Here is a 114,192-nt window from a genome sequence, read left to right on the forward strand (position 1 = left end):
CAGACAGTCATATTTAAAAGCTGTTTTTAAGTGAATAGTTCACATTTTACAGCTGGAAATGACCCTAAGGGAATCATGCAAATCTTCAAGGACATAAAATAAACTTATGATCTTCATAAGTTTCTAACTGAAGCTTTTATCTACAATAAAATTTACAACTGTTTAAGGTTTATGATCTACAGAACTTAATTCATATCCCTAAGATAGTAATTTGTTTAATGTCACGCAGTTTGAATTCATAAATAATTTGCCAGCGCAACTGAGGGATTGTTCTGTATTTCCCTACTTTATATTTAGTAAGTGAGCAGATGTATCCCTCGACTGTTAAGCTTAATTTCAACACAGCCTAGCCCTCAGCAATATGCTGTGCCCTTTAATCCTTTCATGTACTCTACACACAGCATGGGGCCATTTCCAGAACCCCAAGTCTTCTTCTGAAGGGCTGCTCAAGCCTCATTGGTTGAAATACAAAAAATGACTATATGCATATACCGTATATTTAGAATCAATTCATGCATATGCAGGGTAGTAAAATTAGGAGAATGCTATAATTCAATGTAGTATAAAGGCTGTGCGCTCATTTGTTGTGGCTAATTAAGACCCGCATGTAAGATAACATGCTTGACTTGCCCAATCCATTCATCCACAGGCAATGCACCATAGTATCATTTGTGAAAAAAAGATTACAATCTAATTAAGAGACCTGTCAGTAGCGAACATGCTGCAGGATGAGTTTATTCTAGATATAGTTTATTGTGTCTATTTCTGCTCCCCGATATCCAGTGATATAACAGGGAACCAGTTTGTGAAATGATTCTTGCTGATTTAAGTTGGCACCCACCCGATATCTGGTGGCTGCCTGGTGCCAAAAAACATACATCACAGTCAAGAGGGTCAGGAGCACGGTCTATAAATGTGTCCATCACTAATTTACTCCTCTGCCTATCATTCATGAGCATCTGGCATGGAAAGCTCCACTGGCTGTTACTGGGGCCGCAGTTATTGACTTATGAGGTAATGAAAGGCTTATTTTTTGACAAATACTCTAAAAGAATTGAAAACAAGATGAGATGCTCTTTCCATTTTGCCCGAATGATCGATCTTGAACATAATCTGAATGAAAAGAAGGAGGAGCAGCACCTCTAGCGGCACACAAAACAGGCTCTGTTGAAAACAAGATGTGCTCTGTAAATACAAAACACGCATACATGAATACATGACACGAGTAAATTCACTGCAGGGGTGAGACTGTGTGGTTCAGCTTATTAATTTGTCACAAATAATTGGCAGTTGCAGCCCTAAAACTAAATTGCGAAGAGTAAAGAAGGCCTTTTCTTCCCCCTTTGCCACTTACTTATTTAAGACTAGGACATATTTGAAACTCCAGAGGTACAAAACCATAACAGATCACAGCACCCACACTTAAAGTAAAACTCAATTCCAACCCATATACCTACTACACACCCACTTGGAATAAGAGAACAAACAAATTGAAAAAAGAAAAGAAAAGAAAACATGGCTGCTAAAGTTCTCAAGTTTGAGACACATAGAAGCTTGCATACATCAAGCTAACATTTTCATAAACTTCCTGAACAGTCCGGCCACACACTAATTCTTTTAAAAACAAGGAAACAGAAGCTATGAACTATAAATAACCACAATAAGCAAAAATATGGCGGAAAAAATGATATTACATTGTCACGTAAAAAGAGTACTCACTGTTAAAGTCAGTTTCTCTAAGGGTGAAAATCGTGATAATTGATCAAGAAATAACTTTAATGTAGGAGGTGTGATAACAAAATAATCATAATTAGTCCTCTAAATTTTCTGTTATCTACAGAAAAATATGGCATTTAAAAGACTAGAAATTTCTTTATGTTTTCTACCATGAATTGGGCAGATTCCGTGAAATGTAGTCGGTGTAACGCTTTTGGGATGCCATGATATTCGAGTAACATAATATCTGCTATCATCACCGGCCAAATTAAAAAGCTGCACTCTCAGGCGCAATGTGTTCCAGATCGCAGAACAAGTGAACGTACAGTAAGTGAAACCCATCTCAATTTTCGAGCAGTAAAACTACATTTGCTGGAGCACTCTGCAGACAGCTGCTCCACCTGCACGCATAAACGGCCATTCGTCATCCCGTGTGGGCCACAGCTGTCCTCAGGTCTAAGAGATGGAGACGTCAGGTTGCAATCTCCAGATCATCCAGGCAGTCTCACTCTGCTCCCCTCTCTCTGTGTTTCCTGCCACTGTGTCAAAGACAAGAACCTTATTTGAAAAACATGGCTTGGCAAATTGGTAGGACTGAAAATATCTGATGGCGGGGTTGTAAAAGGAGTTACGCTGACTCGTCTTAAAAGGCACAAAGGGTTCAGCTTATTTCATCTTTGGATTCTCACAGAAAAGAAAAAAAAAAAAAAAAGGAAGTGCTTGAGTCTGACAGGATGTTCAGGAGGGCACCTGCTAAGACAAAGTGCTCACCTCAGAGCTGCAGACACATTTTTCAACTGACCACGTGAACACATTCATTTTTAAAGCAGATCCACAAATGATGTCATGATTTCTTTGACACCCATTAAACACAGCTGGCTCATCTCCGACAACTCGCAGTGTAGGCGCAGAGAGAGACAAGAACTTAGATTTGTTTTTCAAATTTCCAAAGTCAGAAAAACTCGAATAAAAAAATCCATGAAAAAAAAAAACCACACACACACACATTGACATATATTGAAAAACTATTTTGATAGGTAACAAATATATTCCACATTAATAAGTTTCAGGGTATTCACTAATATTGCAGAATATACTGCTGTCATCAACTATTTACATTACTTACATTTTACTATATATTAAACTAGGGCACAAACTAAAGATTAGTTTCATTATTGATAAATCTGATGAATACTTTGTTGATTAATCAGTTAACCTATTCATCTTTTGATCTATAAAATGCCATAAAACAGTGAAAAATGTCCCTCACATGTTTCCAGAGCTCATGGTGACATCTTCAAATTGCCTTTTTCTTCTTCCAAATGACTTAAATGATTATCAAAATTATTGCAGACAGATTTTCTGTTGATTGACTTCTGTTGAATGAATTGACTAATTGACTGTTACAGCTCTATATCGAATTAGCAGTGTCAGTATAATTTTCTGTATACTGTAGTCTGACATATTCCCCAATGCACTGCAAATGATATTATTAAATGCATATTCAGTTGCTTGTTTATTAGGTACATCTAGCTAAAGCAAGTGCAGTTCTATACCTATAATGTCACCCATATAAATGGGGTGGGCAAAAAATTACAAACATCTCTCTGTATAATGCAGCACAATCAAACAGCAAATGATCATAAAGTTAATAAAAACCATCAAATTAGTAAAACATATTGAAATACAGAACATAGCATTCATATAAAAGATAAGCTAAAAACTAAATACATGTTCAAGTACCAAAGGTACAGTTCAAGAGCTGAATAATCCAAACATTTCAGAATATACAAAATACTATACACTAATAACATTTACTTAAAAGGTTTATCATTAAAAAGTCAAATTGCCTCAGGAAATTCATTTCTTTTGAAACGGACAATATTTTTCTTGTACATCAAGAAAGTTGGTTAGATGATGTGATATAACACACGAGATTTTGCATTGACGGTAACATAATACTAACATTGTAGTTAATGTCTTTGATTTTTTTATGAAGGTCAAAGCTTTTTGTTATTGCAAATTTTTTCATTAATCTTTTATTCTTTAAAGTTACGCTGAATCACTCGCTCTTGTTCCTCTCTCTCTTCCCCAGCGCTTGCACAAATACATTTACGAGTTTCATTAAGGCTACTCTCACTGTATAATCACAAGTCAATGATTTATACATGAAATGTAGCTTGAAATGCATATACTGTAAGTTTTTTTTTTTTTTTCCTCCAAATCCTGTATAACATCATAGCGGCAGCACTGCAGCTCAACAAGAAAGTGGCATTGAGCCAAGAATGCATACTAACGAGGAGGATTTCTTGAGGGTATGCTGTTGGAACTTAAACACTTTGAAAGAGTCACTTGTGCTTGGCATACAGAAATCCAAGAAAATGGATGAATATGAGTTAATTGCATTTTGGCATTCGTGCACATGAATCCACAGGTTTTTCTACAAGTGATGTGTTTGAGAGGATCCTCCATTGTAGACTGAGAGATGGGATTTGAAGTTATGAGTTTGCTTTTGAAGCTCCCCTTTTTTTGTTCCCGTATTTGGGAAATAAAGATGTGAATTGCTTCCGATTCAACATCACACATATATGCAGCGGTTATATTGGCATCACACTTATGTGTGTTGCTGGCAACTGTAGATTATATCATTTCAGTGGTAGTCAGAAGCATTTAATCCCTCCTATTCAGCTCTGTTACTGAGCTTTATTTGAAGACTCAGGTTTTCTTTTTTGTTTTTATTTTCCAGCCCTTATCGCATCACAGGGGCTCCCCACGTGCAAATGGGTTTAGTATCAGTACGATACCTGAGCCACAGCCTCCTCCTACTACTGGAGCACGGCCACTGATTAGGGACCGCCAGGAGTGAAACCTCACTACACGATAGCCTCATTCTGCTCTCCAGCAACAGCTCCACTGGGAGTAATCCTGCAACACCTACAGCCAGCCAGGAGAGGTGACAGCACTGCTTTCCTCTCCCACCACCAAAGTCTGACAGCCATGATTCGGGGAGGCCCTCTGCTACGGCTCAGATCAGGGATCAACCCACTGCTCGATGGCTAGATCTCACCATACAAAGAGCCGGGGGCCTTTCTACTGAGGTAAGTCTCTGACTCCCTTTGCAGCACATAATTCAAGTGAGAGCCATTTTTGTTCTGTACTTGTTTTGTCGAGTCAAGTGGTAGTCATTTCTGATTGAACCCGGGTGGAACTGGTTTATGGAAATGAGGCTCTCATGCAACATTCCTCGAGACTCCTTGCGTGTCCGTCTTGTGTAGTCAGATGATTTAAAAAAGTATGTGGTATTTGTAGTGTCACGCCTTTATTTTTTTAAACCACAGTACCTCACAATACCTCCTTATTGTGGCGTTCTCTCCTACTGCGGCTCGGTTTTATAATCCCTCTGACAAGGCATCAGATACGATAACAGAGTTAATTTCTGGCAGCACTGGATTCGATATTGAAACATTTATTAGGATACCTGGGTTCTCACCTTTGCTAATGAATTATTCATTAAAGCTTAATGGTCTTCAGATTTCTCCCGAGATTGCTTAATGAGGATTTTTTTTTTTTTTCTCAGTTGAGTTTAAAAGAGGCGCATTTCAATGAAAAATCTACTTCTCTCCATTGTCAAAGTTCTATAGGAGAAAGGCAGGACTATATAATGAAAATAGGCATCCCACTAACAATGTTGGTTTAAATTGACTGCAGTTTTGCTGCAGCAAGTCAGTCATGTTATTAAGTGCTTGCCTCCACAGTCTAACTCAATCTTGTTTTTCTCCTTTGCAGTATCCCTCACTGCATAGTAGCACATGGATTTCAAGAATTCAAATGAAGAGGTTGGTAGAATTCAATCAATGTAACAGTTTGACAGGGAATTGACTATTATTATAGAAGTTGCCGTGACATTTTCAAGTGCTGGAAAGCAACCTCAAGTACCTCAGTATAACTGAAATCGTGTGGCCAGAACAGCGCTCTGGGCCCCATCCATATGCAGCCTCAATGGGTCCCCCTCCTCTTCCAATAAATCCATTGTTACACCTTTACAAATAACTGATTCACTCTCTTTGGCTGTTAATATCATAATACTAGGAAGCCATGTTACATACCAAGAATAAAATCACTCCACAACACTGCTAGCAAGTCGCTTTCCCTCGGATTGTTTTCTTTCTTGCTCCTGTTTCTCTTTTTGCTTTTGGTCGCCCGATTTTACTTTTTTTTCAAATGACATGACTGCTACAGGGTTCACATGAAGCCCTCAGTGTCAGCACAGTTAGTTCAGAGACCAACTTGGCTCCACCTTACTGCGGGAATGGACGGAACCATGTGCCCCTTGCAGATATAGGGGGGCTGTCATATTAATACACGCAATGCTATAGCACGTGAATCTGGGCCCCGTACATATGACGCCTCCGTGGGCCCCCTTTTCTGTTTAGATACATTAATTGTCTTTCTCTACACTGACAAAGGATTACTGTATCGCTGTATTTCATATTAAAAACAACCAAAGTGGAAGCATGTTTTGTTTGCGGAATTCAGGTGAATTAGTTCCCAGCAGGTACCAGTCCTGTCTGTAGAAGCAGAAGTAGAAACTTAAAGGAATATTCCAATTATATACAAAGAAAAGGTAGCCTCATTATTAAATCTGAAAAGACAGGATTAAGAACCTGCTATCACTCTCAAACTGATTGACTGGTCTTAATACAGGGGTGTGACGTTAAATCATAATTCAGTCTATGTTGTTAAAGTTTCCTGATGCTGCAAGGTGCAAGGTTTACTTGCATCAGTAATGTTTATTATGTTGTTAATAATTGATGCTGATAGATGTTACAAACATTATAACATTGGGTTATAAAGCGAAGTGCTGGTCTGGTGCTGGCGGCATTGTAAATAGTCATGTGCACGCTTATCAGGTTGGAGTCAACGATTTAGATAATAATGGAGAGGTGATTGGAGCGAGACTGCAAGTGAAACATAAGAGATGAGGCTAGATATGTACAATGCAAGTGCTACAACAGGTCAAACAACGCTAAACCACCTGAGACGCTTTCCGACCTGGCTTCATACAGTTACGGCACTTCTGCCCTCATTTTGCTCAGCTAATGACTCTCTCACACGCATTACTTTAAATAATGTGAATTAATGCCCCCATCGTTTCATTTCTCACGCTGCAGCTGCAGGCGGAGGCTCATTTCTTCACACTCCTCATTACGGGTGAAAGATAATATGTCCCATAAACTGACTTTGATTCAAGTTTGACCAGCAGTTGAGATACTCTCTGTAAGAATGGCAGTCATGCAGCTGACTGTGTTGTTAACTGATGCGTGGCCTATCACAGGTGACAAGGATGCTGACACTGGTGGCTTCTTTCTATCAGCAGTCTTGTCAGGTGAAGGTGCTTCTTTTATTTAGACCTTTTTAAGCCAAGGGCAGGAGAGGCATCGCAATTAGCCGGAGAGGGGGAGGGATATGCAGAATGCAAATTTATGCGGATTAGCGTGTTTTAAATGGATCATTGGAAACACACGCAGTCCTCACAGTTGCTTGTCTATAAGCAGGGAAATTCAAATGTAGAGGGGGAGCTTGATTCTAGCCACTTCGTCATCATCATCATCAGCCTTACGCTTAGAATAAATTAGAGGATATAATGATAAGGTATTTTGTTCTGTCAACGTGGATGTATAAAAGCAAACCAAGGGCACAAAAAGTGATCATGACTCATAAAAAGCTGCTTCTCAAAGACTAAAACCATAAATAAACAGTTTTCTTGTGTTTTTTTAACCTTTTGTCTAAATGTGTGTTTATTAGTCCGAGCACTGAACATGGTTATTTGTTCCAACATTAGTATTAACAAGCAAAGTAGTAAAAAAGAAAATAACACACATCGTCTAATTTCCACGTTCATCTTGCAACCAGCATTTTCAACGACATTTCATTTCATGGCCAGTAAATTTAGTCATGGAGGTATGATGGAATGCGTTTACCTCTCTGACTGTTTGCAGACAAAGACTGGGATTTATTTGATGCAAGAAGGTAATGAGGAGCCGTTTAATATTCGACTACACTTGGCCAAAGATATTCTGACCATTCAAGAACAAGATGTCATCTGTGTGTCAGGAGAGCCTTTTTATTCAAGCGTAAGTAACACAGTCTCTCTTGTCATTACCGAATGCTGATGTGCCACAATTCACATTCACACAATGAAATCAGTAACGTGTACGTTACAACACATGAAGGTGACAGTACAAAGATGCTGATAACACTGTGAATGTCTGCGTTAATGACAATTCAACATCAGTTAATCCATTCCTCATATATCAAATGTAGCTATTAAATAGTGATTCGCCTACTGGATCATGGTATCTGGACTTTTATCTTTAGGTCACACTTCTAACAACTTTTTCTTCACATTATTAAATTCACAGTTTCTTAAAAAAAAAGACGACTCGGCTGAGCCCCGAGTCTATGACCTTTCTCAAAATGGCGTCATCTATTCAATAACATTTTACTGGATAATAATCTTCAAAGACAAATGGCGGAAGCACTTGTATCCTCTGAAACATGATTTCTAATTAACGAGAAGGGAGAAAGCCTGGGTTTGCTAATACGGCCCAAGCACGTCAGGAAGTCCTAGCGCAGACTTTTTAAGCTTCAGTGACCAATTTAACTTTTACATTTTACATTGAAGAGGAAAAGTTGAATTCCCACGCACTGCCATCACAAAATATGTTGAAAATACAGCGTTTCAATCATAGACCTTTGTCAGGCATCAAATTCAAAACAGGAAGCAACAACATCTTTATACCAGTGTGAAAGGGTGCCACAATCCATCGAAAAATTTGTCAAATCATACTTATATCCAGGTTACTACCAATTTTGATATGAAACTTGGACTGGTTTGATCTTCCTCCCCTTCTCTTACTTTGCTTTGCCCCCCGAGCTATTTTGGTTTTTCTCCTCCATTTTTCTCTTACATTCTGTGGATTTGGAAATACATTTGACTGATTTTGAACAGGCTCTAAAATTAAGACGTTTCATATCATGAATTCGATGCCGGACAAGGGTTGATATTATTGCTTTTTCAATACGTTTAGCACTGATAGTGTGTCAGAATCCAACGCTTTCTTGCAGGATTTCTTTTTTTATGTACCTGTACCGACCAGGTGTGCATTAGACAACACTTAATTTGACATTTACCCACCAGTAGTTTTCAAAAAATGTAAAAAAATGTCGTCTCACATTACTTTTCTTGGATGGATATGAAGATCGTTGGTGGCACTGCTCTGTTGTAATTACAAGTTTGATTGGTATACTGTATAGATAGGAGTGCGTGATATGGCTGAAATCATTGTCATTAAATTAATAAGAATATTTTCAACATCAATATGTATTGCAATATAGCAAAGTTTTGCAGTCGCATCTAAAATGATCAAACTGATGTTCAAATCAATGAAACGAACTGTGAAACAAAAACTTCACTGGAATAGTTTAATGCTGTAGAAATACGCTTATTTACTTTCTTGCATTTCATTTCATATTTCATATTTACCGTACAGAGTCATGGCAATCTAAGTCATGGCAAGAAAGGAATAAACGTAGTTTAACAATAAAGTACATGCTGCTCATAATTATTAATTTCTACAACCAACATTTGTAGAAAGGTAACATGTTAAGATCATATCTTCATGATATTTTTCCACTGAAAGTCTACAAATAATAGTACTGATTTATCACTGCTTCCTCTGTATTAATGTATAATGTATACTAATTCACTGTACTTTACATACACAAATAAGGATGTATAACCTCATTTGTTAAGTTGTATCTTGTGTCATTTTAATCAGTACTATTCTTATTTTTTATGATGGAATTTTAGTTTTGACAAAAGCAGCCGCTCTCCTTTGTTCTGCTGTGAGAGCTCCAACAGGTTCAGCATCAGCCTGAGCTCATTTGTTCACTCCAACTCAATCTCTTCCAGGAGAGGACTGTAACGATCAGGAGGCAGACGATTGGAGGGTTCGGTCTGAGCATCAAGGTAATTTAGATCTCAGCTGATTAGACCCAACTTCTTAAAAATTAAGCCTGAACAAGTGTTATTGATCATTTTCTAGTAAAGCTGCAATAACAGCAGAGGGATTCACTGAAAATTGGGTTGCTCTTGAGTGTCTTTGTCTCATTCTGCGTTTGTGATCCCTTTGTAATTCAATTTGATTAAATTTGTCTCCTTAGGGTGGAGCAGAGCATAAAATCCCTGTTGTGATATCAAAAATATCAAAGGAACAGAAAGGTATATTGTCATTTCTGGAAAACTTTTTACAACTACTGCCATTTTTATTTCTAGTTTGTTGGGTTTTTTTTTTTTAATTAAGTGATTTTCTGTTTCCAGCTGAACTCTCTGGGCTGCTTTTCATTGGAGATGGAATCCTTCAGGTAAAATGCGAAGGTTCACATCGACATCTGTTCACTCAACTCATTCTATACTGCAAAATAACATGTTCTGTTTCTTTAATAATACATGTGCCACATATTCACAAAACTGTGTTGAATGATTATGCATCCTTAAATGTCACACCCCAAATCTTTCATTTGTTACATGAATTTCACCACACACACACACACACACACACACACACGCACACACACACACACACACACACACACACACACACACACACACACACACACACACACACACACACACACACACACAAATCTCCCACATCTCATTTCAGTCAGTTCATGTGAAGCAGAGGAAAGCCAAGCCAGACAAAGACATTCTGTATTCATGGCAATTGTGGATGTGAAACTCTTGTTTACAGTTACGGATGCCATAACAGTTATTTTGCTTGCTTCATTAGTCATTTTGAAGACGGAGCTACAGTGATATGATGCCAGCAGTATTATTTAGGGTAACCCTGTTACCGTTTTTCCTAGATAAATGGAATAAACGTAAGAAGCTATCGCCACGAGGAAGTGGTAAGCTGTCAGCTCATATCTCATATTTTCTTACACTGCAACAGCTCTTTCAGCAGCTTATCTTGTCTCACTTTATGATTTTTATCTTTTTGACATGTAAAGCCTGTTTTTCTGTTTCATCCGTTCTTAAATGTAACTGCCAGAAATGTGTGTAAGGAGCATAAAACTTCGAGTCTGTGTGAATCCCTTATCTCGGATTTCCATTCTTAGCCAGACACTGGCACACCATGTTTCATCACAGCAAGCAGTCAGCAGAAAACCTCACGGTTTACAGCTCCTGCAAAAAAAAATCTTCTTCTTTTTTTACCTCCCAGGTACAGGTTTTGAGAAATGCTGGTGAAGAAGTGACTCTCACCGTCTCTTTTTTAAAGAAGACTCCGGCCTTTCTGAAACTGCCCCTGTGTGAGGACTGCACATGTAAGAAACCCTTTACACACTCTTTACTTAAAGTATATACAATCACCTTTACTGCTGTGGAGAATAATCAACCAAGAGTATTTATAGCTGGTATTATTTTCTGTCAAGGGCTGGTTGTCCTGGTGACAATGAACTCGAGCCTGAAAAGCCAAAAATAAACTAATATAAATTCAGCTGCTACTCGTTCTTTTGGACTTGGTTTTCTTGACAAGCACCAAATAAAGACACTACTTTGTAAAGAGAGGAAAAGACACATCTCAAGATTCACAAAAGATGCTAAAGACTAAACTGATAGAACTGATATTGCTCATTGTTGTGCAATTGATTGCTCTTACATAGGAAAGCCTCAGCCCGTCATCAGACATGAAAGCTTTTATAAAATCCATTCATACGCGTATGTAGGCCAGGTTGACTGGCCAATCAACCAGTCAACTGAATACAAATTGGCACAGAGCAGGAGCCCACGAGGAGAAAAAAGTAACACACTGGATTGTGATTCACTGCAGTGGGAAACCTTGAAATATGTAAAGGTGTCAATAAAGGTGTGAGTCTGGGGTGGGGGGAGCTTACTGGCTTTTTTTCCTCTGTCCCTGCTGCACTATCAGGCATTCCCAGTGACCAGAGTAGTGGGACGTCCTCTCCTCTGTGTGATAGTGGCCTGCACCTGAACTACCATCCTAACAACACGGTACTTTTTTCATTATTCTCTTCTTGGACCTATCGATTCTATCACTATCCCTTTGTAACCAAGCAGCAGCGTTCCCACTGCCAGAAAGTTGTTTCTATGCAGCTGTCACTGTTGACTGATAACCAGGAGACTCTACCTTTATCTTTTGGGGAGGGTGAATCAGTTTCCCGCTGCTAGGCCTGCCTGTGCACCTGCAACAACAGCAGCAGCAGCAGCAGCAGCAGCAACAGGAATCAAGCTCTTGACATGCCAACTGTTTGAAACGTGCGAGGTGGGAAACCACGAGCTCTTTCTATATTGTTTCACACTTCCGCAGGACACGCTGTCCTGTTCGTCTTGGCCCACATCCCCGGGGCTTCGCTGGGAGAAGAGATGGGTGGACCTGCGCCTTATTCCACTGCTACACTCACGCCTGTCGCAGCACATCCCGGGCTCTGACATCTGCAGGTGAGCTGCGGGGACTTCATCTTGAAGGGGCAATGGGATGTATTCTCACTTTCAGACCCGGTGTCACGCTTCAAGGCTCTATAGGACTCTATAGTGGGGAGATGTCTTACATTTTAAGTGCCCGGGTGTTTTCAAATGGGACTGAAAATATGTTTTTGCAACTATTTTGTATCCTTTTAAACAATTTTAAAAGACAAAACAATTCTGCTGTACATTTTACTTGCACTAGTAGGTAAATAAAAACACATTTCCATTTTGCCACGCTATAGATGACGGAAACGGTAATCTTGTGGAATGGCTCTTAATGAAACACAGTTGCGGTTTGTGGTGTTTTAGCTAAAATCTGCTTAAGGATGTCATGAGTTTTTAGATTGATTAGCATTATAACAGGATTTTTCTCAGGTTACATTGATACCACTCTCATGTCTGTGAAGTAAAAATGATCCTACAGCCAGCATCCAGTTATCTTAGCTTAGCTTAGCACAAAGACTGGAAACAGCTAGCCTGGCTCTGTCCGAAGTTTTAAAATACACCTAGCACCGGCACCTCTAAAGCTCACTAATTCACACATTTGTTTAATCCTTATGCTGAAGTGTCAAAAGAACAAGTTGTGATTTTGGGGGGAATTACGTGCTGAGATGCTGCTGACGAGCATCCCCTAAAATCACGTACATTTCTGTCTGATGTTTGATCCTTAGTTTTTTTTTTCTTTATTCTTTCAGGAAAAATGCTTTCCAGGTTATAGCTGTGGATGGAGTTTGCAGTGGAGTTATACAGTTTGCCACAGCTGAAGACTGTTTGGACTGGCTTCAGGCGATAGCGAGCAACATTTCCAGTCTCACCAAGCACAATGTGAGTAAGAAACAATAGTACTTGTTAGGTCTGCTGCCTCTTACAGTCAACCATGTAAACCAATAAGATGAGTGTTAATGCAACAGACTTTCAATTTGTGGATCGTCGAACTGTCACTTTGAAAATGTCATGGCATTAACTAGACACATACTAATGCCTTTTCATGCTGAATAAAGAACACACTTATTTCTAAGAGCCTGAGGTCACAATAACAGAAATCGCACTGTACTACACTTAAAGTACTCCCTCCAGCTAAACCCATGCCCCTGTATTATCTATAATTCATCATAATACATAATAATGATACAAGAGGCAGCAAGAAACATAGAAATAATGATGCAGTTTTCTTTGTCTTACTGTAAACATATTTTTCCAGCTCTATAACAGCTGATGTGGAAAAAAACAAAGCTTTTTTTTTGTGTTTCCAGACGGGTGATGATGCTCAGCAGGGGGCTGAAATACAAATACTGCTAACAAGCTTCATCATGTTTGGTAGCTCATACAAAAGCTGACAAAAAGTGTCAAATTTATGCAACATGTATCGAGATATTTAAGCGTATCTGCTAACATTTCCATGCAGTAAGCTATCATTTACATTTCTAGAGAGAATCTTAAGCCGTCGTCTAGAAAAAGTAACCAGACAGTAGTTTTGGCTCTCCACATTACATGAATACAACAAGGAGTGAGCAGCAGTGGAAAATCGGGATTTGTAATTATCCTGTGTCCATTGGCGTGGCTGTGTGTGTGTGTGTGTGTGTGTGTGTGTGTGTGTGTGTGTGTGTGTGTGTGTGTGTGTGTGTGTGTGTGTGTGTGTGTTTGTTAGCGTGATGGCCTGTGTGTGAGAGTCTCTGGGGAATAATGGAGCCCTGGTTAATTGGAGTGGACGGAGCGAGGGGTGTACTAAACATAACACTGATGACTCACTGCCAGAATGGCCTCAACAATTGAAAGTGCATTTCTGTGTGAGTGAGCTAGTAACCTGGCTGGATGTAGGACGTGCAGATTTCTGCTGAAAAAACAAATATTTGAATGTAAATACTAGTGTACATGATGATGGCCATAAGTGATGTCAGTTATTGATAAGCTTTAAAATTTTTTTACTTGGAATAGCTGGAATTTTAAAAGAGTAGATTGCCTAGTGTCACCTGGATGTTATGATGTTTCCTGCTGCATAAACACATTGTTAGCTGCAAGTAATAGTAAACAGGGTCTTCCTGTGTCAAAGACAGCTCAGAATATGCTTCTAGTTACAAGAAATAAATAGGAAAATGAAAAGGAACTTCAACAACGCTGCTTTACGTGTAGCCAAAAACAAAAGTAGGTAACTAAACTCCCTGAGGAAAAGGTAACAGGAGTAAATATACAGATGCTTGATAGAGTTTGTTAATCTAAATGTGAAATTGCAACGTTACAGCGGTCACAAAAGTCACAAAAACAATAAATAACTAGAACTGAACTTGACTAGAAACAACACTAAAACTAAAACCTAAGACCATTACTTAACTCTCAAAATATACAACAACAGTGTCTGTAATACATGTACATGCTTGGTACAAGTCTAGGATCTACTCTATGTTGTTTTATATTGATAGGGCATTGTGCTTGTTTTAAGTTCTATAGACGAACACTGACTAACTATACAGTGAATCTATATATATATACAGAGTTATGTACAGGTAATAAAAAGAGGATACATACCTGTACATAAATGTTTTTATAATCCCATCTTTTTTACGCAAACTTACACTTATTTTTAAGTTGTTTTGACTTGTGTACTTTATTTTTACAACCATTTTTATTTTGCATCACTTTGTATTTATGAGATGCCCTTATGTGCTTTGTGTTTTATATCCTATTTTTATTTCACTGTTGCACCAGCAACTGCCCTTTGGGGACAAATAAAGTGATTCATTGATTGATTGATCGATTGATTATGCTGCAGATGAGCCAGAGTCCCAGAAAGATCTTAAAAAAGGATTAACTGTAAAACTAGAGAATGTATTTGAATGGGTTTGTGTTACTAAATTTTCACCTGTTTTTTAAAAGTCAAAATGAATATTCATGGATGGACCTTTTTAAAAAAAAAAAAAAAAAAAAAAAATTGATATCAATGCACCCCCTTATTAAACATGAAACCTTGCAAAAGAACGTACAAGCAGTGGACATAAATAGCATCAAAGTTTTATAAACATACTGAAATATAGGACCTTATATACTGTAGAGTAGGGTCCACTTTTGTTTGAAGAAAATCCTCAGTCCCTCATGGTTTGCTGTCAGACAACTGAATTGAGCTGTTTGTAGTCAAATCTTGCTCCATTTGTCATGAAAAAATTCCTCCGGTTCTCTCAGCGATGATGGAGGAGGGAGTCCACTCAGCTCTCTGCGCTCCACAAACTCCCATACAGGTCTAGTGATGTTCAGGTCTGGTGACTGGGGAGGCCATCTTGGTGTTCATGAAACCACCCTTGTGTTTGTTTAGCAGTGCATTTTGAAGCATCGTTGGAGGCAATATGGGAACATTATGAAGGGAAGTGTTTGCTCCATTGGTCCTAACGACTCCCACTAGTCGGCTACACAGTAGAGCAGCGGATATTGTAGGCTGAAAGCTTCTTTTGGCTTTCTCCAAATGTGACTGTGAATCAAATCAGATCTAGAAATTGTGTTCAAGTTTGACTGGTTTCTAATGACTCATTACTTTATTCTTTAGGCATTATGCTCCCCAAAGGCTTTGAATCCAAGTGGCTTCTGAATTGCAGCTCTGCTTTAAATTTCCAGCTTTTTTTCTTTTTTTTCAACAAAGCTCAGGCGGAACAGTTTCTGCTGAGATTTGGGCTCAGATGTGCTGCTTCAATTCTGTGGCATTTTTCAAAGCTGTTCTTCAGTGGCATTTAGCAGCTCCACTGTTAATTGTCTGTCTCTCCCTGTTAGCAAGCTTTGACTTGTGGTCACTGCTCATCTTTCTTTGGACATATTTGGTGTGCACAAATGAGACAAATCACCTCAAGATATAAAATAATTTAGCTTTTTTTTTTCTTACTGATGCTCTCACCATAAGAGACACATGACTCATTTGGCGTTTTTGGAGCTCAGCTAGTTGCTATGTTAGTTGAACTTTCGGTGGGATTTATTTATCTTCTCAGATATTGACTGGAAGTAAAGTAGAACAAATACTTATCTTAACTAAAAACAAACAAATATTAGCAGTAAAATGTACCCATTTTTCAAAAGTAAAGTACTCATAATAAAAAAGGTGCCTGTCAGACTGAGAATGTCTTTGATAAATCCCCCAAACTTGTATTATTCATTAATTGGATTATTTAACAGGGACGGGTCAGATAAATAAACATTGCTTCAAATGTGCAATAGTTAACCAAAAGGCTATTTTTCATCTGTAGTCCCTGGACAGATGTCACTCTAAAAAAGAATAGAAGATTAAAATTTATAAAGTTATTGAAATAGTTTACGAGTATGCAGAGAATAATAAAAAATAGAATATTAATGTTAGTAAAAAAAATCGTACAGGACATCATTTGGCTACACTGTGAGGTACTGATTCAAACTTGAAAATATCGATGGTAGTAGAAATATGCACTAATCAAGAAAACACTGGATAACAACAACCAACTGTAAAGCAAACAGCTGAAATGAAAATGTGCTTCACTGAGGACCGGGTTTTACCTGACAGAGTGATGTTTTTGCTATGATCATTGAGTAAATTCTCCAGTGTCCTTTTCTAAGACTGTTTGGCAATGTTTCTCAGAAATGCTTTGTGGCATCAGACTAATTGACAAAAGAAAGCTGTTTCTCCTGGGTTCTTGAAATGTTTATACTTTGAATAAATGCTGTATATTTTGCCTGACAAGAGTGATATGTTATGACCTTATCTCATCTCGAATGTAAAATGTTAATCTGAAACAATAGTAGTAAGTAAGATAGAAGAACTGTATTTATCCAGAAGTATGTTTTATGCTGAAAATGACCCGTGTACATAGTAAAATAAATATATACATACAAAGGTACATTCACAATACAAAATGACAATGCAACACAGAAGTCCAAAGTACACATGAAAACAAAAGCCTCAGAAAGGTGTATCTATCTAACATCTAAACAATATTAATATAAAAACTGTACAAAAAGGTTCACAATTATTAGAAAGTGAAAGTAGAAAGATGACAAGAAACAAGGGATAGAGATGCAACAAAGGTTCCTTAGCAGGACTCAAACCAGAGTTGCTGTGGTTCGTCGGCATCTTAACCCCTAAACCACAGAGGTGCCCAATTCATGGAAAAAATATATGCAACTGTATTAAGTTTACAGCACACTGAGAGGAGCAGATATAATAAAGCAGCGGAGTTAAAGGATAATTACACGATTTTTCAAGTGTGTCTTACATTACCAGTCAGGTGCCCATATGACCATTAAAACAAAAATTTTGCTTACTGTAATCATTTCTTCTCTTCATACTGGCCATTAAAAGATCTCTTCCTAATTCATTTTCAATGTAAGGGATATGGGACAAAAACCACAGTCCAGTCAAATGTGTATTCAGGAATTTATCTGCAGTTGATAACAGGATTCAGCTTTAGATACATTTAGACTACATTTGTGCACAAAATGAGGATTTGGTACCACAAGTCTTGCTGTAAGAGAGAGAAAAAAACATATATGGAGAAAAAATTCTCCGCCTTTGGCGTCCTGGCCCCCAGGTTATGGAATAGCCTCCCTCTGGGGGGCAGGTCAGCAAACTCAGCTGGTTGTTTTAAATCTCATCTCAAGAACTAGCTTTTCTCAGACGTATGTTATTGATGTTTCCTACCCTGATTTGCTTCTCTTTTAATAATTTTTGCTTGTCTTTCATTAAATTACGCTTTTGCCATTGTATGTTATCATCAGCACCTTTTGAAGCACTTTGTAACCCTGGTTCTGAAAAGTGCTACATAAATAAACATTTACTAACTTACTTACATTAGAAACACATTAGGAAGGGATCTCTTCATGGCCAGTATGAACAGGAAGAATGATTATAGTAAGCAAAACCTGTACCAGTGTTCATGGCTAATGATTTTAGACAGACTTGAAAAATTGTTATTCTATCCTTTAACAACAATGTAATTTATTGAGTGTAATGTCAGTAAATCTTAAGCAATGAAGCAACTGACCAGGAAGGAGCGTTTATGTTACAATAATTACACACAAAAGTGGAGCAAAAAGTACAATATTTCCCCCGCAATGCCATGAATTAGAAATATAAAGGGTCCCAAAGTGAAAACACCCAAGCAGAACACTAAAGTAGGTGTTAGTTAGGTACTTCCCAACTAAACTCAGTCAAAATTCCCCACTATGTAGTTTTAGATTTAGAGTGAGAGATGTGTGATTTGTTTTATTAGCCGTTGCTAATTTATGTCAGAGGTGGCTTAGACCTACAGCTGAATCTGAACAAACCCACTGTCACTGCTCCCACGTATCCAAACCCAGTTCACATCTCGACAGTTATCTGGCCGTTTCCCTTTCACTTCCTCCGCTGAAAAAAACATCTTGTTTTCTCCCTCGGCACAAACTTCAGTAACTTTTCACAATAAGCAGCTGAGACTTCTTTTCGCCTCTATATGAGGACGGTATCAGGCCTGGACAGCTTAATTTGGTGTTCAGCTCCTAAGAAAGAGTTATATTGATAGTATAGCATGGATTAGGAGCGAGTGATACCTGTGATCTGAGCAGAATGTTTTAATTTAAAGCCTGACTGCTCTCTCAGTAGTTTCTCCTGCTTTTATTACCACAGAGAGAATGGATTTTTTTTAAATGGATTTTTTTAGGAAGAGCCTCGGGTCCTTGTGGAAATGACTCTATCTATCTCGTTTTGTAATTTGCATGCATTGAATAAATGAAGTAGCTCTAACAGTATTCCTTCAGTGCTGTGTTTAACATGTTAGCATGGATGCTGTGATTCAGTTTATTTCTTCTTATTATTTTTGTCACTCTGATTGTGAGTCCCGACGGGATCCTGAAAATATTTTAAATTCTGCTAGTAATTGGTGCCTGATTGTTAGCAGGAGATATTTTAATGACTTATTGATGTTTTTGCTAAATTTAACAGGTGAAGAAGATTAACCGAAATTTTCCAGTTAACCAGCAGGTAAGACGTTTCCTTCGTGCAGTAGCAGAGCTCCTGCTGCTCGTTCAGATTTTCTTTTCGCTTTGGCGAATTTTAATTTGTGTATTTATACCCTTTTCTTAAAAATCAGAGCTAAATCTAACCAGGTCAGTCAGTCTGAGAAAAGACACAGCCCCATCTTGCCAACGATTGCAACACAAGGAGAGTGTTTGCATCATTAATGTCCATCCACTGAGAGATGATCAGAAAACAACTTAAGTGCCTTCAGTCAGTTAACTTGCAGTGTCATCTTTCAGTCCAAACATGGGGAGTAGACGCAACAGTGGGATTCTTTTTATGTTACTTTATTTATTCAGGTTCTGCTTTAGATAAATGTGTGAATTCACTTGACAATTCATTTAACAAAATTAAACTGCCAGAGATGTGACTGCTTGTCCCGGATCTTTCAGTGGCTTGTTTTGCAAATCCATCCATCAAAAAAAACTCCAAACAGAAAAGCAAGCAAACATTGTACTTGGGCTAAAATCACCCTGACTTTAATGAGTAGTGATGGTGTCAACACTTGATGTCTAAAATCATGTCTCAGAACATTTGCAGCAGAGGCTTTGCTTTCTTTATCTTCATCTCCCTGATGGTCTAACCTCTTATTATTCTGCTGAAAACTTTCCCTGCATGTAAGAGTAGGCGATTGGAGGATATACACCATTAAATGCTTATAGATTTCTCTGTCACTTGACCTTTCCCAACCCCCGCTTAATAAATTAATAAATTGTCTATAATACACTACAATGCAGTTGTGAACAAGTATAAAAAATACGAAACAATGAACAGGACTCCATCATGGTATTTTTGGATTTTTTTTAATGATTTATGTGCGATGAATTACATTGATTTGTCAGGTACTGTCTGGTTATCTTTAAAGCTCCTGAAAACTTGGTTTAAAATCTTAAATAATTTTCTATACCATTAACTATCAGTGACTATATAAGCAATAATCCAAGTTAAAGTTGGGGGAAAACAACCTTAGGTATTATTCATTGAGAGTTTAATGCTCTTACACAACCATAAACTCTGTGGGTGTGGTCTGAGTGACAACAGCCTGGCACTGTAAGCAAACAATCCCACAGCTGCTACCAGGTTTTGATTTAAATGTTGTCAAATCCTGATCCTTGTTCCAACTGAGCCCTGCCCCACTCAAACCAGTGAGAAGACCACAGAGAAAAATAAAAACACTGCTGCTTGTGATCATTTGGGCTACTTGTTGTAGGGGGTTTTTCGCTTATGAAAAGTTAGGCTTTGCTGTAATCGATCGGCCCATTGCTCCAATTAATTTGGTTAATTTCAATCATTATTTGGATGTATTTATACAAATGCAACAAAAGCCTTGTTTTACGTTTGATCCCTGTTATTACATGCCACGTCTCTGGTGTCCATCTCTGTTTTTTTTACCCATTGATAGATTATCTACATGGGCTGGGTCGACGAGAAGGAGCAGGACTCTGTTCAGGACCGAATGTATTCACCAAAGTTCCTCGCTTTGAGGGGTTCCTCACTTTTCAAGTTTTCAGCACCTCCTGTAAGTCTTGACTCAGTCATTATTTGTCCTATACCACCTTCTGTTGCTCAACTCCACAGGGGATTTTTCATTTGATGTTAATGAATTGTATAGGGAGAAAATGCTTTCCTGTTGGAAAAAAAAGAAGCAGCTCACTCATAATCATTTGTGCTGCATTGATCTTCCTCTTGATTGATGATATAATTAAATCTGTTTACATTCTGCCAGACACTTAAGTGATTATGACAAGAGGGATAAGCTGTCGATGGTACTGGAGATGGGAAAAGATTGATAGATAACTGAAATTGCCTGCTTGAATGTGCTGATATAAATGGAATATGCTGATGTGAGTGGATGGTGGAATATAGGAGCCTGCTTGTTCAGACGTCGAGACGAGGTCATTTATTATTGAAAACTATTTTCCTCTGAGGAATATTTCCCCTCAAGTGACCATTTGCTAAACCCTGCTCCCAGAAAATGATTGACCAATCCTACTGTAGTTTAGCAACTGAAACTGGGCACTAAGCTTTTGATTAGGTTTGTAGTAAGAATTACACTCGGTATCTAAAGAGTTTGGATGTTAGTGTCTTCTTTTAAAATTACCTTTCCGAAACCAGAAAGACAAAAGCAAAAGAGTAAGGAATGGAATTAACCTACAATAATAATGCATTATGTCATCAGCTAACTATATTACATTATTACTATATTGTGGAGTTACAGGTTATGTTTGAAAAAGACCTGGACTGGATGGGTTGCACCAGCTGTTTGTAAATACATCACTAAGTTTGTTGTAAAGTCCTTTCTAGGTTCTTAGCAGCTACTAGCTAGTTGAAACTGGTGAGTTATTGAAATGGGTTCAGCGAAAGATCCACATAATGCTTCGTAACGTTTTCAGCATTACCTGCTCAAGCGTGAAATGATAATGGGCATAAATATCCACATCGTAGTGAAGGTCAAGAGGGTTTAGGCTGTCACGTATTACCCGCTGATGGAGAATATGTTGCCTGTTTTTAATTAGCTCGTCCAGTCGCTCCAAGCAGGCCATATGTTGTGTTTTTATTGTTCAGTTGGTTACCAGGTTATCAGTTGGTTATCTAACCACAATGCTGCTTGTCCAAGTTGTTTTTCTGTTGAAAGCTTTCAAGCCTTCAAAGGGTTAAGTTAGAACAGTAACATTTTTTATTGACATTTTTATTAATAGTACAGTACTATAGGGCTGTAGCTCTAGCTATAGCATTATACGAACAGTGTTAATTTCCATGGCTTCTACATGCATAATCAACCATCTCCCTGAGTTTTAGCATTAGCATTAGTTTACACCAGTTAGCTACAATCACAGCTACACTAGCAACTGGTAAAAGCTGACTTTAGACTACAAAATTTGTCATTGTACACTGTAAAATGGAAAGCTTGACAGGTGTAGCACCAGTAACAGGGCTTAGCAAATGGTCAACAGTATTTTCATTTAAAAGTATTTCCAAATCCATGCATCAGTTTTACTTTTGGGGACAGTTCTTCTGCTTTAATTCTTCAAACCCAACGTAACATTTATGTGACATTTCCAGGTGACAACGTGGGATTGGACCAGGGCAGAGAAAAGCTTTACTGTGTATGAGATAATGTGCAAGATTTTAAAGGTAAGGCAGCCTTTTTATTCAATTCCTTGAACATTTAGAGAAGAAAGACCCACACTGGGTACACTGAAGAGTCCGAGGACTGCGCTTACATAACACACTTGTTTACTTGCATGTGTTCTTCAGTCCCACAGAGACACTCAAGTTTCAGATTGTTTTGTTCATTCTCCACAGATTCGAGGTCACTTTAAATTTGATTGTGAGAATTTATCTGCAATTCATTATCTGGAAACCCATTAGGGGTGATTTAATTTATATAGTCTCACATATTAAATCAGATATAAGGTGACCTACACTGCCATACCTTTACACTGTTTCATCTGGGTTACACAAAGCTAAACAAAGATACATTACAGTAAAACATTGTCTGGTTCAGCTTACATATCCATATATATATATATATGTGTGTGTGTGTGTGTGTGTGTGTGTGTGTGTATGCCTGTGTGTGTGTGTGTATCAGAGGGAAACCTCCCTTTAGCTGCATTGCTGTTGCTTGTCTTATCTCCACATCACTCTGCTCATCTGTATCTGATCAGCATGGCAGTCGTACTGTCTTATCTTAGGATAATGACCTTCTGGACAAGAGGAAGCACTGCTTCAGCGTCCAGACGGAGAGCGGGGAGGACATGTTTTTCAGCATGGAGCTGGACTGTGAGCTGCTGATCTGGGAAAAGGCTTTTCAGATGGCCACCTTCCTGGAGGTGGAGAGGATACAGGTGCGCACCTGATCAGTAGGCGGTGTGCAGCGAATTGTGATGATTTTAATCCAGCATCAGCTCAGTCGTTTTAGTACAAAGATTGATAATGCTCATGTGACAATTTCAGCAGAGCAAAAGAGACTTTGTGTGTCCTTGTGGGTTAACATCTTGTTCTCCTGTTCTGTAGAGTAAAACGTATGCCTGTATCATGGAGAGCCACCTTATGGGACTTACTATTGACTTCAGCATGGGCTTTGTGTGCTTTGATGCAGCTTCAAAGGTGAGTGTACGAAAGTCCTTTATTATCAATAAAAATTCAAAAAGGGAAAACAGATCCTTTCAGTGGGAGATTGTGCACAGTGTGATGAAACTAATCATGATGCCTCAGCTCCCCTTTTTCCTTTTTTTGGTGCTGCTAACATATTCTGCACTGTGTGCATTTTGGGAGTATGAGCACATTTATTTTGATGGCTGCTTCCCCCCAGCTCAAACCTCTCACTCCTGCCTACAGTTCATTTTGGCCATTCCCCAAGTCTGAGAGCCATGCAGACTACTCCACTGGTGCACATTATGTGGCTGAGCAGGACACAAGGGCTGCCATATTGTTTTCTAAGATTTTGGCCCTAACTCCTGCAATGTGAAGCAACAGTGTCCCCCAAGGACGATAAAAATGTTGCCAGCATATTGTTTACAGAGGGAAATGTGCAAAACACACCCCATATGTAAACTAAAATCGCAGACAAAACACAGGGTGGGATTACTCCATAATTAGAAGCTGCTATTGGCAAATTTCAAAACCCATGTTAGAATTAAAACAGCACAAATATAACTCAGTTCAACAACTTGAGCTGTTATCTGCTGGCTCAGGATCTAGTGAGATGATCCACAGCTCTAGTTTTTCAGCAAAAGCTGTTTAAAACACTACATTTTAAAATGAATCTTAACTGGAACTTGTATCACATACAAAACAAGGCTTACAATGATTTATGTTATATAAAACTCTAAAAGTGTACATTAGTAACCTGTGAGTAAGTGTGAGTGCAGGGGTGAGCTCCGGCCCTCTGAGACCTGATGGATGGATTACTCACTCAGTATCATTTATCTAAAAAAAGGCATACAATGTAAATACAACACTCGTACAGCGAATTATGGTTGTGTACAGAGCAAGTGAGCTGTCAAGTCTCAGACAGTTCACGCTCTGGTGGCAAGCTCTGACACCTTTAGACTTAGCTGCTGAAGTAACAAGCTGAATTTTAAGAAAAACAAGCTCTGAGCAAACAGCGAGCAAACAACTGGCTGCATTAAAAAGGCCATCAAAATAGTCTGGCTATAACATCTTTTTAGGAAAGTTGGTCTATACAACAAATCACCAATGCACCAGATGACCAACTGTACAAATCACCAGTGTGTACCCGAGGGTAGAGGGTATGTTAAAAGATTGTGGAGAAGCACAATCTTTGTAGTAGTAAAGATAAAATATCTGCTAATATATATCTATTTAGGAAGAAAATAAACACACACAAAAAAAAAAAGATTTACAATTGGTTTGAGGCTTATCCTTAGTATATTTGTCGTGACAATAACCAGTTAACTACCAGCTTTAATCAGCTGAGTGCACATGCGTGCGCCACGTGCTGTGATTGAGGGCGAATGAAATCTGGTTGGCAAGCCAGCAGGAAAGTCAAAACAGCTAGAAGTAATGAACCAATGGTTGAAATGTCCAGCTTCTACCACTTCAAGTGGTAGTAGCATGAATGCAAACTTAACCGAACATACTGAAAAAAAGAGAGTAATCCTAAAAATCCGACAATTCCAGGATCACTGTGTCTCGGATGAAAATATTACTGCAACAATATCCACTTTTGTATAATTAATAGCATAAAACAGCATCCAGTTTAAAATCAATTCAAATTAACTCGTACTAAACATAACTGCTGATGTCGATGAAGGGGTTCTGGAACTACATTATCGCACAACAACAACAATAAAGCACCAAAAATAAAACGGAGCAATACTCATGAGAATGTTTCCTTACAAGGAAATAGAATCACACCTAATCCTCCATTTGGGACATGATGCAGATATAATATTAAGTGGTTGTGACTGATATGAAGGTGATAGAGATACCATCACCTCTGTCAAGGTTAACAAGAGTCAGACAGGTTTTCAAAGGCAAAGTAGTAGAGGTGAAGCTCTTCCTGTTGCACTCTGATAACGTTCGATGAATATCTATTATTTTGAAGATTTTTTGCCAATTTAAGTGAAGTTTCTTGCATTCAGATCCTTTACTTAAGTAAAGGTAGCAATATCACACTGTGAAAAATACTCCATACTCCAAAATCCTGTATTCAAACTCTGACTTAAAGTATTTAAGTATTAACAGCAAATTTACTTACAGTATCAAACATAAAAGTACTCTGTTAGTATAATGTTTTTGAGTTAATATTACTGGTGCATTAATGTGTATGTTGCATTGTGCTGCTGTAGTTGTTTAAGTTTTTTTAAAACTACTTTATATACTGTTGTGTCGCTTAATCTACAGCAATGCAACATATTCCATAAGATTATCGTATGTTCGTAGTGTCATTGTCCTGTGAGAACCAATTACCTCTAAAAAATAGTTTAAAATAGTTTATTTAGTTTAAGAAGTAGGCTAATTTTCTCAACCTATAAAGGAACAGGTCATCCTTCAGTTTATCAGAAAAATATAATACCAAATTTGGACATATATGGTTTTCACTGGACAGGAACGGTATGAAAAAGTGTAACCTGAAAAGTGACTGGTAACTAAAACTGTCAGACAAATGTAATGGAGTAAAAAGTACAATATTTCCCTCTGAAATGGATTTAATTACATTCCACCACTGTTAGTATCAGATCAGTGTTAACAGTAATTATTACAGTGGCAGGAACAGTCAGCGCAATACTGTAGTATGTACTGAACAGATACATATTCATGTGAAAAGCGTGGCCAGCTGTCAACCTGAGGAGTCAGCCTGGAAACTGACTGTCGCTTAGTTCCATGCGCAGCTTTTATTTATTCAGTTCAATGCTAATTGAATCACTGGAGCTCTGCTATTTCAGGTGAAATTGCTGTGGCTTGTTGAATTTCCCAGTGGCAAAAATAACAAGTTTATATCTCACAACAACCGGTATCTAGTTGATCTGCTGATGTGCCCCATTTCTCACGGGATCCATGTGGATTTTAACATGAATTATTCATGAAACAGTGACACCAACAGAAATTAACAAATTAGATTGCAGTTTTAAAAGAAAGATATAGTCAATATAAGGTTGTATTTTTTGTTGTTTAAAGTTAGACTCATATAATCTTTATAATTTCTATATTTCAGGCAGTACTGTGGAAATACAAGTTCTCCCAACTAAAAGGATCATCCGATGATGGAAAAAGCAAAATCAAGTTTTTATTCCAAAATCAAGACTCCAAATCTATCGAAGCAAAGGTAATTAACTTTGAGAGATGTTTAATGCTGCTTTTAAAGGAAAAGGTTATTCAACAGGAATTTCGACGCAACAACGTTATAAAAATGACTTACTTACGTCTGAATTGAGTATAGATTTTTTTCTCTTTCAGGAGCTGGAGTTCTCAAACCTCTTTGCCGTGCTTCATTGTATTCATGCTTTTTTTGCTGCCAAAGTTGCTTGCCTGGACCCGATGTTTGTGGAGAGCCAAGGCAGCGCGACTACCACTGGGATTCCTTCTCTTTCCAGTATCTCTTGTAATTCACAGACACCGAAACTCAAATACACCACTTGACAGGCGCTGCTCTCTCTCCAGACCCCTTTTGAAAAGACGCTGCACTTAGCTGTGACCGTGGCCTAAAATGGTGGACGGGAGAACTGGAAAAAGTTCAGACTGTGACATCATGGAGGACAGCTGTATGCAGTGGTGGAACAAAAGAACTCCTGGGGACACACTTGACGTCTCGCGAAGACGGATTAGATTTCTGGGATTTCTGGAATCGTTGAGGACCTAAACACAAACCTCTACTTTGAATAACTTCACAACTATGAACACAAAGCGTGTGATTCAAAAATATTTTTAAGTGAATTTGTCCTTCTCTTGATCCTCAGACGTCCTTATAATCAACACAACACAAAGAAAAATAGGTCTTTTCCCAAGGTAGCCTGCTTTTCTATGTAATTTTACTGAAGATTTGAGATTTTAAGCAAAACAGATTTTAGCCTTCCTTCCACATCACTTGACGTTCTGCAAAGATACTCCTGGACTATGGATATGGTGACGTACGATCAAGCCTTCTGTATTTCCATTTTTGTGTTTGTTCTTGAGGTGAAAACCTTTACCTACATCCATTATTCAGTCAGCAATTTATTTTTCCACTGATATATATGAAGAGTCAAACTAAAAGCTAAATGGCAACATCAGTCCTATCTTGCAATGCAAAAACATTTTCATTTTGATTAAATTTAATTACATATTAGTTTGCTGGCAGCATCATTGGAAGAAATGAATGGTCTTTGATCGGTGTGTGTACAAATATACTCAGCAACCTCATTTCTTTCTCTCTGTATATGATGTACACCCATGTTTGAGGTCAGAATATAGCTATTTGCTGGATTATTGGATAGAAAGGCTGCATGAAATTGCAGTTTTTATTGTATGGATGAGGAATGACACTTTGACAATCAGGCTCACCATCCAAACAAAACCATAATCCGACAGACCACTCTAAACCTGATTGGAAACACCTTCCATGATGTTTTTGTTTTTTTTTGACCCCAAACTTAATTATGTAAATAAACACTGACATTCAAATGAACTCAAAGAATTATCAATTATGGTGAGCGATTACTTGTAGGGATTAATACATTTATTAATTTGATGTGCACCAGAGACGACTAGGTACATAGCGCATAACCTCGTACTCTCCTCATCATTTACTCTATGGACCAATTTAGAAGAATAAAATCAGCAGTGGTGTATTTTTGGAATATTTTATCTTTTTTTTTTTTGACTTCAGCCTGTAAATATAATAAAAAGAAAACTTTTCATTGACAAATGAGAAAAAAACACACCGCGAGGAAAACCTTTTAAACTAAACTCTGTATTAAACTGTTTATAAATGCAACAGAGTGACAACTAAAAACTATCATATTCAAAAAGAGTTCAGGTCAATTAGCGCAATCACTGAAGCTCTTACTTTCCATTTACAAAGTAGAATCCAAACACTAAAGGCCCATGGGTCAGTAAACTCTAGAGGATAGCAAATTAAACGGGGTCAGTAAAGTGCTTCGTAACGTGCGGGCTTGTTAAGCTGACATGAATGTGTGAGGTAAACTAATGGTGGTGCAGTCTATGCAAAGAAAGTTTGAGTGATGCTTTTGTGCTTTAAAATTATCTCGGTCGCAGATACCCTTATAAAACAGGATCTAGAGAGTGAGGTTTATTTTATTTTTTGCAGATGTTTTATTAACAAATATGCTGTGAAATAAATTAATAAATGAGACCTTTTATAACATGGCTCACTTGTGTTTGGTTTTATTTCTCACATTGTCTGGGTATTACACCAATTTTGCACATGAAGTTCAGTTTACTCGTCATGAGGAGTACTCAAATCACATTATTATTATTAGTCTAACTATGTGAAAGGTGAATTTTGATCTGTACTCAAAAGCGTTGTAAAATTTGTGTACTTAAAATGTGTTATCTTGACATACTGATTTTGCCCGTGTGTGTTAATGTAAGTATTACTATTGGGGGCAATTGGGGGCAATTGGGGGTTCAGTATCTTGCCCAAGGACAAGTCGACAGACGGACTGGAGGAGCTGGGGATTGAACCGGCTGCCCTTCTGGTTAGCGGACAACCCGCTCTACCTCCTGAGCCACAGCTGCCCAGTAGGTCAACATTTTGGGAAATACACTTATCGGCTTTATACCACTCTCATATTGGTCCATTAAATATGATGCTACAGCCAGTGCTTGGCTTATCCTAGCATAAAGACTAGAAAAAGGAGGCAACAACGAGCTTGGCTCTGTTCAAAGGTGGCAAAATACGCCCATCAGCACCTCTAAATCTCACTACTTAACACATTATACCTCCTTTGTTTGATCCATACCTAGATCAGTGTAAAACCGACAACTTGTGTCTGTCCAGGCTAGCTGTTTCCTGTCTCTATGCTGAAATAAGCTAAGCTAACCTGCATTTTATGGTAGAGTTGTAATTACCACACAGATATGATTAGAGTTAGATTCTCATCCAACTCTCGGCAAGAAAGACTAAATTGTATTTCCCAAATTTATGGACTATTCCTTTAATGATATGTAAGTAGTACAACTTGATACAGTATATACTTGACTATGGTATTTTGAGAGACCATTAAATTATAATCAAGTCTATCTAAAAACGCCTTTGTACTCAATATGGACATGCTTGCAATATAACTTCAATTTACCCAAATGACTATTTCAGGTGGGATATTTAAAGCATATTAAACAAGTATTTCAAGTATATAAATTGCAAATTACATGTATTATCTAAAAATACTAGGTAATAAGTTAAAGTTAATTTTAAGAACACCCTTGCGTTTTATTTCTAATAAAATCCTGTTTACTTGTTTCTGGTTGTTGTCTGTGCATGTTTACACTGCAAGAAGAGATGTAATTGAAGTTTATTAATTTATTACACTAGAGCGAGCCTGACACTGAATCTTGTAATTATTGTCGTGGATCGGCTTTAAATAGCAAACGCAGCATTCAAAATTTAGTCAAACTAGCCCAAGATAATAAAAGGAAAATTGATGCCGTTAAGTGTGCCTCGTGGCTGTAACGTCCCAGGTTTGACTCCAGCCTGGGACCTTCATCTCATCATTCCTCACCCTGTTCTAATATGTGAGACAAAAGTAGCAGTAACACAAGCTTTATTTCAGTAGATACCACACTGGAACCTTAACTACTGTTTCTACTCCACATCTGTTTGTGATGACTCATTTGCCTCCTTGACCATGTTGGACATACTGGGGCAAGAAAACCATCAATCTGATAAGACACGAAAAAGAGCAGTTACAATGAGTGGAAGAGGCATAACGTGACTGTGACCTTTATTTTTTTGCCCAACATTTACGGAGAAACAACACATTTTCAAAATGAACTGCACACACCATGAGAAATCAACCTAGTCCTGATAAAAAAATAACAACTGTTTTGGCTCTTGACAAATTAAATTAATGTAAGGGCACAAAATTGGTTATAACTTTAGCGGGTGCCATATCTGTAGTCAAATCTCATCTACATTAAATGAAACCACAGCAGTCCCATTAACTTTGGTGCAAGGCATGACCTGAGAGTCGAGGTTGTAGGTCCCCTGCTTTCAATACTTAATGTGCTCTCTAATTAGCGATTACATTTTCAATAATGGTATATAAACTGTTGCATGCCTGTAATTGGTCATGTGAACTTTAATGGATACTATGCAAATTAAATGGGACTATGTTGTTATTTGTAATTATAAAGGTGAGATATTATTCCATTTTTGCTTACTTGCAAAGCTTTCCGATGAATGTAAAAAGAAAAAAGAAAATAAAAACCTTACAGAAAATAAATTTTTACCTCTTTACACACAAAAACTACTAATAGAATAATTAGCCCGTTTTCAAACAAAATATATTTTTTTCATTACACCAGAACAAAATGAAGACCTATAGCACTAATATATCTTATCTATTTAACAGACAGCAGTGGAGTTTGGATCTACAGAGTTCCCAGTGTCAAGATACAGTACAGCAAGAGGGCCCTACAACAAACCAAATGCAAATTAACCTGTATGCAGAATCATATGATAACAATACATATATATCACTTTTATATTGAATAGAATTAATATCAACAACATTCAACTCAGCTTTTGGAATACTAAAATATGCATTCAAAGTAAGATGAAGGAAATTTCCAAGTCTGCGACGGTAAAGTATGAAGAAAAAGTGTGACATCTATCTGTGATGTGCTGTTTTCTCTTTTTTCCACTGTGGAATGTTTTTGTAGAAATATAGCATCGTTTGGGTTAGATTTACCGTGCCAAAAAACTCGCAGAAATCCTAATGTGATGGGGTATGTTGGCACTTAAAAGCCATCACTATCCAGGAAGTTCTGCAAGCAAATTGTACTTTGATAAAACAGGATTTACATTAAAGTAAGTTCAGTCCACAGTACAAATAAAGCCCCCCAAAAAAATAAAAATGGCACCTTTTTTTTTTTTTTTCACTTGAGGACAGCAGATTAAGGTGCTTTGCTGGATACTTCCACAGTCCAGGATACAAAAGGCTTCAAAATCCTCAGTGATACTGATTTTGCATTGATGTCGATTTAAAAAAAAAAAAGAAAAAGAAAAGAAACAAACAAACAAACGCAGTACTGTACAGAATTTGAGATTTGTCTCAAGGCCATCTAATTGACTATTCATCTTTTAATCCTTTTCTCTTTTGTCAAAACATTTCCGAACTTGATCACTTGGGACATCACCTCCAGTGACCAATCATAAGATGTGAAGCAAAGTCAGGAACACCAAAGACATATACAGTATATTCATGCATGTATTCATTACTGACTAACACCACCCCATTGCCAGTTCCCTCTAAAAAAGCTGAAAACGTGAACCACCACTTAATACCTGTCATCAATTTCATCAGTACTTTAAACCTCTGATATGATTAATGAAACTAATATATTATTTGCATTAACAATGGAAAGGAAACCCTGGAGAGGAGCAGGCATACAACACCTTATAATATCAAGTAGGATGTCAGCTACTCAAAGTGAGAAAACACAAATATGTATGTAAGCACCCTGTAGAAAAAGTTACATTAAAAGGTGCCCTGTAGAAAAAAATTATGAACCAATCTGGTCTCTCAATGCTCTATTGTAACAGGAAGGTACAAAACACATTTACCTAAAACGAAATATCCAGAAGAGTGATGACAAAAGTGCCCCAGTCATGATTACGCAAGAGTGTCTTACTCAAAATGGGAGGATGTGGCCTTTTTCGCCTTTCAGTGTCTTTTGCTAATTTCAGCATTGTTTAATCGCCAGACACTGAGAGTAAGTTAAAGCTTCTAAAAAAGGTGCAATAAAAGTCTTCTTCTCAGCATGATCATATTTTAACAAATATAGTAAGAACTTTGTTTTTTATACAATTTTTATTCTGCACTCTTCTGCAGAAATCCTGACACATTGTGATAAAATCTGAATTCTCAAAACGGGTTTCTGAAACTATTCCATTTAGTATACTTTTTACATATTTTTTTTTTGATATACAAATCAGCAAAACAAAAAACTAACAAGTCATGACAATCATAACATTATTATCCAATATTATCTGTGACGTTTCATTCCTTTACAGTTTTACCATCAAGATTTAATGGAAATAATGCTACATTTGTACTGAAAAGGGTGAAGAAAAGCATTTCAGCAGGAGCTGCACCCATTAAGAATGGATATCAAGGGAATCAGTCATTTCTCTCTGTAATACAGCAAATATGCTTTCAGTGACTCAGGCAGCGGTAAAGCCATTATTTGGTCTCTCAACACGTTCACTTGCTTGAGGATTTCAATGTCGCCAATGTCTCTTTCCTCCTCCTCCTCCACTTCCTTGTTTTCTTCCTCAGCGTGATCCTCCTCCTCACTCTCCACCATTTGGGGGATCAGCTGGTTGTCTACAAAAACGTAGGTGTTGATGCGTCGCCGCCGGCAGCGCCTGCGTTTGCGCTTCTGGGGGACTCTTTGGACCATCCCCTTCCCCTGACTGTCCTCGTTGGCCAGGTTTCTGAGGGTGCGGCGTATGTAGATCCGAGAGAGATCCTGGAGGCTGCGGACAGTCACTGGGGCTGAGGACAAACAGAGATGACACAGTCCTTCAGGGCAATGTACCACAAAAATAAGAAAAATCCATTCAACTGCACTAGTCCTTCAACTAAGTCAGCAAAAACAAGTGAGGCCGTCAAAGAGACAAATGTGTCTCAGAACTTCAAGGAAAGGAAATAGCTTCATATGTCAAAGCAAATATTACTTTAGGAACCATCCTGTCCAATCACTTTGAACGGAATGTCTGACTTTATAATTTTGCCTGCTTTACACTTCAATGCAGGTTAGGCAAACTAAACCTCCAAGACTCAAGAGTTTTTTTTTTGTGTTGTTGAGGTTGGTTAACTTACGAAGCTGGACAGTGTCAGGCTTGTCTCCATCAGCTCTGCTCTGCTGGACCAAGGGGGCAAAGGACACCGCCAAGATGTTTTTGCTCTCCCATGTGCACTGACCAGTCCTGGTTATCTGGGTCAGCTGCATAAAGAGACAAAACCTGAACTCAACACTGAACACTTATAAATATGAAATACTCTATGACATTAGGGAACAAGGCTGGGCCCTAAACCACTCCAGTTTATTCAATATATAGCGGGGTCCAAAAGTCTGACTTTTGGGGCTCACTGTGTATGTATTATGTCTCTCTCTCTCTCTCTCTCATATATATATATATATATATATATATATATATATATATATATATATATATATATATATATATATATATATATATATATAGATAGATATATATATAGATAGATAGATATATAGATAGATATAGACACAGATGTATAGATTTATAGTAGTTGTGTGGATATTTTACCCATCTGCCATTGCTTATTGAGTTTTTTGTGAATTTGCTACCTGAATATAGATTATTCTTGCGAGGATGCATTTCTGTGTTTAAATTTCTACAGATTACAATACAACAATACACTGTAGCAATTATCTCTGCATAAATGCACTGTTTGCTTGATAAGTAACATTCACACACCTAAACATGTTACTCCAGTTTCCAGCTCTTCATTACGGGTGGCAGTGGTATATACACTTTGTAACCCGAGAAATATAAACCAAGCCCCTAGAGAAGAAATTGACCCTTCTTTGCGCTTGCATATATTCTGTCACATCAAATAGGAGCATCAAACATTCACTCCATTTTTAAACTGGCTTTTTATGCGAACATAGTGGGATTAAAGACGGTGAAGTAGCTATACTTCAAAAGCAACAATCTCATAGGTGTTAAAATGGATTGGATGGGCGATAAAGACAAAATTCTCTGTCATGATATGATAAATTAATATTGTGATATCAGTTTATATTACAATATAATACATTTCATGGAAAAATCAATTGAAAATGAGTTAATGAATACAATAAACAGACATAAATATCTGTTTTTGGCAAACCCAACACATTCAAATTCCTGACAAATCAAATTAATTTATCCCACTAATGCAAAAATCACGAGAATTTATTCTGTTAGTCTCATTGAGATAAAGATCTCTTTTTCAAGAGGCCTGGGTTTAGCAGAAGAAATAAAAAAACAAGATAATACACCCAACTAAACACAGCCTGTCATTCACAAGCCCAAAACAGACCGCTTCAGAAACAATCACAGACATCTCTAACATAGGTCCAAAACTGAAAGTTTATCTTCATCCAATGGGATGAGACTATCAAGTTTTAAAGTCTTTTGTAAAAATCATGATATTATTATTAAATAAATTCTGTTCTGCTGATTGATTTGTAACACTGGCCCCAAAGTACTTGTACTGCAAGGGATATTGAAGAAATAACTACCATGGTATAAAACAGTGTAGAAATATCTTTGATGGCAGAAAAACTGCTGCAGCTAATGATTATTTTAATAACTGATTAATCTGCCAATTATTTTCTTGATCAGTTGATGTATCATTTGGTCCATAAATTACCAGAAGATATACTTTGAAGTAAGGTTCATCCATTTAAAGCCATCTTTAATGTACTGTACACTAAAGTGGATGAGTACTTCAATCAGCACTGTAACACTCACTATCATAGTGCAAGTCACTATGTGATTACTTTTTTCTTTCTTTCAATATAGCCAAAATATAGGTGTTTACATTTTACTGCTTAAACTGGACATATTTAAGAGTATTTTGGCTTAAGGCTGTTTGAAAACACCCCCGCTTTCACAACTTTGAACTCACCCTGCTAGGTCTAACTTACGGTATTTAACATTTATGAACGTTTCCTGAACGTTTACTCTGAGTTGGCTCAAAACCAACTGAGACCATGTCAAAGAAATCAGTGGTGTGGCTGGGTTCTGTTAAAATGGATGACCAAAAAGTCACGTGTAAACTTTGCAAACAGCAGTTGGAATATCACAGATGAACGACCAACACGCCATACCAGAGAAAAAAAACGTGGGCTAACCTGTCTATATTAGCATGCTCTGTCAACTTTCATGTTTAACGCTTGAGGCCTTGAGTTCTTGTGCTGGGATCACCAGTTGATATAGTTCTATTTTTAGAAATCATATGAATATGGGCAGGTGCACACTGGTCGGCTCTGAGTCGGTTGTCATCATTTCAGTATAAAATTATCCGGTGAAAATGATTTAATATGCTGTAAATACTAGCTTTTTATGTTTATTTATAATTCATTTAGGCTAATAAGGCTACCAGGTAGAGTGCACTCAGTGCACTGTGCACAATTTAGTTAAGCTATCTAGAGATAACGTGCACATTCCCCCCGTGACCAATCGATTGGTGGTGAGGAGTAGATTTCACCAAGATTTTCTTTGGTTGACTACAGCCTTTGGGTGCAGGTTGTTTTTACTTTTACTAATGCTTTTTATCTTCTTTAAAAACACAGTGTAAGATCCAATTGATATCTTTTAACTACATTGTACTCTGAACTGACTTCACAGCGGACTCAGGCCTTGGTTAAATAACTACCAACATAAAACTTCAAAACCTTGGGTCACAGTATCTAATCTAAGCCAGGCTTTGCTTCACTTCAGCTCCCTTTTCCTTTAAATACCTTAAATTGCCCAAAATCTCTGACCATGAGTCGGTCAAGATCTTGACCCTCCTTCCTGGAAAAGGCTCCTGCAAATGATTTTCTCCACTAACATCCCAAAATATCCTGAATGCCCTCTTCCATGGCCCACAGTCTGTCCACACTCACACATCCACCATTTTAAATAAAACATTTACTTATAGAGCCCCGTGTATGCTCCTTACACACCTGCTCAAATCTAGGGGCAGTTGTGGCTCAATAATGCATGTGAAAGTTGCATAACCAGTCTTGTAGGTCAAAGCTATTTTACCTTGTTTTCCCTCATGTGTTAGGATTTTGAACAGCAATCATGACGTGTTGATTCTGTATTATTCTGCTGGCTTGCAGCACTTACCTGATCCTCTATAGGCATCACCAGAATGCCTCCAATTTTAAGCAGTACTTTCATGTAATTTTCATGGTCCTTCTGCACTCCGGCACCACAATAAATGCGGTCGTATTGATGACTGTCTGTTGAGATTTCAAGGCAATTCCCCACCACAAAGATGGGTTCACAAAACTCAAACCTGTGAAAAAATAAGGGAAAATGGTAAAAATACGCTCATTAATTTTCTTGCTGAGGGTTAGATGAGAAGACCGATACCACTTTCATACATGCTCGGTAAATAAGAGGCCACAGCCAGCAGCCGGTTAGCTTAGTATCAAGACTGCACACAGGGGCAAACAGCTATTCTGACTCTGTCTGAAGGTAAACTAAATCTGCTAACCAGCACTTAGAAAGCACACAAGATATATCTTGCTTGTTGAATCTGTACAAAAACCGAAGTGTAAAAATCAGCGTTGGAAAACTTGTGCTGTTACAATTCGGTTTTTGTACAGATTAAACACAGGGCAGGACCAGGCTAGCTGTTTCCTCCTGTTTCGAGTCTTAATGCTAAAATAAGTGACCCGGTTGCAGGCTGTAGCCTAATGTTTAATTGTTAAATATGAGAATGGAATCTACTTTCTCATCTAACTCTTGGCAAAACAGTGAGGAAAATTTCGAACTATTCATATAATAAATGGATGTATTCAGACCACAGGTTCTAGTAACACTTTTACTTGCCGGTTTTTCTTTTTATCAGTCTTTTATTTCTCAAAGAAATTACTCACTTATCAAAGCTGTCACTATTCTTTATGAAATCATCCAGTTTCTCTCTGGCATATTCAACCACGTCCTTATGGAGCTCAACTCCATGGTTAACACCAAATGGCCCTTTGGAAAAAAAAAAAAAAAAAAAAAAACAAAAGCAAAAAAATTTTTTTTTTTTTAAAATATCATAACACAGCATTACTTACTATCTATTATGGTATCATGTGGAGCCGAAACAATTCAATGTTTTAATTTTTGACAAAAAATTAATAGAATATTTTTTGTAATCAATTAACCTTTTAAGTCATTTTTATTGTAAAAATGTTGAACATCATCTGATTCCAGATATCTCAAATTTGATTATTTACTGCTTTTCTTTGTTTTATGTCATAGTAAACTAAATATCTTCGGCTTCTGGACACTTGGTCAGCCAAAACAAGCAATCTGTAACAGTCCCTTGGGCTTTATGAAATTCTGATGGGCAACTTTCACCATTTCTTTTGACATTTTGTAGAACAAATGATTATTTGATAAATCAGGGAAATAATCATTGCTTTCCTTGTATCATTGATGCATGATTTGTATTCACACACACACTTTAATTTCCCACCTAAATGAGTTATCTAAATGTAAAGAACATCTGCGAATTTCCCACATCTCAAAAAACAGAGCTGTGGAAAAAGGGTACACTATGCTTACCTATAATAAGGCCAACCATTGTGCTCAGGTAGCCGGTTCCACTGCCCAGATTGAGGAAAGAAAGTCCTGGCTGCAGTTTGAGGGCCTCCATCACCTCAGAGTATATACACGGAGCAGACAGGTGTATGTTGCCATGCTTCCACGCCAAGTCTTTGTAGGCACTGTCCCGGTAGCCATCCAGATAGTAGTCACCGCGGTCTATGGCCCGAAAAGCCTGTTCAACTTTTTCTGTGCGAATATACTGAGCTTCTTTCAGATTATCAATGAGGTCGTCATTGTCCTCCCCGGCGCTCACGGCTCCCCCCATGGCTAAAAGAGAAGAGAAACACAAGGGGCGAAGTCGTTCTCAGGATGAGTGATTCCTCCTCACAGTGGCATGAAGATGAATGGCTGGCTGAAGGATCCTGCCACTGTGACTCCTCAAGCGTCAGTTCAAACAACAGTCATGTCCAGGCAGCAAATGACCTGAGAAAAATTACATAAACATGATATGCCTGCTACGGAATACTGTGTCTGCTTAAATCTACAAGTAGAGCGTAGATTTAAGATGCTGATAAAGTAAAGATTTATTAATATTCTCCCACAACTGCGATTGTCTTTTGATGAAAAATTAACTGAGACAAAACAGACTGAAGAATCAATGACATACTATGCTACATAGCAGTGTTCTTCCTAATTAATTCCCCTAAAGTACAAAAAGTAGGCAATTTATGTTTGAAATGTCTTTGCATTATGCCACATGAAATAATTTAGCTTTATTTATGTAGATTTTTACTACAGACAATGCAGTCATCAAACTGTCACGTTTGTGGACAGTCCAACAATACAACATCAAGGCATTTTAACTCTGTATTATTGTTTACAGCCTCATTAAGGCTAAATTTTGGATATCACATCAATTTGACTCCTCAGAGATTAGCCTATTGTTTTTTTTTTTGTATGAAGTTTTTTTTTTATTTATTTTTTTAAAACAGCACATTTTTTGTGATACCAGCTACACCTGTGATTTTCTTGTAATTAAATGCAAAAAATAGCTGACTGAAAGAGTTCGCTTCATCGTGTCAAAGATGTTGTACATACTATGAACTATTTTCATTATGTTTTACACTATATCCAGTGCTAACAAATGTTCTGCATGCAGTTTAATGTGCTGTATATGTAAGGATTAGTCAACTGACTGGACATTAATCTTTATTTTGATGCTATTTATAAGTGTTCCAAGTCAGTTAGATGTTTTTTTTTTTTTAAGAACAATGCCAAGAATTCATTGCTTCCAGCTGGTTTTCTTAGCCTTCTATGATAGTGACTAAATATCTTTAGTTTTTACACTGGACAAAACTTTGAAGATGTATTCCTGGGCCCTGTGAGACTGTGACGGACTTTTTCTAACCATTTTATGACATTTTATAGTAAAAATAAAAAAAGGCAGATAAATCAAATAACCAATAACATAAATAATAATTAGCTACAGCTATTTATTTTATTGACTAATTCAGACACTGTCACATTCAAAACCTGGTGTAAGGCATCTAATGCTAACACTGTCTGCCCAAGTGTCACAGTAATTATGTCTGTGGAGTCTTCAATAGCCAGAGAGTAAGTGTGGGGTTACATAATATAAAGCTGACATTAGGTGTGGGGAATAGGGATAACAACTTCTGTCATGGCAAATGGATGTTTACGACTGTCAGTGTGTGAATTAAATACCTGATAATAAAGGGTACAACATTGCAGTGATGCAAAAATCATATAAAATCCAACATTATCGAGGGTGATGCCTGCTTATAGACTAGCAACATTGTACATAATGTTCTTATACACCTTGAGATATTAAAGGAACAGCTACCATGGCAAAATCTCTGATGGTATACAAATTTATATTGTCTCACGGTATATACTGCCAGTTTATTAGGTACACCTTGCTAAAACTAATGCAGGCATTCCATATTTTGTTGAAGCCATTTAGAGGTTTTGATTCAACTTCATGAGGCATTTTGGAGGCTCCAGTTTTTGTTTTTTTTTTTTTTTTTTGGCAGCCACTGAACTCCACGGCATCTTACCGAGAGGTGCCTCTAATAGTCTTTCCCCTCTGTTACAAATGTGATGGAGAAAATATCAGAAACTCCTCTCACAGAACATTAAACCCATTATAATCACATTCTGATGAAGCTTTCATGCCAATACACGAATCAGATTCGTCAGCGTATTAACTCGAAATAAATTCCACAGTGTGGCGCGCCACAGACGTTGCTTTTTTCCGAGGCAGAGTACCCAACTACAGGTCGATGTGGGAGAAGTGTGCCTGCAACCTTTGGGAAGGTAAGTCTGCCTATCATATAACATGCATGTCTTTAAAAATCCAACCACACGCAGGGGCCATACGCTTCATTAAATCAGTTTAATACTTTTATACTATATTTCAATGGCATCGGGACCGGCTTACCTGCTATACAGAAACACAGAGTTGATGTACACAGAGAAAGTTGAAGGTGAAACAAAGTTAGCCTCAGATTGCTGACATTTTCTGTTGCATAATATGGTTTTTCTTTTTTCTGATTTCTCTCCAATTTCTACTTTTTTTCTTGTAAAGTACCGAATACTTTCTGCACTTCAGGCCTCTAAAAACTCTTCAAATGAAACAGTCTGAGAAGCTAAAATGACCCTTTCTGCTCACAACTCATGCCCATAATCTGTGATGGCGAGTCACAAAAAAAGACACTGTTTAATCTTTAGGGGTCACAAGCCAAAAAGGTTGGGAGCCACTGCTATAGGGGTGTGTTTATGCTAAAATATGCACTACATGCACTGGTGCTTTGAAAGTTAACTAGATTATAAATGCTGTGCTACTGGCTTTACTGTGTAATATTTCTCTATAAAAAGTACCGCATTGTAGCAATAAAGGGGAAATTCTTATCCCATGCTGTTGTTTAAACATTTTATAAATACTCTGATAACAAAAATATCCCACTCTGCCTCAGGGTGAATGGGTATATTGTAGCTGGGGATGCAGCCGAGGGAGACAAGTCTTGAATTCCCTATCTGCCTTCTCAGCATCTCCACATCTGACTCAGCTAATAAAGATTAAATTCAGAGGTGACTTTGTAGTGGGAGGTCTGGTAAGGTAATTTTCCATTGGCTCTTTCTCGCAGGTAGAAAGAGTCATTGATTCGCTCACCATCAGCGATTGTAGAGCAGTGTATTTTTTAAATCGCAGATTTTCCCCCTCTGCCGTCTCTGTAATGCATAGTCCTTTGAGTTGCCTGCAGTTGAAAGAAAATCCAGGTAAGTGGGTCAGGGGAGGTATTGTATAAAGGAATTGCTTTTAGGCACTGCCCTACAGTCTTAGCAATAATAATCCACAGTCCTGAAACAGCTCATTATTCATTCATTCCTTTAAGACTAGAAAGGCAAGTTAGGTGATAACATTCGTTTCTACAGTGAAGCTAGTATTTAACAGAAAAAAAATGCCTCTTTTTAAACAGGAGACCACTGGTAAACACAGACAGGATTGTCCTGAGTTGACCCCCGGTGTGTAACGAACATGTATGGATGCCATTTCAGGTCATGATGGGCTTCTGTAACCCGGTTAGGGACACCTCGCTGAATAAAGCAGGATGATGAAACATGTAACAGATCCTCCAGCAACACGAGATCAACTCTAGTGCTGTAACTAAATGCCAAGGGCCTGTCTAGGCAGCACACCCCAGAAGTACACACTGCTGATCAACATACAGTGTGAGGGAAACTGATAATCTTCATGGTTACCAGCATTTATAGTGTAAATTTCAGACATTTCATCAGACAATTTGCAGCTCTGTCAGAAAAAGAAAATTATACTCATACCTATGGTAGACCAATGACACGGATTAACGTGAAGATGACGCATAAGCTCCATTTACAGTTCTGCTTTGTCAGTTCAGCCATTTACTAGGTTTTAATTTTTTTTTGGACATAGCTTGCATGTTGTTGTGTGTTAAAAAGGCCAACCCCTTTACTTTCTCACACACTGGAAAAATTAAAATGTCTATCCAAACTGGTTTAGAAAGGAAATTATTTTTAATACACTACATAAGACCAATTTTCTATTTAAAAATTTTTCTGCCATTTCAGTGGTATGTCTTCCTCTCCAGTTATTCAGTTTTGGGCCACGTAAGTGGTGCTATCATATTAAGTCAGATTAAAGGGATCTGCATCACTCTTTATTTATGCTAATTTGACCATTAGACTCATTAGTTGTGCCAGGCTAACAAACATGAACAGACATCATGTTAACGTGTGTGAGACAACTCAGATTTTTCAAGATTTACCAGAGCTCCAGTTGTTTCTCATATTCTCCTCTGGGTCCTCTTAATTTTGTTCATGCTATCTCTTTGTATTCAAGAAGAGGAGTCATACAGTTTTGGGATACGATTCAAATTTTGGCTCAAATTACAATGTTTTTAACTCAAGCAGCCATGTCTTTCCTTCAGTTGTGGCACCTAGATAAGCCTGAAACTGTCTGCATCTTGTCATTGACTTTCTACACCATCACCAAAAGCTCTCTTCACTTTCAGTCTCAACACATCTTTAAAACAGTAAACAATTTACCATCTATCATTTCATCTAATGTGTGATGAGAATGGCAGCCTCTCAGCGCTGAGAGGCTGCCAAAAAAGTCTATTTTTTTTAAGCAAAATTTGCAAAAATTATTCAGTTCCACAGCAAATGTGAATATTTTCTGCTTTTCTTTATCATATAGGAGAGTAAACTGAATACATTTGGGTTTCGGACTGATAGTAGGACAAAACGCCACGTTGAGCCCCATGACATCATTATGGGTATTTTCTACTAATTTATGACATTTTGTGGACAAAACTATTTCTTGCAAAAATAAGCGGTAGATGATTTAATGATTCTTAGTTGCAGCCCAAATCGGGACTTGCCATCATGTAGATGGTTCAGAAATAGTGGTTTTAGCTTCTCAGTTGTGAGGATCTGCCAACTTTCTTCGTCTTATGTGACGGTAAACTGAAAATCGTTGGGTCTTGGAGTATTGATAGACAAAACATACAATCTGGTGATATGATCTCGGGATTCAGGACATTGTGATGGGCATTTTTCACTATTATGATACAGTTTATAGACTAAACGAGAAAATAACCAGCAGATTAATCAGTAGTCAATAATCATTAGTTGCACCTCTTTACTTCTTAACTGTTTTGGCACCTGCTTCACCTACATCCTCGCCGGGTTCGCCGTCTCGGCCGGTGCAGGAATCGGGAGTTTGTTGGCCTGTGAGTCAGCCACAGCAGCCTCTTCCAGCAGCTCATATTAATCTGAAGCCTCGGTGTGAAAGGAGCAGTAGACCACCCCTGACTCTGGCCCTCTCTGACCGGTTAGATGGGCGAGGCTCGCTCAGCCACTTTAGAGGGGAAAATCTGTACACTGCTCTCAGGCTGTTCATTCAGTCTGGGTCACTGAATCCTCTGACACTAAGTTGTGTTTTGAAGCATATTTCAACTAAAAAAAAAAAAAAAAAAAGAAAATGTTGGGAAAAAAAGTTACATACTGCAGCTTTAAATCCAGGAGAGTCAGATAAACTTTTTATGCATATCAAACCAGTAGTTTGAACTCATTGACCCCGTAGTTGTGAGTCAGGACCTGCATTATTTGGACCAAGTGGTTTATAGAAAGCCAGGTGTAAAAGTCAGAACAATCAACGTCAATCGAGATTTCATATCTTCTGCTGCTCATCTCAGTTTCAGGTTGTCGCTAAAAGTTGGGAAAATTAATCTGGCTGGGTTAATTGATGTTAATGTTGGTTATTTTAGCAGCCATCACTAAATACTGTGGTGTTTCTGGCTTCCAGCCCGACAACAGGCGATCGCGGAATCTCTGAGCTGCAGTTTTAGTTACACGATAATGACGAAAGCTCAACTTCATGATACCGAATAAGGTATAGGAAGGTATTTGTATTTGGCAAGCGGATGCAACATAGCTGTACCAAGACATTAGTAGCACCTTACCACCGGGAACTTTCAGGAATAACAAGTAAGGTGGCACTTTTTTTGCAGGGACGTTGCCTCACATCACACAGGCGTTTTCTATTTTCCTGGTCACCCAGTGTGCACGCGGCGGCGTTCACCGAGGCTCCTGACGTCCCACGACTGACACCCGACGGAGCCAATCGGCGCCGCGCCTGGTCACGTGCTGCAGTTGCCACACAGACGGCAGCACCGTCAGGCCAATCAGAGGGCCGGACACTTTCTTCGCACTGCGTGTGACGACGGAGCAAAACAACAACAGCGTTTTCATGAAATGTTGTCAAGCGTTATTAATCATGGCTGCCCCTCAATCCTGCACGTCCACATCTGTGCGATACACACGACGGGTCCGGCATTCGTGTCACAAGCTGACAAAGAGTGAGAGACGGTGTGTGTGTGTGTGTGTGTGTGAGAGAGACAGTTTGAGCATCTGTCCAGCTTTTGTTCCCACTTGTCGACCAAAACGCACTTGCTGGCCAGCTTTCTGCAGTGCGATTAAACCCAATCCTAAACAGCAACAATAGTTAAACCGGTCTGTCCAGAAGAGGTTGAAATATAATCCCCGTACGTTTTTTGGTAACAGCTGAGGAGAAAATCCCTAACAAAAAAATAAAAAAATAAAAAATAAAATTATTTGTTGGAGCCTTTTCCACCTGATGTAGCTAAAGTCTCCGCTCGAGCAGCCACACATCAAAATGAAAGACCAGCTGCGCCAAGACGTGTGAATTAGGCAAACCTCGGTCACACACTGACAGGTGAAGTGATGGTTTAAACCGAGAGTCAAGCACTTGAGTTATCGTGTGGATACGGCCAACGCCATCTGAGCTAAAGTTATCCCGGCTAACGTTAGCTTTTGCGGGCCTGAGTGCGCCATCATCAAAACAGAGACAAAGCAGGTTAGGTAAGCTCGCCTCTTTATCCGGCCGTTATGCAGCCAGCGGACACGCAACACACAACACCCCTACTCCTGTGTCACATTAAATAAAGCCCACAAAACTGATACCCGGAAAGGCAGCCGACGACACGACGGGGCTAACTCCCAGGGAAACTGCAGCTCGCTGAAAAGAAATCAAAAATACTCACAATGCCGTGTCGCATTAACCCACTCCTTGTAACTGGATGCGCCGTGCAATGCGACGGTCAGCGGCGGTCACTTCGGGACGCGAACCGACTCCCGTTGAGGGTGAGCACTAGTTAACTGAGCTGACTAGCTGGTTGGTTTGGAAAGATAAAGCAGTAAGGGGACGAGCCGCTGTGTCGAAGTGGAAGAAGAAAGAAACAGCTGAGGAGAGGATGTAAACACAGGTCACGTGGTTTTAAAGTGTTGTCGATAGAGGGAAGCACTGTTGCTTCACGTCTATCAATCTATCCGTTTGTCTGTGTGTCTCGGCTGCTTCGTACTTCTGTGCTTCATTTCAGAGGGAAACATTGCAGCTGTAGTTGCAAGCTACTTTTCACATTAAGGTTCTACATTAATTATAACACACTTCAAGCGCTAAACCGGTTATTAGCGACCTTTTTGGCTTGTGCTTCACTAAAGACCAGCGTGTAGTTGGGGCGCCTTGTCACATTCAAATACCGTAGAGTTTGTAGCAGTTCTGAAGAGTGTCTTCCCCTCTAAACATCCCACATGGTTTCATTTAAATAAGAGTTCAAGGCCCCATGAGGCAAAACAGCAAAGCTTAGGGAACAAAAATGAAATAAATGTATTTTTTTCTTCTCATCTTGTGACACTTTGGAGGGGCCTGACTTCTTTAGGTTGGGAACCCCTGAACTAAAATACCCAGCTGTATATAAAGTAAATAGTTTTGTGCTACAAGGATTTTATTTCTTACTTACTTTTTGGAGTAGTTTTAGAGTCAGGATTGGTGAAAATATGTACTTCACCGAATGCTGTAAGTTTTCCAAAATGAAGAATGAAAGAAAATATATTGATGTGTTTCTATATTGTGCACTTAATTTTTGTAGTTTAAAAGTTTAAAAGTTGAATTAGTTAGTCTTTACTATAAACTGGATTTTTGGGGCTGATGCCAATACCGATTATAGGGAGTAAAAAATTCGATATAACAATATATATATAACAGCTGATATTCTCTCTCTCTCTCTCTCTCTCTCTCTCTCTCCATATATATATATATATATATATAAGTTATAATGAAAAGGGAAAATGGAGTCGACCAGCGATGTAGTTATCAACTTACTGCGAAAACACCCTGACTCCCCACCACTGTCACTCAGCTGTGATGCGTACTCTGCTACATGTGCTGCGAACAGTGCTGAGTGTTGTAGTCAGGGGAGTCAGAGCGCGCTCTCTGCTGGACAAACTATGTGATGACACCGTTTCTAATTTATCCCAACAACTTTTTCTGCATTATGTTCTGTAAAAAAAAAAAAAAAAAAAAAGTTTTCATATCGGCGCATACCAGACAAAATATATACGGTGATACGGTGACAGGCCAAAATCAGCTGACCTATATATCGGGCTCTGTCTATCTATCTATCTATCTATCTATCTATCTATCTATCTCAGATTAAAGGTGGAAGAAGTAATTTCAAACTCTTGTACAAACTGTAGCTTTTGTGCAGCCCTTTTTGAGCGTTTTAGAGTCAAGTCAAGTACAGATGTCATCAACTTATACAAAAAACTAAAAAAAACAATTAACCTAGTGTTACTGCAGTTTGTTTTGTCATTTCTTTCCTGCTAAAACAATCTACTTTTTTCAGCTTTTTGAAGTGGAAATATCATATTTAACTATGCACTCTATCTATGTATCTGTCTATCTTAACTGGTCCCTGGCCGCTTAACTAATAAACGCATCCTGAGTAAAAAAGAAATATTTCAGGACTAATATGGCTATGATAATCGTATGGTTCATGACCACTGCTTCTAACAAGAGGATATAAAATTGGGATGATCCTGGAAAGCTTCACCCACCTTGTAACCTCACACAGTTCCGTTAAGGAGCAGCCTAAATTTACCCTGCAGTCAGTTTCTGGTCTGCTCTGGAAGTGTGGGAATAGATAATGACCAGGTCTGTAAGGAAACAGCCGTGGTCAGCAGACGCACGCAGGTCTGGGCTGGTCAGCTTTCACTAAATAAGCTTTTTGTTGTACTGTAGCTGTTGTTTGCTCTGTATCACACACAGCCACGGTTGCAGGGACCTCGCTTCACCTCACCTTTTGATTACTTATTTATTCAGGGGGACGACTTTGCGTGCAAATTCGCAGTCACTTCATGATAATTAGAAACTTTCCAACCAAGCTGCATTTGTCACGTTTTCAGCCTTGGCTCAGGCTATTGAGGTGTTTCAGAGACGCAGTCATCGGCTAAACTGATGGTCTACCTGTATTTTTCTTCATTCACAGAAAGGATAGTAAACTAGTGTTTGTGATACTTGTTTGTGATACTTCCTCAAAAGGTTGTTTTAATTGTGTAACACTGGGAGGTATTGAGCCCTACTTAGATGAACACAAACTACTAAAAGTACAAAATACTCAAGAATGCAGAGTGTTTGGGTTCATTTAAGTCTCTCGTGATTGAACACCTACTCATCCATGACCATTATTCATGTCACTCACAGCCTTAAGAGGCCTGACTAATGAAGCAAACAAGATCGGCATCTCCTCTCCAAGTCTGACCTGTTTTTAGCATCATAATTAGTACGTGGTACATGAAACCAGGGCCATAGCCAGGATTTCGGAAATACAGAGGTCAGGAGTCTCACGCCTCCTGAGAAAGTTTTAACTAACCACAAAAAAAGTCCATAAAATTTTAAATTCATTGAACTGTTTAGTTGTAGGTAAACAAAAGAGAATTTTATCTCCCTACATGATAGTCTGCCTTCTAAGTTCAATTATGTAGAGAAACAATGAGTTCCTTTTGTTGTACTTTGATTATTAATCATATTTTTTTGTGTAAAAAAATGGTCAAATTCAAAGAAAGTGAGTCTAAAAATATCACAGCTTTAAAAACATGCCATGTATAACTCCTCTTCAGGTCATTGTACCACTAAATACCGACGACATGAACTCTGAGGCTGAGGCCTTCATAAAATATATATTACTTTTAAAAAATTCGACTATTGCAACACACAAAAGCAGGCTTCTGGATTTGGCCACATTTGCTTCTCATGTTTTTTCCCTGGAATCAAACATTTGTTTTGCCATTTTTTTTATTAGTCAAATATAAACAGACAGTTTACTTCAGTGGAGTTAGCTGGGGTCACATACCAACAGTGTGTGTGGTCTTGATGTGCTGTTACTACACCACAAACTGAACTTTGGTTTAATTCACATAATCTGCTTTTGTTTCAAGCGGTCCTTGCACGTGATTTCACTCACTCCCCACTTGAATGTCTGCAAATAAATACATCAACACGATACAGATATTTTAATATTTAGTTGAAGACATTTTTGTGTGAATCACTGTAAGGCTGCAACTAATAGTGATTTTCGTTGTCGCTGAATCTCCAGATCATGTTCTCAAATAATCATTTTGATCTATAAAATGTCAAAAAACAAGTGCGGAAAATGCACATTGAAAGTTCCCAGAGACCAAGGTGATGTCTTCAAATTTTTTGACGTCCTGTTTTGCTGACCAACAGTTCAGAACACAGAGACATTCAGAAAAGCAGATAATATTAACATCTGAGAAGCTGGAAGCCATGAATTTTTGCCATTTCGGCTTGATAAACGTTAATATTACATCGAGTTAAAATATTTTCTGCTCTGTGCAGCTCTAAATCATTATATGTCGGGGTAACAGCATCACTGCCAAAGTTAGGAGCAGGAATAAACAAATTTATTAAAAGAAAGGCAGGTTCCATTTTTTGTTTCACTCCTGATTCAGCAGAAAATGCGTTGGAGGACACAGAAATAAGAGAGTTCAAACCATACTTCATTTTGAAGGTAATCTCCTTTTTTAGTGTTTTTAGTAGATAAAAAATGACATGAATGACATGTGGTAGTTGATTTTTTCCTCAGAAATGTTTTTTTTTTTTTTCAACATAACTTATTCCCGTTTTCTGATGTACCACATTTGGTCGGCTTTTGTTTATTTATTACTTAACTGATTGTATTAAATATAGTTTTTTAGTGGCTCACGAGCAACACTAATATCCTCTTTTAAACACTATTAGTTTGTGTGTTAGCATTAATATTCATATATTCTCTGCTATGACCTGTTATTGAAGTCATCTAATCTAAAATCTGCAAAACACAACTAGACATTGAACAATTACTCAATAAATTGATTGGTCAACTGGTAGAAAATTTACGGGCAACTATTTTGATAAATGATTGATGGTTTATTTTAATTTTTCAAATAAAGAAGACCTAATAATATGAGTTTTACCTTCTTAAATATGAGGATTTGCTGCTTTTGTTCATGTTATGTAAAAGTAATCTTGATACCTTTGGGCTCTGGACTGTTGGTCAGACAAAACAAGCAATGGGAAGACTTCACATTGGGCTCTAGGAAACTGTGATCTACATTTTTCCCCATTCTGACATTTTATAGACCAAACGATCAATCAATTAATCGAGAAAATAACTGGCAGATTAACTGATAAAGAAAATATCAAATAGTTGGTCCTAGCCCTAAACAAATACATTGAAAATGAAAGGTGGTTTGCACTGTATTTCGATTTATTTCATGTAATTTTTGGGGCATTTTTTTGCCCCAAAGGTACCCAGCTGGACTCGAACCGTGACGTGGCAGATACATCCTTTTATTTTTGATTTTTAGCCCCAAACGAGTCTTGGGGTTCATCTTTAACTTTCTGCATCTGAACACCACTGACCACTCCCTGTTGTTTTAGACATAATGCCTAACATTCACCACTAGGTGATGCTAATGCCTAAGGAAGTTGATACCTCTGCCTTCTGAGGTAACTGGGTTCCCATTTGACTGACAGCAGACTAACGCTTTGAGACACCACACAACCATTTGAAAAGTTTATTTCTACCATACACAAACTGTACAACACAGCGCATATCTGTTTATTATGAAATAGTAAAAGTAATAGGAAGTTTCAATTTACAAACTACTTCAACTGAAAAAAAAGCATTACATTTTAATGTAAAAGAAAAGAAATACAATACAATTTCATATCATACTAATATCGTTCCACAAAAAAGCATTTCACATTACAAAACATCAAATACTAACAGGGAAAAAATAAATATTATTCACAAAACTTCCTGAGCAAACGATGTGTGGTATAGGAATTAAATATACGAAATTATAAATAAAGGATTGTTAGGTTTAAAGAAGGTGATTCAATTTTTAAAAGATTAAAATTCTTTTAAACATATTGAGTATTTGGATAAAATAGGGTCTTATTTTTTCTGTAATTTGGCTCTTTTGCTGTTACATTTTCTTCCTCAAAATGTCCCTAGGCTACATGTCTTTGACTTCCATTTGCAGAATTAAAAAATGTATTGCTCAAATGAATTAGTTATTTTTTTCTTGGGATTAGCCTCGTGTTAAATTGAGACATGTATAGTTTGGTGATACGACTACAGTGTCCCATTTCTCTGTTTCTGTTGAAGTCAAGGGCAGTATGGCGAACTAAAAATACAAAATAATCGAAATACAAAAGTGCAATTGATGCAAACAAACAACTGATTAGCCAACAACTATCATTTGTCTATGTTTTCATTTCTTTTTTTTTCTCTTTTTTTTTTTTGCATTTAATGATTGAAACTGAAATGCGAGTTGTAGTGGTAGTCAGCTCGGTTTTGAAATAGCTACTATTCAAATCTGCCCCAAGCGTTACAAGAATATTCAAACTGTAAGACTGGTTGAAATGTTAAGGCTTGTAAGCAGTTTAAGATAAAACAGGAGTAGATGTTTCTTTTTTAATTCTTCTCCTTCCACTTTTCCCCTCTCCGTGCTAGCAAAAGTTAAAATAAACACCAGACTTTTCAATCTCAGTCATGATATTTCAAAACCTGACTCTGAGATTACAGCTACTGAGACAACAGTATTTAAACAGTCATCAGGAACGTTTCCTCCTATGAAAATAATTGTACTGTATAATAAATTAGACACCATCCACATAATACTGTCCTACCACAAAACATAGTACTCGTATATTTTTATGGATTCATATACATTTAGGCACATACTATATGCACACTCCAAAGTGTGTGCACAGAAGGCAGTTTAATATCTATATTTAAAAAAAGAAAGACATCTTGACAAAGTGGATTTTTGATTTTTGTTGCACTCTTCTTGTGGCACGCTATGCAAAGCAAAATCTGACATTCAGTTCACTGAGTGATGCCGCATTTTTGCTCAATGTCACCTCCTGGTTGCATTCAGCTGTTATTGGTTGAGAAGAAAAAGGTACAGTACAGTTGCATTGCATTTTTTTTTGATCTCACTGTTCACTATGTCTTACCATACATTCAATTTCCAATAAAGAAAGCAAAAGCAATGCCTAAAAATATTGATTCTTCGTCATTTTGGTAGGTTATTACTTTGAAGGGAGATCAAACTTATGGTCTAATAATAATAATATAAGTTTTTCAACACTAGATGGCGAAAGTATGCCATGAGACTGGAATGTGCTTCTATGTAATTTACAATGTGCAGAAAGTCAAACGGATTTCTCAGATATTAAGCATTTACAATTCAAGAAATAAATAAAAATCAAGGAAATAAATACACTGATGAACAAATATAATAATAAATAGCGATAATATAAGAATGACATGAACACATACAGATTAAAATCAAGCAAACCATACAAAATAATTAAGTGCAAGAGGGGTAAAAATCTCACCAGGATAAACATATCAAGTGAATGCAGAAACAGTAAAAGCATTACAAATCCGGCTGGTAATTTTCTCAGTGCAGTGTATTTACCGGGAAATGCCAAACACATTTCCAAAAGCCTTGTCTTATACATGCAGCCAAGCCAGCACTCTTCAGTAAAATAGAGCTATCTAGTGCCATTATCCCAAGTCAAAGAAACCTCTTGGTAGCTCTACAGCTTAAACATGGATGCCCTTAATAGCCTGTTTGATATTATCCAAGAGGGCCTTGCACTCTGGAGAGTATTCATGCTCCGAGTTGTTGTACATATCAGTTAATGTGTTCACATAGGCTTCAAAATTATGCTCACTGATGGGTCCCTGCAACAAAAACATGTTTAACTATTAGTGAAAACAGCACAGCAGAAAAGACAATTTATAGAAAAATGAGATTTCTTCCAGGACAGGTTAGATATAATGAGTTGTAGTGGAGTCTGTGGTCAAGGCTTACTGTACCATTTGAGGCAGCTGAATGTCTGTTAGACTGTTAATGAGAGCTTGGCTAAGGCAAGCGAGCTCCTTCAGAAGGCTGTCGTTGTGCTGTTCGATCATCTTGTTCTCCTCTTCAATTGTCTTCAGGTTACATTCCATAGACGAGATCTGCTTTCGGGTACAAACAAAAAAAAAACAAACCAAACAAAAGAAGGGAGTCGTCAAATTGAGCGCGCAAATATCTCAAGCTGTTGTCCTTAGAATGAACTTGTGAGAGTAAATACTTACCTGGGTTTGGAGTTGCATCATGTCTGCTTCTATCTTCATGTTGGATTCATTCAGTTCCTTTATCTCATGATCCAAATGTTGAATGTCTTCTTTGTTTTCAACACCTGAGTTAAAACCGATAATCTAATTTATCATGTTCAAACTGCAAATATTGATATTCTTTATGCCAAGACACATGTAACTGCAAAATACTTATTACTTAACAGTGTTTCAATACCACACAGCATGTCAGAGTAGCTTACCACTGCTAGCTTTCAGCTTGATAGTCATCATTTCTTCTTCTGAGTGTTTTTTCTTGATGCTCTGTGCGTTCAGTGGGCAACCCGACAAGCTAGTGCAGCAGGTCACAAATGAAAATTTTAGGTGCAAGAACATCCTCAAACTTTAGCATCAACAGAGACTGTGGATGGGAGTAAAAAGGTGCCATTGTACAGTAAGAATGCAACATGTCGACCAGCAGTAGTGTTTAGAGATAAAATGGAGGACAGGCGACCTCACCTTCTGTGAGTGGCAAACACATTATTGGCATGTCCAAGGCCATTGCAGCCGGGCAAGGGACAATGGGGCAGTTCCTGTTTATTGGTCTTCCAGGCAAAGGGCAGCCCATTGATGGACGACTCCTTCTGTCTTTTGGCAGCAAGTGGACAACTGCCTGCACTGCGGTGGGATGTGTATTTTCCCGATATATGGCCCTGTCCATCACATCCAATGACTGGACACCTATCAGAGAAACAAACCAACAGTCGTACACGTTGTAAACCTGCGTACACTACTGATTCACATAGGAAAAATAAAACCAATTTGCATTTCAGTGCTACAGAAAATAAAAGCGTCATTTAACTGCACAAAAAATAACAACTACTTGATTGTTAGACTGCAAAAAACATTGTTGGAAAAAAATATTGAAACTAAATCATTCTCTGAGATTATTGAAAAAATCTCTGTCAATAACTAGACCGGAAGATTTGTTAACCATTAAGTTGATTAATCCAGCCAAATGCTGATTAAAAATGAAGTCACCAAAACTAGAAATGGACTCAAATAATCGCATTAACTGTAAGTTACTAATCCACTAAAACTTGAGTTAGACCCAACGCTCTGTTCGGTGCATACATTTTGAGGTGACTGATATCTGTGCTTAAAAACATAAGCACAACTCACGCTGAATATCATTAAGAGTTTGTCAGTTGTATTTTCAGGCCTGTTTTCTGCAGGTCAGTAATGGAGTGACATGAATTACAGATAATTGTCATGTATCCCCTCATGCGAAAGAATGTAATTTGGAGGTGGCCAACCCGTTCCCTTATTGATAAAGGTGAAAGGTCACCTGAGATGATACAAATGGCACACATGCTGTAGAGTGCTGCTGCAAAAAGCCTGTTTCAGCATTTTGTTGCTCGACAGCTCAGCAGCACTTAGAGGACAAAACAACACCAGTCCCATTACTTACATCTACCACAGGTAGGTAGCTTGATGCAAGGCACCAGGACAATGGAGGCATGCCATATGGCCCACTATTTACAATAATCTAGGGACATTTGCTACCCTCCCCCTGTCTCTCCCTTTCTCTCTTAATGTGTATGAGATCTATTCCAGTCTAATTCCTAAGCTCATGCCCTTGCATTAGTAATTAAAAAGAAAAAATCAGTGTCCAGATGTATAAGTAAACAAAGGCTCATATATCTGACTTTGGATTTAAACTGCAAATCAATTACATTATGTTTTTTTCCAATAACACTTTCACAGACAACAAAGATTAAGCTGCAAATGAGTGCAATGCCATCGGAGCAGGTAATTCAACAATTTCTTAGTATACTATAATTACAAAGAAAGCAATCGGTCAAGAGTGATAAGCCAGATATTCCATTCAGAAAATAGGAATAATACAAAACCCTGAAAAAATCCCACAAAAACATGCGGCTAATCCTTAGAAAATAATTCACTAATGTTATGACAAGAGAAGTATTATTTTCTTTGTTTAACTTAATGGCTTCCAGGTAAAATGCTTCGGGCGCAGAAGCATGATGCATTTTCACAATTTTTTTTTTTTGTTTTATTTTTGAAACAAAAAACATGACAGCATGGGATGAGGAAAAAAAAAAAATCTTACTTAAGCTCTTGCTCATCTTTGTCATCCTTGTTTGGTGTGAGCTTCAAACCTCCCTTTCTGGCTCGTGGACATCCTGACAAGCTAGAAATGGTTGGAAACAGTATGGGTTAACATAAAGAAAAATCTATTCAAGACCTAAGACAAAAGCTAAAATCATACAAGCAGCTATGAGGATTAAGGAGTTTCAGTTGCACATGTTTCAGCAAATCTGAATTTATAAATGTAAATAAATTAAAGGTTGAATTATTGAAGAAGTGGTACTCTGTATTAGCACATAGCAGCCTGTTGTTTTGTTGTAAAGTTGTACTAAAACTGCGTTGATATGTAAAATAGAATATCCAACTATAGATAGATAGATGGATAGATGATAAACATGAAAAAGCAGCCAACAAAATAGAAAAAAGAACTCAAAAAGTGAAGCATGTTTGCGGTATAAAGTGAGACTTTCACCATCTGTTTGAATGTCATGCATCTGACAAATGTATTTCATGCTCAGTTGTGATGATTTTTCTCTGCTACCTTCTGTGCGAAGCATAGTTCCCAGTCACATGTCCAGATCCATCACAACCAGGTGTTGGGCACCTGCAGGTTGAGAGACACATAGACCAGGTGCTTTTTACAGCAAAAGACTGCGAGCAGAGCCGTGGATTCATGCTAATATGCAGAGAAGTAGTACAAATAGCAAACAACTTCATGTGGAGTACATAGTAATGTGCCTAATGTGTAGTAGAAAAGGCAAGGAAAGGAAAGGCAAGGAAAGGAAAGGAAAGGAAAGGAAAGGAAAACATTGACCTAAGCTGACCTATGCTGACGCAAAAAACGAGCTGCCTAGTTTAATGTGAAAAATCCTTTAACAACAATAACAGTTTTCAAAACACATACTTTAGTTCCTGAGAGTTGGCTGCCATCAGTGATTTGAGTGTTTTGTCAGCCAGGGGACATCCAGACACACTAGAGAGGATAAAGAGCTAACAGTCATTTTAAAGCACTCTTTGATCACAGCCGAATTAAATAATCTTAATACAATGTCTCAATGCATATTTATACAAACTTATTTGAAAACACAATTCGACTTCATCCTCATGAAGAAGCTTTTTCCTGTCACCAATGTGAATAAAAGCTAACTATACAAGCTAAATGACAAGTTTTCAACTGTAATAATCAACATAATTAAACAATCAGCACAGTTTCCCTTGTCTATTTATCTGCTAGCTGGTGCTAATGAGAGTGTAATTAATTACAGTACCTCCGATGTGATGCATAATTCCCCGTCACATGGCCACTGCCGTCACAGCCTGGGGTCGGACAGCTGCAGGAAAACACAAAGCATTTAATACACAGATTACTCCACTTCCCACAGACTTTGAAAAGCTTGAACTGAATATTTCTTCTACACTGAGAACCTTTTCATGGGCATTAAAGAAAAAAAAAAGAGTTAGTACAGCAGGAAGTTTAGTAGAAAATTATTATTTTATTGCCCAACATTCAGTTTAACAATGTCTCTGAATGTTACTGAGGAAATCAGAGGGGATGCTGTGCTGCGGAAACTAGAGGATCCTACTTTTCTCGTGGTGTAATTCTCAAGAGGAGACCCAGCAGAGCATGCACTCTAACTACAAGAGTCAAGAGTTGTAAGCTTGTACAGGACATACAGGGAGAAAACTCACTTTCAAATAGATACATTTCTTCTCCACATGAACCTGCAGACATACCAGTTACAATCATATGTAACACAGTGAGTTTCATTTGTGTGTTCTGACTCACTTATATCAAACTGTCCTATTTAAAAAAAAGGTACAGTTTGGAGATAAACTTTTTATTATTATTATTACTGACCATCTGCCAACTAAAAGGGAAGCTAACATTATGCACAGCTGACTTAATAAAGATGCCTCAAGATGCTTCAGCCTTTGACGTAGCATACCTCAAAAGCTCTTTCTTTGAATCTCGTAATAGCAGCTTGGTTTTGGGGCTTATCATGCTGCCGTCTCCTTGATAGTGCTGGTCCTCCAAGGAGACCTGATCGTAATCCTCCTGCTGAGAAAGAAACGATAAAAACACAGCCTTAACTGTCCAAAATATCAAACCTGAACACAATCTGCAATGACCTAAAAGTGAATAATTAATGAAAAGCCCTGTATAATACTCTTAAAACACAAGCCCTGGGGGTTAGATTGCAAGGCAAAGAGATTATGCTTTAGGATACTTATACTGTAGTAAACCATACATCCATTTAAAGTCATACTTAATCCACATAGTATTTATGATGTATGGCCATGACGTATGGATTTCCTTTTTTTTTTTTGTAACAGACAAGACTGTGCAGTCACCAGATGCTGTATATGATTTAAAAGCAGGTCAAATGTGATAACTCCTGATATCAGCTACAAATGAATATCACCTGTGAAATATAGACAAGGCAAGAGTGATATATGGAGATTAGATTAGCACTGTAGTCCTCAGTGTTAATATATTTAATCCATTTTACAGAGTCACAGATCTGACTGGAGCTGCTGTTTTGCCTTAGAAAACCACCAGATTCTTCTTACCAACTATGTTACTAGCAGGGCCGTTGCTTACACTGGGGACAGCTGTATTTTGTTCTGGAAATATGAAGATTTTAGCAACCTGGGGGATTATACAGGCTGGAGTTCAAAAATGTTTTAAGGCTGATTTGAGTATTTTTGGACCAAATTTGACACTTGAACTATTTTTAGACTAAATCTGACTACCTTTTTGGTCAATAAACCAAATAAATAAATAAATAAAAGAAGATTCAGTATTTCTCCGCCATATTTCAATTCTTGTCAGTGTGGAGAGGGCAATGAAACAGCATTTAGACTTTCATGTTAGGAAATAAAATGGTAAGGCTTTATTGCAGGTCAGTAAATTCTTAAAAATTCCCTATTTTGTTGAAAGTCTTTTACTTTTAGTCTATTACTGTGCTGCTCAATCTTTTTTTTGTGTTTGCACTTTGTATAACTGAAATTTCTTTGCTTGGTGAAATGATAACACTCAAATACTCATCCTCCGCCACTTACATTTCTCATATGCTTAATGCAACTCTTACTTTTTTGAATTGCATTTAAAGTGTCAGTTGTTGTGTTGTGTTTTTTTTTTTTTACCTCTTTGTCCTGTAAAATGTGTGCTTTGCTGAAGTTGACAGGGATGGGGCTCTCCCAGCTGTCTCTCTCACACAGCGGCTGGTAGAAGGCGGGGCTGATGAGCACGCTCCCGCCTTTGGCCACAGCGGATTCAGGAGGAGACAGCGGGTCGTCCGAAGGTGCCTTCGTCTGCGCTTTCACATTTTCCTTACACTTCTTCATGCTCAAGTCCAAGGTGCCATTTTCATCCACTTCTATTAGCATGTCCTAGAGGCAAAAAGTTGACTCCTTTAAACAGTTAATACAGTACGTCACAACATGTTGCAGAAGAGTACAGTAAATGAAGTATGCTTTGATATCACTGCAGTGCGTGCTAACATATGAAAACAAATGAATCAGAGGATAAAAATAGGAGCTGTTTTCCAATTACTGTAAAAGGAATGTAAATGAACAGCACAATGCCTCATTAATATGACAGCGGTGGTATGGTAAACTTGAACCCAACAACATCTCACTGTAAACATAAAAAATTACATTAGTGTGGAGTTCAGAGCAAACAAACAGTGTATTTAAATAATACATACAGTGGTTATCTCACACTAGACAAAGTACCAAACTAAGCCAGCATTAATTCTGCTGAACACAAAAAAATAATCACTGGTGTGTAGTTTTTCAGTGACAGCTGTGTGATCTGTTTTCTAGGACACACAACCAAGATGGCAGCTGGGGGCGTGGGGGGGTTGGTGGTTTTAGGTCATCATTATTATAGCAAAAATTAAAAAGCTTAATGTGGCATAAGTTTCCCCACTGACAGATGTGTTTGTCATTTTTGTGCTGCAACGCAATCGCATGATGACTTATGGCTGTTTCATGGTATTAAAAGTTTTACCTCATTAAATGCTGAAATCCTTTTCCATAAATGGAACCAATTATTCAACACATATGTTTCATTAAAGCCTATACATCATTATTTTTTGTAACAAAGAGGCGCCTTTCAAATTAATTAAAGGGGATAATTTTCATGAACATTGGATGTGGCTGTCCACTTTAATTATCCAGCCATTTGATGATGTGTGTACCTAATCAAAATAACACCAGTGTAAAAATGTAGGATGTGCAAGACTTTTTGTGATTTACTTTTATTTTTTTGCTTTTAGCTCTGACTAAAAACTAAAACTAAGGATTTGGTTCCTTTTTTTTTTTTTTTTTTTGCTATTATTGATTAATTACCAATGTGATTTAAGCCTCTTGCTCTGTTAAATAAGTAAAATCAGCTTGTTTTCATGCTTTAAAGGCCAGCTTTTTGGTGCTTTTTTTATGTGATATTTCAACCTCTAATATACATATGCAGATAAGTTAAAGCGTCCAATACCATATAACAGTCTAAATATGGCCCCTTTTTTCAGACATGAAAGCTGTTCTTTATTTTGTATGTCTCTCCAAGACAACTAAGCTGTAAATGAGAACAGATGATTAACTTGCTAACACTGTTTTATTCATTCAGTGGGCTGGTACCTGGTACAGGGCCACATTCTCAGCTCAACAAGCTGGGAGACAAGGATCTGTGCTGTGTAGGTGTGGAAACCTTGAATCATCTACAGTACAGTGTGCACGTATGTAACCCACAGAATGTGATCAATATTAATCATGAAGTGAGTTTGGAAAAAGTTGAACAGAGTGCCAGGTTGGAGATAAAGACAGCTGAAGAGATTTGGATTTTGTGTGAATTAAACTTTTCAGATGTTAACTCCTTTAGCTGATTGGCTTAATCCATTAAAATGCTTTTAAAGACTATCTGGTGTAGACACACAGCCTATGTTGGATCATATAACTAAGCAAAATATCCTCTGCCATCTGCAACGGGCAAGATGCATTTTCAGACAACAGTTCAGGGTTTTTACATGCCAGCTGATGTCGAAACTAAATACAATACCAGGTTTTATAAAAAAATAGACAAGTATTTGTAATTGGGAAAGAAGGCTGATTGCATTTCTTCTTTTGATGTGATTACACAAAATTTCATTTGTGTACATTAAAGCTTTATGGAGTGGAAACCTCCTTGTTTTTCTGCCACCAAAGTGCCAAGCTCCCTTTGCCAAATTCTGTCTTTTGATGTCTTCCCCTTTTATACACAAATCAGAGTTCCTTTAAAATGACCACATTAAATACCTTTCCAAGTGGTCTAATTTGATTACCTTTGTGGAGGTTGCCAGGGGCCGGCCGGCGACAGCCTCCATGTTCTTCCGGTAGCGAGTGGAGAGGTTAAGGATGGCTGCAGTCGCTGCTGTGGCTTGGAGACCATCTTCTTTTTTGAATTGACTCGGCGGGCTGTGCTGACCAGAGGTGGGCAGGCGGCCACCTGGAGTACCAAGGAAGCCAGGATATTGCTGAGGTGCTAAAAAAAACCCCAAATAATTAGCGAATAATTTAGTTACTGAGACACCAGGTGTTCCACCTAAACTTAATAAGAATGTACGTTGATATTTGACGGTTTTAGCAACAACCACTTATAAAAAAAAAAAAAGGAAGACAATCCTTAAGCAAAAGCACACTGATATGAATGATAGACTGTATGGAAATAGATTTTTATTAATTTAGTGGCTGAAACAGCGTCTACATACTCAAAACACATGATAAACAATAGTTCGCCACATTTCTTCACCTTGCATAACATGTAAACTTACAAAACGTGCAAATAACTGGTTAAATTGAATATATGACGCTTACAATCAGGGAAATGTGACATATCCTGGTCCTGGTTGGTCCCCATCAGAGGCTGTTTGCCGAAGACCTGTGCATCAAAGCTGGCGTAATCAAAGCGGATTCTGCTGTACTTGTCCATGTCTTTTGTGAGGCTAGTTTGCAAGGCTGCTACTGGATGAGAGAGCCTGTAGTTCAGCTGGTTCATCTCGAACTTTTTTATCAAGCCGATGGCTCTACAAGGAGACAAATTTAAGAAAAAAAAAAGACTTTATTTTATTGTGTAAAACTTGTGAATTAAGATGCCTCACAAGTTAATATTAAGCAGTTAATACATTGTTTTAAACCATTCAGGGATGCCAGTGCTTCTGTACTTAAGAGTCTGGGATCTGATGTGTGTTGTAGATCCACAGCCAGGTTGCCAGACTAATTAATATAGTAGGAGTGGGCATCCTGCCCATGATATATCCACAGGGAACAAAGAGTTCTGCTCTTTTATCATCTCTAATAGAGAGGAACTCACAGGACCAGCAACCATTGCTTATGTCTGCTTGGAAAGCTGAAAATAGATTGTGCATTCTGCTGGGATCAGTGAATAAAAATATCCCACATTCTCCTCAACAATAATAGTGTTTATCACTTTTTTGCATAACCTCAGTTAGGCTTTTACAACTTCAGTCCACTATAGAGCTAAATATGATTTCTGGGTGCTTGTTGTAATTATTTTTCTGCACGTGACCAACACTGAGAGCAGTGGAAATCCCTAGCGTTATCTGGCATTATACCTCGGTGAGCGGTCAGGTGTTTGCCTGCATTTCAGGCTGTCATCCTGAGGTTTGGAGACTTTCACTGCAGCAGCGATGGGGCAGCCTGAGAGACTGGTTGGGGAGGAAATCAAACACATTAGCCTAATACTGTAACTCATCTATGAACAGTGTACAGATTTTCTAATGGCTTTGTCCTGTGGATGTACCTCCGGTGGGTGCTACGGTTGCTGTTGACATGGCCTCTTCCTGTGCACCCGGGTGTAGGGCACTTGAGGACGTTCTCATGCATGGCCAGGACTGAGGCAATGAGGACAGAGACAGGAGATAAGCTTGGTAAGAGAAACATATTCAGAATAATTCAACATGTAAGAGATAATGACGCTGAAAGATTATAACATGGTAAATACATATATATATATATATATATATATATATATATTTACTGAGCATTTTGAAAATATAACAAATACATTTTCATACATTAAACTATGATTTGTGTAACTGGTTGGCACATTGGAGCCTATAGAGCAAAGATCCTACAGAGACGGAAAGAGGAGAAAAAAGCAAAAAGGCTTTCTCATTGTGAGGAATGCTGTAATGTGGCTGAAATGTAAATAGCTTAGTGCAAAAAGGAGCGTAACAAGACAGCTGATTATATTCTTCAAAACAAACGCGTCGTTAAAGGTCCGCTCTGTATCCTTAGAAACTTCTTTTCTGTACATATTCTCCAATTAGTTTGTTGGAGTTGTCTATTTATTTTTGAATACTGCGTTAGCTAGCCCTTTGATTTGCAAATACTGCCTCCAGTCTAAGAGCACGCGCTTTTTTGAAAAAGTTAATTACTTTTTCTGTTCCTTTTGTAACATTACTGTTTAATGTTGAATGTTTGTTGAGTTATATTGAAATGACTTAACAATCGCCAATATGGGAAAAAAAAGAATTCAATATTCACACATTACAACACATTACGAGAAAGAGAGAGAGAGAGAAAAAAATCCTTCAAGTTTATTTGAAAAAGTTTCACGCACATCTTTGAATTGAACTAAACATATAAGGTCTTTCTTGTCTTTGGGCTCCTGCTAAGAGGATTTAAATTACTGTGGCTGATTGTAAATCCTAAAACTGGCAGTTTTTACGAGTATAAATCCTGCATTATACTGTATGTATACACAGAACTTCTTGTGCGACTTACTCTCAGGAGGAACTCGGACTTTATGAGGACACCCAGACAAACTCCTGTGGTGTGGGTAGAGGCCGGTCACATGACCAGTACCATCGCAGCCAGGGGTTGGACACTTTATATCCTTTTTATCTGTCCGTGGAGAATCTGTAGACACAGTAAAATAAGATTTTAACAATAAAAAAATATAATAAAACCACTGTACTGAATCTCAAACATACTGAAGCTCTTCTGTCTTTATACGTCTTCTGTCAAGAAATGTGGAACAAAATGAAATATACATGTCCTGTAGACATATTGTACATAGGTCAACTGATTGAAACATCATGCAAAGCTAGACACTTTTTTCACAAAATGCATCTATTAATCTGTCATTTTAGTTAAGGCTGCAGTTCAACACAGTGCATTCACTTCTTAATGCCCATCCATCGAAAGATTACATCTAGGATTACACATTTAGCTGCAGTCATTTGAAGAATCAGAGGGAAACATGAGAGGTACTTTTGGAGGATTTAAGACTTATGGTCATGGTTAAATATCCAGTTGATTCCTATCAAAATCCAATATTCTGAGTAGTAGCAATTCCATCAGAAAATTTTGTTCTTCTTTATTTTAGACTGTTTATTTATTACTTCACTTGTTGCCAAAATGTTTTTAGTATTTAAGAGGATTTCCTCCCTCAGACCCCCCCACGCCCCAAACCGCGTATGCTTCTTTTATTCCTTTCAATGTTTTTTTTTTTTTTTGAGCACCTAATCATTAAAATAACGAGTGGTCGATCTAATTTACACCAGATAAAAGTACAATTGTCAAAAATGTTCGTACTGATCACTTTTCATTAAGACCCTCCCTCTTTATTGTTACCTTTTCCTCCATGATAGTTGAGCCTGCTGTCCATGTCCATCATCCTATGGTGCCTCCTCTCGCTAGTCATCTGCTCCATGAGGAACCGGTCCATTTCCCTGTAGGCATGGTGTAGGACCTGTCTTTGCTCTGTCTGCAAAGCTATGGCCTGCTCCAACAGGCTAAGGTTCACCCTCCCTCGGCTCATTTCAAGGCCTCTTTCGTGGAGGCCCAGCGCCCAGCCATCCAGCCGAGGTGGCCTCTCCACCTCCGTCTCCCCCTCGCTGTCCTCCTCTGTAGGGGGCGGCCTGTATCTTAAAGCCTCGGCCTGAAAAATACTCGCTCTACCCATTGGACCGCCTAGTTCCGAGTGAGGCTCTTCTTTGACGTGGCCGTTCCTGGCTGAAAGGTCTTCAGAGGGTCTGGAGGGTCTGGAGGGACTGCAGCCTGAGCCGTTCACCTTGGCAGAAAGAGACAGAGGCTCCCACTCAGCTTCCCTCACGTCTCCTAATGGACTCTGTGGCGATGGTGTACCACTCATCCTGTCTTTGCTTTGGTCTTCTTCTTCGTTATTAAGGAGCTCCTCCTCATCTTCATCCATCAGAGGTTCAGATGTGTCTGGCTCATGCTTTTGAGAGCTATCAGATGTAACTTCTGACCATCCCAGCGAATCATTGGACTTTGTTGCTGCATCGTGGCAGCCATTTCTGTTGGCCACTCCATTGATTGTATTTAAGTTTCCATCTAAAACGACAAGAAAACACTTATTATTCTCTGTTTTTTCCAGTGTTTAAGGCCAGATATGTTCTTTTGTGACCCGTCAGTCACACACAGGATAAGAATTCCTTGGTAATCTTCTCCAAATCCTTTCAAGGTTTTAGATTTTGTATTACTTTTCAATGAATAATATCTTCAGAAAAACATGTTTTTATAACCATGTACAGGATTTATAAGAACACATGTTGCAATGGAATTGATAATCATAGGCTGCAAGATTTTCAAGCAATTCTTCAAGTGTATTTTAGATAACATATATGACCCTTCTTTCTGCTAGTTGAACATGAAACCTGCAGATGAAGAACACAATTGTTTTCTTCTTCCTCTGCATCTCCAATTTGAGAAACAACCCGAAATAGATTTAGGACAAGATTATGGAGGGATTTACGATTATGGAGGGAGCGTTGGACAGTGAACATCAGTTTTTAATTAGTAATGTTTATTTTTAAGTGCAAGCTAAGCAGCAACATGTTGTCATCTGCACAAAAACTGATTTTAAAAACAAAAAATTGTTGTTTTTAGGGATGGGAACAGGGGAAGTCAAGAGGATTCCTGAAAGCACAGATGGAGAAAATCACAAACACGAAGATAAAAGAGAAAAATTTCTTTGAGCTGCTGCTGTCTGTGTGGCAAAACTTGGTCTAGGAGAAGCCAGCCATATACCTCAGTGAAAATACTGACAATAATTTTGTGGGATAAAAGTGTTAAAGGCACAAAAGTTACAACAGGAATGAGAGGCTTGCCTGGTGAGCACAACACAAAATACCTGCACAAATACAAGTAAGATTAATTTTAATTAGAGGTTTTTTTGTTTTTGTTTTTGTTTTTTTAAAAACAGCAGCGTCATATGGAAAAAGACCGGTTATCAAACTGTTTAAAGAAAAATATTTATTTAATTTAAATATCAATTATCAAGATATTAAAAGTACATTTGACTGAAACAGTTAGGATACTTAAATTGTACACGCTGTTTTTTAATGATGAAATTAAGCATGTGTATCATTTATGTCTTATTATTTGAGTGTAAAAATGTTAAAATCCATAATAGAATAATAAAATGCAGAATGCAGCAGGGAAATATAAATAATTTGATAACAAAAAATTTCCAAATTAGAAACTTTACCAATAATATTGAATAGTATTTTTTTTATAGAAAATGAATGATTATATTTTAAGCTTTTGGATTTTTAAAAATCCAAAAGCTAAACTAATTTTGTATACTCTTTTTTCTCCAGCATGTTTTACTAAGTGCTCTCAATAGTTTAAGTAGCATTGACCTTTTGCCCTCCACCATTTAGAATAAATCCAGAAACCCCAGTCACATGTGTAGAAAGCCACAAGATTGTGTACTGACAGTCTGATCAGTGGAGCAGACAAAGAGGGTTAGGGTTATCCATCAAAATGCATCTGAAACAACACTTTATTAACACCACTGATAATATTAAGTCGTGGTCAGTGATTAACAATGAAAAGCTGTCATTTGGACTGATTCAACAAAATCTCTCTTGATCCTCCAAAACCAGTCAAAACTTGTGCTCGATTAAGGCTCTTTGGACTGTGAGGGTTTTTACTTTCAGTAGGCTGGACTGTATATCCTCTTAAGTGGCCAGACATCAGACACCGAATCAAACATAGGATTCGAGAGGTTGAGAAGATAGACAGAGATGGATTGTGAGAATCAGATCACACAGTGCTGAGGATGATACAGATATAGGCATTATCAGACAGCTACCGCTTATTAATGGGAATGCCACAAAAACTTAATCCTCATCAAAAGAGCTTTAAAATGTGACAGAAATGATCAAGCATTAATAAAAAAGGTAACTATTTTTGTGATATATGAGTTTGTACATTATTTTCTGCAGTGGAATTTGACACGTCTGGTTTCATATTCATTGTGCTCAAGCGACATTACAGCGTGTTACTATCTGTTCCCTGCTGCGAAAAATATTTGAAAAAATGGGAATCTAAAGACAAACCCTGTTGAATGAAAAATTAAAGCCAGTTAGATGTATTTACATTTATGAGGCAAGCAACAAGGGTTTTGTTTTTCAACCAGATGGATTCCCAGGCCTGACACAGCTGCATACAGTCAGACAAGCACACAAACGTATACACACAGACACAAGCACAAACAGAAGTGCAGTAAAAAAGGAAAGAGATGGAGGAAAAAAACTTGGATCCCTCCAGTGGTTTGTGTGTTGGAACAGGTGAACAGTTTGTACTCCAGAATAGCCATTACTAGCTCTCTGCAGCAGGGCTGCAGTTGGCTGGAGTTGAACGCAGTGTGGCTCGACCAAACGAGAGGCTTATTTTTCTCCCTTTTTGTTAAAATGCAGATATGACCAGCTTCTCACTGCAAAGATTCTTACTGCCTCCAGTCTACTTTTTCCAATTTTTGTTTTTCCACAGAAAAGAGTCCCCAAGTCTGATAACAGCAAAATATGTTCTGAATATGTTTATTAATATCCCTGTTCACTCTCCTTGGACTTTTTTATTTTATTTTATTTTGGCTGGATTTTGTTTTGTTTTAAAGCTGCAGTCCACTGAATATCAGGTTCAAAAAGGGAAAAAAATATACAGCAGTCAATCAATGTCATATAAAAAGATGACAAAAAGAAAATATTTCTAGAACACAACAACAACAAAAGAAAAACTAAGGATAAACAGTGTAATACTTAGATAATTGTAATGTAATATGAACCCAGGAAACAAATAAATTCCATTTCCAACGAATCCACACAATTCAGTGAGCTACTCTCCTGGTCCATTTAACTACACACATGTGTACTATAATGAGCTGTAGACATTATGCCTAATTATGTATTAGACTGTGTTAGAGGGCCTAACAAAAGCTTTTGAAAGGGACAATTACGTTTGTTGCTTAGTTACATCGTTAAAAATATACCAAATCAGTGCAGATTATAGTGGGCGAGAATGCACATGTACACCACGAGCATTGTTGCCAAAATGCACAAAATTCAGTTCATTAGGAAAAAAGAAAACATTTTCGCTCCTGAAAAAGAAAGTGGAATAAATGAAAATAAACAATTTTTAACTGTTGTTGATAAAATGCTCCTGTGGTTGAGTAAAATCTTTGTAAATAAACAAAATAAATAAAATATTATAACTTTAGAACATCAGCCAAGCAATGTTGACAACTAATTTGTTTTTCACAATAGGCAACCTCAATAAAAAAAATTCTATATAAAAGAATGGAGGAAGTTTAATTTAAATCAAAGTGAACTGCTGCACTCCCCCATTCAGTTTTTCATTCTATGGATTCAATGGGATTGGACTGGCTATTGAAAAAGGACAGATGAGGGGTCTGAAATCTGGCCTCATCAAAAGAGGGTAAAGCCACGCCAAAAATATCATGGCAGATCAGCTGTCAAAACTTCAATTTGTGGACGTGAGACACAACTAATGTGGACCCAGCAGTGTAGTCTTTCACTTCCACTGCACAATGACTGCGGCTGCTGGCTGATGGCAGAGGGAGGGAAATATGAATGCAACAGATGGGATTTTAAAATTCAGCGTCAATTGTTCATCAAAACAGACAAAACAACAGGACATCTGTTTACCTGCTGGAGTGTCAATGTTCCTCAGCTCTTCTTTGTCCTGTGGCGGTGCCAGGTCCTCGCTATCCTCTTCACATGCCTCGCTGGGGCTGTAGTGGCGGGGCTTCATCAGCAGGGACTTTCTCTTGTTGACGGGGGCGCCCTGCACCCCTTCCTGAGCACTCCTCTTCCTCGCCATGGACCCATATGGGCTGGAGGGAAGAGAGGAACGGACAAAAAGCACAGCAGGGTCAACAGAGGCTTCAGCTGGCTGATTCGAAAGTTCCAACTATTAAAATTTGAGACTTGAAGATAAAGATGAAAAAGGTGCGAAAATATAAAGAGTACACATCATAAAATTGTACCTGTGTGTCTCGGTGATGCAGTCGGCCAGCCCTGTGAAATAAAGGCCAAGAAAGAACAGATAAAAAGTCATGTTTACATTTCCACTTCAGTAGCACAGCATCTGTCGACATATTCTTCATTAAAGGCTCAAGGCGACTCTCTACTTTTGGGCTATTGCTAATGAAATTTTACAGTGTTCTGTAAATATTTATTTTGTAGATAATGTTTTAGGGATGATACCACCAGGGCTAAAGCTGCTTTATCCAGCCTTTAACCATAGATTTTATTCTCTTTTATGATGTCATCGGGTATAATCAGCATAAGGATGGAGTAGTGGTCTCTTCATTGATCTGAAAAGCTTTTCATTCAGTCTGCTCATTCTCCGGGAGACCAACAGTTGCTCATCCTTTGACAGCGTTGACAACATGGTCTAAAAGGGTAAATCAATTTTCCCAGAGGCCTGCATAAATCTCATTCACAAGTTCTACCCATACTCCCATGAAGCACAACCAATAATAACACTTTTCATGAATTTCCCCAGATGTAGTAATAGCTCCAATGTGAGCAGGCGGGCCTCAGAGGCCCCGAACACTTGCATAATGACATATCCAGTCTAGAGGTTTTCAATCACACAATATATACACACTCCTTAACTAATTTGAGCCAGTGTTCCAATTTAATGAAGTTATTCCCCTCTGAATAATGAAATGGCAGTGCAGTGCTCTTCAGACGAGTAAGATAATACATAAAATTGACAGTTATAAAGTTGGATTGTTGAACTGACACCCCTAACCCATGGCGATAAGTGGAATATGTGTGTGTGCATGCATGTGTGTGTAGTTAAAAGCAAAGTAAAAGTAAAAGCTGTACTCACCTGTGCTACTGTTACATGTTTTTGGGGTTTGCTCCTCACCTTCGGAGTCCATCTGTAAATGAAACATTGAAAGTAGAGATGAGCCACTAAATGACAGAATTTAATGTATTCATTTATTTTCATTAATTTCTTTTATTTGAAATGGAAAAAGGCTTGAACGCTTTATAGATTATGGTCGATTTCTTTCAGTCACCCAGAGCCAGCGAGCTTTAAAATGAATTTGTGTGCGTGACAACATCACAAAGAGCTCCTAAAACAACAGTAATATGCAAACACATAAAGTATAATGTTAGGGGGGAAAAGTTTCAAAGGTGAGTAAAAATGTAATGACACTAAATAATGACATTAAAGTATGGACAGCACCTCACTGTGTGTGTTTGGACAAAAATAGTTGCTAAAATCCATCCACTCTCGCTGGCTGTTGCTTGTGGGTCCCAAATAAAACCTATTAAACATAATTATTCCAGGCTGATGGTGGCGTATAGTGGTCACAGGCCAGTGAAATATGTGAGTCATAGGATATGCTGTTACTTTTCCCTGGTAATGGGAAACATGACTCCTCTCTCTCGTTTGCTGTTGTGATTGAAGGCACTGACCTGTCATACATTTATAATAGGGGAGCAGGTGTGGCAGTGATGGACCTTAATTTCCTTTAATAAACCTTTTATGTGCCACACTCTTAATGCCACGCTGGGCCCTCAGAGGTCCTGCTCATAATAGGTTCATTACTTTTGATTACTACAGCCTATTGAGACAAACAACTCCCAAACACTATAGATTACATTCTGTAAAAACGAATGTACCTCATTAGTTTGTAACACTTTTCCGCACAGACATGTTTCAACATTTTGTATAAATTTGTTGTTCTGAAGGCAAAATGTTGCTCTCACATACTGCAATCTGAGATTGTAACAAGGACATTAATCAAAGTTCAAATGATTTTATCAGTGCACCTAAATATCACCACTGAGTCACACACAAGGTCTTTTTTTCTTTACTTGGCATTTTAGACCTGCCTCATCCTATGTAAATGTTAAACCAAGTATATAAGTATCACTAAAGTTGTGATACTTTTTTATACTATTTACAGTTACTCTGGTTAATCAAGACCAGAGATATTAGTGTAGTAAACACAGATTGCAAAAGCAAGTTTAATTTTTTTTAAAAAGTCAATGCTACACAAATCACCTAAATATGTGTTGCAGTCCATCAATTTAGAGTCAGTCCTGTGCCTATCCAACCACTGAAAAAACAATGACTTTCAATGAGTTTTAGGCTGTATGATACTGTATGTCTGACTATGGCTCAATTATTTTACAGAACGCTGCATACAGTATCCAGTTTCCCACATTATCTAAGTTATAGTCTGACAAGAAAAATTGAAGCCTTTTTATTTTAGAAGTGCTTAAAGGGCATCACACGTGTATTTCTGACATGATAATAACAAAACCTATTGTGAGCAGAGATTTAAACAAAGCAGAGTTTATATCTAATTCACATAACAAGGAGTGACAAGACAACAAGGAAGGCCTCGGTAGATGCTCTGGTGTACTAACAGGTAGTCCTGGCATGGCAACAACATGGACAAACATGTGACGCTGAGTGTTTACAAAAGCAGAACAAACAGATACATTCAGGGTCAAATGGGAGATTTGCTTTAACACTCCCTACACAATCTGGCTGAGAACTTATACATATAATTGACCTTTTCACGACTATTGTATGACAATTCTTTTCGTCAGTGTATCACACATTTTTCAGATAGAGTGCTATAAGTCATAGATTGACGAAATGCAGGATTTGGTCATGGATATTTGAAAGTGGAATGAACACACTTTACTTTCACACCCTGTTTTTAGCCTTTACAAATGTATATATGCATTTAATAAATGGTTTGTGACATATTATAATATAGTTGTAAGCAGATGTAAGTGTTTATTAATGTGTTTGACAACAACTACATCTCCTGTGGGTATCCATAAGTGGAGGCTGGTGTGTAAAGGACAATGGAGTAAAACACAGTTGCAATAATATAAAATCTGTCTTAATAAGATAAGTCCTGATCATTGTCAAATACTGTACGTTAACAAAGAATTAAAATATCTACTTATATGTATTTACAACTAAATACATTATCATGTGTCATAAACCATTTGTTCAGTATGTATATACCGCTATGTATATACTAGCTATATTTATAGTATAGAAATATGTGTAATTAAAAATGACATTTAAACAAAAGGTTCAACAAAGGCTTCCAGGATAATAACATGTGCATTAACTTACTGAATAACATTCCAAATATAAAGAAATAATCTTTTTGTATAAACTCCCTAAGAATAATTTATTTAAGGGGTTGGTCATTTATTTTTTTCACTTCTTTCTTACCTAAAAATAATGTCATATTGTTTCTCAGTGTTAAAAGAAGGTGTGTTTCCATCAAACTGTTGTACACCCAGCTATGGTGAGGCCTGCATTAAATTTTGTGTAGTACTCACATGAAAAGTTGTAAAGAAACAGTTCGGATTGTTGGTGGATTACTTTTACAAAGGCTTACACACAGAAATAAGGCCACTAGGTTCAATGTTTCAGGGTAGATAGGAGTGTTAGCACGTTTTACTACAAAACATGTTCACTTTATTTCACTGCTGAGCATTTTCTAACGCGTAAGGTTTGAGATTTCAGAATGTGCTTTCCAATCCTCTTGGGCTGTCATAGATTTCCATTCATTTCAGTTTGAAATTCAACTCACACAGACTTAAAACTAACGTAAGATAAGAAAACCACCACTGCACATCGCATGCTTTAAAACTTTATGGACTATTATACTAACAGCCTTGCAATGAACAAGTACAGAAAGAATAAATATCTCTCTAAACTTTCTGTTATGGTTTCAAAGAAAGTTTTATCAGGTACAAATCCAGTCGAGACAACCTGACATCTAAAGGCAACCATCACTTTAGAAAAAGCTGACTCAGCAATACCTTTGAAAGAGTATATTATCTGCCAGCCTCCCACAGCTCTGCATAAGTAAAAACCAATCTCAGTTTGTGATCACGGTGGTCAAAGGAGCAGTGACACTCCACCACTTAGCATGCTACTTATCCAAAACAGTGTTACACAATCATTTATCCCCAGAGACTTTCAACTCTTGTCCCTAACAAAAGTTATTTTATCACTTTGTATTTAGAATTTAAGCTCTGCCTGAGTCCCGTCCGCGTTAGATTATTTACCTTCGACTGTAGTTTTCCGAGCGCTCTGCAGGATAAGATGCCAGATCCGCACTGTCCGCCCTGGTTGTTGCTTTCACACTTCTTATCTTTCAGGAGGTGATCATGTAAGTCATTATCTATAACAGAATATACACCAAACACAAAAACGTGTTAACTTTAATCTTAAAATCTGAAACTTATTTACTTTTTAGCTTATGGGAAATCAATTGTAAGTCCTTAAACCAGCTTTCTGGAGGTTTTTATTATTATATTTTTATATTCTAGGGACATTGGTGAAAATATGCCTTCAGAAAAGGGTGGAAAGAGCATATTAATGCCTCACATGGAATAAGGAACACAATGCAAATTGATTGCTTGACAGAGATCAAATTGCTTGCTTCTAATTAATACAAAACATCCAAGAGGCAAACAAGGATGAACACAATGAGTACATTAAGCCTCTTCACTTCACAGATCTTATTATGGAATTATTTATTTCTGTTAGCTTTGAAAAAAAAAACCCCAGCATCTTCTTAATTATAGCTCACAGAGCATTTCCACGAAAAACAAAAAAAAAAAGAAGAGGGAGTGAGGGAGGGAGGGTTATTCACTGTTTCATTAGCATATGAAAAAAGGCTCACTAGTATTTGAGCTGGTTCGTCATCTGCTGAATCATATATATGCACTACCACCCCTCCAACCCCCAACTCCGCCCCACCCCCCTCATAAACACACATCCACGAACCCCAAGTCCAACACAAATAATGCTACTCAGAGGACTGTTTCCCTGCGTCTAGGGCAGATTTCTCAGGGGGGAAGGAGGCAGCCTGATGCTGAGGGTCTATGAGATTTTCTATGTGTTAATCTGGCTGCTAGGTGTCCTTGAGCCCAGCCCATTCCCCCCTAACCCCATCTGCTAGCATTCCCACCGCAGAGGAGAGAATGGGCTGCGACCAGGGGTAGAAAAAGAGAGAAACCTTCCCAGTCCACCAATCATGAATAACCATTGCCTCGCACCATTATCAGAGAGGCTGGGTCCAAGATGAGATTGTGGGGAGGAAATATCTGCAAAACACCCCAATGCTCCTGACATCACTCTAACCACACTCTCGCATTTTGTTGTAAGTGATGCTATTATTATTATTTTCATATAATGCTTTATTAATACTGTGCAGCTGCTTTGGATATTCATCACTGACCTTGAGTCTTTGTGTCCCCTTGTTCCCAGCTTATCCGTGCACTTGGGATGCTCTCATGTAATTAACACAGACATTATTGTGATGGAGTGAAAAACTCTGTGCTAATACCTCATCTTGAAACCAATAAACCAGGCCAGAGTAGCGAAGTAAGATTCTGGATACCATAAAATTAATTACATTATTTACTTTCTATTATTTCCTTCAGATAGAGGGTACAGGCGAGATGATAGAGGCAAATGAGATTACACAAAATAAGATTTCAAAATGTCAGTGCTGTACACTCAAGCAACCAACTGTTATGATTAGATTACTCTTTTAATATAATTACTGTCTAAGGCTGTGTGTGGAAACAATGCATACATAAAAAACAGGAGCTGCATCTTAACTGATTCCCATCCTTTTCTCCATGAGCCTTTTTCTCTTAACCTTTCTTCAACAGTATCATTTTGAATTATAGGGAACGGATGGATGCTCTGTGCAAGGTCACTGTCTGGTGTGTACTCACCCCCCCTCCCTTGTTTTTGTTTCCTCTTCCAGAAGCACACTGAGTGAAGGGTTAAAACTGGAATGGATTTAATTATGGAATGAATGGAATTATAATGCGCCTGCAGCAAGTTTTCCTCCTTATTTATTAAAGCAGCTGATGGGCCAGGTTTGATGAGCCACTTCTGGCATAATTGAGTCATCACACAAAGAGGGTTCCTCGCATTCAGAGTGGTTTTATCAGCAGCAAACAGACCTGATTACTGGCAATTACACTCTGATCTAGGGGAAGGAGAAAAAAAGGGTAAATGTGCAGGGTAACTTCTGTGTTTATAGTTTACCCCAGGAATAATTTTCACATTAATTTTACATGCTAAGTGTTTTCTGTTTATGTATAATAAAGAGCAATCGGCAGGAGATAGCACCTTTTACTTTCATATTTCCTTGTAATGAATGTCTGAGGATACAGCGAACTGATTCACAATTTATATTTACCCAAAGGAGGTTTGAGGTGTGCAGAGAATCAGCCAAACATCCAGCCTATCTAGCTGAAAGGAAAAGGTGAGTTAGCAGCAATATACCTGCTTGGAAAGTGCTCACACCTATTCCTTGGAAAGCAGGTAAAATTGTATACAAAAAGCAGGTGAGTGCTTCTGCCATTTTTCATTGAGATGCAAATGGCTCTGTGGCGAGTAAATTAAGCTCTGCTCCGAGATTAAAATCAACTTCTGTTCAGAGAGTATTTAGATAAACAACTTTTCCTTCTTTGTGAGGTGGCCAGGGAACCATCAGGCGCCCTGTCCCTACATACCGGCTGAACATCAGACTAATGGCTGAGGTATATTTAAGGAGGGGAAAAGGGACAAGAGAGGTCTAGGATATCAAATTATGGCTAAAATTTGGCCTAACATATATTTTTTAAATTTTTTATTTCACAATGCTTAATATTTGGTTAACTACAATGTAAAATTGACACTTAGCAATTAACAGCAGTGGATATTTTTAGTACAATCTAAAGATCTTGGTGAAAGAAAAATATTGGGCTTTTATATATGTGCTGTGTAGGTTTATACCCTGTCAAATTTGTATCTGAAAGAAAATTATTCTGCCGACAATTTATGAGCATTCCTCCATCTGAGATGTTTCTGGATTCATGCAGACAATCAAAAATCTTGAAGTCAACTGCGATTTCAGATATGACAGCCTCACAGCTACCCTGACAGCCAAGAAAAGTGTCTGTGTCTTTTGCCAAAGAGTACTTTTATAGAGGAGCGTATTGGCATCTTATCACTTCTCCAAGACAGAGATGCTTCAATAAAAGAACACAGCTCACAGAATTCTTAACAGACAATTAGGAGTCTGGCTAGCTACTATCGCTTCAATGATTTGTTATGATGGCATAACTACAGGGGAAACTTGTTATTGGACGGAGTTAGCAAGCGTCCCATAAAAGAGTCAGATGGTGACACCTTTGCCGAGGTGATTTATGAATCTTGTAATCGCTTTCCAAAGTCATCCCAAAGCCTTCCCTCTAAATTGAGTTCATCTGGAGCCGGACCACACAGAGGCACCAAGTCCAGATTGTTTCTTCTAACATCAAAGAGCCAATTTCTGTTTTTGACCAAATTTCTGGTGCTTTTAATTCTCTTATCGTATGAAAGGGGCCTAGATGATATGCTATTTTATTTGTGAATTTCAATCCAATTAAGAACACCAAAATATTGAGACAAATAAAATTAGTATCTTTTTGCACTACACTATGCATCAATAGCATAATAAATGGAGCGGCGGACAATTCATCAATTGGCAAGTCTCCAGTCTACCAAACCAATCTCATGTTAGTTTGAATCTTTGAATTCATGAACATGGTTTTTCAAACCTGTCTAATTTGGGGACAGGTGTTTGGGGAAAAAGAAGTTCCAGCCCTGGTGTAACAATGAGCAGAGTAATCCTGCTCATTGTTCCTGCCCAAGGAGGTCCTTTCATGGAGGAGGTTGCATGAATGCTACCAGGTGGTCTGCAATTTGGAGAAACGTAGTAACCGTTCCAGCTAATCCCCCGTCACAAAAGGCAGGTCTCCAGTGCTCCGTGGCTCTCCGGGGCGAAAGGAAAAGTTTACCTCGAACACACAGTGTCTGAAAGGAGTCAGGGACTCGAAGCAGTGATTCCTAATCAGATTGCGCTGAAGTGAACAGCTCGCATGGCAGCTGTAGTTTTCCCAGGGTTAATTACCTTTCACTGCTCTCTCTAAATGAGTCAGCTGTTCCTGTCATTAAACAACTCCACTCTATCTCTGCTCCTCTGTCCTCCACACACATGTGCACACATTCACACACACACATACACACACACACACACACACACACACACACACACACACACACACACACACACACACACACACACACACACACTAACCCATACACATATACGGACGCACCAAGTATTCTTAATGTTTTGGGTATGGTGTTCAAGATAAAGTCTATCAAAAATCAATTATTTGGATATTGTAGCGACTTTGATCAATTTACTTAAGAGTCAGCGGCTATTGAAATTGAGATTGCTGTCTTTTTATTTATGCTACTGATGTTTATGCAGATAGAAGGCAGTATTCCCAATACACCTCCCCTACCCTGTTAAAGGAAAATAATACCAATCTGTCAAGGTCTTATTCTAAACAGCCCCTTTAGTACTAATTGAGTGCATATAGGAAGCAAACATGTTCACATATGCGCACACACAAACACGAGCATAGGAGCATACACACAAACATGCGGATACACATACATGCACACACACAAACACAGAGTCCAGCTCTGATATAGTTGTACTGTCATCAATTCTGAACAATCTGTCTGCTTACTGAGCTCAGTGGCTCAGGATGTTGGGGGAGTTTTAAGTGATTTTTGCCACTGTATGGTAAAATCCCTTGGCCACCTGGATTACAAACTCTAGTCCTTTAACTCATGCCAGTATAAATCCGTGTTAACTCGGATTTACCTCTGGCATATGAATTCTCAATCTGCGTAAGCTTTGTTTGGAATGAGCTGAACATAAGTATTTCATGCAGTAAGGATGCCCAATGGTGAATTCCTATTTCTGTGAAACACACAGTGGGAGATACTTCAGGACTAAATCAGTCATTAGAATAACTAGAAAAGCCTTGAGCAAAGTTTTTGTACACTTAAGAGGTGAGGCCCGTATAGCCGGACACAACCAGGTGGAAGTGTGCAATGCTGCGCTGTTAAATCCACGTAACCATGGCGATGGATATAAACTCAGAGCTGTGCGCCGTGGTCAAGAGTTTAATCAGATTTCTTATACCAAGATTTTGCTTTGATTATTGTCGGACAAACATTATTTGCTCAGTTGTTCAAACACAAGCCCTGGTCTGCTACCAAAGCGATCATGATAAAATAAAATATGGCATAAGCAGCCTGGAGGATCTAAATTAAGTATTATCCAATATCCATACAATCTCTCACACTCATACACACACACATGCATACACACACACTTCTGGGCTAGCAGAGTTAAGCCAGACTATTTTGTACTTAAAAGGTTAGCATGGCTGTTTTGTGAGTTTGATCCATGCTTGCCAAATCAGCAGATGGTCCATGAATATGATTATATGCATCAATAAAAGGAGTAATCTTTAACAAAATGTAAATTTGACTTAAGTCCAGGGTTTAATATACGCAATGGACTTTAACCCACTTTCCAGCCTGACAGTTGAGCATGATAAGCTAATGCACTTAAATTTTTGTATTACAGCAATCACTACTGATGCTCCAGTGCCACTATTCAGAGATCAGAGATACAAGATATCTGCACAGCGTTCAAAATGTGCATGTTTGTGTCAAAACAACATCTATTCACTTTTAAGTGAGTATCTATACAGTCCAGCAATCAATACAAACTGAGTCTTGGTGCTTAACAAGACCCTCTCTTGTGCTGTCATGCTTTTCTCTGTTATACGTTTTGGTGCTTTTAGATAAATCCTTGTACAACAGCAAGTCAAGCTTTACTCAGGGATCAACAATGTCTCTGAGTAACCACATCATTAACAAATACAGGCACAGACACAAAAAAATAAACCTTTATACTTTTGTGATTAAAAATCAAGTCACAGCTCCGATACAAACTGATACAAAGTTCAAGTACAAGGTAAGAAAGTGGCTTAGAGAAATAAATGGAGAGGAAAGTTTAAGCAGTAATTTGAAAGTTAAGAATGGTCAAATAAAATGTGGTGATCCTCTACTCAAAACAGCATCAGTGTTATTGACCCTTCTATGAATCTACTTATCTGAGCCTGAGGCTTACACAGCACAGCACATCCTTACACAGTAAAACAGAATCACTTGTCTCCTACATCTAAATGCACTCATGTTAACATGTCTGACAGGGCAGAATCACAAGCTAGACTTACCATGCCCCTTTTAGCCTTTGTTTTGCATCTCAGTGACATCGGGGAGGAGACGGAGCAGAAAGATATCGAGGTGGGGTACAGGGTAGTCCAGAGTCTCGCTGCTTAGAGAGTGTGTATGGTTGGTGTGTGTGTGTGCAGGGACACTGTGATATTCACCCGAAACGCTAAGCTTTTTTTTTTTTTTCTTTTTTTTGTAGCCTTTGTGTCATTCACTTAACAACCAATCTCATTAGCTGCTGGGCTACAATGGGCTGAATTATTTTCTGTGTAAATACACCACATGGTGATCCTCAAGGTAAGACCTCTGAAGGTCTTTTTATTCACATAAAGGATAGATTCACCCAGAAAAAAAAAAAAAAGAAAAAAAAAATCAGCGACTATTGGAAAGAACAGGCTGCTCCTAAAAAGAATTGAATAAAACAGTCATTTAGAGTGACTGTAATTGAGAAATTAGATTTATATTCCTCAGGGTCTGCTGTGAAGAGAGTGTAAATGTGTAATTATGTGACTGTAATTAATATAACATGATGATATATATATATGCAGGCTTGACTTTATAATAATTCTTTGAGTACATATGTAATATGAGAAAGGATGGATGTTCAGAGGTGCTCCTACTCAGCTGTTTAAAAATATATTAAAGGATTGTGGAAGTAAATTATTTGATGACAGGTAATCAATGCGCATAAAATACTAGATGTTCAAAAATTGTTTTACAGATTTAGTTTTGGGGTTTTTTGTGCTTTTTTTTTTTTTTTTTTTTTTTTACAAATCTCTTGCTGCTGTGCTTGTTGGTGCAGAACCATGAATCCATATGAAATGTAACTATTGTAAGTACTGAAGTCATGACAGCTGTCTATAAGCATCAGGGACATGTCTATTGGCCAACTTGACCCGTGTTAGAAAACAAAACAAATACAAAAAGAGAATACTGCAGCCTGGGACTGCCGAGCCGGGTCACTGGAGATTTTCCAGACAAACGCCGCACAGGGGAGGGGAGGGGAGGGGAGGAAGAATAAAAAGGACAGGCTCAGAATCTCATTTTAACAGACCGCACACAATCTGGGCTCCCACAGAACTATCTCTGCCTGACCGCTTTCTATTTATCCCTTATCAGTGTTTACCAACCGCTAGTTTTCTTTCATTCACACTGTGAGGCAGTTCTCTTACTATCAGTCAACAGCTGACACCGTGGAACAGCCTCAAAGGCAAGAGGAAGGGATCAAAACTAAACCAAAGCTGTTTAAACAATACAACAGAGGAAATAAATTCATAAATCCTAATTCTTCCCAACCCACAAGGGTATAAGCAGATCCTTTATAGTTAGGCCAACAAACAAAACCACAGCCAATGAGGTACATTACAATCAAGGTAAATTCTGAAATATATTTAGAAAAAAGAAAGGCGGAAAAAAATCCCATGTAATATTAATTGGGAACATTTCATAGTCTTGCCCTGTCAAACAAATGTAACTATTCATTAAAAGGGTTTTTCTGTTATTGAAAATCCCACCTGATTCAACCTTGTTAACATTTTTACACCATTTTTCTTTAAAATAGCACCAAGTAAGAATATATGACTGACATTATTCACAACCCTAATATTTTTATTATGATTTTCAAAATTTTCATTTTTGTCATCATTAAATGACTGGTTTTAGGATAAGTCCAATAATAAAGAAGAACCCCCCCCCCCAAAAAAAAAAAAAATCAATGATATAAGCCTATATCATTGTTAGAAGGAGGATTACTGTCATCTAGAATTCTATTTACTTAATTATAAATTATAATTTTTAATTTATAATAGGATACATTTAAATGTATAGCTTATTACAAACATTATTTCAAAGTGATATATTTCCATTGTAGCAAATTCCTTATATTTGCACAAGACCAATTTCAAACAATAATATAGGCTATATTAAAATACCATTTAAAATATAAAAGCCATGTTGCTAAGAGAAAAAATAAATACATTTGAGATGTATTGTTCACACTGGTGCTTTACATTTTTTTTTTCCAGTGGGACACATGAACAGTACAGTTTTTCTGGAATACTGTTCAAAAGTTAAGTAATTAATTACATTTATCCTTTCACCAGCTGCTCAACAGCAGATGGATCATTTCTGAGACCTTGTTGAATTAAATCCACATAATTCATTTTCCTGGATTAACTAACTGAAGTTTGAGTAGGGCAAAAACAGGTAACACAATTTGTTTTAGACTGACATGTATGATGAGCTTTTCCTTGCGACTTTGTCGTTTACACTGTGGGCACCCGACGGCCATTGACGTGAAATTAAAACAAGCTACTACAATTCTTTCAAAAAGAGCTCCGAGCTTGAATAACTTTATTTGAATTTATTTGCTAAATAAACTGATATAGATACAAACCTAATTGTCCATCACAGACGTTTAGTGTGTATCGCAACTATGTCAACAAGTTTGTAAATCCAGTTTTGTTGGGCAGCAGGTACCATGGACAGTTCCTGGAGGTGAACAGAAGTTACATTAATGTGTTGTGTAGCAACTAACATCCCTGTGCTTTGAAGAGGAGGGTGTGGAGCAGAGAGGAATAACGCCTCTTACTTAGCACTGCTTTACCACACACCCCTGCCATAGCCTGTACTGCTATTGCGATGAAAACAAAGTGTAGAAGAGTAACTTTGTAGCCCCGCTAATGTCTGCTGCCTTCATGAGTTACATACTCTAAATAACATCCAAAGTTTTCAAAGGATTATCGTCATCTGACACAGTTACACAATGCTGTGTTATCTAATGTCTTTTGTTTCTCTTGTCATGTTTATTAAGAGATGCAAGCTGACTGAAATAGGCTGATGGAGTTAGAATTAAGTGGAGGCTAACAGGCAGAATGACACCTGGCATTTCAATTTGTTTTGCCATTGAAAATTTTACACATTTTCCACAGAAATTCTCCAAACCTAAAAATGATTTAACACTGTAATCACATAGTATAATGTCTCTGAAAGACATGGCATAGATATGACTGGCAGATATAGGAGATGTTGCTAGTTTATATGAATATTTTTGACTCTGGACTAAATTGCTTATTTTCTTGTTTTAAAAAAATCTGGCTTTTGTTTAACAATGATCAACTTAAAGTTGGGTCATGCAAGCAGACTCTGAGCCATTAGTCTGCCGCAAGTTACTGGTAAATGATGAACTTTTCTAACCAGCATCCATCCTCCTAAATCAATAGTTGCTCTGGAGACTGTTGAGTGCTTTGGCCCCACAGAATTTGTTCAAAGCTGAGACTTGCCCACGTATAACACTAAAGTTCATGGTCGACTGTATTACTATCACACCGCACTCAGCATTAGCATATAGTTTTCAAACTTTACCACAGTTTCAATGCAAATAATTACAGAAATTCAGAACAAAATGTAATGATTTGGCCTCATTGAATTTGTATGAATCTAAGACTTGCCCGTGGAGTGTAACACAAAAGCTGTTTTGTAGATTATTTTGCTGTCACACTACATTCAACATATGTAGTTTTTGAACTTTACCGGAGTTACTATTCAAATTACAGAAAGCCACAACAGGATGCAATAAAATACTTCACTTACTCTTCAAATATGTTATTTGAACACAGAGGCAGTGTTTAAGTGCATTAGGCTCAGTGGTCTTGTATGTACAGCTGTCACTGCCAAAGCCACAGGCAACCTGACAATGCTTTGTCTCTGCACACAATACAGACATGTGTTCTTCTAAGACAAGCTTATACTCCACACAAATGTTGTGAATTTAATCTAGGTAGACAATATCTCATGCTATCTAGATGATCAAAAATAGGTCATGCATCTCAAAAAACTGTTTGAGCCTTTTAATCTCCTCTCAAACTGTCTGAAACCTGGACGGAAGCCACGCTCACTCTCCAGCAAAGATTTTAAGAACAGTGAATTGTTTCAGGCAAACGATGTTCATCACCAGTGCAAAATGTTCTAAATACCCCCTGACATGGTTAAAAACAAATGCCAGCAAAAATCTAAAACCCTTAACCATGTAAAATCCACAGACCACAAGTTTAGCAGCTGAGTAGAATATAAGTGTAAATCTAAGTAAGTTTCTAACACTTGCACATTTCAGCTCCTGTTTTGAATTCTATATGACAGCATCTAACAGCATGAGCTAAAAGGCTTGTCATTCACATATGCGATACAGAGTATCACTGATGGTAAACGCTGACCAAACTGACGGTATATTAAATAAAAAGAACTTTGACACCAACCTAGTGCTGTGATCCAAAAAGTTTGATTTTCTCCCAGTTTCTTGATAGCTGAGCTGGTGCTGTGGCTTTGAAAGGTAGTCCCCAGGAATATGACATACTGTGCCTTTGACAGCCTCGAGATAAGCACCTGCGTTCGGGTCCCTTTTTACGTCACACCTCCCCATTCACAGCCCTTCAACATGATGCACATTTGCACATCAACAGCCACCAACCCCCCTCCTCGCTCTACTCCCACATCCGCAAAAAAACACAAACAGGCACACAAGAAGGCAGATGCGCACTAGCCTCTACTCATGCGCGCGTACGCTCGCACAGACACACGCACCACAGATTTGTGTGCACACATGTATACACATATGCGCTCACAGGTGATTTATTGTTTTTTTAACTCCTTCATCCAGCCTTGTTCATACATCGATCCTTAATCTATGTGTTTTAAAAAAAAAAACTTTCACTTGCTTTGTCATAAGACCAGGGCATATGCCCTCCCAAGCTCCTCATACATCACTCATCATGCAAATGAGAGGGAATGTCAGTCCTCAGTAGCAGATGGCCAGGGATGATAACAATGGCTCAACAGACCAGTTTCAATGTCTGCGACTTTATCGCTACGGCAACAACAAAAATAGATGATATGAAATCCTTGTCTGTTAATTTGATTTCCCCCCTTTTTAATGTTTGTACCTGTCAGTCTGTTTCATTTCTCCTGGATGATTTGAATGTAAAAGCTTTGTCCGAGGATTTCTGTCACAAGAAGTCTGGCTATCAGTTTAAAGGCAGAGACCTGGAAATGATTTTTGGTGACTACGGAAGGCTGCTGCCTAGCAGTTATTCAAGTAATTAGGTGTAATTCCTCCCTGTAGGCCATGTTAGCCTCCTGGGTTTGCTCATGCATTCGACAGGCCTGGATAGAGACAGGGAAGAATAAAAGAAGAAAGGGGCCCCGAGAAATCACAAATGCAGCTTTTCAAACACCCCCCCAGCCAAAGTGATGTCACCCTCCGTCCTGCTGACTCCTGTTCATACAAGCCCCCATAGCAGAGAGTAAACAGTGGAAGCGTTTAGCAAACAGGGCCAGATTACAATGACAAAGGCAACCACACTTCTGGGTGGAGCCTGGGGCGAGGGGGGCAAAAGAGGGGGGGGGGGTGGCTCCGGATTTAAAATAAGTGATACCCATGAGGAACCACCCCCCCCGCGCACACACACACACACACACACACACACACACACACACACACACACACACACACACACCAGGATCCAAGCGTTGCCCTTCCCCAGCTGATGGTAGGGGCCACCCAAACATGCTTATCTCTTGGTGATGTCCCCCCAGGTCCCCGGAGACTGACTTGTGAACACAATATGTAATAATAATGTATTTTCAGTTCTTTTTTTCTGTGATTTGTGCATTTGGTTATGCAAGGCTGGGGACCTGAGGATGGAGAATATCATTACTTAAGGTTTGGCAGTTGACCATCACCTTGTTTAGTGCCTCATTTGAAAGTCTAATTTCTAACTGTCTTCGAGAGCCAATTTATGGTACACAGTGAAAGAGACATACATAGAAAGTAGACCTGCTCTCTTTCTCCTCTTTTCAGCATTTGTGCCTGATAATCCCAAAAAACATATGAAAGTAAAGAATTGCGTATCTAAGCATCTTATCAAATAACACGTTGTTTGTTTGCTGATGCAGACAATCTCGCTGTGAGACACAACAAGGTTGTTCTAGGGATGATTATTTCATGTCCTGAACTAGACACCAGCATTGCTGGAGGAAAACACTGAAAAGAATCAACTCATGTAACGCAATCTTGACAAATTGCGTGAGAAAGCAACGTATTGAAGACCACACTACACCACCGTTACAAAATGTAACATTTTTTTTGGCTGTAACATCTGTTCAAATCTCTAAAAAAAAAAAAAAAAAAGATCTCATTCAGAGTTAGCATAGAACATAAACTAGTGTTTTGTTAAGCTATTTCATCAACTGAAAATGTGCCTATAACTGGAGAGAGCTGATGGAGAAATGAAAGAGGAGTGGGTTGGACAAAATTACATGTCAAACAAGGGTTCACATTTAAAAAGTCCTGCTCATATTTGTAGAAAGTGTTTGATTGCATTTAGAAAGGTATTACAATGGGTCACATCTGTGTCTAAAAGCTTTTTGCATTCTGCTGCAAATTATGTAAGCAAAGTGAAGTGTCACAGCACCCTGTTGTTTTGAGCACTATACCTTCCTCCTGTGAAACCTACACAAATATGTTTAACTGAATTCTTCTAATGCACTGCAAGATCAAAATGTCAGCGGTATAACTTCAACAAACCCCCCTCACTCAACACCCCGCCCCTTAATTTCAACGAAGCAACGCAACTAATTTCGCATGGCAGCCCGTACACCAAAACAACAATGCATATTCGTACTGTGCCATTGAATATGATAGATGTGTAAAAATCTATATTAAACTGTGGTTCATTTCAGCTATAATGCTTTAAGCTTGGTCTAAAATGGCACAAACGCTTCTTCTTGGTGGTACTGAACCCTCATTGTGCAACCACTTGATGCCGCTTGTTCATCACAGAAAGTCACATAAAAGGACTGAATTAAATTTTTAAAAAAATATTTGCATATGCAAATACGAGGAACCAAACGTAAGTACATGTTGTTGATATGGCTCCGGGATGTAGAACTATCTTTATGTTAATGTCAGCAGACAGAGAATATTCTTTTGAAAATTCAGTACATTTTTCATGGGGATCATTATCTACACTGCATGTCACTGTGTCTCAGTTAAAAGAAATGATTAGATTACTTCTCGGCAATCCCCTTTGGGGTGATTTGTGTGTGACCGTGGGCAACCTTACAATATGTTTATTCAGTGTCCTTTGAAGACACTTCAATAACATCTGAAATGTTTTATGGACAAATATAGGATGTTTTCCTTCTCTACCTTGAACTGATACCTTTGGAACTAGGACTCTGGTTATATTTGACTTTGTTGTACAAGACTAACAATATAACACTTTTAGGTAGACCTCATAAACTAATAAAATGACTGGGTGGCCAAAGATACATGTTTACTAGATGTGACAGGTGACCAAACATGGTCTTCTCTGGTGTTAACATCACATTCAAGGATGTAGATTGTGTGCATGGAAATAGAAGTTCAATGGTAACTCTTAGAACCACGTGGGTCCACAAAATATGTTGATTAAAATGGTTGAATCTTTCAAGTATCTATACAATTGCAGGCAAGCATCGTCCCGCAGGTCTAAATGATCCACTTTGTCGGTAAAAATGAAAAGCGTCATTCATTAGTGGTCACTACTTGTTCTCTACATGTACTGATGGAAAATTAGACCATCTGATTGCTAACACCTAAGAAATCAATGCTTGACTGGTCAGTCAGTGTCTGCCTTTTGTAGTTCATGGGCCATGGACTCTTTGTGTCGTGTCATTGAGAGGTTAGGTCCAGATCTGGGCGTCTCTGTGGGTCCCTGCCCATCTTTTCTACTCAGGCGGGCAGACAATGAAGCAGACACGCCTATGGCAAGATAGGCGCTTGGATGTTCAGCCAAAAAAGGAGCATCTAAACAATGGTAACAGGTGTGTATAATGCATGCTTTGATAATGACCTTAGTGGCCGTCATAGTATGTCTAGACACAACTAACAGGAAGCCTTTCTGTCTGGTCTCAGAAATCCCGTGGGTGCTTAATTGCAAGATCCTAAGGAGCAGATATTTGTTAGTTCTTAGTCTTTAAAAGAAAAAGAAAAAAAAATCTTAGATGATGTATCCCACAGAAAAAAATGTTTTACTATGACACTGGAAGCAATGAGAAACATCAGAAAAGTTAAGTCTGCCACTCAGTGGTAATTTTTTTTGTTTCTTTAAAATATACGTAGGGCAGTTTGCATAATAAGCTAAAATCATCTTGAGTATTCAGAGATACGCTCTTGAATAAACAGAAGAAGAAAAAAAAACTCCATTAAAGTGGATGGCTTGCAATTTTTTGATTGTGCCAGATACAGGAAGCTTGCTGACATGAACTAAAATGCAAATGCCCTATGAGCAAAACAAAGAAATTGATTATGAAGTAAGTTTCTTCAGCAGAAGTAGCTAGTTTTGAGTGATTAATGGGGGTGGGTCATTGATTTCCTTTTGTTTAGATCTTGGTTAACTTTCTGGAGACACAATTATAATTTGTTTCCAAACAATAAATCCAATCTAGCTTGAGCAAATTAAATATCCCTATAGCCTCTTCTGTGTCATTTTACCTCTGAAATGGGTTGTTATCAAAAGGCAGTTCATGTAAATGTCTGCTGTTTCTGTTTATTTTTGTTACATTTCTGATTAGATATTGTTTTTCTCTTTCTATATTGGAAGGTGAGCACCTCCTAAGATTAAAGAGAGCTCTTTGCAGAGATCCACATGACTTGTCAGCCACAGTGCCATGAGTTAATCTTCCAGTTCTTCAATAGCTGTATGTCACACACATTTCTGATGACCCATCTATCTACAGTAGCCCATGTGAGGAATACTATCTACATGTTGTCTGAAACCTCACAAAATGTTGTGTATTTATTGAATGAGCACATATTGTCTACATTAGCTTTGCTAAAGGTAGGTGAAATGTTTTTGAGTTATCACAGCACAATGCACTTTATGTATATTTGCAAGTCAAATTGCAGTTTTACAGACTACTTTATTGAAAGGCTTTTGCCATATTCTTCAGCTTTACAACTTTGAAAACTTCAACAGATCCAGACATTTATACTTCCTGATTTTTCGCATCATCTCTCCAAGATAGTGATAATACGATTTCTGTGTTTTTCGCTGTTGAGAAACAAACTGGATTATGAACAGATCACTACATAAACAGCTTTCTAAAAGGAGGCAGCTATTTTAAAAAAGGCTGAAGAAATGCAAAGAGGGATTTAAATTTTAATTTGAATTTATTCCAGCAAGTGAAAGGTTCTTTTGAGAGGGGATTTCAGCAAAGATGATGGTATTTAAAAGTGATAAACAAGCATCTAAACCTCCAGTGGAAAACAGTCATTTTGCTCCTTTCTAGTGTAGGGGAGGAATTGGGCTTGCTATGGTCACATCCAAAAAATAAGAATAAGTAATAGTAGTAATTAAAATGTAAATAAGCAAGATCCATGGAGATATTTCAACTGATTTCTGTCATAAATTGTGTAATTAACATTTTGTCTTGACACACCTTGTGACTCTGGATGTATAGCTATATGTCCTCAGGTGCAAATTCATGTTCTCTGTGTACTTGGCATAGCATACTTTAGACTGCATATGGATGCTTAAAAAATCTTTCACACTCATCACATGCAATTTAAATCCTGTGCCTCAACACCAGAGAGGAAAAGTTCAAAATTAAATGCCTTACAAATTAAGACTTGTGTTAATTAAGGATTGTTGTTGTGCATTTTGAGGCACTATATCAAATATTCTAGTGAATTTGTGGTTGAGTGATTCACTCTTGGCAGTCATATGTCATATTTGTGTGACAAAGACTGTGATTAACCAAGGCTGTCATCTTTTTTATATGTAATATATAGATTATAAGGATGTGACTGGATTTCAAATGTTTCTATTCTCTTGTGGATGACCACTAAACTTAAGCAGAGAAACCTATGCCACACAAGAAAGACAAAGAGTTACATCATTTTGTTGAACAGTTAATCCGATCATGGACACTGTTTGTGCATTTGCTATCTTCGGAAAATGCCAGCAAAGGCGCTAAGTAAACCTATTTTACAAGACTCCCTCACAAGGATACAGTGCCAGTATCGGGATAAAATTTCACACAGCGGCATGGCTCAGTCACATAACCTAAGCAGGCTTAGGAAAATGGAACACTACAAAGTATTGCACTTTCTTCCTGTATGTCAGATGTGGCATACAAAATGCTCGGAGAGATGCAACTTTGAGTGCGAAAGCCAAAGTGAACTAATGGCTGAATAGCACGTAGATACTGTTGTTAATGCTCTGAGTTTTTTAAAATGGTAGATTATGGAAGTGTGCACCTGGCATTCTGCAGGCTAGCCTGGCAACACTCCTCCCTTATAATTATAATGAACACACAGTAATTCAGGGTTGAGGCTGAAATACGAATGATGTCCTCTGAGACAGCTTGTTTTAATGGTTATGCAGAAGAGTTCCTAGAAGTGCAGATGGCAGATGCAATGCTTTTGAAGCTATTTACAGATTATACAATACAAGGTATGGAAAGACCCATAGTGTGAGGCCATATTGCTCTTTTGTGCTGCTGAATTAAACATTATACTGACTCATGAACCACTAATGAAAGCTTAAGATATATTTTAGAGTGTACATTATTTACTGCAATACTCATAACACATTATACTAACAGGTTCGATAGTAGTAAAGAGAGACAATGGCACGATGAGGACTGCACGGCCTGTGTGTTTCATCCAAATACCCCACTGTTCTTACTTTGTCCACATAGGGGTGCATTTGCTCAGAGCTTGGGTCCTCATGTAGTCTTTCATTACAGTGTGTCAGAAGCCTAATTTCAGTTTTTTGGCGGGATAAAAAATTCTCTACTGTAAGATACTGTACTGTAGTCAGTATTTTACACAACATGGGACATAATAGGCTGCAAAAAAGATAAGAGCCAAACGCTACATGAGATAAAATTATCATCAAGAGTACATATCTGTTAGAACATTTTGATTTTATTCCATACCTATCGCCATTTAAACACTGAACCATCAAAACTGGCATCTCTAGGTATTCACACCGATGATTATTCATATACTTTAATTGTAAAAATCATGTCTCATAATCATACTTTGAACACATAATGCAATCAGCTCATTTTTTTCCATCTGGTTTATGAGTTTAAAAGCCTTATGTTTGTACCTGTTTGCACTGAAACTATTCCACCAGTCTGTCTTTATGTACAGCTAAGTTAATATATCTCTATCCCTGGCATGGTCCCAAACTTATATAAAAGAGTGTGGAGCCTTTGAATCAGCCCACTGCTGTGATACAAGAGCAGGTACTGAAACAACAAAAATGTTAACTCCAAGAAAAAGTTTTGCCGCATTAAAGTCACATAGGAGCCACATTAGCATGTGAAAAGAATAAACAGGAGCATTCTCAGTTACACACTCCACCTGGCTGCTAACCAACGTCCTTGTCAGAAGTCCACCCACCGCACTGGCTAACACTGAAAGACCTCCTGGGGACTGCAGTGACCATTCACTCGGTTCTCTCTTTTTCCCATGCACCTGTGACTGTTTTTGTGTTTGCTATTTTTTGCTTTGTCTTTTTCTGGCAACACTGTATCATCGGAGACACACTTTCCCTCAAAAGGAATTCTCCTGCCCAACAATGTGGTTTGTTTGTTCACCGGATATGGCAGGCCAGAGAGTCAAATGGAAAAAAAAACAAGTCACCACAGTAATAATTAAAATTGCCACATGAAAAATAAGCTGGGAGACACGGCGGTATGAATGGACTTGAAATAAGAAAATAAGGTACTTTTACCAACTGGTTTCTTGCCGAGTTGGGGGGCTTCACAGGTGCAGTTGGAAAGGCTCTCCTCCTTACTCTCCTCGGACGGCTCATCCGGCTTCTCCATGGTCCTGGACCTTAGAGAGCTGCTTTTCCATTTTCCAAAGGACTTTGCCACAATCGCTTTGTCCGCTCCTTTCATTGTTTTCTGTAAAACACATTTACAGCATGACTTCCCAGGTTTATCCCTCTTGTGAGCCATCTGCCCCCTTTTTTGGCTCTCAATAAACCTGGGCTCATCTTTCCCAAACCCAAAGTAAGAGAGAATTAGGGCATTGTGTGCATATGCATTCTCTTAAGCATTCCAGAAAATTTCCTGATTGCCCTGGCATCTTTTTTAGAGGGCGCTTGGACATTGTTTTTCTCCTGACATTTTGCAGTCCAGTGTGGAGAGAGTGGTACTGATTGAAACAGTATAAAACAATACTTTGCAAAGTACCCACACAGTAAACAGTGGATGGAAACTAAAAAAAAAACAAACATGTTTTCACATTTAATCCAACTTAAAGGAAATAAAAATAGCACATTATGCCCTAATTGAGTGCTGTACAGTCCGCAAATACTATTACAAGGCCGATCAGGATTAGCAGTGGAACATACCTAGTTATCTATTTCTGAGTGCCAAGACTGCTAGCAGTGGGCAACTAAATTTCAAAAGCTGGCAAATCCAGTTGTCTCCTAAATACAGAAAGTACTTAAATCCAGAGCTAACAGAAGAAAAAGACGGATAAAGGGTGCTCTGCATATCACCGAAAAGCTTGTGCACTTTTCAGAATCACTGGCTAGGTTAAACAAATATGCTAAGTAGAGATCAAAACAATCCTTTGATCTGCAGCCTAGTTTCCAGAGGAATGGCTTGGCTGTTGTTGTAAATAACTTGTATAAATCTATATACCATTTGCCTTCAGGTAATATCAAAAGTGCCAGGGATTCACAGGCAAATACCTTGTGGTTAGGAAATAGATCAGATAAAAGAATATAAATATTTCATCAACACTGCACTCTGACGTTTTGTGTATTATAGCTGAGTTTTTAACCCCATATGATCATTTCACTTGTTTAGTTCTATCATACAAAACGTGAATGAGTAATATCTGATAGCAAAATTACATTCTAACCCTTTCTATATTGTAGTTTGTAAAAATTTTCCTACCTCCAGCATGCCATTCAGGTCAAACACAGTGTAAAACATTGTGCTAAACTTCATACAAAAGAGGCTTGAAGAATCAGAATGCAGGAGCTATGCAACTTGCTGACTAACTTTGCCCTCTGTTTTGATCGAGCACACAAAGAAAAACGCTGTCCATTCAAAACAGACAGCATAACTCTTTTCAGAGAGGGGGGACTGTGAACAAACAAGGCCATGTCCTGAGCTGCAGTCAGTTTCCCGTCAGGCTTGCACAGTGCACGGTGAGAGCCGCAGGGACTGGGACTGGCTGACACCACACTCAGGCAACAGAACAACTTTTGTGCACACTGTCCTCCTCTGGAGTTTTTTTTTTTTTTTTTTTTTTTTTCTTTCTACCCAAATTTGGATAAGTGTGCTCTCTGGTAGAGCTTGCGTTACTTCAGCCCCTTTGGTCATACTTTAAAAAACATGTTGGCAAATTTGTCAAGCTAATACTTTCAGCAAACTAAACTAACAACAATATGTTGCCCTTTGGGCAGTAACATCACATCATCATGATAAAAACATAGCAAACAAAACATTTCAACAAGGAACAGACCTTTCGTAACAAAACAACATTCAACTTGTTATTCCACCAAAAGTCACAGATACTAAGTACGAATCACTATTATTACTTTACTTAGTTTATCATGCCAATAACGCTCATTATAATTTTTAATACTCCACTCATAGAAATTCTGATGCTAACTAGCTTACACAGACTTACTAAGTAACCAACTATCCATCTAGCCTTGGTAACATACTGGCTTCCTAACTATATTTCTTTAACTGGGACTGAACGTTGTGGACTGAAGAATTGTTGTAGCCAAACCGTACCAGATTGGTTAAATAAAGCCTAACAGACAGGAACAAGGCTGAGTTAGGATACTGTGCACCTGAGCACCAGCTAAACTAGCTAACGTAGCTGACAACACGTTAAAAGATGGAGATGCTTTAACTGACTTATTTATCAAAAGTTGGTCAAGTGTAGACTGAACCTCATGTGGTGTGTTCGAATTACCAAATGTTAGAAATATTTTTTGAGAATGACTTTATTCTCATACATATCTATTTCCAATGGCACCGTGAACAGGCTGTACTAGCTTAAAAAAAGCAGACATGCTAAAAGATGGAGGTGCTAAACTCACCTACTTATCAAAAGTTGGTCAAGTTCAGACTAATCTTTATGTGGTCTCTGTTCAAATTACAAATGTTTCAATAATATTTTGAAGAATTTCTTGTTCATACAATTTCTTGTTAGAACAACAACAACAACAAAAACAGGATTTCTTTTTTTTTTTGCTCTGATATTGCAACTTTAGAATTTGGTAAAATTTTGAATCATGTATAAGATAAACTTCATTTGAAAAGACTGACTCTACATCAGACATTCAAACTCCACATTGAAAATATGTTTGATGAAGGAAGTCAAAGTTTTAAATAGTAACACAAATGTTGTAAATCATTTGTGTTTTTTTAGTTTATGTCATCATGTGCTAACTACTCTACGCTGCCGATTTGGCAAAATCTTTCTTGTAACAGAGATAATTCATCTTAGATGAAGAGACTTACTGGTTTAAGAAAGGTTAAATGGAAACTTGTATGATTATCAAGAATCACAGTAGGATTCATGGATAGTAGACAGGTATGAATCTTCAGGAAGGAGACATTGCATAATTTCACTATTACAAACTCTTATTACACCCAGTGAGTGTTTTAAATCCTAAAATCTCAACTTAGGTGTTTGACGGATATCACGGGAGCTTTATCAAGCCTCTGTAGAGTCCTGGAAAAGCATTTTTGAGAGAGAACAGAATGTACCATATTCTTGACCCGTCTGCCTCACATGCTTGCTGTATATGGAACTGAATACTGGACGTGAATTGTATCATTCTCTGTGTCAACTTGTTAGATGGCAGTTGCTGTAGTGGAGTGGTGAGAGCGGCACATATGCATTATGGGAGAAAATTGTGAAATGACAGATTCCGGGTGTGATACTGAGGGAATGACTAACTAATAGAAGGGTTGCTCCAGGCTGTTAGCTTTGAAAAGCAGTTTGCACATTACTTTATCTTGTCAATCAGATTCCTGGAATGGAAGAGGTGACTGATAACTTGAATTAATTATTTTCTTATTGCATGCATGTGTTAATTCATGTTAATTTATGTCCCTTACAGGCCCAAGCCAGAATATCCAGAGTAAAGCGCCACCTCTGGCACCCAGATCACCACACCACTCTCTTTGCATATATTTATATCAAATGAAAGACTTTTTTTAATCCTGTTGGAACAAGGACTGACTTCCAAATTGGATTTTTAAATGTACTTTTAAGCTGTTCATGGTTTACGTTTACATTTTTTCTTAACAACTGAACAACATGGAGCAGTGTTTACGGCTATGATGGGATTTGAAAGTTACAGTTTATAAGCAAATCCTACCCTTTAAAACATACCCCCTTTCTCAAAGAACACAGCTGAATAGTGTAGCACAAGGTCAACACTCACAAGGCATACTCTCATCATTCTCTAATTCTTTATGTAATAAATTTAATTTAATGATGTAGTTCATCATCCAAAGCAAGGTTTACATTCACAGACAGAGCATTTTGATGGTATTTGATCACAAACAAGAGCTGCAGCAATTCTGTAGAATGCACAGAGCTTCCTTTAAACAATTGCATTTCTCTGAACATCTTTAAACATTTTGACAAATTTAACTTCCCCTGAACACAGAGGATAAGAGGAAAAACATTTCTCTGATGAGAACAGAAACAGCAAGAAGTTCTAACAAGGAAAAGCCTGCCAGGTGGCGAACTGGCTGCACCAACAGAACGCACAATCTGTCTGCTTCTCCTTCCAAACCATTGACAGCTGCCATCACCAGCCTTGCACGCTCGCACTCAGTGGCTCCTCAGCTCCCTGCCCATCCCTCTTTAGTGTTTCCTGCTAACCTCAGAGACAGGGTCACCTGGCCCCCTAGTTGCCCGTCTGTGGGGCCCTGCTGGCCCCCTGGAGACCTGCCTGCATGAGGATGCATGGCTAACAGGTCTACCAAAGCCTCTTTAATATGCAAACCATGGGGCTATTCCTTTGACCTGAGACCATAGCTTTTCTAGCAGTGAAATCCAAAAATAGTCAAGTGATGTACAACGATGAGATCTGACGAACACTTTTTGATCTGGTGGTTATCTGATGCTGAATATTATAACAGACGAACGGAACCATATTCAGGTGTTTTCTTCAACCAGGTAGGTCATTTTCAGTTTAATTAAAGGAATATGTAGCATGATCGAGTCAGATTCTGTTCCCTTCACTTCATTTTAAAAAATAATCATCTACATTTTTAACATTTTTGTTAAATTGGAACAGCATTTCCCCACTGAGTAGAACCTAAGCACACAGATGCACAGAGGCTAAACTGAGGAGTGTTCCACAAAGCTAGCATTGCAACTGGGCTAAAAATAAAACCTGGCAAAGTTATTCTGATCCCTTATTGGTCCCATAGTTTGATTTCACATTTAGCATTTGCATTCCCCTCCGCATAAACATTTCATTCTTCCCCTCCCGCAGTACAATGAGACTTGAGTGACTTTGGCAGCAGATTTTGGATCGGTGCTCCTGAATCCACCAGTGTATGTTATCAGCAGGTAAACAAGCTTTCGAACAAAGCCATAATGGAACTGCAAGCGGCATAAAGAGGCTCATCTCAAAAGCTATACAACCCATCAAAGCTGGTGTCATTTCCTCAACACTGCACTGCAGCTGGAAAATGCATGGCTGTTAGTTACAGTCTAAATCGCCTGTCTATTTTCAGACACTTCAGAACTATTTGTATTGATTATTTACTTGTCAGTAAGCAGCCAGATTACCAAAATAAGACAACAGATTTTAATGTTTACTGGATTCTTTTCCGTTTTGTTTTGTGGTAGGAAATCAAAAACTGTGTCATGCACTAAATTAATGGGATTTGCACTATAGGGTATTTGAATAATTATTTTCTACTGAAAATGAAATACTTCTATCTATATTTGGAAGGATTACTGATGGCATTGAACTTAATGTGAAAATAATTTGCCCTTTAAATACGTAGTTAAGCTATATCCTACACTTTCTGCTCACCAGATGCAATCTTGTTAACCACACGCCTGGATGCTTGTCACCAAACTTTCCACATATCTGCCTTTTGGGCAAAGCTCAGATGCACAACTAAACCTACGCACTCTCCTCCCAGTGAGTGGAGAAGCCTCAAAGCTTTCCTTTCACATGCTGCATTATCTCTATGGCGGTAATTATCCATAAAACTATGCCATCAGATGTTGATGATTTCCAATATGAACCCAATAAATGTGTTTAAATTTTGAATTATCATATTTATGTGGATATGTGTTACTAATAGTGATTATGTTCGTCATGTGGGTAGAAAATCAACCATCCTTACATTGCGCATTCTCACATATTTCTCAGACATTTCATCACACATTTAATCTGCCCCTGTCTAAGATTTCCCACTGAACCTGTAGTCAAGGCAGAGAGAGGACAATAACGGATGAGATTATGAAGCATGTCTGTTAAAGCATGTCTGTTTGATCATCATTCTGTTTAGGTGAAGTTCTGTACTTGGTCTCTTCAGTCCCTGACAGCAGATATATAACCTAATCTCTTTCCCTAACCCTTTTCTTAGGCATGAATAGGGTGGAAATGTGATGGCATTAAGTCGATTTACTCCTTGGTTTGCAGTTTCAGCCTTAATGCCTCTTGGCTCTTCTTCAACACACTCGTCCCATTTAGATTTTGAAAATATAAATGTTATGTTAAGGCTTTCCTATTTATTTGCATTTATCCATCATTTGAAGTTCATGCATATATTTACTCTACAAATAATGCTTGTTTATTTGCAGCTCTATCTATCTAGCATAGTGTCAGAGATATTGGAAAATCAAATACAACTTGTGTATAATCTTCAAATGCAGGAGATATCAGTAACAAAGGGCAAGATCTGAGACTGTATGACATTCTTTGTGAGACATCCCTGACATCATTTTGATATTTCACATTTACTCATCTAAACCTTAATTTAGTGCCTCCAGCATATGTTGACATGCAAAGAAAAGCTATTATGTGTCTTTGAATTGCAGCTGATGGCATTTGAAAGCTGCATTAATATACCTGTCTTTATAAAATTACTGGAGTATATTTGTGATGAATTTATGCTTTTGTACATAAAAAAGTTCAAGGTACTTTTGAACTCTTGCACGTCAGCAATAAAAGAGTTGAATTTTAATTAGTGTGTGCATGAGGATATATTGTTAATAAAGTCAGTGTATGTTGTGTTCAATTTTAACATTTTCTCCTCATCAAAATGTTTATTCCAAGGGTTCAACAAACAGTAACATCACTTCATTATTAAGAAATAAACATTTGTCTAAATTAAACATTAAGTCTTGCAATCCTCCACATTGTCAACTATATATATAGATATTACTATTAAGTGCAAATGGTATTTTTCTGTATGATTTGTTATTGTGTTGTCCATTACAAGAAGCTCTCAAGGAAAAACTGCACTGTTAGTGCACCTTAACTCAACTCTTGCAAAATGAGTATCCTCCTTTATGTCCCCCCTGAGTACTTGATTTTATCAAAATAATTTTTTCTGATAATTAAATTTGGGTAATATGTTTCCATGTGTGTCCATATGTATGTGTGTATGTTATACATACTGTATGTAACATGTATGTTTGTCTGTATGACCTGATCTAATTTTTTGGCGTACTATTTTCGCTTTGTATTTTCTTTATATTTCCTACTGACGCAATTCGTTATCTCTGGTTTTGATAAGTGTTATATGTTTAAAAAAAAAAACCTATTTACTCTAAAACAGCCTTAACTTGTGACATGTAGTGTTGTTTTAATAACATTATGGTTACTTTTCCTGTTGCATTAAATGATACATTTCTGTTGAAATAAATATTACAAAACGGAAACAAAGACGCAGACCATAATTGTAAGTTACTATGATTGCTGCTTAACAGCAGCCAGTTTTATGACACAATACTGACGATAAGTAGCTGTGTTATAGAGAAAAGTTTGACAGCAAGTCAAAGGCAGTTTTAATGGTGGAACTAGCTGGAGACTACACATGGCAATGTTAAATCCATTCAGCCTGATGAGAGTGACTCCCAGCAACACGGAGCTCAGTGGGGGGTTGTAAACATTTACACTAAGAGCCTGTCCAGTGCACACGGTTGGTGCTTGCCAGCCACCTCGGTATCGAATGTTGTGTTGCATATTTTGTCATTCAGGCCTGTCCCGAAATTGTAGGAATCACACCATCAATTTATGAAGGAGCCATCCAAATGTGACAACAGGCTTATGCTAAATGGAGAAAATAGAGCTAAACATTGTTAAAACACCCCTAGACCCACATGGTAGAGAGTGCTCGGCAGAGAGCTGCTATGCTCCCCGCTGTGAACTGGGAAAGTGATGTTGGTGGGTTTCCTTCTCCATGAGGGCCGCATCGTTCTTGGGCCCTGATTTGAAGCCTTTTTGAAGTCTGTTTCCTGCAGCAGTGTGCCAACATTAATGTTTCCACGAAAGCAAAAACACTAAATCAAATGAATACACTATACTGTTCCATTCCACATTGACTCTTGAATCCCACAAAAAATGTTAAGTGTCATTAAAAAGCTATTTACTATATATATATGCCCTAAATGTCAGTAATGTGTATTTTTGGTATTTTGTTTCATAATAACAAGCTATAATAAATTGTTTTTTAATTGATGAATACAGAAATCTTAATTTCCAGCAGGTGTGCAAGTCTTCCCGAAACTGAACAATTGTGTACTGGTGTAATAAATTAGTATTTATCCATGAAGCGGGAAAACTTTTCACTCACTAATGAAAATCCCTAATACAAATCGCAAATATGGAGAAATAACTGACCATCAGGAACACAGCAGAATATGTTTGGGATCAATCCTTTATTGTTTCAAAACTCTATCTTTTACAATACAGTCATTTATTGTTACACGTGTGATTTGATGGGTAATGTACAATGTCTTCTGATAATGAAACACAATCACAAAGTATTCCTTTCTACATATCAGTATTCTATGATAGTGAGAAGTTTGTGCTGATATATTTACTTAGTTCTGACAGCTCAGTTACTTCCCTTTTCAAATCAACAAAAGCATTGTTTTTGAAAGTGCATTTCAAGGATTGCAAAGATGACTGTTTCCATCAGTCAGCCATAATGTACATTTCAGTATTGACAGAGGGCCATACTGATTTGTGAGTAACAAACAGCATTAACTACATTTCCAACTACAACATTTATCTGGATAAGTAAATCAAAGAAAATATATCAATATGCATGCCATGAACATTCCTCCATAAACATTTATAATAAATGTATATTTTCATTTAATTATGTTGATAATGACAAGGTATTTTCCACAAAAGGACAAATGCTGATAATGAGAACTAATATTTAACATCCAAATTTTGTTCAATTTTACACACAGGTCAAATGGCATTATGCCACAGTGTATAGGGCAATGCCCTAATAAGGTTAATAGCATTTGGTCCACAATAACAAATCTGGGTTTAAAAGAAAACAAAAATGTGGTAGCAGGTGGGAGTTTGAACTGAAACTCAAAATAGTATAATGACGATTTTAATTCTTCCTATTTTTAAGGTCTCTCAATTTTCAAGTTATGAATTATGATGTGAAGTTTCTATTCAAAAATTAAGCAATATAAATATACATTTTAGCTCATTACTTGGCTATTATACTTTTCTGTTCCATGGAACAGCTTTCACTCTGTAGAACTTGGTTCCTAAAGGAACCTTGAACCTGTTCTGGGCCTGGTGAAGGAGAAGAAACAAGGAGAGAGAGCTTTGTAAGACAGAGGGAAGGTTCAAACTGTGCATAGATCAACATCACAGTATTACTGACATGGATCAAATCAACACATGAAAAAAAACAAAAACAAAAAAACAACATCAATCCAAACCCAGTGTGGAAATTGTTACTAAAAGATTTAACAAGATTTCCAGGACCCCACTTCATCTACGTTAGTATATTAGTTCTTAGATATTCACTAAAACCATTAGTTAGAAACATTTTATAATTTGAGATAAATTCTGTACCTTTTTTGCCTGGCAATATTCCTTCTCCATCACCTTTCCAAGTACCCACGGCCGTCTTGAGGTCCCTGATGCTAAACAACAAAACAAATTGACTTGCTAAACAAATAATAATTGAACAAATAAATACTTCTGTGTGTGACGTAAAGCTTTTAAAGCAAATTGCAAGCAAAGCAAAAATAAAGCATAATGCCCCATTTTGTTAGGGAACACGTGTACATACAACATACACAGTCACTGCTATAAATCTATTCATACTCGACATATGAAATCTAATCAAAAATTAATCTGATACCTCTTTATTTTATTAGTCAATCACAAAACAAATTCCAACACTACAGTTCTCATAATAGTCACAAAAGGTTTGGGCGAAGCTGACCTGGTTTGAGGTCCAGTGCAGTGAGAGACTCTGAGTGGAGGAAGTAGAGGGTGGGACCTACTGTGAACAGCACGTAGTTATCATGCCTTTCATCCAGGATGATTAGAACTAAATCGCCTACCTGAAAGCTGAAACAGAAAAAGATGGACAAAGAGACAAAGAGACGATGACACACAGAGTTCTGCAAACTGTTAACAAAACAAAACACATTAATGGCAATAATAATCTGTATAATTATACTGCATTTAATGATGGTCAGAGTTTTAGTTAAAAATCACAAGCACGCATTAAGGTCATGTGTTATATTTTATTCACTTACTCTCTGATGGCAATTTTGTCTGAATGTCGTGAAGACACAGACGACATGCTTTGAGACATCTACAAAGAAGCGGATTAGGGCAACATTACAAATGTAACAGAGTTAACAGTTAACAATTTTGGCTAAACAACTGCCAAGGACTCATTTGAACATCTGTTTGACTAGATATTTACAAGAAATACGTTTAGTAATTACATTTCGTACTTTTACTCTAAAGACAGATTTATAGAAAAACTAATTTCCATTGTGTCCTTTTTGAATCAGGCAGTGTCAGGGCTGATTAAAACAACTTTTCTAACCACAAAAGTATATTTTTAACAATTATACACAAAAATGTATCCCTCTACACATTCTATTGACAGTCTTCCTAAAAAATTCATTTGTCTTCACTGAGATCTTTGCCCTCCTGGGTCGGGATTTTAGTCTTTGATGCTACTGCCACCTAGTGGCGCAGGTTTTGCGTGACCCATTGCAATAATAATCAACTTACCAGTCTTTGACTGAGGCGCTTGTTTTCCTCTTCCTTCATGTGTAAAGTCTGCAACATATATTAGATTGATTAAATAGATAGAGACATCCAGAAACACAGCATTTTGCATTTAAAATGAAATGTGAAAGATAAAAGGTGTCAACTCACCCTCTCAAGTAAAAGTATCCGCTGTTTCTCCTCTGACATCAGAATATTATCACTACAAAAAGAAAACATCTGGTTACTGAGAATCATTCTCTGAATAATGTCAACAAAACTGTATGTATTATGTGGAAATGAAAAATAGTTCTCAATCTTGATAGTGATAACTGAAACACTTACACTGTCTGATCCTAGCCTGCCTTCCTTCCACTGTCAAATTCCTCTCTGTCCATCCACTTTTGGCTACTGTACTAAATATCATAGTCTTTCGAAATTCTTCTTCAATAATGCATAGGCTTCTGTCTGTGACTAGCAACCAATTTCATATCATCATAAAATAAAAGGCTCTCTACTGTGTGTAATTGCAGCCTCCTTCAGGTCTGTTGTAACTTTGCTATGGTTATGTTGTGTAAGAGTAACATTCTGAGAAAACAAAATTAGATGAAATTCAGTTTTTCAGAATTATGTCCTACGTAAAAACCAAAAAGCAACTTAGTAATAAAAAAAACAATGGAGATTAATAAACAAAAAAGGTACAGCAAACTAAATAAGCTTATTTCACAAATAGAAAAATAAATAAAATAGCTGGAACATATAAATTTGTCTGAATGAATATCTGTGTGATCTTTACTACTAAATTAACTTGTTCTTGAGAAAGCATTAAAATATCAGAAGATATCCTGTATTATTAAACTCTCATGGGTTAAAATACTGGATGACTATATTCATCTTTTCAACTTAGTTTTCATTGTTGGTAGGTAAATGCAAAATGACAGGTTAGAGAATGGCATTATCCTCTTACCATTATTAGAAAACTACTCTGCACTGAAGATAAAGGCTGAATGCGTTAATTCAGTGCCGTTCATGTTTGACTGTACGAGACAGGGTTTACACACACTTCTGTAATCTGGTAAATGACAGCTTTGTGCAGTAACTTTATCTCTTGAACATCGTGTACATAACGAAAACGGTTTCCTCTGTCAAGTTAAAGTAAGTAAGCGATTCTGGAGAAAGATTGTTGATATTTGAACTCAACAGCCAAACAAATACACCCGCACCCTTCAGCGCTCCTTCAGAAGCGCTGCCCCCCGTGGATGTGCCTTTAAAAGGCAAGCACACTAACAAGTGGGCTAGCTGACCAAAAGAGAAATTTGGTGGAATCCACAGCATCTGCTGCCTGAGGGTAAGTTAGCATCGATAAGGGGACTCAATTTTTATCGCTATGAATATACAGGTGGCGAATGTTTTTGTAGTACTGTAGAAAGTGTGACAATATGCCTGTCACCATTTAAATAGGTGTTGAAACCAAATACTTATCTAAGCCAAAGTTTAAGCCGAGGAGTAGCTTAGTCTATGTATGGGCAACATTGTCGCTTGTAAATTCAACAGTAACCGTAACTTTTACCATCAGTGATACGTGGAGCAATGTTGTTTATTTCGAATTCTAAAAGAAAGAGGAAGAAAATAACATGGCAGGGTTACATCTGACATTATTTAGATTTTCTTCTTACTATGATGTAATTCCATAGATGAGCACATAGGCTGATCGAGTAACCTTACACAGGTGAAGATGTGTAATTCCAAAAGAAATACTGTGAGGTCTGACCTAGCAAGTTAAATATTTCTATACCAAGTTGGCAAGGTAATCCCTCCGATGTTATTTACGTTTAGTTACTATCATGGTGTAGCTCTGTTCCTCTTGGGCGAGGGCGTGGAAGAGGGAGAGTAGCTGCCATAAGCAGAGGAAGAGGCAGAGGTTGGAGTGCAAACTGGTTCCAGCAGCCTGTACTGTGGATGAGCACCAACCCCCCTGTTGGTGGATGGCTGGAATATTGTTTTGTGGTTTTGTTTGTTTCCCATTTACAGAGCCACAAAGAACAGACAGCTAGAGGACTGTGAGCAGATATTCGCTGAATTTGACAAAACGTGTATTGAATTAGAATCACTGACTATACCTTTAAGAGAAAAAGGAAACCTGCTTCACCAGAGCTATATTTCTACAGAAGAAACCTGATATCTTCACTATGTACAGTACATGTACTGTACGTAATGGATTTCTAAAGAGATGTACATGTACATGGCAAACACAAGGAACTGGAAAAGTACCGTAGTAAGAGCAGTGCATAGCAATTAAAAGAGATGATTGCTCACAATACAATGTTATCATCGAAAATCTAAATAATTCAGTTTCCACATTTGAACACTGGGCTATTTGTAAAATTTAGAAATCACTACAATATATCTCAAACTAACAACAACACAATGTTTACTGGAGAGAAAATGCTTACTGGACTGTCACCATGCTGGCTTCCACTGCTGAATCCACATGTTCGTCATCACGAACGGCTCCCACAGAGGTCAGTCTGTCAGTTTCAGCCATGGGCTCAGAAGAACAGGCCCCAGCAACAGGCAGAGCTCTGGCTGCTTCTGCTCCAGCCTCCGTGACCTCCTGAGCTGACGGGTTAGGAGTGAAGAAGGCAGAGGAGACCAGTGCGGTGCTGCGCAGGCGATTAAGCTCCTCTTCCAAGTGTTTCTTCTCCTGCATGACACTAGCCCGGTCCTCAGAGAGTGTCTCTATCAGAGCTGAAATAAATGACGATAGGTAAGAAACACTGACAGGAACAAAATGCTAATCTCTAGCCTAAAAGACTGGCTATTCTTAAAATTTGGCAGTAAGTAGAAGAGAAAGAGAATGTGACTATTTGTTAGGTATAATATTAGCAAGATTACATTTCCCTTTTGTGTTACATGAAACCTCTCTTTAACAAAAACTGTGTTTATAAATGTGATTAGCATGTTTGTCATGGTGCTGTGCAACAACCACTTCTTTCATTGGAAATAAAGAAAATATATTACCCTGCTCTCAAAGCAGTCAGAATGCACAGCACTCACCTTTGTCCTTCTCCTGCTGTTGGGTAACTTTCCGCAACTTCTCTGTGAGCTCATTGATGATCTGCTCTTTCTTCAGCTTCTCTCGGGTTAGAACAGTGTTGAAATTAGTCTAGAAAAACAAAAATAACCCTTTAGAGTCTTAACAAGCTTAACAGCTATTTCAATAACAACAGAGAATTTATATCAAAGCACAAATGATTTGAGAGGATTCCTTTTAATTGCTAAATTCTAATGATTCAGATCAGCTTGCAGCCATGGGAGTAACAGTTGCTTTATTGATTTTTACTAATCTGTTTGAGTTTCTGTATTGTTTCCTATCTGATCTTTTCACCATTCATTATACCTGGTGACCAAAAACAAAAATGAAATTGCATAAAAATGTGGAACTACAGCTGAATTATGTAATATTTTGTAAACAAAAGTACTTTCAGCTGATGCACCCCAGCTAAAGTGGGGTGCATCAGAGAGGGGTCTGATATCTCCATTACAGAAATTCCATCTTTGAAAACAGTAAGTAACAAAATAGAAAAAAAAGGAGTAAAAAGTAATAGTAAGTGTAAAAACATCTTTCTGCTGCCCCTTTGGTATCCCTTGGTGTAAAGAAATCACATACCGAGATTAGTGCCAGCACAGTAAAAGTGGACTTGCTGGGCAAATAAATAAAACCTGATCTCTTAATGTGTAAGGCTTAACTTGAAATTAAGTGCTACTGACTGAGAGTGACAGTGCCAATAACGATTAAAAATTAAAGGTTTCAGGAATTAAGCACTCACTGCTGTATTAGACTGTATTACTATGTAAATGGCCATTCAGGGTACAGTTGACTGGGCAGTGCATAAATGTAGTTATGAAAACAGTAACAGTACACTATATAGCCTCAGTTGCCAGTTTATTAGGTACACCTAGCTAAACCAAATGCAGTCTGATTCAAGAGCCCTGCACAAAACTCTTCCTTAATGAAGCTTAGAAAGGTGGTGATTAAACTTTATTATCATTTTAGAGGATGCAGTTTGTGTTGCTGTTGAACTGTATTGCATTATACTGAAAGGAGTTGGAATATTTAGTCTACCCTCATTGATATAACTTGGATGGACAAAATATTTTAATCTCTGTTACCTTTTAAATGTTGCAGAGGTAGGTGGATCTCAGTGCATTTCAGGGTGAACAACATACATATGAACTGTTTGCCATTATTTGGAACAATCACTCATCAATGACGGCAATAATGATCTCTGTCTTATAAATTGTCTTACAAAGAAATCAGATACAGGTTTTATTTACCACTACACATAACAAGACACAGTACTTTTACAGCCTATTTACAGCCCAAATACAAACCTGCTGCTCTGCGATTAGTGATGTCTTGAGGTTCTGCATCTCCTCATTCTTCTTCTTCTCCAGGAGCTCCATCTGGGACTGCAGGGAGGCCCTCTCCTGCTGCAGCCGCTCTTGTAGTGCTGAATCCAGAGACAGGGGTGCTCCGGCATCTGCATGCCCGTCAGCATGCAGCAACAACCCTTCATCACTGGAAGGCACACAGTAAACTTTAATTCTGATGGGAGAATTACATAATCTGGACATGCAAATACATACAAGGACAAACCATAGTTAACAGCTCATTCTTAATTAACAGTACAATAGCTTGTTTACATATCTGATACCAGATATTTTTTCAGTGTGCCATTTTAAATGTAAGCACATTCAACCATCAACTACAGTAAGGTTTTATAAAGTTAAAAACACACAAACCAAAGCTAGATTTCTGTATGTGGTGTTTTTGTAATCAGACATTACCTTTTTGAGAATTGTCTCTCGTGAAGCTCATTCTCAAGTGTTTTAATTTTCTGTAACAGTCTCTTTTCTATCTCCTCCTTCTGCTGCTCTAACTCTTTAAAGGCATCTGGTGAAGCAACCTTGTTGGCCTCTTCTTTTTCTAAATCTTTCTCGACTGCTTGTCTCTCCTGCTCTAGTTTTTCAGAAAGCAGATCACATTCTGCCTGCAATTTATTGATGACAGTCCTCAGCTCTTGCTCCCCTTGTTGGAAGCTCCACAACTTTTTTCCTTTCTCTTCACTTAAAGCCACTTGCTGGTCTAATTCCTGCTTTAGTTTCTGTTGCTGTTCAGCGTGGTTCCTCTCAGCATCTTGGGCTTGCTGCTGCAGGGAGGAGAGCTCATTGCGCAACAAAATAGTCTCCTCCTCGTGTCTGTCCACCAATTCTGAGATGCAGTGGTCTTTCTCAATCCTCATGAGAGTCCTCAGCTCTGCTAGGTCCACTTCATACTCCTCATTTTTTACCTGAAGCTGTTTTTTGATATCTGCCAGCTCCTCGCTAAAGACTTTGGTCTCAGCCTCTACCTGAGACTTCACAGCCTCAGCCTGCAGAATCTTGGCCTCCTCAAATAAGAGCCGCACCTCTTCTGTCTCTGATTCTTTGAGGGCTAGTTCCACCTCTAGTTTGCAGCGAAGTTCTGCAAACTCAGTAATACGAGCCTCCAAGTCCTTGACTTGGTTGTCCTTTTCTCTAAGAGCAGTACCATGGTGATCAGCTGCCTCACTTAACTTTGCACTATTTTCAGCAACCAGACGTTTCAGAACGTCCTGGTTATCCTTGGTAATGGTCTCCAGTTCTGCCTTGTGTTCTTGCTTCATTCTGTCCTCCAGTTCCTTTAAGTGAGATTGCTCAACAACTTCCAGCTCTTGTCGAATCTTCTGTTGGCCACGTTCAATCTCAAAGTGCAGATTCTCAAGCTGGCTAGTCAGGGAGTCTCGTGAAGCTGAGAGTGTCTCAATCTCTTCAGCCTGATCAGTGATCATCTGCTCCAGGTTTTTGATCCTATCCGTCTGGCTACTCTCTGTTTCAACCCATCGCTCTCTCTCATTCTCGAGCTGAGTAATTTCTTTCTCTTTGCGCTCCATAAGCCCCTCCAGCTCCAGCATTGCGCGCTGGACGTCTCTGACAATATTCTGGTTTACTCTATTTTCCTCAGTTAGTGTCTGAACCTGCTTCTCAAGCTCTTGCCGAACAGAGAGAAGCTCACTTTGATGCTGCTCCTTCAACTCCAGTTCGTGGGTCTGGCAGAAATTGTCCACAATGTTGCGGACCTCTGTGGTCATACTCCTCAGGACAAAGCCAAAGTCATTTTGTTCCTTTAACACTAGACCTCGTAAGTGATAGAGGTCATCCTTCACACTTCTTAAGTTGGAATGGGACTCCTCTGCAGCAGACTGGTACTTGTCAATAACTTGTTTGAGGATAGCGATCCTTAAGTTTTCCCTTTCTAGTGTTGTGGTATCCTGCATACGCTTGTTGTCAATAGCGTTAATCACTGAAGAGTACAGAGACTCCACCATCATATCAGGGCTAGTAGGGTCACTGATAGGGTTTGGAGAGGTAATGTTCTCTTCAATCACAAACTCATTGACAGCAGACATGAAGTCGGATTCAGGGCTCTCTGCTAGAGAGTCCAGGTCAAGGGAGCCCTGCTGCAGGACTGGATCCATGTTCGGATGGCCAATGGTTTCAAAGTCAAATGTTTGTGCATCAATGCTGTCTGGGGACAAGTCCTCTAGAGGAGCTGGGACAGGAACATGTAGGGGCTTGCAACTGGGTCCCTGAAGGCTTAGAGAGGAAGGGGTTTTGGAGGACATCAATGTGGTGGTCCCTGGTATACTTTCAGACTGTGGGGTCAGCACGGTTGATCTCTGAGCGCTCTGACAACAGGATGCCTTGAAAATCAAAAAAGATTGAGGAAAGGAAGAGAAGGAAGATACTTACTATCTAAACGAATGAAAGAGGCAAAAGTAAAATCCTACCATGTATAAAAACTGTTTTTAGATTTCATATTGTTTGTAAGAACTACGTACAAGAACCATTTTTGATGTTAAAAGTAACCAGTATATCTTAATTTTTACTAGCTAAATAACACAAATAAAGGTTGTTGATGAAGCTGTCATTACCCTTTGTTCGCTTAACAGGTCAGTAATAGTTTGAGACATCTCATCCACACTCTGTGCTGCTTGGACCAGCTGGTGAAGCGTCTCTACGTGGTGATTTAAGGGCTCAAAGTCACACATTGTGGGAACCCTGAGTAAAAAAAAAAAAAGAGGAAAATAATTTGAGGACAGAATGATAAAAACTATGTAGACTTTTTCTCCCAGTACTCTACAGTCTAGGGCAGAGGTCTGCAAGTTTGTGCTATAATGGCTGGGTTTTAAGGCCAGCTTCCACAGGATAAGGCTCCAAAAGAATCAATAAAATCTTATATATAAGTAACTTCATTTAGAGCTTTAACATCAACTTGAACCAGCCTGTATATCTGTAGCTGGGCATCCAAGCCCTTCCTCACCCAACATACCAGTATGATTTTACAAACTACGAGCTCATACACTTTAGCATACTGGCTGTGCTAAAGTGTAGTGTTCATCTTTTTGGTTGGCAAATTGGTTTGACTGATTAATTCCTTCTTTTTAAAGAATTAGTGTGGCAGGAATTAGAAATGCCTAATAAAAATGTTTTAAAATTAGCTGGATAACTGTACTGCGTTACAGCTTATGCCCCTCAAAATCAATCAGGATTACTTTCTTTTCTTTCACAGATATAGATTACTTGTGAAACAATCAGAAGTCTTGCAAGTTGTTGTCTGTTCTGCTAACTGTTAAAACATATTTGATTATTCTACAAAAAAGACATTAATTGGCATTTAAGATCTCCAACCAAATTCATTTTATTTAGAAATTTACATAAACTTAGAAATGTACCTGTTTTTATTGGCCATATCCTTGGTAAGTTTTGGTAATTTTATATAACTGACATGGTTATACCTAGAACCATTTCAATGATTGAGGACAGTGACTTACATAAGGAAAGGCTGCACCTCTACAGGACAACAAGATTTCAAGTACTGCAGGTCATCAAGTGAGATGTCTGGAAGTTCATCATCAAACCTTCTGGGCTTTCGTGTCTATAAAAAAATAACAAACAGAACAAAAGAAGAGATCCCTTAAAATACAGTGGCAATACTATGCATGATAATACCAACTGGGTCACAATACTTAAACACTTTCACACTTACACAGAATGATGTTGGAGGCCATGAATCAAGTCCTCTAAACAAACGATTTCTGAGGAAAGACTTCCCTGAAAAGAAATAAGTAAATAAATCAAGACTGATCTTGGTTATTTCAAAATCACATTGTGCTGTACACTGACATCACAAATGTCATCAGTTGAGTTTTCAAAAGACACTTACTAAAGAGTTTCCCAAAGGATTCCCTTTTGAACTTCTCCGCCTCATAGAGTCGTTTCCCATCCTTCACAAGTGCATAAGCCCACTGAAAAGATTAATTGTTAAGACATTACTACAACATAAATTTCTTTTTCTCTCAATGTGCAAGTCTTTCAGGACTTAGTTGCATTTACTGAGCTGCTATAATGCAGCAGGTTTCAATGTTGAAAAAAAACCAAACAAGATTATTTAGTATAATTCGTGTTCAAAACTGTATAGTCATTGTCTTGTTATCCCCATAATTCAAAGGAAAGAACCCAGGCTCCCAGGAGAAAGCAAAGAAATGCAACAGGATTGGCTTCATGTTGCATCGTTCACTGTCAAAAAACAAAATCATGTCAATAAAATAGAGGACAAAAATGAGCAAAATCAAGTCCATTATTAGCTTCCAACTCTTTCCCACTCTTACAGAGAATTTGGAAACAGCAATACAAAGAGGACGTTTTAACATTATTCTAATGCAATGGGAGCGGCCACCAACAGCGTAACTCCAAAACCCAAATGGTACACTACAAGTCCTCCATGAACCTGCTAAATAGGATGTGCCACATGAAATGGCACAAAGACATATTTCCATTTTGGGTGATTATACAGGACCGAAATGCCAGCTTATATTGCCAGCTCAGGCGTGTATTATCAAATTATCATATTCTGTTATGTTTACCATTTCAGAAATGTTAGATGCTGCAAGGTAAAAACATAGCAAACTATGCAGTCCCTCCAAAACAAAACAAAAAAACAAAAACAATAAAAGACTAAAAAAATATAGTTTAAAATGAACTTAATTGTCAAGCATCACACAACACAATAGGCTTGTTCTCTTTTCATTGGCAAAGTCAGAAAACAACTGTCCGACAAGAGCTGAATATGTAAATGATGTGCTCACAGCTGAACACCCCCAAAAGTTAAAGAATCAGTGAGGCAAAAGAGATCACCGCAAAATCTGTGTCCAATAATGGCATTTAGCACTGACCTCTCTGTAGTGGCGCATGAACATTTTTCTCCTGACAACTTCCACCACCGCCAAGCAGTACATCTGGGGTACAGTACTGAGGGCCTCCACCACTCTCACTCTTTCCATTAGTTCTGTCAGAAGTCTGAGTAGGGCCTGAAGCTTCTCGCCATCCTGGTCTGCATGAAGCATCACGTAGCAGCACCATCTAATTCAAATTATTAACACCATTAAAACATGACTCCCTTGAGGTGAGAATTTGGAGAACCAGTAAGCCTCAATTAAACAGAATATGCCAAAATGACTCACAACGTAGTGAGTTTTGAAACAAGAGCAGCAGCTAATAAATAATGGGAAAGAAGTGGTTTTCAGCTTTACTTGAGTCGGACTTGAAGGTTGTTTGCAAGTTCTTGTTTGGCAGTGGTGCATTTCTTTTTGATGTCTAGCAGCTTCCTGTGGTTATTCAGCATGATCATCAGCTGGTTGGTGTGACTCAGACACAAGTCAGGCAGAACAGATGTATCCTTCAGGTTTTCAGCCCGCTTCTGATTGGCCAAAAATCCCTGCAAGAGGAAACATGGAAGCACAATTGATTAAAACCGAAGATGGAGAAAGTAATTAAATAGAGTTTCTCTCTTACTTTACGTACCTGAGCAAGTTCTTTCTGTTCATTCACCAACTTCTTACAGCTTGCAATCATTTGGTCTAGAGCATACAACCTGTCCTCAAGCCCCTTTATGGCTTTCATATTTTGATTATCGAGCTTGGCAATTGTGTCACGACAATCTGCCAGGAAGGGCTGAATGATCCGAGGGTCAAGCTGAAAGAAACAACATTTTAATGAACACACACACACACACACACAATTTATGACAATATGTTTGAAACACTACTTTGACATGTCTGTTCATTAATGATTGACATACCCTATTGATGGAATCAAAGCATTTCCTCACAACCGATTCCACATCATTGGGTCTGTCTTGCACGTTTATCCAGTCTAATAGTGTGACATTGAAGGAGGACGGGTTGGCGAACTCTGGAGTGTCTTCATCTAATAGCGCAGCTCTCAGGCCACCACTGTCAGTCATTTCATTTGTTTCCTGATCACCAGTTGGCTCACGTGTGGCTGTCCCCGAAGCAGAGAAGGATGCTGATAACTTGGAGGCCCTCTGTGCATCAGTCGTGAAGCGCACGGAGTCGGTGGATTTTTCTTCTTCTGTCTCATCTGAATCCTTTTCTTGGGTTGAACTGGACTTCTCTATGCTCTCTCTGTAACTGTGTCTTGTCAAACTTTCCAGCAGAGGTATCCTAGCCATCACAGAAACCGCTGTCCCCAACCTGCAATTGTAACAAAATGTGCATTATTAAAAAAAAAGGTTGTTCAAGCTCATTTCCTATTAGCAGAAATATATTACTTATAGTTCTTTACTGTTATATCAGCCATCTATTTGAGCTATGATTGTGATTACATTATTCTGAGTGTCAGCAAAGGCATATGCAGATAATTAGTTACTAAAAACTATACAATACTTTGTATTTCAAATTCCAAACTACTGGATAAGATTATCAAAGTACAAAATATCATGTTGTCCTTGGCAACACTTACTTTGTCAGTTTCACCTTAATTTCTTCCAAATCTTGTTGATAATTTGTGTATGCAGTGTCAAATTTCACGAGCAATTTCTGATAAGACAGGGTGCAGTCGTCCAGATTAGCCATAATAGCAGCCCAGCCTTGATGTTGAAGATGTTCATCATGAACCAAACGCTCACAGAAAGAGCAAAGCTTCTTGGCAACTTCATACATTTCCTGAAGAGGTATGAAAATAATGTCAGGAGAAGTTAGGAGGATTCCATAGTTTATGGATCAGTAACTATAATTTTACATTATACTTAAATAGATATACATAATTCTAAAAAATGTATTAATCTTATAAAAGTAGTGCACAAATGACCGTGAAACATTTCAAAGCAATTTCTTAGGTTAGATGTCCTAATGAAAGGTAAATTTAAAAACCATCAAACAACAAAAATAGTAGTTAACTACCAGAGCAAGTTGTGTTCGTGAGGCAACAGTGTGAAAGACAGCTGGCATCAGTAGAGATTCCTCCACCTTGACCTGAATCTCACTCTCAATCGAGAAGGTCGTTTTGGGGATCGTTGGATCCCGGTCACACAAGATCATCTCTTTATTGAACAGGAATATGGGGTTGGTTTCCTACAGATCAACAGTAAGACATTAGTAATCAGAACATCATACATGCAACCTGTACACCTTCAAGGCAAATAAAAAAAACAAAACACACTGACAAATTGTATAGACTTACAGTGCCAGCACTGTAGCTGCAGACTCGTCTCTCTGCAGCCATACATTCCCCTCCATTGACGACAAGGACTTGATGTGGAATTGCAATCTTATATTTTGCTTGGATGGCATGTTTAAGCTCCAGTACACTGAAACAAAGGTGGAATTTATTTAGGTCACAGTAGCCAAGATGTACTGACCACAGTTTCTAACTATTATTGGAAAAAAGGCCAGTTTCTTACGTTTGGACAGCAAGATCAGTGTCAAATGTCAATGTGCTGCCATTGTTGACCTGGAACACATACAACTTCATGTTGGATCTCCCAGAGTTCTTCGTACCTGCTTATCTTGCTCATTTAGTCATTCAAGGTCACCCTGTGATAAAACACAAAAATTAACATGAGATAGCCGATTATCTCAGCTTTGACATTTTGTCAAGTCTGACTTATTTTCAATAAACTAAAATGGCACTCAATAGAGCGCATACCACCACCAAGGGCAAATATTGACGAAAATGTCAAAAAATACCCTATCTTGCAATATTAAGGAAAGTGATTTAAAAAAATCCTGGATCCGCCCCTTTCTTCCCTGGCCCATGCCCCATCCCTTCACCAAGTTTGATGCAAATTGGTTCAGTACTTTTTGCATAATCCTGCTAACAAACAAACCAACAGACAGACACGGGTGAAACATAACCTTCCTTGGTTGAATGAGTAATGAGTGATGCTGCCATCTACTCAAAGCACAAAGCCATAAAGCTATTTGATTAACACCTATGTACGTGTTTTCTGGGCTACAACATAGGATGTAATAATATGTATGTGTGTTATTACAGCCTGTTTCTTTAGATAATTTATATCTTTAACTTTAAGGGCTATCATGTCACCATCCCCTACCACCTAAACTTGTAAGCCTCTTGTAATGTCTTGTCCACTGACCAATTTAGCTTGGGAGCGGAGTCACCATGTCGTTGGTTACTGTTTATTATCAAGTTTTCGACATGTTAGAATTCAGCTAATACGTTGGTCTAACGTAAAGTATAAAACTGCCTTATGAAATAGATATAGCTACTTCACATTTGTAGACGTTCATCTGGAGAGCGGCGAGTCAGAGGGCTTCACTACTGAAAAGCTAAGTTAAAGATATTAAAAAATACAGTTAGCGCTACCCAACCCTCACTCTTTAACTGTTCTTAGCGTTACAATATAAAACATCTCATCAACTAAGTTGCTATCACAGACACAGACAATGTGAATGTTCGTTAATGTCAGCTAATTGCCGTATATAGCGGTTTACATGTCTGCGGCCCTCCTAACGTTCAGGGTTACCCGGAATACGATGTTGTTTTGCTGTTTTTAGAACAGGGAACACTTAACCGTTGTCATTAACCTCGAGGCCTCCAGTCGGTCGTGGTTACAGTGCCAGAGAAGGAGCCACCAGCAGCTGCTAGCAAGCTAGCGAGTCAATAATAAACGGCTGACTGCGCTAACTGGCTATTAGCTAACACAGCTGTCAGGATAGCGCAGGACAGCTATTTTCTAACGTCGATGATTTTGACAAATGTAATAAGATTAGCTAAAATAGCTAACACCACCCGCCTAAGCTTATATTGCTATAAGGATGAGATTTCACACTTTATTAATTAAATAAACGATTTCGCTGGTCTTACCTCACTTTGCTCGCATCTCCCTGCTCTTGTTCTCCACCTCGCCTAGGCGAGCTTGCTAGCTAACAAGCTAGCAACTAAGCTAGCTAGCTAACCTGTTTTAGCTTGGCATACATAGAGCTATCTTAGCAAGACACTGAGCTAACATTAGCTAGACTAAACAGGACTAGAATAGCTGACAGCCATCGTTAGTTTCACAGATTAACCATACTGCTGTAAAATAAATTTCTGATTCTGCAAACTCCAACCGAAACAGTGTAACACACGGGCTAAACCATTAGTTGTTTATCTCAGGTTGCTAACTGCGCTAACACCCTTTCAGTAGCCCTGTCTGTTTTGTTGTTGTCATCTGCTGATGTGCAGTCCGTGAACGATCCGTCCAGCAGAGACCCAACTCAAACACAGCTTAACAGGGCTGTTTTACAAGCTAGGCTGACTTACTACATTTACATTTTGTGAAAGGAAAGTGCTGTAACATTTATGCTTAAATTATATAAGCAAATTATATAAATTCAAAAATTATACAAGTTATGAAAATTTGCAGAATTTCATGTTTTATGGGTCTTATTTTATCATTTTTACATTTGAATGCAGCTGTCATAAAGGAATTGTTAAGCTTTGACTTTTCTGCTTCAGTCAGTCACTTTTCTGCTGCCTTTATTAAGACCACATAACATTAGTCTTTAAAAATCAAGAAATTTAGACAGAGTCTCAAATATATT

General features: G+C 38.0%; 4 protein-coding genes across 13 annotated transcripts; 1 reads left to right on the top strand and 3 right to left on the bottom strand.

Annotated features, from left to right (window-relative positions):
• Positions 1 to 5,525: 5,525 nt before the first annotated feature.
• sntg1 (syntrophin, gamma 1) lies at positions 5,526 to 26,874 on the top strand. 2 transcript variants are annotated; one of them, XM_040144169.1, is made up of 17 exons: positions 5,526 to 5,552; positions 7,716 to 7,850; positions 9,692 to 9,748; positions 9,943 to 10,000; positions 10,100 to 10,143; positions 10,648 to 10,689; positions 11,004 to 11,106; positions 11,712 to 11,794; positions 12,111 to 12,241; positions 12,964 to 13,093; positions 19,191 to 19,229; positions 20,668 to 20,784; positions 22,329 to 22,400; positions 22,961 to 23,113; positions 23,283 to 23,375; positions 26,449 to 26,559; positions 26,691 to 26,874. In XM_040144169.1, the coding sequence occupies exons 1-17, from the start codon at positions 5,526 to 5,528 to the stop codon at positions 26,871 to 26,873; spliced, it is 1,578 nt and encodes a 525-aa protein (XP_040000103.1). In that variant the 3' UTR covers position 26,874. The 2 variants fall into 2 exon arrangements, with proteins under 2 accessions (XP_040000103.1, XP_040000104.1); XM_040144170.1 differs by lacking the exon at positions 26,449 to 26,559.
• Positions 26,875 to 31,317: 4,443 nt separating this feature from the next.
• Positions 31,318 to 45,103, bottom strand: pcmtd1 (protein-L-isoaspartate (D-aspartate) O-methyltransferase domain containing 1). 7 transcript variants are annotated; one of them, XM_040143624.1, is made up of 7 exons: positions 44,871 to 45,103; positions 40,940 to 41,024; positions 37,765 to 38,073; positions 37,086 to 37,188; positions 36,328 to 36,499; positions 33,281 to 33,404; positions 31,318 to 32,953 (listed from the first exon to the last, which is right to left on the bottom strand). In XM_040143624.1, the coding sequence occupies exons 3-7, from the start codon at positions 38,069 to 38,071 to the stop codon at positions 32,580 to 32,582; spliced, it is 1,080 nt and encodes a 359-aa protein (XP_039999558.1). In that variant the 5' UTR covers positions 38,072 to 38,073; positions 40,940 to 41,024; positions 44,871 to 45,103; the 3' UTR covers positions 31,318 to 32,579. The 7 variants fall into 7 exon arrangements, with proteins under 7 accessions (XP_039999558.1, XP_039999554.1, XP_039999560.1 ...); XM_040143620.1 differs by having other exon boundaries at positions 37,765 to 38,229; positions 44,871 to 45,102; XM_040143626.1 differs by lacking the exon at positions 44,871 to 45,103 and adding an exon at positions 43,770 to 43,899.
• A 5,364-nt stretch (positions 45,104 to 50,467) lies between these two features.
• On the bottom strand, positions 50,468 to 91,113 carry st18 (ST18 C2H2C-type zinc finger transcription factor). 2 transcript variants are annotated; one of them, XM_040142776.1, is made up of 23 exons: positions 90,876 to 91,113; positions 89,696 to 89,870; positions 71,822 to 71,937; positions 68,589 to 68,640; positions 67,735 to 67,765; positions 67,394 to 67,581; positions 63,054 to 63,776; positions 62,202 to 62,336; positions 61,216 to 61,306; positions 61,028 to 61,120; positions 60,270 to 60,478; positions 59,738 to 59,937; positions 57,564 to 57,809; positions 56,363 to 56,475; positions 55,685 to 55,747; positions 55,321 to 55,389; positions 54,958 to 55,020; positions 54,439 to 54,519; positions 52,827 to 53,048; positions 52,571 to 52,659; positions 52,329 to 52,432; positions 52,065 to 52,208; positions 50,468 to 51,929 (listed from the first exon to the last, which is right to left on the bottom strand). In XM_040142776.1, exons 1-23 carry the CDS (start codon positions 90,927 to 90,929, stop codon positions 51,789 to 51,791), a joined length of 3,402 nt encoding a protein of 1,133 aa, XP_039998710.1. In that variant the 5' UTR covers positions 90,930 to 91,113; the 3' UTR covers positions 50,468 to 51,788. The 2 variants fall into 2 exon arrangements, with proteins under 2 accessions (XP_039998710.1, XP_039998709.1); XM_040142775.1 differs by having other exon boundaries at positions 52,065 to 52,211.
• A 6,737-nt stretch (positions 91,114 to 97,850) lies between these two features.
• Positions 97,851 to 113,847, bottom strand: rb1cc1 (RB1-inducible coiled-coil 1). 2 transcript variants are annotated; one of them, XM_040143572.1, is made up of 23 exons: positions 113,474 to 113,847; positions 112,047 to 112,179; positions 111,827 to 111,953; positions 111,547 to 111,717; positions 111,107 to 111,309; positions 110,424 to 110,838; positions 110,147 to 110,317; positions 109,876 to 110,060; positions 109,519 to 109,705; positions 108,510 to 108,591; positions 108,333 to 108,397; positions 108,118 to 108,221; positions 107,218 to 107,344; positions 105,053 to 106,986; positions 104,597 to 104,783; positions 103,259 to 103,367; positions 102,655 to 102,949; positions 100,373 to 100,424; positions 100,226 to 100,273; positions 99,736 to 99,794; positions 99,417 to 99,544; positions 99,041 to 99,111; positions 97,851 to 98,755 (listed from the first exon to the last, which is right to left on the bottom strand). In XM_040143572.1, exons 2-23 carry the CDS (start codon positions 112,115 to 112,117, stop codon positions 98,678 to 98,680), a joined length of 4,869 nt encoding a protein of 1,622 aa, XP_039999506.1. In that variant the 5' UTR covers positions 112,118 to 112,179; positions 113,474 to 113,847; the 3' UTR covers positions 97,851 to 98,677. The 2 variants fall into 2 exon arrangements, with proteins under 2 accessions (XP_039999506.1, XP_039999507.1); XM_040143573.1 differs by lacking the exon at positions 113,474 to 113,847 and adding an exon at positions 113,181 to 113,411.
• Positions 113,848 to 114,192: the final 345 nt, after the last annotated feature.

The sequence above is a fragment of the Xiphias gladius genome, chromosome 14 (genome assembly GCF_016859285.1).
Source record: "Xiphias gladius isolate SHS-SW01 ecotype Sanya breed wild chromosome 14, ASM1685928v1, whole genome shotgun sequence".
Classification (NCBI taxonomy): domain Eukaryota; kingdom Metazoa; phylum Chordata; class Actinopteri; order Istiophoriformes; family Xiphiidae; genus Xiphias; species Xiphias gladius.

Bases quoted from the DNA above. Each gene is read 5' to 3' on its own strand.
- sntg1 (XM_040144169.1), top strand. From the start codon at position 5,526: ATGGATTTCAAGAATTCAAATGAAGAG. The intron at 10,001-10,099 runs GTATATTGTCAT...TTCTGTTTCCAG, and splicing joins AATATCAAAGGAACAGAAAG to CTGAACTCTCTGGGCTGCTT. The intron at 26,560-26,690 runs GTAATTAACTTT...TTTCTCTTTCAG, and splicing joins CCAAATCTATCGAAGCAAAG to GAGCTGGAGTTCTCAAACCT.
- pcmtd1 (XM_040143625.1), bottom strand. From the start codon at position 38,071: ATGGGGGGAGCCGTGAGCGCCGGGGAGGACAATGACGACCTCATTGAT. The intron at 37,189-37,764 runs GTAAGCATAGTG...TTTTTTCCAAAG, and splicing joins AATGGTTGGCCTTATTATAG to GGCCATTTGGTGTTAACCAT. The intron at 33,405-36,327 runs GTAAGTGCTGCA...CTCTTTATGCAG, and splicing joins TGATGCCTATAGAGGATCAG to CTGACCCAGATAACCAGGAC.
- st18 (XM_040142775.1), bottom strand. From the start codon at position 90,929: ATGAAGTTTAGCACAATGTTTTACACTGTGTTTGACCTGAATGGCATG. The intron at 67,582-67,734 runs GTACAATTTTAT...TCTTCCCTCCAG, and splicing joins TGCATCACCGAGACACACAG to CCCATATGGGTCCATGGCGA. The intron at 55,390-55,684 runs GTACTGTAATTA...TATCCTCTCTAG, and splicing joins AATTATGCATCACATCGGAG to TGTGTCTGGATGTCCCCTGG.
- rb1cc1 (XM_040143572.1), bottom strand. From the start codon at position 112,117: ATGAAGTTGTATGTGTTCCAGGTCAACAATGGCAGCACATTGACATTT. The intron at 108,592-109,518 runs GTCAGTGCTAAA...TAATCTTTTCAG, and splicing joins TCATGCGCCACTACAGAGAG to TGGGCTTATGCACTTGTGAA. The intron at 99,545-99,735 runs GTAAGTGAATAA...TTTCTGTTTCAG, and splicing joins GACAAAATTGCCATCAGAGA to CTTTCAGGTAGGCGATTTAG.